General features: G+C 38.8%; 1 protein-coding gene across 4 annotated transcripts; it reads right to left on the bottom strand.

Annotated features, from left to right (window-relative positions):
- Positions 1 to 24,691: 24,691 nt before the first annotated feature.
- Cep85l (centrosomal protein 85 like) lies at positions 24,692 to 124,565 on the bottom strand. Of its 4 annotated transcripts, none has more exons than XM_051175514.1 (13): positions 124,266 to 124,564; positions 107,785 to 107,943; positions 98,176 to 98,963; positions 64,243 to 64,364; positions 57,881 to 57,998; positions 51,249 to 51,428; positions 49,111 to 49,263; positions 43,075 to 43,229; positions 38,695 to 38,812; positions 38,256 to 38,306; positions 30,430 to 30,537; positions 28,029 to 28,260; positions 24,692 to 24,892 (listed from the first exon to the last, which is right to left on the bottom strand). In XM_051175514.1, the coding sequence occupies exons 1-13, from the start codon at positions 124,336 to 124,338 to the stop codon at positions 24,729 to 24,731; spliced, it is 2,421 nt and encodes an 806-aa protein (XP_051031471.1). In that variant the 5' UTR covers positions 124,339 to 124,564; the 3' UTR covers positions 24,692 to 24,728. The 4 variants fall into 4 exon arrangements, with proteins under 4 accessions (XP_051031471.1, XP_051031472.1, XP_051031475.1 ...); XM_051175515.1 differs by lacking the exon at positions 124,266 to 124,564 and adding an exon at positions 121,170 to 121,222; XM_051175518.1 differs by lacking the exon at positions 124,266 to 124,564 and adding an exon at positions 120,998 to 121,162.
- Positions 124,566 to 144,179: the final 19,614 nt, after the last annotated feature.

Genomic DNA, 144,179 nt, shown 5'->3' with positions numbered 1-144,179 from the left:
TTTATACTACTAGAGGGGGAGATTCCTCAGCAGTAGGTCTGCTGATGCAATAGAGGTACACATGTTATAGTATTAACCAACCACTTTCTAATTGGGTTTAAAGGCCATTCTATGAACAGAACTATGTGTGGTACTGATAACTGAGCCCAAAACAAACAAACAAACAAAAAACCCTGCAGTTGGCTAGGTCTTGAACTCCAGGGGAGAACCTATTACTATTGTTCTGTTTAATGGACAACTAATAAACTGCACCCTAAGTTCTCATTTTTATACTCATAAGTTAGTGTAACTTAGTGTATCTTTCAACCTCATCAGAGGAGCTTACTTTTGCAGTAGATAGCAACTGGTCAATGTAGAGAGAAGAGACTGGAGTGCTCAGCTCTAAATAGAATATATATGTCACCACCCCCCAAGGCTCAGGGCTCAAAAACAAAACAAACAAACGACATGACACAACACAACACAACAGAATTCATATTGCAGAGCTGCAACACACAGAAACTCACAGTGACTGCATGCATAAGACTCCGCCAGACAAAATACCAGCCTGGATGGGGGAGGGTCTTAAAAAGTCCTGCCCTTAGCTGAGTTATGGCAGCTGATGGATGCTGGGGGGGTTGGGGGGGAGGAAAGTCAGTTTTCTTCAGGGACGCAGCCCTTGAGAGGCTATCAATGCTCCTGTAGATGACCCCACACTCAGCACTAAGTGGACTCAGCGGGTTTCATACAAGAGTTCATGAAGTCTTGAAGTTTTGAAAGCTGAGGAGGATTTGGTGAGAAGGGAAAGGAAGTGCATTTGATGAAAACAAATGATGATGCCTGTGAAATTCTCAAACAGTAAATAATCATAAAAATATTAAAATCCCTTTGCTAGGTGAAAAACAATTATAGTTAGCTATGGGTATTTTATGAATATCTTTAATTGGGATAAGAAATAACCTTTGTCTTTCAAATATTTTCATTTTGTTGCCATGGATTTTTCTGGTCCCACAGCAGTGAAATGCAGCCTGTCTTTCTCTTTAAAGACAGGAATAAGGCAAGAGTGTCTATTTCCACAATCTATATTCTCACTATACTTGAGGTTCTAGCCAATATGATGGAGGAAGTTTGTTTGTTTGTTTGTTTAAATAAAGGGCGATAATGGAATCCAGATTGGAGAGAAACAAATCAAATGATCTTTATGCATAGGAAAATAATTTCATATTGATTAGAAATGTATAATGGATGGAGAAGCTAGAGCTGTAAAGTAAATATCTGTTTGACTGTGCTAAGTTTAAACAACCCTTAGTTATATTTAGATCACTGACATTATTATTTTGTCAGTGACAAATGCTATGCTTGATTCAAAGGAAAAAAAAAAAAAAAACCCAAAGGTTAAGACATGCTAATTTGAGTAGCTTTTTTAAAAATACTAGTTTTACTTCAAATAGTCACAATCTTTTTATTGGAGTACATACCCTTCAACAATAAAATAATAACAAATAAATTGATACTTTTCAGGAAGAACATAAAAGGAAACACTTGGAGGAAGTGGGTGATTAGGGATGTCGTTCTGAAACCTGTCTTGTGACCAGACTCTTCCCTCTTCCTCGGACTCCTCTCTCTCTCTCTCCCTCTCTCTCTCTCTCTCTCTCCATCCCACCAGGTATATACCAATGTAACAACCCAACTGAGCTTGAAACCACAGGACAAAAATCAGTCTTCCGCCGCTAAGCTGTTCTGCACATGTGGTTCATCTTAGGCTAGAGAATTAAAGGCTGTCCTCTTATGGTACCAATGAGACCTTTAAAACAGGTACATTCTGAAGCTGGCACTGTACAAATAGTTAAGAGGAGACAAGGAGAACTAACTGCTTCCGCATGGCCTATTTGGATAGTATTGAAACTCCAATGAAACCACGATCCTCATATTTTTAAAATACTTTTACAGTTTTATACTTCCTTTTTATGGTTTCCAGAAAATAGAAACAGAATGGCAACATGGTTTATGGTTCCAGAAAAAAAAGGAACAAAACAACAAAATATGTTTCCTGGTATCAATTTATAAATTCCAGCTTAGTTCAAGAATCTAAAAGGCTTAGGAAGGTTCCTTCTGCAGGTGCAGAAGCCAGTGGGGGTCGACCAAGAATAAAGCAGGTGCAGGAATGAAAGTACTAAGCAGGGATGAAATCAGTCAGATCCTGCTCAGTAATTCCACTGACTGCTAAATCCTGGGGTGACAAGCTCAATTCCATCTCTCCATTCACAAGCAGGGCTTTCTGCCATTTTCTGAGTACCGGAAGCATTGCTGATTACAAGGTGACTGAGTTTTTCTGACAGGAGCCAGAATTTAAAGTTGGCATCAAAGCTAGCCAGCTTGAAGCCAGGAGGAAGAACACAGCCTTGCCTGGTTTATACAGAGATGAGCCATTCAATATTTCGGTATAATGATGCTATGTTTATCTGAGAACAGATTTAGGAAGTCAGGTTGCAAGGGACCACCTATGTGTGACTTCATCTGTCTCTGACTAGATGGAGAGATGATTAATGAAACAGTCACTAGGGCCTGCCGCCACCAATGCAGTTCACGAAGTCCAACAGCACTTCCCTAGCATGCTTTCTCATAACGATTTATCATGGCTAGCTTCCCCAGGTCAATATGAACCTTTGGAAGGTGTTCTTATGTGGAAATCTACATGACTCAGGAGGTCATGGGAAAGATTCTTATTTAAGGAGAGAAAGCTGGCGGTGGTGCAGGGGAGGGATTGTGGGGGATGTGTGCTACGTTTTAAAGACATCTAAAAATCAAAGGACAGAAGTGGATTCACAAACTCATTCAGGATTATCTAAAATAGCAGCACCTACTCTCCCTCAATGCACCAAATGCTTTAAAATGATGAATAAGATAAAAACGTTCTTCCCTTTGACACATTTTCATAGCTTTCAGTAATAATAATAAAAAAAAAAAAGTGGCTCCTTTGGTAATTTCCAAGGCTTAAAGGAAAGCTTATAATGCCATTAGCATGGAAATAGTAAAACCTAAGCCATCAAGTATTCATTTAAAAAGACTAAAATGACATTTAATTTTCAGATTTAACCTTGAATGGAGGTTCAATCCTCTTCAAACATATTCTAAAGATTGGACACCCTGATGGGCTCATCATATATCTGTGAAAGAGGTTACAGGCTTAAAGGAAGACAGGCTGGTTTTTAACCTAGCCATAAGAAAATCAGTTAGTTACCAAGGAGAAAATACTTGTGCTTTGGGAGTCTGCAGGCAGATATGGTGCTGGAGAAGGAGCTGAAAGTTTTACATCTTGATTCCCTGGCAACAGGAAGTGGTCTGAGACACTGGGTGTGGCTCGATCATATATGATACCTCAAAGCCCACCTTCCCAGTGACACACTTCCTTCAATGAAGCCACACCTTCTAAAAGTGCCACCTCCCTCCGGGGGCCATTTTCTTTCAAACTACCACAGTAGTTATAAACATTTCCTTGAGTTCAGATCCCAGCAACCATGAAACAAGCTGGGAATCCCATGAACTCCCGTAACTCTATCTCAAAGGAAGCAGATCTAGGATCTCTGGGGTTTGCTGGCTTACAGCCTAGCCAGAAAAACAAGAGCTCCAGGTCTAAGAAGAGACCCTGCCTCCATGGAATAGGCAAAGTATGACACCAGAGGACACCTGACACCCTCTTCTGCCTGCAAGTGTACACACTCACAGATACATACACAGAGACACATACACCTGGCTAAAAATAAATATTTTAAAATATAATGCTTGCACAGAGACAGGGGATAACTACATTCATGGATGAGGTCATAAAAGAGCCTTTGCACAATACATGTTGGCACTTTGGGTTTTCTGTATTTCAAGCAATACCTGCTAAAATATTGTTTGACTTAACCCGAAGTCCCTAGGAAGAAAAGTCCTCAGAGACAAAATCTTTATGTTTTATTATTTTGTTAGTAAAAGAACTACCAGGGGAACCAAACTGAGGATAAGGGCTTGTGTGGGAGCAAATAAAGAGACCCATCTTTATTCTGCACACCTCTAAGCACAAATATGTGCTCCTCTCATGAGACCATCCTCTGCCATGCATAGAAGTTATCGTTTAAGACAGTGGCCCTTGCATTTCCGAGTTTGCAGGCTTGGGAGCTGCACAGGTACCCCCCTGGCTCACTCCTGAAGCCATCAGAAACACAGCAAGCAGCTGAGAAGCAGCTCCCCATGCCAGTATATGATGGTAAGAGCTTCCTAGAGATGGGTAAGGAACACCGAGCCTGGTGATCTACATAGCGGAACAGGATTCAGCATACAATGTGTTTTCTTGTAAGCATATAGCTCCATTTTAATAATCTTAGTTATTAGTGAACAGGTTTGGAAGGTTGACAGCCATTCCATAACCATCAATGGCTTAGTGAGGAAAACACACAGGTTCTGCTCTGAGAGTTAGTTTCATGGATGAATTTTTAATGATTACTTGATTCTTCATAAGTTCCTCCCCAATTGTCAGCTTGACAAAGCCATCACTGACGGACCTACTCTTGCTCCAAACTAAAGCATGGAGCAATTCAGGCATCAAGGGTAAAAAATATCTCAGGGTTCATGTTTCTTGAAGTCAGCCACTCTCGTATGCACTGGCCCTTCCTGCCACCCTCCAGGGACGAACTGGAAAATCACTGCTACCAGGACACCCTCACCTTACTTGTAACCCTTCACCTCTTTCTGCTTCTTTCTCCTTTTCTTCCTTCAGCCTAATCTCTTTCAAGAGCTTCTAAGTGACCCAGCCACCAGATAGTGTAGTACATATTCTATTTACTTTGGACTATGTCTTCTCTCTCGATGGTCAGCTCTTTCAGTACCCGGACTGAGACATTTCTCAGCCCACAATACAACACACAGGAGACAGCCAGTGCATTTAAGCCTAATGAAAGACTTACCTGAACAAGGAGGAGCTAACGGCCACCAGACTGATAGCTGGGAAGCCAGCATTGGACTGACTCAGGCTCCCCTGAATATGGATCTCAGCCAGAAGGACTGAGCAGTCTAAGGGACCTCAGACAGTGGAGCCAGGATGTATCCCTGGTGCACAAAAGGACCTTGCGAACACATCCCCCATGGAGGGATACTGCCTTATTCTAGAGATAGGAGAGAAGCCCTAGTCCCTACTTCACATGACCTGTCAGATCTACATGACCCCAACTGGATGGCATTCCCCTACATATGGAATTGGGGTGGGGGATGGGAGGGGAGGGTGTTTAGGGTGCATTGAGAGGGCAGAGAGGGTAAAAGGGAGGGAAGGAGGGAAAGAAGGAGAATGGGAGGGAGGGAGGAAGAGGGAACTGGGATCATCATGTAAAATAATAAATAAAATTTTAAAAAAATGCTTTGACTCCAAAATTTAAGTTCAAGGACAAGTTACTGGGGAAAAGGATTTCTATTTTTGTTTCCACAGAAAATGAAAAGCTGTGGATTTCTTCCAGACGAATGTGGTTTGATCAAGCCAGACTGCCTGAAACAGAGTACCAGGTGATCCTACATTCAAAACAGCTGGACAAAGCAGCCTTACAGACTACAGCCAGGATTTCTGCATCTTCTTCGAATCCCCCATGACAGCGCCCCTTACCAGCAGGAAGTAGTTTGGAAAGAACGATGCCCAAATTCCCAAAGATTGTCTATAAATGTTTGTTTTCATTTAAAAGTAGTTTGGAAAGAACGACGCCCAAATTCCCAAAGATTGTCTATAAATGTTTGTTTTCATTTAAATGGACTTGGTTATATAAAATAAAGAAAAAAAAAGTGTCATATACACACCAAAAAAAAAGAAAGAAAGAAGAAAAAAAAGAAAGACCAAGTAGGTCGCTTAATGTGAAGAAAACGTGGGTAGTTAAAGCTGGCTAGTCGGAGAAACACTGCAGGAGCTGGATGAGGCTGAACACGGAAGAAAATTCATGGCTGTGACGAAAAGAGATTACATTCCAAGCAGGACACTGACTATGAGGCAGAAATGCACCCAACCGACTCTAAAGCAATAACGATTACAGTTAAACTAGTAGAGAAGGTTCCAGAAAAAAATCACTAAGAATGAAATGTCAGACTGGAAGCCTTCCCTGCTTTCTCTATTGTAGACTTTTGACCAAATGGAGATAGGCAGACGGTAGGTAGAAGGCCGGGTGATGCATGCCCATTGTGCTAGGTATTCGTGAGGCTGAGGTGAGATGACTACTTGAGCTCACAAGTTCAAGACCTGCCTGAAATTGAACCATTAGCTGTCTTCACACATGACCTGTTCTGCCACAATTCTGATAAAACCTTGGGCCTGGTATGTTTTGCCTGCAATCCATTTCTTCCTGTCAGAATTTGACCTGTATTTCAACCCTCTCTTCCAAGGCTACCTCATAATAGAGAGCCCATGTGAGAAAGTCACTCTCGGGTGAGACAAGCCCCTTGTATTTGGGCCTTCTAGTGACAAGATTTTCTATTTCACATGTATGTATCACACACACACACACACACACACACACACACACACACACACACACGGGACTAAACTAACGATATCTCTCTCAAGGATTTTATTTGGAGAAGAAGTTAAGTGTGATTGTATTCTCTAGAAAATCTAGTATTCACTAGAAAAAAAAACACACACACACATACATACACAAGGTTGCAATCTGTACTTTTAGAAACATTTACTTCTAATTAGATATCATCAGTATTCTCTCAAGCTGATTGTTGTCAATACATTTTGTATCAATTTAGTTCCTAGACTGAGACAGAAAATGGCGAGATAAAATCCTATTTCCCATCCTGTTGTTTTCCAGGCTGGTGGTGAAATGTTAAAAGGGTAATGGAACATTTCCATTTGAACCATTCTCTTCCTTTGGATGCATCTGGAAACTAGGGGTTAACAGTGTACAGAATGGTAGATATCTACATGTTCCACTTAAATTTTATTTATGTTAACCCTGACTTAGCTTCAATTATCATGCTGTTGGAGCCAATGGTGGGTAGTTACATGTGCCAGTTACATGTTACAGTTACATGTTACAGTGACCTGTGTGCCTCTCAGTGCATGTGTTTGAGGCTCAAATGAGCTATCCATACTTCAAAGACTAAACAGGTATTTTGTTGATGTTGTTGTCTTGCCAAGTTATGCTGGAAAGTGCTACTTCCTCGCAGGGCCTACTTCTACCAAAAGAAAAAAAATGGCAGGGTGGGAGGGGCAGGTCATAGTATTTTCTAGATATTATCAAGGAGAATCACTTAGCATTTTGAATTTATGAGGATGCCAGTCTTAATCAAAGGTCTCTGCCACCTGGAGTTTTGTAATCACTATTATATGCAAAATACCCTAGAGTTTCTCTAGGAGAGATGATTTCAGTGGTCCCTAATGAGTTTCTTCCTTCCTACTTTTTCTCCATACCAGAATGTTCTTGCTTACATAGTTTTTGTCTTGAAGACTAGGACAAGATTTTTTTCTTTCCAAATTTGAATATTTAAATTTTTGGATGTTTCCACTATTTTGTGTTTGGTCCAAGTACACTTTGTGCGAGTAATAAAATAGAAGTCAGATTGATAAACGTTCACTGTATACTTCCACCTTGAAAATACACAGCCTTTTCAAATACTCCATGATAAGTATGTTCTATTGTATGAACTAAAATGTATTTTTAAATTGGATAAATTACTGTTGTTAAAGATAATAAACATAGTCACCTGGGGAAAATTAATTTATTTATTAATTAAAAAATAAATTTAAAAGATTTAACAAAAAAGCCAAATGAAGCAAAGCTGTATTTCCTAAAGGAGAATACTTTTACATAGCATATTTATAACTGACTAGCTTCTGCTCATCTACCCCTATCTCTGATCTTTCTTCTCCTTTATTTCTAGTTGTTAAATGAGGAAACATCACATCCTCTAGATTGGGTTTTAGGAGAATTTATAAGTCTCCCGTGCCCACAAGCCTCCATACTGTCTGTTCCTCAAGCCAACAGAGAGACAAAAGCTCAAAGAAATATACAAGCAAGTGTGTAAGACTGAGGCAGTCACTGAGTATTTGCAATTGGAAACAGTGCATCACTAGATGCACACCATGGTGTTATTTAAGCTTTTCTTCAGCCTTCAGCTATTTTTCAATTCTTATAATGGAAAGAGAAATAATAATTATGAACAATTCTTGCTTAGCAATGCAATGTAAATTGCATCCAGTGGAGATTAAATTGATGTCCCTTTCTACCCATGGAAAGAAAGGCACTTTTGCAGTCTCTTGCATATTCATGTCAACACTTCTGAGTTATAAATGTATCTGTCCTTTGTGTTTCCCTTACATCTGTTATAACAACACTGAATTCCCTCCTTCAATTAATGAATTAAATAAAATGCTTAACATGTGTTCATTTTATATTCATATGAGTCAGAAAGTTACTTTTGGGGGGAAATTACCTTCTCACAGATTTAGAATACAAAATATTTCATCACTTTCAATTTGAAAGGAACTCTTCAAATTTACTGAAAAATGAACCCAACCAGTAGATTAAATTTAACTGAACTTACATTTTCCTATTATATATTCCTAACATAGAACTCTTATATGAAAGCAATGATTCCTGCAGAGACGATTGGCAGCTCAAGGCCATTAAACACAATGTTTCTATAGTATCCCCATTTTGATGACTTTTGGTGAGACAATTTCCATATCAGTCCTGTTTTACTCAAAAAGAAGGTGGTGATAAAGCCACAGAAAAATGCAAATTAGTTTGGCTTGCCTTGCAAGCTGGCACATCAAAGTCAAGGTAGACAACAGCGTGGTTCTAAAAATAATTAATTGCTTGATGATAATGCAATCATTATGTTTGGACAATAATTGCACAATTTATACATCACAGAATGAGAGAAGAAATAGAGAAAGGAATCTATCCTTTAGCTCATTCTTCCTCTGAGGGATAGAGAACCCATTTTGGACGAGTCTGGACAGAGTTGACTTTCACATTCAGATCTCAGAAAAATGTCTTTGGTGTAATTTAGTTGTCAGTTTCTACCATGCCAAACCATTCCTGCTACCACAACAGCAGCTTGTTTGGGTTTGATGTAAAATGTCTCTCCATAGGCTCATGAGTCTGCACACTTTTTCTCCAGCCAGTTGTACTGTTTGGGAAGGCTGTGGAAACTTTAGGAGATGAAGTAAGTCACTGAGGGTGAGCCATGATGAGTGAAGTTATGAGAGAGGCTGTTTGCTACAGGTAGCAGAACTGTGTGAATGGGCTGCCCTCGGCCTTTTCATAATTCCATGAGAAATTCTGACAAGAAGTTCTGGGGTTTTGTATCTTCCTTACTGTGTTTCTGTCTTGCTTTAGTTAACTAGGCTTTCCTTGCTATGTTCCCAATCCTCAGTTTTGGAGTTGACATGCATACTCTGTGACATTGCATGTTAGAAATTGGTGTAACTAAGTGTTGATTTTCAGAGGAGCTCACAGATATGTTCAGACATTATCCTGAGTCTCAGATGAGATGGGAACTTTGAACTTTTGAGCAATATTGAGACTATTAAAGACCCTGGCCACTTTTAAAGTTGGATTGAATACATTTAGCATTATCGGATGGCAGAATGTGCGGTTTGAATGCGAAATGTATCCCCATCGGGCTCAGATCTCTGAACACTTTCTTCTCAGTTGGTGATTTGATGCTGATTTAATTGGGAACAGTATGGGCTTTAGAAGCCTCAAAGCCCAATCATAGTGACACACCTTCTCCAACAAGGCCACACATCCTAACACTTCCCAATTTCACCAACTGGGGACCAAGCTTTCAAACATATGAACCTATGGGGAGAGGGGAAGTTACACTAAAATTATGACAGAATATCAGTGGAAGAATTAAGTACAAGGGGATAGGCCTTGGAGCTTTGTAGCCTGCCTCCCCTTCCCCTTTACTCTCCTTCCTGAGTACAGATACAACGTGACCAGTCAGCCTCCTGTTACTACCATTGTGCCTTCCCTGCCGACTACCATGTCTTTTCCATCAACGATGTAACTGTAACTTAACTGTAACCTCAAACAAATCTTCTCCCTTGTTACTTTTGTCAGGGTATCCCATTATAGTAACAAAACACATCTTGGGTACAATCTTTGCTGCATTTTCAAATGGTATCTACTTTCAACATGTTAAATTTCTAGACAAATACTATTTTTTAAAAAAATTTGAGGTTGGTGAAATGACTCAGTGGGTACAAATGTGTGGTGGTTTGAAAGAAAATGGCCTCCGAAGGAAATGGCACCGTATGAGGTGTGGCCTTGTTGGAGGAAGCGTGTCACTGTGGAGGCATTTTTTGAGGTCTCTTATGTGATCAAGCTACACCCAGTGTCTCAGACCACTTCCTGTTGCCTGCTAATCAAAAAAATGTAGGACTGTCAGCTCCTTCTCCAGCACCATACCTGCTTACATGCTGCCATGTTTCCTGCCATGATAGACAAGCTGTATGCCATACAAGCTTGAAGAATCAAGCACAATCTCCAGAACTCATGTCGAGGTGAAAGGAGAGAACAAGACTTCACAGAATTGTTTCTCTGATTTCCAGACATGTATTGGACACACACACACACACACACACACACACACACACACAATGCCACACACCATAATAATTAAGAAAGAACTGCATTTAAAAAAGGAAATTAAAACCCATGCAAATAGTTACTCATGTTTTGGCTGAGAAAAATCAAATTAGTGGAGAAAAGACAGCCTCTCTCCCTTTCTAAGGCATGTTCAAGGTAGATCATAAACCTACATGTATAGCTCGTAACTATAATTTTTCTCCAAGTAAATAGCTGAGAAATTTACATGGATTTGAATTTAGTGATGACTTTTTAGGTTAACAACTAAATGCATAATCATTAAACCAAAAAATAAGAGAACTACAGACCAATATTCCTCATGAACACTGATGCAAAAATACTCAATAAAATACTGGCAGATTGAATCCAGTAACACATCAGAGAACTCAGCCACCATGGCCAAGTAGGCTTCATCCCTAGGATGCAGGGATGGTTTAACATATGAAAATACATCAATGTAATCTACCATATAAACAAATTGAAAAAGGAAAACCACATGATCATTTCACTAGATGCTGAAAAAGCCTTTGACAAAATCCAACACCCCTTCATGATAAAGGTCCCGGAGAGATTAGGGATAACAGGAATATACCTAAACATAATAAAAGCAATATGCAGCAAACCATCAGCCAACATCAAACTAATGGAGAGAAACTTAAGGAGATTCCCCTAAAATCAGGAACTAGACAAGGCTGCCCACTCTCTCTGTATCTCTTCAATATTGTACTTGAAGTTCTAGCTAGAGCAATAAGACAACAAAAGGAGGTCAAGGGGATACAAATTGGAAAGGAAGAAGTCAGACTTTCACTATTTGCAGATGATATGATAGTTTACATAAGTGACCTGAAAAACTCTACCAGGGAACTCCTACAGCTGATAAACACCTTCAGCAAAGAGGCAGAATACAAGATTAACTAAAAAAAAAAAATCAGTAGCTTTACTGTATACAGACAATAAGGGGCTGGGAAAGAAATCAGAGAAATATCACCCTTTACAATAGCCACAAACAACATAAAGTATCTTGGGGTAACACTAACCAAACAAGTGAAAGAACTATGTAATAAGAACTTTGTGTCTTTAAAGAAAGAAATTAAAGAAGATACCAGAAAATGGAAAGCTCTCCCATGCTCTTGGATAGGTAGGACCAACATAGTAAAAAACGGCAATCTTGCCAAAAGCAAGAGTCAATGCAATCCCCACTAAAATCCCAGCACAATTCTTCACAGACCTTGAAAGAATAATCCTCAACTTTATATGGAAAAACAAAAGACCCAAGATAGCCAAAACAACCCTGTATAATAAAGGAACTTCAGGAGGCATCACCATCCCTGATTTCAAACTCTATTATAGAGCTATAGTCCTGAAAAATAGACAAAAAAGGAAGGAAAAAGAAAAGAAAAGAGAAAGAAATCTCTATTCTGGGGAGCTGGGGAAGATAAATATAAGCCAGAGACTGAGAAAATATTTGCAAAACATATACAGAACATATATTTAATAAAATACTTTAACAAAACATAAAAATAACTAAGAGCTCAACAAAAAAGAAACACACAACCCAAGTGAAAAGTAGGAAAAATTTCTGAAAAAATACACATCTTATTGCACCCTTCTGAAGAATTAAACACAGCAAATAAGCATGAAGAAATATGCACGTCCTTAGAAAATTGAAATTTCAAATAATGAGAAAAAAAATCCACACCTATTAGAATGCTTCAAATCTCAAACATTGATGATAGCCAATGACAATGAGACTGTGGCGTAATTCATTCCTTACTGGGGGGAGGGGGGAAGCAAAAATAATACCCAGTTTTTCACCTTTTTTATCAGTGAAAGATAATTTTTATCACATTATCCAGCAATAACATTCCTACATTTACCTAAATGAGCTGAAAACTCATATTCATATACTCTTACATTCCAACTATATATTTGAGAAGACAATGAAAAGATCACATGTTCTAAGTTGTCCATACTTACTTTGTCCTGTCTCAAAAATTAGCGGTTATTGGGGGCTTAGAGAAGAGGGGGGAGGAAGAAAACCCTGAAGGCATACACTAGGTGACCTGAAGTAGTGCACTTGACACCGTGTTGATTCATCTATGGAAAATAATAACCTGCACCTGCCATGGAAAATAATAACCTACATCTGCCATGGAGGAGCCACGCCCACCACTGAAACCCAAGCCAGAGTCAGAGTGTTTTTCTGCTGTAAGAAACTCTGAGTGTGAGATGATAGGTGGGTCCTCAGTACCCTGTTTGGGCCAACAGGCCCTGCCCACAGCATGGAGCTGCCAATGCAGAGGAACTGTCTGCGACCTGGATCGGCCTTCACCAAGGGCAGAGAGATAGGTCAGGAGCTCTAAGGGATTCTGCCCCCGGGATGCCCTGCCCTGCCAAAAGATCACCCTGGTTCTGTGTAAGGAGTAAGGTTTTTCCTCCCGCTGCTGGTCTTGTCCGCAGCTGCCATGCCAGTTCCAGTTAACACACAGAGACTCGGTATTTGATATAATGCTGTTGGCCAGGTACTAGTTTCTTATCCTCTAGCTCTGTCTTAATTATTAACCAATTTCTATGTATTTCCACGTGGTCTTATCTTACCAGAGAGAGAGGCCACCAGCGTTCTGCTCTCTCCATCTTCCATCTTGACTCCTCCTTCCTACTTCCTCGAATCTTCCTTGTCTCTTAGTCCCACCTATCTTGCTTTCCTATTGGCCAACAGTGCTTTATTCATTAGCCAGTATGGGAAACATATTTACAGAGTGACATCTACCATCAGCTCTGGGTGCCAACAGGATATTACCGAGAGGGGTCCCGGTGATATCCACTATTTATAATGCTTCAGAATCCAGAGCCCTTGAACGAGGCCAGTGACTCTGCAGTAAGTGTTTGCACATAGGGCTGTTCAGACAAAAACATACCGTGCGATGCAATGCAGTTAGCAATGCCACTTTGACGAATAAAAATGTCACGGAGAGGTGGGAAAGACCGTGGAACGGAGTGACGTGCCTGTGGCAGTGAGGGGCAGAACTACGGGGGCAGGTGCTCTGACAGGAGAGGGGCACAGCTGTGGGAGGGGCGTGTCACTGTCAAGTAGGGCTGGCAGGGTGGTGAGCAGCAGCCCGGAGCTTGCACAGCCACTGCCCTCAAATTCACTGCCCAGCCCCACACTCGCCCTGGCTCTGAGCCAGGATGTCTCCTTCTCAGGATGTCTGAGAAGGAGAATGGTTCAGTTTCTGAACTGTGCCTTCTCAGAAAACCTCCATGGTCTGCGCTGCCGCCAGAGCATGTTGCTGTATGTGGCCTATAGTACAGCAGGGGTCATGTTGATATCCAGCATCCTGGCTGCCACTGCAGGCTGTGCTGACACCATGCTGCTATCAGAGGCAATGTGGTCCGTGCTCCGTGCTTCCAGCAGGGGCCACGCTAATGTTAGTAGTCTGTGTTCCCTCTGGAGTCAAAGTTGATGCTTATGATCTATGCTGGCCCTTGAGTTACTTTTTGTAATCTGAAAAGCCAACTTGGCCATGTTGATGTCCGTGGTTCCTGTTACTACCTGGAGACATGTTGACATCAATGGCGTATGCTACCACCAGAGGTCTTGTTGATGTCCATGGTCTGTTTGGTCACCAGAGGCCATATTCATGTCCATGGTCTTTGCTGCCATGTAAGGCTATGTTGATGTTCATGATTGAACAACTGTCAGAGGACATGTGGATGCTCATGGATTGGGCTGCTACCTGAGGCCATGTTGATCTCTACTGTGTGTTGCTGCAAAGGACTAGATTGGTGTCTCTGGTCCCTGCTGCTGATGGAGGCCATGTTTATGTCCTTGGTCCACCCACCACAGGGATTTATGTTGATGTCTGTGGTTTGTGCTGCCAGGGGTGGATATGTTGATACCTGTGATACACACTGCAATTGGGGGTTGTTTTGGTTTCTGAGATCCATGAAGCCCTCAGAAGCTATGATGAGGTCCATGGTCCATACTGCCAACAGGGACCATGTTGAGTCCATCTTTCATGGTGCAACCAGAGGCAGAGTGGATTTACATGGTCCATGTTGCCACCAGAAACCACATTGATGTCCATAATCCAAGCTGCCACTGGAAGTCATGATGAGGTTCATGGTATGAGATGCCACCAGAGACCATGTGGTTGTCCATGGTCCGTGCATTAATGGGAAGCCATGTGATCTGTGCTACCACTGGTTGTTATGGGCAAGGAAGCATCTGTTGCTGTGGTATCAATGATTCTACACTCATAATTGAGAAGGAAAGACTTTGAAGAATTCTACAATGCACATCACCCTCTCCCCCTGCCACACATACACACACACACACACACACACACACACACACACACAGAGAGAGAGAGAGAGAGAGAGAGAGAGAGAGAGAGAGAGAGAGAGAGAGAGAGAGACAATCTAGACAGGAAACCATTGAGGGAAGTCCTTCAAAAGGATAAAGATGCTGAAGTAGCTCTTCAAAGTTGCAAACTTTGATGGGAGAGTGGGAAAGGTCTCATTATCACCAAGGGGCTGGCCACTGGGAGTTTGATCGTGCGCCTTTGAGTATATGGGCAACACAAGTTGTACTTGGTGGCAGAATGGACCTGGGTGGAATGAGAAGCAAGTGTGATTAGTGCATTGTATGAACTTCCCTAATAATCAATAAAAATTTTATGTTAAGAAAAAAAGAAGAAAATAGTAAGCATTTTAATTGCAAATGTCCTTGTAATTTTTCTGTGCTTCTATTTTTCTTTATTATAGGACTTCAAATATTTTCAAACATTATGGAGAATTATTTATATAGAACATTTCTTCTTCCCAAACCTAATCTGGTAAGACATATACCTACGGATTTCTTTTCTCAAGCATTCTTCGAAAACAAAAATGCTATCCCAGGAATGCATACTAGAGATATGTAAATGTTTTTACATTTCATATAATGAATTCAATTTTAAGTAAAAATTTAAAGCATCTTTCCCACTGGAAAGTGACAAAATATTTCATAAAACTTGTCATGAATCTGTGAAGTAATTTTCAGAACAGTAACTTTTTGGGTCATATGAATATAAATGTATATGTATATGTAAATGTATATGTAAAATGTATTTTCAAAACTCATAGAATTATTCAAAACCCTATGATAACATATATTTTCCCCAATTCATAGACTCATTCAGGGATAAACTAGGGATTTCAGTTAAAAATAGCAGCCAACATTAGTTTACCAGTCATATGAAATGTGCCTTAGCAATGTGATATGTCACTAATTAGGAAGACAGTGTGCCGTTGTAGAACTGAGCACATCTTCTATGCAATATTTATGTAAACTTAAAATGTTTTATAAGCCAGGCATATAAGAGAATCACAGACAAAGCAAGACGCTTACACAAATAAATCACTCTTGTAGAATATTGAAGATGGTTTGGAGCTCAGATTTCCCCCAAACATCTCTAGTTCATATCACATAGTACTGAGCACTGTGGCATCCCTGAACCCCAGTCTTTGGTCCTTCTCCTCCAGACCCTCTCCTTGTGTCTGTGTCTGGCCCAGCGTTTCTGTTGAGCAAATATCAGCACCAGTGCTTTAACCATCCCCTTGCATTCTTGCACACAGGTGCTGACACGTCCGTGTCAGACTCAAAACCAGATGCTGACACTTCCTATTCTACTATTGTCTCTGGCTTCTGGAGTTCCTGAGATAGGAACATATTCTGCTAACTACTGGCCACAGCCAACCTCAACATTCATTCCGGCTGTTTTCTCCAGCTCTACCCCAGGAGCACCTGTTTTGACTGTGCCTTGAGTACTGTTTGTCGATACTCACCGCCTCCTTTGTGCTTTCATGTGACGTCACGCAAATCCTATTGCCACACACTAACCCGTTTCATAATCAATTCCTACATTCACTGAGACTTATACATACAGTAGACATTATACGGTAGGATCTGCACATTTAGAGCATATGCAATTTTTGTCTTTCTTGGTCTGAATTACCTTGCTTAATGTAATATTTCAGATCCATTTTTCTTCGAGATTTATTATTTAATTTTCTTCTTTAAAACCACATACTATTCCGTCATGTATATATACATTTTCCTTATCCATTACTCTGCTGATGGTCATTCAGTCTGTTTGACATCCTTATCCACCTGAGAATGCAATAGTCCCTTGCTATTGCAAATGCTATGGCAATAAGTTTGGATATGCAAGTATTTCAGTGGAAGAATGCTGAGTCCTTTGAGTGTACGTCGATGGATAGTATAGCTAGATCATACTGAAATATTACTTTTACTTTTTAAAGATTTTATTTTTACTCGTGTATATGCACATATGTATACACACACACACACACACACACACACACACAACCAGACACAAAAGTGTATGCACTTTATGAATGTATACTACTTCTATGCAGGTACTGTAGAGGCCAGGAGAAGGTGTCAGATACTCTATCTAGCCTTAGTGTTCACTTTCTTGACCAAAGCTGGAAGATGGAATTTCAAAGTCATTTTAATTTGCACTCTCAGGTGGATAAGGATGTCAAACACTTTATTTTTTTATTCATCTCTCATATAATACATCCCAACCACATCCTCTCCTCCCTCTACTCCTCCAAGTACTCCCTATCCTCCTCTCTCCCAGATCCACTACTCTGTTCCCCTGCAGAAAAGAGCAGGCTTCCCAGGGACATCAACAGGACATCGAACAAACCCTCATATCAAGGCTAGACAAAAGCAACCTAGGAGGAGGAGAGGGACCCAAGCAGGTAAAAGAGTCAGAGACACTCCCTACTCCCACTTTATGAGTCCCACAAAAAAACCTTCAGTCTCTGTGAGTGCCTATGAGTCCAGCTTAGTTGATTGCAGGGGTCTAGATTTCCTGGTATCCTCAAAGCCTCCTACAATCCTTCCTCCTGCCTTTCTTCAGGATTCCCAGAGCTCCGAGGTTCCCAGAGCTCCCTTTGGTGGTGGGTCTCTGCACCTGCTCCCATCAGCTGCCAGAGAAAGCCTCTGTGATGCTCACTGGACTAGGTCTCTGGGTCATCCAGCTTCCAGTTCCTGGCCATCCAGGCAGTATCAGGCACAGATTTCCTCTTGTGGCTTGGGCCTCAAGTTAGACCACTCATTGGTTGGCCACTCCCACAAGTTCCGAGTCACCATTATCCCAGTACATCTAGTGGGCAGAACATAATGCAGGTCAAAGGCTTTGTGTTTGGGTAGATGTGTTAATCCCACTGCTAGAATCCTTGCCTACTTACAGAAGATGGCTGGTTCAGCCTCCATATCCACTATTACTAGGAATCCTCCCTAGGGTCATCCTCATAGGTTCCAGGAAGTTTCCACTGCACTAGGTTTCCACAAGGCCTGTCCCCATGCCCTCCAATTCAAGTCGTCTCTCCCCATACTTTTTTCATAACATCTTCCTGACCTGATTACTCCTGTTCCCATCCCCATCCTCCCTCAGTCCTCCTTCAAAATCTCTTCTATTTCTCCTTCCCAGAGAGATCCATGCATTCCACTCTAGAGCCTTCCTTGTTACTTAGCCTTTCTGAGTCTGTGGATTATAGCATTATTTTCATTAACTTAACAGATAATGTGCACTTATGAGTGCATAGCATATTTATGTTTCTGAGTCTGGGTTTCCTCATTTGAGGTTTTTTGTTTGTTTTGCTTTTTGTTTGTCTCTTTTTCCCAATCCGTTTGCCTACAAATTTCCTGATGTCATTGTTTTTAACAGCTGAGTTATTATGCAAATGTACCAAATTTCCTTTATCCATTCTTCAGTTGAGGAATATCTAGGTTATTTCCAATTTCAGGCTATGATGAATAAAACCACACTGAACATCTCTGAACGTAACTGAGCATCCTTTGGGTCTGGAAGTAGATGATTCTCAATTATCTAAGGAACAGCCATATTGATTTTCATACAGGCTGTACAAGTTTGCACACCCATCAGCAATGAAGGAATGTTTCCCTTTGTCTTACTCTTAGTTAGGGTTTTCCATGACTAGACTCTTAAAAAGAAAACATTTAATTGTGGTGTCTCACTGAGTTTCAGAGTTTCAGCCTATTACCATCATGATGGGGAGCGTGGTGGCATGCAGGTACACAGGGTGCTAGAGAAATACCTGAGATTCCTACATCTTATAGGCAACAGGAAGTCACTGGGCAGTATCCTGAGAATAGGAAACCTCAAAGCCCACCCCTACAGTGACACACTTCCTCCAGCAAAGTCACACCTCCTAATAGTGCCTGAGATTATGGGTCCAATTACAAACTACACCATACTCTTGATCCACATCCTCACCAGCATGAGCTGTCACCTGTGTGTTACTGACCTTAGCCATTCTGATATGTAGAAGATGGGATATCAAAGTAGTTTTGATTTGCATTTCCCTGATGGCTAAGTATGTTTCTTTAACATTTCTTTAAAACTTACTTGGCCATTTGAGATTATTCTATGGAGAATTTTTTGGAACTGTACCTCATTTTAAATTAGATTATTTGGTGATTGATACCTAGTTTCTTGTGTGACATAGGGTTGATGAAAATCTTTTCCCATTCTGTAGGCTGCTGCTTTGTCCTGTTGTGGCTGTCCTTTGCTATGGAAGCTTCTCGGTTTCACATGGTCCCATTTATTACTTGTTAATCTTAGTGCCTACACTATCAGTGTCCTGTTCAGGAAGTTGTCTCCTGTGCCAATGCATTCAAGCTATTCCCTAATTTCTCTTCTATCAGGTTCAGTATGTCTGGTTTTATGTTGAGGTCTTTGTTCTGTTTAAGCTTGAGTTTTGTTCAGGGTGATATAGATTCTTTTATATTCTTCTACATGTAAACATCAAGTTAGACCAACAATATTTGTTGAAAATTTCTTAGATGGCCTGTCAATCACCATTCAATAGTTTGTAGTAAGCTGTGCTGGAAAAGATACCATGGACCCAAAGGTTAGCCGGCTTCCTCGAGATAGTGAGCCTACAGCATGTGATTCAGAACAAGACTGACATTCTCAGGACATACCTGGGTATACACTGGCAAACTAAGATGAAATGCAAAGCCCTATACTAGGTTTCATTTGTAACTCACTCTCTATCCAAAGATTGGACTCATTTGCCCAACTTGGAAAACTGAAGCCAAATCTGTTGGATAACTAGGGTGACTTCTGATTTCAATAGAGATTATAAAAGTGCCCGAGGGAGCACAGCACTGCCAGCTGTGGTGTGCACAGTCCCCGAGGGAGCACAGCACTGCCAGCTGTGGTGTACACAGTATTGGCACTGTTTATGACACCTGTTGGCGGGAAATCTCTCCACCTTTCCAGGTGGATGTTGAGGAAATGCTTTTTAGCTAATGAAATAAGAGACCTAAAACTCAGAAGTCTTGTGTTCTGGACAACAATTCTTCTGTGTATTTGTGGAAAGCTTTTACTTAAAAGTCAACATATTTTTTGTCAATGAGAACTTGGGATAAACAGCCAGGAACTTCAAATACCTTTATACCAACATTAGGTACCATAAAGACAAATATTTTTGTAAAAAATTTATTTCTCTGTAAATACAAATTCCAACATCAACAAACAAGAGTCCAGTGGAAAAATACTAGCCATTAACATTGAAAACTTTTTTTCTTAGTTTAATAAATAGAACTTTGGCATTCAAATTTCTAGCTGTAAACTCTATTTAAAAAACAAAACCAGAAACAACTCCTTTCCAAAAAGGAGGAAAAACAAAAAGTCAGAAGGCATAAGCCAGCCAGTGGCTTTACATTTTTTTTTTTTTTTTTTTTTTTTTTTTACAATAACTGCATTTCAGTTAAATCATGAACACTGTATTTACACATGAGGTATTCTGGCAGTTCAAAAACTGAACCTAGTTTACAAATCCACCAGTCAGTGACTGATTGCACACTCTGCTGTGCTCTTAACGTGACCATCTAGCACCTGACGACTTCTGGTCACCACGGCAACATGATGTCAATTTCACGCTTAAGTATTTAAATAACTACATATATATATATATGTATATATATGTACACATACATGTACATATATATATATATATTACACACACACATATGTATATACACACATACATACATACAAATGAATACATTTTAGAGGAATTTCCTGCTCTCTACAAAGAAAAGGCTGGGCTTCAAAAACATCCAAATATGATACATCTTCTCACGTTTACTAAGGTAACTATCATCTACAAAGAAATGGCTCTTCTTAGAAAAATTCTTGTCTATTTACCAAAGAACAAGGTGCAATAATCAACATTCTTATAGCTCATGTAAGAGAAATAAACACTGCAGGCAAAAAGGCACAGAAGGTTCTCTCTGTATGCAGCTGCAACAGGGTTGCCGATGACTACTGATTTCAAAGTACATTCTATTATATTCAATATTTCATTTAAATAAGAAACCTCAAATCATTCCCTTTCATGATTAAACGCATGACACATTCATACAGCAATTACCACCAATGTGTTTGGGGGGTGAAGTTGAAAGCTTTACTTTTTATACCAAATAGGAGATGGTGTCTCTTGGTTTGTGAACCTGAAAAGAACTGTCAAAAATGGGAACAAGAGGGAAGCAAGAGCTATGGTGTCCAAATGTCATCTGCTATGTGTGCTCATTCAGAGAGCAGCCTATCACTATAACTACATATCCAGTGACAGGAATCTAGACAACAACCCCAGAAATCCAAACCAGAGGCATGCTAGAGTTGACAGTACTGTGCAAAATAGGCCAGGTGCTCAGCTCCTGCTGCTCAGTGAACTATTACTGGTATTTAAAGAGCATTCTCCAATGAAATAGTCCCTTTGAAAACATCCCATTGAGTCTGAAACAAGAACACTATTTCCTCACAAGCCTCTAAGTCCAACTGCCCAATATTGATTTTAGCAACATCTCTAGCTCTTGAATTTTCCAACAAGCTAATGAAAGTTAAAATTCAGTTTCATGGAATTACAACCCCACAACCATTACTAAGATATAACAATGTTAACATTAAACAGTGAGTCTTATTCCAAATATTAAAAGGGACCATGCTCTTAAAAATAAAAATTCTTGGATAGTCACCTAGTCAAGACTTACAATCTTAAAGTCAGAGGTCTCTGAAAATGTACTAAGTGTAATTCTATTTTTCTGACATCAAAATGATTTAGCTACTTTTATCTGCATAGGTAACCGGTGTCTTTCCTGTGGCAACTGTTAGTCTACCTCTGTTCTATGTGGCTGTGTCTGAATGGCTTCAGCTTCAACAGACCTAAAATAAAATACTGTGTAACACTTCCTAGGAGAATAAAGACTTTATACACAAAAGCACAAATGAAAAGAAAGTTCATTACATATGGAAATTTACAGATAGATTTACTTTAGAATTCTAAGTTCCCTTTTATTTTAGGCTTATGTCATTATAGCAACTTCTATGTACAACCTACTTCAAAATGTGGATAAAACACTACAGAATTACTATCTGCCATCTTACCTGACCTAATGGTAAATGTTTGTTTTCAATGTGATGTGATATTTTTACTCTTCTCACAAGGGTGTGTCTTAAGGAAGCAGATGTTTCTCAAAAATGAAATGCTGACTAACTAGAGCACAACTAGTTCATCCTCCTTAAAATTCCCTCCAAAGCTGACTACTTATTATCAAAGTCCTTCACTAACCCTAGACTCTAATTGAGATTAGTATTTTGTATCCCATATATCAAAATATGAATCAAAATCTATCATGTTTAAATGCCTTACAAATGGCAGTATATAATTTAGAAACTGAAATGTATCAGTAAAAGTTTGGTAGTTTCTTAATTAAAAATGTGTTATTCTAATAAGACATGTGAATTAAATTCTTAAAGTTTTAGAAAACTAGCCAATCACAAGTAGCCAGAAAAAAGTATGTGTGCTTGTCTCTGTCTATATATATATATGTATATATCTATATGCATATATATACACACATCAAAATATATGAGCATAGATTTGTTTTAAAAAACAATAACTATAAAACCTCAAAACATAAAACTAAAAGCCTAGGACTCAGGAGCTGTAAGAAGATGCTAACATGAATAAGCTAACATGGTTGCTCTATTGTGCTGTGGTTTTAGGTGCCTTTATTTCTGAAATCATGACAGGATAGTGAGGACTCTATCCAAAGAGAATCTGTTACTTGCTGTTCTGTGGTTAACCCATGTAGATGCTATCATCTGACTTTACAGCTCAGGACCACCTGCAGATTTTACTTTTTGCAAGCCATATATTTTTGCAACCAACAATTTCTTGATAGTCATCAAAGCATTAGCTTTAAAACCCAATGAACACATTTTTAAAGAATCAAATTCTTAGAGTGGCCAAGATCCTCTCTGGATTAGGGAGTTGGGATGCATATTCACCTCAACACACTGATTTGTTGGTAGCCAGATCCCAAGAGGAATAGAGTGGATTTAGCACTAAATAGAAGGGAAATCTGTTATTATGACGTAGTATAACAAACTCCTGAAATACAACTATCAAAGGCCCATTCTGAACCAACTGTGTTCCTGGGCAGTCTCCTCAAAGGCCAGTCCCACTAAGTTTTCATTGCTGAGATTAAGAAAAATCTTTTCTGGAACAAGCTTTATACCAGAATAAGCTTAGTAAAGAAACAGGTATGTGTCTGATCTCAGGCAACAGTACTATCCTGCTGGTTCCAAACCCTTTACTCTCCCACCTACGCAGTCCTGCCTGAAGAAAACGGGGTTGTATTAAGAAGGAAGGGAAAAAAGAAAAAAGGAAAAGGAAGGAAGGAAGGAGAGAGGGAGGGTGTGCGGGAGGGAGGGCGTGTGGGAGGGAGGGAGGAAAGGAGGGAGGGAGGGAGGGAAGAAAAGAAAACCAATCTATAAAGGGCAATGCTTTGCCTGTATTGGAAAGATTATAATGGATTCTCAGCCAGCAATAAAATATATAACCTTTCTAAAACATAAAATGATACAGACAATATTATTTGACATTTAAGTGGCCGTGTGTCTGGTCAAATGAGCTGCATTCCTAGTACCCTGTGTCCAAAATGAACTAACCTAAGCAATATCATAGTCCATGACAAACTGTTTGTAATGTGACAAATCCAAGAAAAGATTTCACAATATCATTGAGTCTTAGGTTTTATGTTACTGTTAATTCACATATGAATAATGAGTTAGCTTTCTCTTTAAGTAATTAAAGCAGGCATAAAACTGTTTAATGAAAATGCTGAAATGTAGATAAAAAGCAACTCTGCCAGAGTTACATTATCATCTTTCTTTTTATAATAGTCACTGAAGGCCTCACAGGACTCCTATTATTTTTATACAGCTCTGTTTACATATCATAAAGACTGAAAATAGTAAGGGGTATGCTTAAATAATTGCAGTTACTTTTCTTATTTATAAATTACAAAGCCAATGAAACACTCACCACAGCAGAGTCTCACATTGCTGAGACAGTCTACACATACTCTGGAAGAAACAGCTGTCTTCAGTGTCAAAATGAGCCCAAGTTCACAATCACACTATCTTGATAGTCACTTTTTAAAGCACTAATGACTTTGCTTGCTATCCTTCTGCACGAGAACGCTGCCTTGCTATTGGATCTAGGCAGCCTGCCTATAAAATTCCAAAATGAAGAATTGACAGTGTGTGCCTTTCAAAGCTTTGCTTTGACCCTTGAAATCCTATAACTGTGTGGATAGAGTCCACACAGAGAGACACACAGACAGAGAGACAGACAGAGACAGAGTGATCAGGCAAGAGAATGAATGAGCATTCACATGTACACACACAAAGAGATAGGATTAAGGAAACACTATGCCTTTATCTGAAGAGCACTGTTCACAGCTTGGTCCTACAATCAGTAGTTTGAAAATGCAGGTTGTTTTGTTCTTTTTCTTGCAGACATTATCTCATTTTTAAAACAGTAACATGATTGTTTGCCTGATTTGATTAGCCCCTTCGAACTTCCTCAGTAAAGCAAACAGAACAACAACAAAGCTGAAGTAGGCCACAAGGAGCTTCACTTTTCCCTTGTAAGTCCTAGAAAGAAACAAAAGAGTCTAACATAGCAGCATTTCACAATGGATCATTGTTGCTGTGGACCAACACTTGATCATTGGGTAACGCAGTTGTCGCCCATGTCCTGAGCATAGCGGTCTGATATTGTAGTCCTTAATTCATCAATGTCCCTCCGTAACTGGCACACATCTGAGAGCTTTTTAGTGAGCGTTTCTGGGCTGTGGTCATTTTCAGTCTCTTCAGCTGAACAGTTCATTGCTGTGTGAAAAAAGCATGGAGAGAAAGTCTCACATCTCTACATAGACATTTCAAGATTATCTTCTTCGTCATGGCAACATGATGTTGTACAATGAGTACCAGCAAGGCTTGGGTACAAATCATACATTATTTGATATTAAATTGACCCTACCTATGTTGTTTTAAAAGAAAAAACCACCACTAGTTATAATGCTTTGAATTCATATAACATTCAGCGTGCTTGGTGGACGGCAGTATTAGCAAAGTGAAAAAGAATGTGACCTCACACCTCTTTCTAAGCTCCACTACAATACGGAATTCTTTCCCACTGACAAAATCTGAAAATTATCTGCATAGAGAAAATGTCTTAAAAGCGGGTTTTACTGGCATGCAGACATTAGTTTCAAAAGATAGAGCCAGAGTATTAGGACCCTATAATCTCAAAGAACGGAATCAAGTACATAGTAAGTGTCCAATGTCTGAATAATGAAGGAGAGGCTCTACTCAGCTAGCTTTTAATTATCTACTCTAGTTTCTCTTTTTAAGCTTGTTCCAATAAAAAAGCAAGAAAACTGAAATAACCTCCTTCTACCCCTGACACAGTAGCCCAATAATTGTTTTTTAAATACTGAACATTTACCATGATCAAGGTGTGATGCTGGATGGAGAAGTCAGTGACTTATTCTCAATGCTTCCTATATAATTCCATAAACAACTGAGTGTACAGTATATTGTAGATGACTCACCACCACCAAAAAATACAGCGGGAACTGGCAAAAAACACAGGTGTCTAACTGGACAAATGGATGGGCTTATTTACTGGTGGGCCATTGAAACACAAAACAAAGCAATCTGATAGAATCTGAGAAGCAAGACTATTATCTAGCCATAAAAGAGTAGGACATGAATTACATGAGACAAGAAGCATAAGAAACAAGGTACAGAGATAGGCAGAACCCCTCCTATCACAGGGAGTATATTAGGAGAATCAATTTAGTTTAGAAAAACCACTGGCAACAGTAAGAAAAATGGGTAGGGAAAGGAGGACAAATAAATGCGTAACAGTCCAGTTCAGAGTTATGTGTGCCTGAATTAAGCCTGCTATAATGGTAGGAATGAATTAGCTCTACTAGAGCTCAGCTCTCATAACTTGAGTGAGGGTCAGGACTGGGAACAGCTCATGGAGGAAATGGATGATAGTGTGTGGTGCTGCTCACTCCTGTGAGGAGCACAGTTAGTTGGGGCAAGTGGAGTTCTACTTCAGTCATGCTGAGTCTCTGATGCTGCCTAGGAAACAGCCACACTGAATACATATAAAGAGTTAACTACAATCAGGACACCAAAGATGCCTTCTAGACAGGATGAGAGATCAGTATCTGTATGGGGGGGGCAGTATTGTAATAACAGAAAACATAAAAAAACAAAAACAGTATTCAGAGAGAATGCGAACTAAAAGTAGAAACAAATGAAAACACTCACTGACTAGCAGTTCTTATGGACCACAATATGATTTTTTTTTTTTTCCTGGACAGGGTTCCTCTATGTAGCTCTGCCTGTCCTATAATTCATTCTATAGATCAGGCTGCCCTTGCACTAACAGAAATCTACCTGCCTCTTCATCCCAAATGCTGGGATTAAAGGTATGTCCAGCTTAAACCCAGGAAGAAAGTTGCAGAGAAGTCTATAGAATGCTGAGCCTAAGTAGTCATAAATGTGGGAGTAGAACTTAGAGAATGATGTCATGAAAACCAAAGAGGCTGAGAACTTTAAGAAAAGGGACCTGGTCTGCCAAGACATAACTGATGGAATCATGAGAGCAATTCAAGCGCATTCATTGGTCCTTCACAAAGTAGCTGGCTGGACAGAGTTTCACAATGTCAAATGTAAGGTAAGGACTGGGAGGTTGAAGCCGAAAGCCTAAAAAGAGCATACCCTGAGGATCAGTGATGTGGAAGGTGGTGAGCGTCTTGAATCTCTACTACATTCATAGTAGCACAACTCTGTTAATTTAAAGGTTAATAGATGCTATACTAAAATGTCAATTATAAAATAATCAAAGGAAAACCAATTTTAAAGCACTGAAGTCTTTTATATGTGAAATTCAGTTTCTTCCTCCAAGAGATCCACTCTAACCAATGTCTTTTCGTCTGGCATCTTCTCCTCTAAGATCCATATCAAACACCAGTTACCCCACTTAGCCTTTGCAGCCCTTAGTCCTTTTAATTCCTTGTGTTACTACTGTTCTTTGACCACATCTCAATTTCAGCACTGACTGCATGGATCTAATAACAGTTAGTGTGTGAGAGGCGGTGGTCTCCATATCTGCACTGACAGGGCCTCACTTAGCACCCACACCACTGAGGGTCTGATGTGTGCACTAATACTGACTAGTGCTTTTCACACGCCTACACTTCAGCATGTGAACAAACATACCTCTATTAAGTGAAGGTGAAATTCTGCTAACCTTGCTTAATACAATATATGTTTCACTTAAGAAGTGACATTCTTTAAAAGCATTTATTGGAAGTCAAAATACCTATTATGAGGTAATATGGTAGAATAAATAAAATAAAATTGATAAAATACAAATATCCTCTTGTCACATATAAGCCATACATACTGAGCCAAGCATTTAATAGAACGTGTTCAACCATAAACTTCTTTGTGGATGTAACCTTACCCCGTTTTTAAGATTTTTACTATCCATTTCTTCTCTATTAAAAGGATAACGACAAAATAATATTCTTCTCCTGGGAACTACACAAAGAGACGGGCATTCCTACAAAGGACCCCAAGGAAGGCTCGTTACTTTATTACTGTGGCAGCTCTCACACAATTTGAGGCAGAAGGGGAAAGAACGTAGACAGTCACTGGGATGTCACGAGAAAGGAGAAGCCATGTGTGGTAAAGACAGCACATCTGGAGAGAGACTCTGGCCCACATGAAATGACGGGCAGTTAGTTGACACAGCTGGCCCACTCATCTGGGTAACTGCAACTATGCCTTTGCTGGCTTCCATAAGTCTATGGCAGTTTTAGTAATGGGCCAGGAGGTAAACTGAAACCACCAGCCGCTTGGGAGACTTCTAAAGCCAAAGAAAAGGAGAGCACAAAGCAAACATGGAAAAGAGAACAAAGGCAAGACATCAGCCACTTACATCTGATTCCCAGTAATAACGAAAGGTTAGGCTCCTTGCCCTGAGCTCGTTGATTAAGAATACTGCACAACGCTTTCAAGTCAAACAAACAATAGGACATTTCCTTGAACAGCTGGTCAATCACAGTCAGATCAAAGAGAGGCCACTTAGAACGGACGGTCTGCAACCCAGAGTGCTCTCCTTCCTGGCACTGATCCAGTAGAGAGTACGCCTCTCCTGTCTGTCTTTGGCTCTGTGGTGGATAAAAGAAAGGAAAAAGAAAGGAAGAAAAAGCCAGTTATTAGAACAGAGAAAACAGATTCAAAGAGTCAAAAAGCTTAACATTTTCCATGAAGTCTATTATTAAACATCATAGTGAATTTACCCTAACTAAATTCAATTGCACACATTCAGTAGAAAAGAAAAAAAAAAATCTGTATTTATAGGTCTCACTGCTCTCTGTCATTTGACACCATCATAAACAAAGGGAAAGATCACACCCAAGCAGACTGGCTATGCATGCATTCTCCACAATGTAACCATTTGAATGACAAGAACAGGGACACCCTAAACCTCATTCCATGGTGTTGTTAAGTAGCAGAAGTGACTTAACTATACTAGAAGTATTTCTTTTTCTCCTTCTTTTTCTTCTTTTTTTTTAATGTAAAAGAAACCCCCTTTTTCCCCATATGATATATCCCAATCACTTTTCCTCTCCCTGACTCCTCCTAGACCCTCCCCATGTCCCCTCCTCGCCTATCCAACTCAATACCCTTTCTTTTCTTTTCTTTTCTTTTTAAAAAAAAGACAAGACAAACATAAAACAAGAAACTCATTCTCTCCTCTCTCTTTCTCTCTCTCTCATAAACATGCACACACCAAATTCCCATCCCAAAACAAAACAAAGCCCCACCCCATAAAACAGGAACAAAAATATACAAGCAAAAGACAAATGAGACAAAGTGTTCAAACAATACAAATGAACAAAAAGTCTACAATAATACCACTGAGTTTTTTGTTTCATGTTGGTCAACTATTCCTAGGTGTAGGATCTATCGTGAAGTGGGTTAATGTGCCCAATGAGACTCCACTGAAGAAAACTAGAACTATTTGATTTTAAGAAAAAGTACTTATGTTTTGATATTTATAGGAAAGACACAAAGAAAAACATGAAAGGGAAAGAAATGCCAGCATCCCAGAACTGTTTGACTGGAACTGGAGTATCAGCATGGAGCCATGACTTACTATACTCAGAAAAGGCTATTCTTATCTCCAAAATTATTCTCCCCTTCTCAGCCTGGAAACTGCTAACAAAAAGTAAGCTTAACAGGATCTGCAACTGGAAATGCACTTAAGAATAAGCAAATAAACCGAGTGATAAGAAAAAGACTGCTTTTATATATGATCATTAGGGAATGAAGTGCATGTGAAAAACTAACATTTTTAAATCTACCTATTTAGGCAATCAATTTTGTAGAAGCTAACCCCACCAAGAAAACAGATGCTGTATTTACCCAGTCCCACAGGTCAAGTGCTGTTTGTAGTGACTGCACCTTTATAATAAAAAAGCCAGGCTGTCATCACTTTAACCTAGAGAGATTAGTATGTGTATACCACTTAGGAAGAATAATCAAATATTGTACGCAACACAAAGTACCCACAGCAAATACAACTGACAGGAATTTCATGCAGCCTTTAGCTCTAATAGCTAGCTTACTAGAAACAAAAGGTAAAGAACAAATGGCACCATTAAGGAAGCAACTGGACAAATCTAAAAGGTATGACAATCTATGAGATGAATTAGCTTCTAGTGTCTTAAAAAAGACAGTAACATGGGAAGAATGGCACCTCAGATTTTTAGACACCATAAAGAAATGCAAGAGTGGCCCTTGAAGGAACAATGTCTTCCACAGCCACTGGGGGGAAAAATACTTGGTGGGGGGGGGGGGAGAATGTGGATATAGATGATTATCAACATCAAGAAATCATGATTTTTATTGGGCACGACAATCATATTGTGGTTATGTAAGAAAGCATCCTCCACTTTAGGGAATTCATTTGAGTAGTTCGGCTAACACATGACCGCATGTAATGGTGTCTTAAACCCGGTCAGAGTGCGTCAGTTCCCACTTAGGAGAGTGTGGTCTGAAGCTGCAGCAGCAGTACTGCAGTCCCCTGGAGGACTTTGTTCATGGTCCATCTGTGCTTTCTTGGTGCCATGAAAACTGTATTCTAAGATGAGTGGGGAAAGACATAAGAAACCCAAAGGCTTATCTTTTTGCTATAATATTCTTGTGAAGCCTAATGAATTTAATTAATCAACACATCAAAGTCAAACCTGTATCCACTTGTACAAAGCAGGCATTGACTCTAAAGAGGTGGAGAGTCGATGGCCCTTGCAGGCAGTCTGAGTTGTACTCACTTCCAGCAGCGCGTCTGTTAATCTCTGCAGGCTTCCTCCTTTCCTTCCTAGCTCTTCCACCACATTCTGTGCAGTCAATTTCTCTTTAGAAAGTTTCCCTTGCATAGACTAAAATGACAACAATGACAAAACTGTACATCAAATACATTAGCGCATAAAAAAACATATGTCACTCTAACATACTCCACATACTACAATCATTTTGCCTCCCTAGTCCCTTCTAAGTTGAAGAAGTGACCTTTAAAACAATTCACATTAGACCCAAAGACTAGAAACTTTAACCTGTGTAAAACATGTCAAATCGAGGTTTCTATTTGTGCCATACTACAAATAATTCTTATTTTACTAATTACTGTTAGGAGTGTGTTGGCAGCAAAGCAAGACTTTGTTAATTTTTTTCTTATGTGTAAAATAGTAGAATAATACAGTTCTTTTTTTTTTTTTTTTTTTATCATTTGTAGCTAAGCTCCCCTTTTTGTTTATACTGTCCTTGACATTGAACACGAGCCCAAACTCAGGCCAGTAGGAAATTTGAAAATTAATCTGCTTATATCATTTAGATAAGACCGTATTGTGAGAAAACAACATGATGTGACAGAGAAGCATAGAAGCTGCTTTAGGAATTCCTGACTTTTATTCACACTACAGGAAGAACTTGTCATAACTCAGTAGTTTACTAGGGTTCCTAGGTGTTTCTATCAACTCTCCACACTGTGGTTAGAGCATGAAATCAATAAACTCATGACCAGGGAAGAGAAATCATTTTTTTTCTACAAGTCTATCTTTATTTTTAACTAAAAATGCTTAAGTACACTGACTTCCCAAATAGCACATGTCCATTATGCGTGTGTCTTCTATGCATGTGATAGAACTGGGAGAGGGTCACAGGGGCAGGCATAAGACTGAATGGGAAGCGGTATCAGAAGGGGCAGATATTTAACTTATTGTTTTTAAATGTCATTTGATAAAACTCTGAAAGACTAATGACTTAAAAGTTAGATAAAAGTGAACCAAACCTTTGGATAAGTACATTTCCTTACATAAACTTGTTTTACAGTCTCTCAAAATGCATTTCACAATATAGCACAGAAGGAAAGCTCTCTTGTCTTCTAATTTCATTTAATTGAATGATGTATGAAGATCTATTACCTACTTGGAGATTTATGCTTCCTGTCCTGACAAGATTATCTATACTCCATAATTCAACTGAAATTATATAGAGAGAATGTATATATTATATATTCATATATATATAATAAATAATATACATATACTTATTTTACATATCAATCTCAGTTCCCTCTCCCTCCCTCCCATGTCCCCTGACCCCCTCCCATCCCATTCCCCCCCAACTCCATAGGGAGGGTGATGCCTTCCAGGAGGGATCATCAAAATCTGCCAAGTTGTTTGGACTAACATACATGGCTTTATTAGAATTATAGACTTAAAACTAGCACAGATAAACACTTTAAAGCTAACACCGTAACAATCAAAACTGAGCCCAAAGAGGTTACTTTCATAATGAAATCCCTTAAATGCTTAGTGTTCTGCACTTTGGTCAACTCAGAGCCATGTTGACTATGAATGACAATTAGCTAGTCACTAATGAGTTTCCATATAAGAATAAAATGAAGACAGTTGCAGTACAGGCAACCTTTTCTAGCAGAAGAACTTAGAAGCATCTGGCAATAGTGCCACAAGAAGGAAAACTGAAATAACATCAGGCTCACGAGTCATACTGGCTGGGGTTCAGATACAGTCCTGTCTGCTTCCAAGGATAACTCTAGCTATAGTGCTAGCAATGCCTGACAGCAGCACCTCACCTACACAGCAGTTAATCTAGTCTAAACAGTATGAGAAGGAGCACACACAATGGTTAGAGGAAGGAAGCAATGTTATCGTATCAATAACTGAAGGGACAAAAACATGACTGTCACGCTAAGTCTCTGAAGTCACCCTGAACAGAAAGGGGTGTTTAAGTATTCTGATATTTTACCTCATGTTCACAAGAGCTCTTGTAATATTTACTAGTGTTTATAAATACAAATGCAAAATATGTTTATTTTTGTGTAAGAATTCATAACAAGTTAATAGTTACTTGCTACTATTAACTAGTTATTATGCAGAAACCTAGAAATTTTGATAGATATTTTAGCTAATTTATTCTATTAAGAATGAATAATAAATGTTATTTCACAAGGAATTTTCTTTTTTTATATACATTTTTATTTGAATTAGAAACAATCTTACTTTACATATGTCTTCCATATTGCTAGAATCCTACAGCTCCCAGGTGGAGAGCTATCCTCACACAGGAAACAGGAAACATCAACATGTGATACTCTACCCTAGCTACCTGTAGCTGTGGGTAAGTTTCACGACAGGGTAGGCAAGAAGAGGGGCCTCCTTCTCCCACTGTGTTCCCACACAGGAGGGGGCTTCACCTTCCACTGTCTTCCCACACAGGAGGGGGCTTCACCTTCCACTGTCTTCCCACACAGGAGGGGGCTTCCTTCTTCCTCTGTCTTCCCACACAGGAGGGGGCTTCACCTTCCACTGTCTTCCCACACAGGAGGGGCCTTCACCTTGTGTGTGCTGCTACTAGGAACATGGTAGTCCTAGTAATTATTGCCTCAGTTTGTGGAGTAGAGGGTACAAGTTACATACTAGAAAAGACAAGTCAAGGATGCTGAGAGATGCTGCCACTAATCTTTTTACTAAAGGGTAATTCCGAGAGTGAAGGTTTCATTCAGAAGTTGTGAGGGCCTTGGAGATGACTAGGCGGAAAAAGCACTTGCTGGGCAAGTCTGAGTGAGGACCAGAGTCCAATACTGACAATCCATGTACAAGGCTCACAATCCATGTACAAGGAGATGCACATAGCACTCCTATGGCGAATGGGAGGAAGAGACAGGCTAGTAACTAAGAAGTTTACACGTCAGTGACCTTGGAGTAGACAATGCAGAAGCAGAATGGACAAACAAATAATAGAGGCCTTGCCTCAAGCAAGGAGGAAGGCAACAAGTTCCCCAAATTGTTTTCTGACCTCCACATGCATGAATGCTGTACACACACACACACACACACACACACACACACACACACACACCCTCTAACTTAGAAAAAACAAAGTTTGTGATTAACCCCAACTTTAGAGATTTTTGTCTTAGGGGAAAAGAGCATAATATGGAATTACAAATGTATCCACAAAGAAATGGACTTCATTTGTAAGACTATGCAGAGAAGTTCAAGCCTAAAGGCCCTTTCAAAACACTGAAGTTGCTGGAGAGATGGCTTGGTGGTTAAGAATGCTTTCTGTTCCACCAGAGGACCTCAGCTTTGTTCCCAGCACCCACATGAGGACTATCACCACCACCTGGAACTCCAGCCTTCAGGGACGCCTTCACACACGCAATACACACACAGACATACATATTTTTCAATAGTGGCAGTATGGCAAAAGACCACTGTTAGGTTACTGTCAGATTACCCGGTGCTACAGGCTAAAATGCAGGCTTGAAGCAGGCATGTGTGAAGCACAGTCCCCCATCAGAACCTGCTTCCCTTGCCTGTGCAGCTCTCCTGTGAAGGAACCGGAATGGATGCATCTGTAAAGCAGCTTATGCCACAGTGAACAGCTGGAAGCAAAGCATCCACAGCAACTAGAGAAGCTAAACAACTGGCTGATGCCAGGGAAAGTCACAGACACCTGAAGTTGTGAAACAGGCAAATCTACAGAAGCCAGAAGTGTCCCAGGGATTGCTCAGAGCTAGAGAGCAGAGAGCGCTTAAGAGAACAAATGAAAGATAACAAGCCTTCTTCTGAGTACTTCTTGAGAGTACTCTCAAGTTGTGACTTGAGTCTCAACATCTACTGGATATACTAAAAAAAAAAAAAACAAAAACAAAAACAAAACAAAAATCGTAAAATAAAATTGCATGAAGAGTATGTTGTGATAATTATGACTCAAAATTATCAAAACTTCACACACTATAAAGAAAAGTCTGCCTGAACTCCTTTCTTCTGCATTGCAATCTTTATCTTAGGACATAAACAAGAAAGTTATCTACATAAACTTTTTACTTCACCTCCCACCTAGTCTCCCCCCCCCCCCCCGCTCCCACTCAGAGGCAGGGAATGCTGACACACAAGCCTGCATCTACAGTCTGTTCAGTCCATGTTCAGATTCATAAAGCTCACAGTGAGATTCCAAAAGTACCCAACATAATCTACCCAGACAAACTTGGGGGCTGATCAAGGTTCTTGTGCACAAACAGCCTCAAGAAAATTTTGCACAATTTACATGGACAGCCGCCTCTCCAACCAAATCATAAAAGATGTGTATTCACTTTTTACAGTTTTTGACATATCTTAATTATGTAAAAGTTATAAAGTACTTACAACAAATGTATCATATGTATACTAAAAGTCTCCTGAATTAAAATCTGGGAAAAGAGCATTTGAAAGGATGTTGATCTCTCTCTGATAGAAGGCACTATATTTGGCTGGTAGGTTTTTCAACTATTAAGTTTGATAAGGTAGTTTTAGTTTGTTATATGACATGAAGCAATTTTACATGCATATTTTAAAAATTAAGCATTAGAAAGAATTTCATATTATGAAATTAATATAACAAAAGGTAGGAGATAAAAACTATATAACAATGGAAGAATTAATAAAATTCAACTAATTAGGTTAAAGAAGTCATATCCCACCTATAAGGAAACCCACTGGCTTATGATCCATTTCTTGAGTATTTCTACTAAGTAAATCTACTAATTGAACCTTATAAGATACTGGTAAACATTAGTATAGAATGTTGCAAGACTGCATAAATATCTTCTCTTGACACATTATAAATAGGACGAACTGTCAAGAGTTTGGAGAATGGAAGTCCCACTCACTCCTATAAGAGTAAGGATTCCTCTCTCCTCTCTCTCTCCCCCCTCTCTCTGTCTCTCTCTCTCTGCCTCTCTCTCCTTCCTCTCTTTAGTTTTCCAAGACAGGGTTTCTCTGTAACAATCCTAGATGTCCTGGAACTCACTCTGTAGACCAGGCTGACCTCAGACTCACAGAGATCCACCTGCCTCTGCCTCCCGAGTGCTGGGATTAAAGGCATGCACCACCACTGCCCAGCTAAGAGTAAGCATTCTTAATGACATCTAAAAGTAATTTTATCTTTCATGGTTATAATAATCATTCATTGACAGATGCCAATTCAGAAACATAATTTAACGGCATACTTGCTTCTATTATGGAAACATTTTAAAATTGGTTAAAAAACTAGTAAAGTCTACACTTCTTTTATCAAGACTACAAATACAAAATGTAATGGTAACAGCTAATTAGAAATAAGCTGATGAGGGTGAAATGCTCTTAAAAATGAAGTCAATCACAGTCAGACTGTAACCATAATATTTATAGAAATGAGGGGAGAATGTTCTTAAGTGGACAGAAGAAAAGCCTGTAGAGCAGCCAATTTATCTATCCTGGTCTCTGGATACAAAGAAAAGAAACATTTCTATCCAATCAAGTAATCAACAAGGTGTTCATCCCAGTCAACAGTATCATCCTGAGAGTTGACCAAAATGCACAGAGACCTGAACCTTACAGGGTTCAGTTTCATATAGGACTGTTTCAAATTTAACATCTGTTTTTATATGAAGCCTTGCTTTTTCTGTATTTAACAACTGTAGTACTATTCTGTACCCTTCTAAAAACTAAGCCACACTTGCCAGTGACCTATACCAGGTAAGGGTTTCTTGTTGTTTGTTTGTTTTTTCTTTTGTAAACTTCAGGTGTGAAATCGCAGGTGCCAGCTGTATTTAAATAGTATCTTCACACCAGGCCTGGTGACATCTACCTTTAATCCTAGCACTTGGGAGGCATAGACAAGCAGATCTCTGTAACTTTGAGGCCAGCCGGATCTATATGGATCTATATAATGAGTTCCAGGTCAACAAGGACTACATTATGAGAGCCTAACTCAATAACATTTTCATTATGAAATAATGTCATATTTTTATCTTATATCAATAAGGGAGAAAACATATACAGAAAAAGATTTTCCCGCTTATCTCTGACCACTTAAATGTTTTACAGGAAAAAAGCAGTGATTAAAAATGACAGGAGTCTAGGAGTGGGCCCTCTCCCTTCCTTACTGATCCATGTGGGTCACTCCCAAAGTTACATATCCTATCAAAAAGGATGACCTTTCTCATAGAGGACCTTTGTTTCCCTAGAGTATATGAGTAACTGTGTTCCCAGCTAGAACCTCCAAAGAAGCTCCCAAAGTAGTTAGAATGAGGATGTATGATTCTAAAAAATTCTTTATTAAAATCTGTTGAATGACTTTATGTCATATATAGAGTAAAATATAAACACTGGATCATCTTGTCCAGGCTACTTCACCTCATCTTACTACTGCAATCTCCCTCTCTAGGAGGACAGCCTCCCTGCTGGTACTAGAACACATTAGACAACTTAGGGCATCTGTTGCTTCCTCTTCCCAGTATGAGCTATGCTTCACCCTGGCTATCTTCATTGAAGTCTCTGCTCAAAAACTACCTCCTTTACAAAACTGCATGGTCACCCTTTCATGTGAAGTCCTTTCTGTCACTGCCCTGTACCCTACTTATGTTTTTAATTAACACTCTTATAACAGAAAAAGATAATAGAACTTGATATGTATTTCCATTTCCAACCCAACCCATTAGACTGACTGGAGACTTGTTTTGCTCACTAATGAAATTCTGTGTCCACTGTAGAGACAAAGGCTCCAAAAGTATCTGGCAAATAAATAAAGGAATTAAAGACCCGTTTGTTTCCAAACTTTTCAAGTATGCATTATGTGTCCAGAGTTTTGTTAAGTTAGTTCTATCTCCTCAGCTGAGCTACCAGAGCATCATTCTCAAGAAACTCAGCAAAATGTAAAGACATAAACATGTAGCATGCTATCATTTGCTAGGAGCACTGTCAATTCACCTAAAGGCTGGGAACACGTTTCCATGCTTTATGAGACAATGCTCTGTAGAGTCTTCACAGCTGAGGAGGGTTTGACAGACAGGCACTTAGGAGACTTTGATTTTTACTGAAATTTCCTGAGGCATCATGCGTACATACACAAGTATGCTCAAGATACATAGGTAAGGAGGAACTATAAAAACAGATACTGATACACAGCAGAAGTACTCCACAAGTAACAGACGCTGCATTATTCCTGTAACTGGTGAGCATCGCCTATAGCATTATAGGCATTATAGTACAATGGCAGTAGGGGAGATAAAATCATGAAACAGAATAGGAGAGACAGTAATCTTAGACATCTTAATATTGGGCAGCACCATGGGATGCTGGGGAGAACATTACAGACTTCTGAAGAAAATTTGATGGAGGAAAGGAACTTAACATGGCTAGAGTTGGGTTGGGAATATGTTTCCAGATGAAACCAGCATATGAAAATTAAATGATACGTAGACTAACAACATTCCACTCTCTCTCAAGATTAGGTCTATGACAACTTGAATCAAATGCATTCCCAGCACCTGGGAGAGACTACAGTCAATGACAGAAGAGAGTGGCAAAGAAGAGAAAACAGCTTTACAATCCATCCCTTTGGAGAACTGGTTTACCAGGAAAAATTTCATTTTATTAGTAAATTTTTGTCTTTCACAACTGTATACATATACACTATTAATTCTGCTTAGACTAACATTAATTTATAACTATGCCAGGTACTATTAGTATTATATTTTCATATAGCTACACATATACTTTAATACTTTTAGGTGACATAGACACTAAAATACATACAAAACATTCCTTACCTGAATCTCTAAAATCATTCTGTTAATTTCATCCTGCTGGCTCTCTATTATCTAAAACACAGCAAATAAATTAGTCTGAATCTTTTCCATTGCTTTAAGAAAGCATCAATACTTCAAGAAAATTCAAGAGAAAAGTTTATATTTAAATGTCTTTATTTTACGAAAACACTCATAGTTAAATGGCCTTTAAATTGCAAGATGATGTGGACTACCCATAAGCAATACTACAAACATTTTCCTGTAATTCTTAATATCTGTAAGGCTTTTATTTACGTTTAAATAATTTATATGTTAAACTGCTATCTTTTTTAAAATCAAAGTAAACTAAATATTTTATAAGCTATTAAATACCACTAAAATTATAAATCACACAGAAAGCTCTAAGATACACATATTCCACAGGACAGATGTGACCTCTGCTCTCAGAGTGTATACTAACCTTACTAGCAGTCGCATTCTGCTCTCTGAGATTATCATTTTCACTTTGAAGTTGTTTTGCATCTAACATGGGAAGGCGGATTCCATCTTCAAGGCATTTTTCTACTTTTTGTTGTAAGCTGTTGTTTAGAAAACCATTTCATGAAGAAATATTTTTAATCAAACAATTAAGATTCATAGAAAATATATAAATAGCTATATATTTTACATAAGTAAGAAAGCCCATAACTAGATAGAGGCTGGTCATCATTTTAGAAATGGCGAATCTGAAGTCGGGGCTGCTAATAGTGTGGCATCCCTATGTCCCATTGAAGTCCATCTCATGAATTGAACTCTGTAATCTAACCCTATTCCTTCCTTCTTTCCTAGATGAGCATTACCTTAAATACTGGTTCACTTACTTAGGATTGTCATGCTGTCTATGACAAAGGAAGCTCTTCTGGCACATTAAAAAATAAGCCAAATTCTTCCAATGCAGTCTCCACCCCACTTAAGGGCAGACCCCAGGCCTAGGGATAGCTAGCAGCACAAAACAAACTCAGTGGTTTTCCTTTAGACTTCCCATCTTATCCCATCTTACTTTGCTTAGCTTGGGCATTTTTTTTTTTTTTTTTTTTAAATCGTATGTGTATGTGTGTGTGTCTGAGTAGGGAAGAAGGAGGAAAGTGTGGGGGGGGGGAATAACCAAAATATACTGTATGCAAAAAAAATTTTAATAAAAAAATAAAGGATAGAGGGAAAGGAGGTGTTAGCCAACAGAATGGAAGATTAGGAATTGGTAAAAAGCAAACCATGTCATTAACAATAACAACCAAAACCAAACAATAATATCTAGAAGTAAAAGAGAATTAGTCTAAAGAGTCGCAACATCTTCCAGGCATGGTAGTTCATAATCAGAATCCTAGTACTTAAGCGGCTGAGACAGAAGGATTGCTGAGAGTTCTAGGCTATACTGGGCTGAATAGTAACTACCAGGCCAGCCGGGGCTACATATGACAAAACCTTGTCTCAAAACAAACAAGCTGCTGATGACTGAAAAAAAAAAAAAAAAAGTTCTCTTATAACCCTGATCTTTAGTTTCTTTTTTTCAAATATTTTAGCAATCTAAAGCCATCTTCAATAAGAAGAAAAGATACTACTTAGGTTTTGGAAAAAGAACTGACAACAGTAGGTGGCTGAATAAGGGCTGTGGATATCTTTATTATTAATGGCATTCATGATCATTTATGTAGTATTGATATAGTATACTTCTTTGTAATACATTGTCAATTGTTGTAAAAAGTATTTACTTTTTCAAACTATAAGTACAACTATATTTTGCCAACTTGATGTATGACACTATGTCCCACATACTGAACAGCATTAGAAGAAGATAAAATGTACTTTAAAAATCAAAATCTTTCTGTCTGGGGAGTTAAGTCAGTCTGTACAAGCCCAAGGACCTGACTTCTAGCCACCAAGTCCATGTTAATAAAGCAAACATGCTTGTCAATCAGCACTGGGGAGGTGGGAACAGGAAGATCCCTGGAGCTCACTGGATAGCTAGCTAGACTACTTAGTTGGCAAGTTTCTGACCACTGAGAGATTCTGAGCTCCAGAGGGATGATACCAGAAGTTGAGCCCCAGCTGTCAGACACATGTACACCCACATGAACATACAGAACCATTAACTTTTAAAGAGGAGCCAACAATAAGGAAGGAATTACCATGTTGCTGCACACCACCCAGCTTTCTTTCATGCATACATTTGGATTATGTGTCAAGGCCCAAAAGTAAGAAAGCTTTTGAAAAGTGAAACTAACTTATACATTATTATATTTTTACATTTTCATTTCTAATGAAAGGTTTTAATTTATGAATTTCTTAAAAATTAAAAAACAAAAGATTAGAAACATATTAAATGTAATAATTCACAGTCACATATACATCTGAAGTTCTTTCAAAATATAAGGAATGTCCTAGAGCCAAGGGAACTTAAATAATACCATTCCTATCCCTCAACATTATGTGATGCCATCAATATAAGTACTGGAGAGTTAAAAATAAACTTTTACCTAAAAGCAAGAGGAATCATCTAAGATATCATCTATATCATTCTCAAGATAAAATTTAAAGTGGAAAATATTTTCTGGAATACATTATACAAACCCTTGCAAATAAAGCATTTGAGACTTAGTGTTCTACAAACCCTAGCAAAAGAGAACATAGAAAATAATATAAACCTGCAAAAGAGAACACAGAAAATAATATAAACCTGCAAAAGCTACAGTGGGCAATACGGCATCCGTAATCTCCTACAAGAGCAACGACGGCTCCGAGGGCCACAGACGACAGCTTCTGCAGTGACAGTGGCCCACAAAACACAACAAAGATAAAGTGTCTAAATTAGTGAAGAACAGAAAGATTTTTAAAGGCTAAAACAGTTGGTATAAATTATGGATTCATTAAAAAAATTAAAGTACAAGAAAGAAAAAAATATTGGTATAAAAATGTAAACTCAAAACTGACAGTTTTGGGAATGAACATCAAGAACAGAAATCAGAGAGTTCACTGTACTTAAATCTAAGATAAAATAGTAAACCAAGTATATTTTAGATTTTAAAAAATAACAATAATAACATGAATATACTAAGCTTCTAGCAAATACACTTATGAAGACTGGACTTCTTGTACTCAATTTTTGCTGTTATATTATGTGACTCTTTTGGATAGTTTGATCTATTCATGGATCTATTCATGGATATTTGATCTATTCATGATTGATAACAATAAGGTTAAAGTTTATAAAAAAGAATATAAACTTATTCATGGAACTGTTTTGTAGGTTTATAATAAAAATTTCCAAGTTTGAGCACAAGCAGAGGAGACCAACAAATGTTAGTCACTGTGTTACCAGGGATTTGGATTTTTAATGAGGGCCTTGGGGTCCAATGAGGGCCTTCAGGGTTCAGACTGGATGCTACAAGATGCAAAAGGCACTCTCTTCTTAGGGTATCTGAGAGCAAGTGAATTCTCTCACACTGCACTGTTCCAAAACAAGTCTCTTTATTCTTCTGCTTCTATTCTAGTTCTCCTGTCCTTATTCTAATTCCCCCTAGCTTCTTTTCTTGTAGCCTAAAACCTCTCTTTCTTACAGAAGTCTTGAAGCTATAAAAAAATATTACAAGAGTTATCTCTCATTGGTCAAAAGCACATTCCTAGGGTAATTGATAAGAAGCTGGCAACGGTTACAGGAGTAAGACTGAAATCAGACCAGGGCAGGGGACAACAGTGCCCAGTGACATACTTTGAGACATAGGTCTACTGTCAGCATACTTGGCAAGCAAAGAGTTAGCATGCTTTTCTTAGGGTGCTTTGTGTTAGCAACCTTGGTTGGACATTTGTGACTCTGACCCTGTGCATAGCTGTAAAGTCAAACTTATGATCTATTTACAAAAAGCCTTTAGTCTAGTTTGAACTTGTTCTGAGGTAAAATCAAGTGAACTGTGTCCAGTTAGTCTGAGAACAAGGAAGAGACCAGGCTTTTAAACATCTACAGTCCTTGTGGGACAAATAGATTTAATTATGAAGCATGTCCTAGCATATTTTCTATGTGTCAAAATTACAAGTAAATCAAAAGTCACCTTCCTGACCACCCTCAGAAATATGTGCCCAGAAGACTGAGCTGTAATGATGAGATTACTTATACACATCACATAAAATCGCACACTACAATGCAGGTACTGGGGAGACACCAAGCTGTTTTAGCAAGTGTGATCAAAAGTTTCCAGAGTGGATGGTCCTGGGTCCTGAAGATCTAGCCTGGACAGGATTAACTGCCATCAGAGAATCACTGCTCTCATGGGTTGACATCTGAATACTAATTGTCTGCTGCAACTTTCATGGCCTCCAACAGATTTTAAAGTGTAAACAGAGGCGAGGAGTACAGGAGGGTCTGGAAAGCTGTCATTCATAGTGAGATGAAAACATAGAGCCCATCAATCCCATCTGGTGTATGCTCTATGAAGGAGCACAGTATATTTTATGTTACTTTTTGCTGTTTAGAATTTTTATCTGTTTTGATTAAAAACAAAAAACCAAACCAAACAAAACAAAAACCTTCAACTGAAGAGTTTCAATGGTATTTTCAGGCTTTAGCTGTTGAGTTGACATTTTTTTTTTTTTGTTCATTCTTTTGCTATTTTCACCTAAAAGTTTTGGCAAGATGCTGGTATAGTGCTTGAAATCATCAAATTACAACCGAATCAACCAGCTTCAGTACAATGATACAGCACATTTCTAAGGTGGACACTACGGTAATAATGAAGTACTGCTTAGTAGAACATTCTTTATGATGATCTGGGCAGGTTAAAGAGCACAAAGGCATGGAAGGTCCCCTCACCTCTGAACGGAAGCCACCAGCTCCTTTTCCTTCTTCTTCTGGCACAGTAGCTGCATTTCTTTGTCTTGACACTGCTTCTTGATCTCCTCAAGCATCTTCTCTGTGTCTATCAAAGTCTCTTGCAAATTCTTGTTTTTTTCTTCAAGAACTTGAAGCTAAAGAAAAATGTTTACAGTTTGAATTGCATGCAATCCTAAATATACTGCCACTAAAATTACTACTCTCTAAGGGTTAAGTAGACTTATCACTTACAGTCACTCTATATTTCATCTAAAGAACTTCCTTCACACCGCCTCTTCCTTTATTTGAAAGAGTTGGGAGAACTGATTATGAAGCAGAAAACTAATATTTAATGGAACACAGAAAGTTCATAATGTAAAAATTTTTTGGAACACAAAATAGTTCATAATGTAAAAAAAAAATTTAAAAAATATATAATTAAGAGTCTCGATGTGAGCCTGCACAGAAAGAATGTGAGTTAGGTGTTCTCCAGTAGGATTAGACCATGTAGCCTGCCTGGCCCTCTACTCACGGATAGAGGGAGGGAGCTGGAGGCAGAACAAAGCACTGTCTATCAGCCGCCATTCCTGTCTTGCCCCTTCACCCTCCAGTAGAGAGAAGAGAGGATAAAGGCTTGAACCCACACCCACCAGAAGAGAGAGAGACCCCACTTGTACCCACTGGAACAAGAGATGGGAAGAAGACAGTGTAAGAACACATATAACAACAGAAAGACTTAATATGACACCACCAGAGTCTAGGAATTCTATGCTAGCATGACATGAATATCCCGATGCAGATGAAACAGAAGAGAATGACCTTAAAAACAACTTCATGAAAATGATAAAGGCCCTCAAAGAAGACATGAGAAAATCCCTTAAAGAAATGATAGAAAAAACAAAACAAAACAAAAAAAAAATGCAAGAAATCACCAAGTCTCTTAAAGAAAGCAAGGAAAGCCAAGAAAAAAACAATCAAACAGAGGAAGGAAACTATTCAAACAGTTCAAGACCTGAAAACTGAAATAGAGACAACAAAGAAAATACCAACTGAGGGAATGCTAGAAATAGAAAAGCTGGGTAAGCGATCAGGAACTACAGACACATGCATAACCAACAGAATACACAAGATCAAAGAGAGAATCTCAGGTGCTGAATATAAGCCAGAGGAAATAGATTTATCCACCAAATAAAATCTTAAATTCAAAAAATGCTTTGACTCCAAAATTTAAGTTGAAGGACAAGTTACTGGGGAAAAGGATTTCTATTTTTGTTTCCACAGAAAATGAAAAGATGTGGATTCCTTCCAGACTATTGTGGTTTGATCACGCCAGACCGCCTGAAACACAGTACAAGCTGATCCTACATTTAAAACAGCTGGACAAAACAGCCCTACAGACTACAGCCAGGATATCTGAATCTTCTTCGAATCCCCCAAGACAGCGCCCCTTACCAGCAGGAAGTAGTTTGGAAAGAACGACGCCCAAATTCCCAAATATTGTGTATAAATGTCTGTTTTCATTTAATTGGACTTTGTTATATAAAATTAAATAAAAAAATCCAAAAGAAAAAAAAAAGAAAAAAAAATCTTAAATTCAACAAATCCTTAAATTAAAATATCCAGGAAATGTGGGATACTGTGAAAAGACCAAACCTAAGACTAATAGGTATAAAAGAAGGCAAAGAAGCCCAGCTCAAAGGTGCAGAAAACATATCCAACAAAATCATAGAAGAAACTTTCCTAATATGAAGGACGTGCCTATGAAAGTACAAGAAGCTTACCAAACACCAAATATACTGGAACAAACAAAAACAAAAACAAAAAAAGAGAAAAGAAAAGAAAAAGAAACCCTTAACACATAATATTCAAAACACCAAACATACAGAATAAAGAAAGAATATTAAGAGCAGCAAAGAAAAAAGGCCAAGAACCATAAAAAAGGGAGAACTATCAAAATTACACCTGACTTCTCCATGGAAACTCTGAAAGCCAGAATGTCCTGGAAAGATGTTCTACAAACACTGAGACACGGATGCCACCCCAGACTACACACTCAGCAAAATTGTGAATCACTATAGATGGAGAAAACAAGATATTCCCTGACAAAACCAGATTTACACAACACATATCCACAAATCCAGCCCTACTGAAAGTTCTGTAAGGAAAACTCCAACAAAAAGAAGTTAGCTATACTCACAAAAGCATAGACAATAGATAATAAAGGGACTAATAGAAGTTATGACCCAATTGGGTTTAACAGACATTTTTAGAATATTCTATCCAAAAACAAAAGAATATACCTTCTTCTCAGCTCCTCATGGAATCTTGTCTAAAATCGACCACACACTGGGCAATAAAGCAATGTTAACAAATACAAAAAAAAAAAAAAAAAATTGGAATACCCCCCTGTATCTTGTCAGACCACCATGCTTTAATGTTAGAATTCAACAACAACACAAATTGGAGAAACCCTACAAACTCATGGGAATTGACGATGCGCAACTGCACCATTCCTGAGTCAAGGAAGAAATAGAAAGAAATTAAAGACTTCCTAGAATTCAATGAGAATGAAGACAGAACATACCCAAACTTGGGATACTTTGAAAGCAGTGCTATGAGGAAAGTTTATAGTAGTAAGTACCCACATGAAGAAACTGAAGAATAGTCACATTAGAGAATTAACAGCACAACTGAAAGGAAATAATTAATGCCAGGAAATAATAAAATGGAGGTGTTAAATCAATTAAGTATAAACAAAGAAAACAATACAAAGAATCAACATAATAAAGAATTGGTTCTTCAAGAAAATCAACAAGATAGACAAACCTTTATCCAAACTAACCAAAAGACAAAGAGAGAACACACAAATTAGCAAAATCAGAAATGAAAAGGGGGACATAACAATGAACACTGAGGAGTTCCAGACAATCTCAAGGTCATACTTTGAAAACCTGTACTCCACAAAATTAAAAAATTTAAAGGAAATGGAGAATTTTATGAATAGATATCACTTACCAAAATTAAATTAAGAACAGATAAGCAATTTAAATAAACCCCCAATGAAATAGAAGCAGTCATCAAAAGTCCCCCAGCCAAAAAGAAGAGAAACATCACCCTTTACAAACAACATAAACCAAACATAATGCTAACCAAACAAATGAAAGACATGTACATCAAGAACTTTGTGTATTTAAAGAAAGAAATTAAAGAAGATACCAGAAAATTGTATGCTCTTCGATAGGTAGGATCAACACAGGAAAAATGGCAATCTTGCCAAAAACAATCTACAGATTCAATGCAATCCCCATCAAAATCCCAGCACAATTCTTCACAGACCTTGAAAGAATAATCCTCAACTTTATATGAAAAAAAAAAAACAAAAAACAAAAGAACCAAGATAGCCAAAACAACTCTGTACAATAAAGGAACTTCCAGAGGCATCACCATCCCTGACTTAAAGCTCTATTACAGAGCTACAGTCATGAAAACAGCTTGGTATTGGCACAAAAATAGACAGGTAAACCAAGGGAATTGAATTGAAATCCTGATATTAACCCACACATCCAAACACCTGATTTTTGACAAAGTAGCTAAAATTATAGTGGAAAAAAAAGAAAGCATCTTCAACAAATGGTGCTTGCATAACTGGATGCTGGCATGTAGAAGATTGCAGAGAGATCCATATCTATTGCCATGCACAAAACTTAAATCTAAATGGATCAAAGACCTGAACATAAATCTAGCAATACTGAACCTCTTACAAGAGAAAGTGGGAGGTACCCTTGAATGAACATAATATGAATGAACATAATACCTGTAGCACAGACACTGAGATAGACAATTAATGGGGCCTCCTGAAACTGAGAAGCTTCTGTAAGGTAGAGGACACAGTCAACAAGACAAAACTACAACCCACAGAGTGAGAAAAGATCTTCACCAACCCCACATCTGACAGAGGACTGATCCCCAAAATACACAAAGCTAGTCACCAAAACACCAAATAATCCAATTAAAAAGTGGGGTACAGAACTAAATAGAGGGGTACAGAACTAAATAGAGAATTCTCAATAGAGGAATCTAAAATGGCTGAAATACACTTAAGAAAGTGTTCCACATCCTTAGCCATCAGGAAAATGCAAATCAAAACAACTCTGAGATACTATCTTACTTCTGTCAGATTGGCTAAAATCAGAAACACCAATGACAGCTTATGGTGGAGAGGATGTGGAGAAAGGGGAACACTCCTCCACTGTTGGTGGGAGTACAAACTTGTAAGGCCACTTTGAAAATCATGGTCCCCTGAAGAGGAAAGGGACAAGATCTCCCAAGCAAATTGGGAGCATGGGGGGATGTATCCCTAGTGCACAAAAGGACTTTGGGAACCCATTCCCCATGGAGGGATACTCCCTTAGCCTAGAGGGCCTAGAGGGCACAGAGGAGGGCCACAAATGACTTGACATTTTGATGATCCCTCATGGAAGGCCTCACCCTCCCTGGGGAGTGGATGGAGGATTGAATGGGGAGGGGTTGTAGGGGGATATAAGAATGGGAGGGAGAGGAAACTGGGATCAATATGTAAAATAAAAATATTAAATAAAAAATATATGCAATTAACATCATAACATAACCATGTCTGGATGCATGACTCTTTACTATTAGGGACATCCAGACTGTTCTTACCTCACTTCATGATTTGATTGCTTTTGAATCTTACACAGTATAACCATACAATATTGCCTATTTATGACTGGCTTCCTTACTATTCTTACTTTATTATAAAATGTTCTCCACGACTATCCATGCTGAAGAATGTGCCAGAATTTCCTTCCTTTATAAGATCCAACATCATTCAATTCTATGTATGCACATACTGTCTATGTGTATCTATTCATCCTTTTGTGAAAACTTTATTGGTACTGTTTTTTATCCTTGTAAATAACGCTGCCATATACAGGGTCTATGAGGCCCATGATTCTTGGTAGTGGCTATACTAACAGGTGTTGGGTATTATTATCCCATGTGTTTTAATCCTTTACTGCTGCCTCTACCTGCTTGTGTAATTTCCTACGATCCTTTAGTGCCTTCCTATATTTAATCTTTTAGTTTTAATTTTAAATATTAACTTTGTCTAAATACATCCTAAAATTATATAAATAATTCTCAACTGAAGATGATTTTTACAAGATGGTTTTCCACAAGAAATTGACAAATATCCATCATTTGCTTTTGCAGTATGATCATCTAGGAGGCAGAGGTTAGAAGGACTAATTACAACAACTACGTATCCTGAAGTGCACAAGGTAGACCACTCAGAGCGGCTGCTCCCCAAATGTTGTTTGAGCCTAGGTTCAGAACCCATGGCTTGGAAGGACTGAGATGACTGGAGTGCATTCATGTTTCAAGAGGCCTTCACCAGGACTGGTAAAGAGATGGAATGAGGTATTAAGAAGGAAACTAGAAGTCAAAAGAGTGAAGAGAGGTTATGGATCACAGTGTATTAAAAAATTAAAACAAGATTAAGAAAGTGAAGAAGATAAACATTTATAAAGACACTTGACAAGTCTCAAACACCCTTGAATCCCAGAGAACATTGAACAAAACTAAAACTAGAGTGAATATGGATATATGATATAGAGTTAACAGCTAGGTTTAGAAACTGCTACCTTCTGAAAACAACATGTTAGGGGCCAAAGAGATGGCTCAGCAAATAAAGGTGTTTTTCAGTACAAGACTGATGGCTGAGTTTGATACCTGAAACCCATGTAATAGTAGAAGAACAGAATCAATTTCACAACATTGTCCTCTGACCTCCATATACACATCACACATATACACAATAAATAAGAAACAGAGTTCAAAATTAGAACTAAGTAAGACAGTAGATTTAATACCATGTAGATCTATTTATTTATTTATTTTGAACAGTTTAGAATCAAATTATACCTTAGGAGCAGTAAATGAGTATGTAATTTTCTAAGTAGCTAAATCTCTAAAACACTCTGCATATTTTCAAAGGTGCATGTTTGAGCACATTACCTGTAGACTCTGACTTTGTACATCATCTAGAGTTGGAAGATCTGCCAGGTACTTTTCCAAGGTCTCAATTCTTCTCTGCTTCTCTTTATTCTGCTCAGATTCCTTCTGGCATTTCTTTTTCAGGCTGTTGATGTATCTATCTCTGGTTTTCAACTAAAGAAAAACATTAATTAATCCCCAATTGTTTTGAGTTACTGAAAATTACAAAATCAGTGTTTCATTCTTTGGGTATCATTGAATTTATCAATGAGTCTCAGATTACAGTAAATATCATCAACTGAGTTAAGATCTGCCTTATTTTATTCTAAGATTCTTTTTCTTTTCCTGAAACCACCATAGATCTGAAATAAAGAATCTAGAGGATATTTGTATTAATCCAGGGGCAGAAATGATCAAATTTTTATTGCCTATACATATACAAATTTGGAAAGGCTAGTCATATCTCTATCATGTAAATAATGTTATGTTAAAATGATTTAATTAGAACCTCATCTCTTCAGAAGGATATTAGGTACCAAGAAAGACATAGAAGCAAAGCTACAAGTAGTTTTTTTTTAATCATCAAACCAAACACTCAGCTCTAGAGGACAGATTCTAATCTCTAATTTTTCCAAAGCTATATCAAAATATTTTACATAAACTGAAAAAAAAGAAGATCAGTTATTTTGTTATTAAAAACTTGCAAACCCAGTAGAACTCACCAAATATTTAGAAACAGATAAGGAGCTATGTCAGCCAATTTACATACTTCAAGCAAGGATATTATTGCATAGTAACGTAAGTGAATTTGTAACACACTTTCTTTCCTAAAACTGCAATATTACGATACCTCACTACTGACGGCTGAGGTATGATGTGAAGTTAATATCTACTGTTGAACAAGATTAGGTAACCTCAGTAAGGCCCCAGTCTGTACAGGTTTAACGTCAGATTTTATGTCCTCATTTGTCTAACTTTAACTCACACATCTCAAATTCAGAAAACACTTTCACAACTAAGATAAATTAAAACAGCAAACAACCCAGTCAATAAACAGGCTAATGAAATGAGTGAACTGGCTATTTTCACAAAATGAAGTATAAATGGATAATCTATGCACATAAGGGAAATGCAAATTTAAGTTACCCTGAGATTAGATCTCACCCTGCTCACAATGGCTCCCATAAAGAAAACAAATTACAGAGCCCCTGGTGAGGATGTGGGGGAAGTGGACAATATGTAAATTATCCCAGCCACTATGGAAATCAGTACAGCAACTACTCATAAAACTAAAAATGGAATTACAATACGACCCAGCCTACACTGCTCCTGAGCATATGCCTCAACGACAGTAAGTCAACACCCAACATGGATACCTGCACATCCATGGTTATTAGGGCATTATTCATAACAGAAAACCTATAGAATCAATCTAGGTGCCAATCAGCATAAGAATGAATGAAGACAATAAGACAATGAGATGTTTGAATAAGAAAACACACGTATCACACACACTTCTTTACCTGTTTTGTGTGTGTGTGTGTGTACGAGAGAGAGAGAGAGAGAGAGAGAGAGAAGGAGAAGGAGGAGAAGAAGAAGAAGAAGAAAAGAAGAAGAAGAAGAAGAAGAAGAAGAAGAAGAAGAAGAAGAAGAAGTTTTTAATTCAGCCATAAAGAATGGAGTTATGTCATTTGAAATAAAATGGATGCAAATGGAGATCATCCCAGTAAGTAAACTAAGCCAGACTCAGAAAGATGATTACTATTTTCTCCCATTTGTGGACCACGGGTCTTTATAGATATATAAAACCACATATGCATGACATGAACTCTACTTATTCAGAGTGGAGGCTCCCTCCAGCTTCACTTTGTTCCCTGTATTGTCAATGAGACCAAGAAAGAAATAATTAGAATAAGGAAAATGAAGGAAATCATTAGAGTAGGCATCTGGCTTTAGAAAGTTTCACTACTAGTTAGTAAAGTAAAGAGGTCTTTAAACCTCTTCTGATAGCATAAGCTTCTTGAAAGTTGGTTTCCATAGCATTGTTTATAGTATGGATGTATACCCTGAAAGGGAACCTGGAACAGGGTTAATGACAAACAAGCATTCTTTGTTGAAGAAAGCTGTTGCTCCACCACAATCTCACACAGCATACCCACCTTTTCCTCCAATTTCTTCTTCTCTTCACTAAATTGGTTTATTCTTTGTTTGAGAAACTCATTGAGCTGTAAAACTTCTTTCTCAGTAGATGCGAGTTTTTGCTCAAGTTCTTCTTGCTGGGGATGGGACAATGACTGCTCCGAAAATGGAGTCTGGACTGAACTGCTCTCATATGGTGGCTATTGAAAAAAATAATAGTAACTAAGTCTTCAGAAGTTTACTTGTCTTGAACATATAAAAACAAAATGGAAAGGGTTACAGTGCAATAAATACCTATAAGCTTTACAGACAGACTGTCCTCAAACTAAATCCTAGTTCTTCTGCTTCCTAGATATAGACCATGATTAAATGAGCATCACTAAGACTTGGTTTACTCATCTAAAAAACAAATAATAAAGCCATATCACAATGTTTAAGTATGCAAGCTCCTAGAACATAACAAAAATTCAATGAAAGGTTGCTAGTATTTGCTTTAAAAGTACACTGAAAAATATGAATAATGTATTAAGCACCTTCATCCTACAGATGTGAAGCTTTTAAGAAAGTAATTAAACACAAACAAAAGACTGGGTGAGGTGATGAATTCCTATAATCCCAACACTCTGAAAACAAAAGAAAGAGGTTTAGAAGACCAGCATGAGTCACAGAGTAAAGGCACTATCTCAAAAAAAAAAAAAAAAAAAAAAAAAGAAAGAAAATTTTCTCCACAGGTGTTAATTTCAACTACTTAAATTCAATCAGCATTAATATACTGGTTCTATAACTAAAAGTAAGATTCAAAAAGTCATGTTTTATGTCCATGGTAGGGTGTGATCATTTACTTATCTAGAATCATGCCAGGTACCATACAAGTGCTCAAAAGTAATCATAGAATGAAATAAACTGTTTTTTCTTTTTCCATTTAGACTATTTGATGGAAATTCTTCTATAGGAAAAAAATGGGCCTCATTGGTGGAAGGGATGAACAGAAAAATAAATATGTTCCTTTAGATGAATCAAGATGAATAAGTGAACCAACAGAGAATCTGCTATTTATTCAACAGATATTTATAAGATACATAACCCCATTGGTCAAGAATGTAAGGCTAATAAACAAGGATACCCCTTGGAAAAGGGTCCAAGAAAAACAAACAAAACTAAACTGGCTAAGATGGCAACAGATGCAATAGTTAGGGGAATGTGGAAGGAAGTGACTTTGAACAAGGTCTTAAAACACTAGTGCTTTGCCAAAAGCTAGGTATTCATTCCATTTGTAAATAATATATGTCATGTGCAGGAATATTTCAGTGTTGCAGACTCTGGCACTAGCTTTTAAAAATTCAAATGTTAAAGGAGAAGTCCTAGATAATTATAGCAGCACAGGAAACAATAAAATGAGGTGACCAAATAAAGGTCACATAAAAGTACTGGACAAGAGGGAAATGAAGATAACATTGGGAAAATGAATAAATGGGCTTTAGTGGGATAGTAACTTTTGAAACAAATTTCCTTAAAAATAGGTGGATTCTGCTATGGTGGTTGATTTTTGTCAACTTGACACAAACCTAGATATATGGATACTGGACTTAAGATTAATTGCAAATATGAATGTTCTAGGGCAAACACTAAAGTTATTTAAAAAAGGAAAATATTGATATGTTTAACAAAAACATGCAGATACAAAACAATAATAGATAATATTTACCCATGTAGCTATTAAATCAACTGCACCCAAGATGACTATGAACATCCCTGGTTTAAGTGCACCAACTAAAACACAGAGACTGTCAGAGTAGAACAAAGAACAAGATCCCTATGTATCTTCCATGAGAAACTTTTATTAATGATACAAATCAGTCTTAAACAGTATAAAAGAATAACAAAATACTACAGGCTAGGTAACAGAATTGCAAGAAAATACATCAACTATAGTCACTGGAGACTTTCAACAGCTTTGGGAATGACCAGCCACAGGAGGCAAATTATCAATGAAGAAACACTTGCTCTCACAGCCCATTGGACAGCCAGATGAAGTGACATCTGCAGAATACTAATTCCTCAACTGCACCACATACTTCTGAAGTTCCTTTGAAACAGTCACCAGGAATATAGCATTCTAGTTCATAAGTGACATTTTAGAAGTTGAAAACTCATTAAATGCCTGTCTTCAGGCCACAGGTAAATTAAACCAGAATTCAAACATACACAAAAACCTGGGACATTCTAAAACAAAGCATTGCTAAATATTATATGGCTTAAAGAAGAACTCTCTAAGGAAACTTTAAAAGTCTTAGCTAAAAGATAATTGAAAATTTGTGAGATCTAAATAAAGCAGTGCTTAGAAGAAATTTATACACTGAATATATTTTATATAAGAAAGATCTAAAGTTCATGTAAGTCTTCAATGCTAGTAAACTAGAAAAAGCAGAGAAAATTAAATCCAAAGTAAATAAAGAGCAAAAAAATCAATGAAATTAAAAATAAGATACAGAAAACCCAACAAACCAAAAGTTGAGAATTTATTAAAACCAATAAAAATCAGTAATTCTTCAGGTAGGCTAAGAGAAGAAAATGAAAGAAAAGCAAAATCACTAACATTAGAAATAAAAGAAGGACTGTACCAGAACTCGTCCAGTCCCACAAAACTTTATAAACTCAATGAAATGGAACACCACCTGCCAAAAGTCACACACAAAACAAATTTGGAGACCTTTACTATATTATTAAAGAAGTTGAGTTCGTAATTAAACCATCTTAAAACAGAAACCATCATTCCGTAAACTAACCACCAAATGGACCACACACACACACACACACACACACACTATAAAATTTCCAAAACACAACAACAAAAGGAAAAGAAAAGTGGAGGACAATCTCAACCACTTGACCTGGAGTGACAAGGACTCTGAATCTCACAGAACAGGCAAGAACTGCAAAAGAAACCATTGATAAACTGACTTAGAGAGCCATCTACTGGCCCCAAACACTGTGTGCAAATGTCTTTTTTTTTTTTTTTTAATTGCTTTTTGGTAATACAATAATTGCATAATCCAAGGACAACATTTATTAAGGATGAAACTGTAGGGAAATATTGCATAGTTATTTAGGAGAAGAATATTACTGTCACATACGTGCACTATCAGTCTCAGCACTAGCCCACAGGGACTAGTTTGTAACTGAAGTCAAAGCAGAGTAGGCAGTAATGAAGTATTAAGACAAAGTGCAATCAAAAAAAAAAAACAAAAAACTAGTTACATCACTATGTAACAGTCTAACACAGTTTAATTTTCACAACACATTTGAGGGTACAATGAAAAAAACTCAATTCAAATGCGTTTTTGCAAAAACAAAAACAAAAACAAAGTAACAAAAATTATTCCACAAACAGAAGCACATACTTCCAAGAAATGTTCATTTCTTACTTTTTAATCCCAATGTAAAAAAAAAAATCTCTCTTTGGGAAGTAAATAGGCCGATTAGAAAATGAATACCGAAAAATATGCAAGTGAGTTTTAAGAAAAAAGTCACAAAGTGGAGGGAAATCATTGGAAAAGTGGCTCCGTGAGTGTTAAAGACATCAGAGACACTTTGTCTGCATTCCAACTGGATTGTATAGGCAAACTAGGCTTACTCACAACTTTATTCCCAGGTTACAGTCCTTTACCAAGATCCTGTGGAGCCCATTCCCAATGGTATATGTGCACCATAGTCAAAAACACAAACAAGCAAATAAACACTGCTTAACACATAAGAAAGAAATTGAAGGCATTAGCTATGGTAGTTTGAATGTGATTGGTCCCAACAATCTCACAGGAAATGGTATTATTAGGATGTATGGCTTTCTTGGAATGGGTATGGCCTGTTGGAGGAAGTGTGTCACTGTGGGGGCAGGATTTAGGGTTTCCTATGCTGAGGATCCCACCCAGTATCTCAGTCTACTTCCTGTTGCCTGCAAGATATAGGACTCCCAGCTACTACTCTGGCATGTCTGCCATGCTCCCCATCATGATGATAATGGACTGACCCTGTGAAACTCTAAGTGAGCCACCCTAATTAAATGTTTTCTTTATAGTAGTTGCCTTGGTCATGGTATCTTTTCACAGCAATAGAAACCCTAAGACATACATTGACAAACACACACACACACACACACACACACACACACACACACACACACACACACGGTAACACATTGGTACAATTTAAATGATGGAAATGGTTAAATTACTGAAAGTGATCTACAGACTCAAAGCAACCCTTACTTTTTCTTTTTAACTTTCATTGGTTCTTTGTGGATTTCATATCATGCATTCCTATCCCACTTAATTCTCAGTCCTTTGCATCCACCCTCTACCCTTGAGACCTCCCTCAGTCCCATATCATAACCAAATTTAAAAGAAAAATAAAAAAAAAAACAAGCAAAACAAAGGGGAACAAACAGAAAAAGAAAGAAAAGAAGAATGTATTCCAGGTAGTTGAAGTTTAGCCTATAAAGTTACATGGTTTAGCTTCAAATGGTAGCGAACTCGCTCAGCAATTTTTATTTAAAAAAAAAATCCTTCCTTGCTGCACAGTGGTATAGCATGCTTTTATCCCCCACACTCAGGTGGCAGAAGCAGGTGAATCTCTGTGAGTTTGATGCCAGCCTAGTCTACAGAGCGAGTTCCAGGACAGCTAGGGCTACACAGAGAAACCCTGTCTCCAAAAAAAAAAAACCAAAAAGTAAAATCCTATCATCATTCACATAACTAGGAAAAACTGAAACAGGGTATGAAAGCACCAAATACCCTAAATGGCAAAAGCAATCCTAAGGAGAAAGAGCAATGTTAAAGGACCCATGACAGTTAGCCTCAAATTATAGTACAGATCCATAGTAACAAAATTACCATGATACTGGCACACAGACAGACATACAAGATAAAGTGATGGAACCAGGAATAAACCCACACAGCTACAGCCACCAAATTTTTGACAAGGTTATCAAAAACATACATTGTAGAAAAGAGACTCTCCAAAAAAAAAAAATGGTGCTAAAAGAACTGGATATTTACTTACAGAAAACTGACATTGGGCATACGCCTCTCAATTTAAACATAAATAAACTATAGATTCAAGACCTTCATGTCTGACCTGAAACCCTGAAACATTTAGAGAAGGGAATGGTGAGAGACTCCGCAGGAAAGGGAGCTAACTGCCATGCCTTCAGACATGACTCTGATCACTTGTACCACTTGTCCTATGACCACGTACACGCCATGGCACATACTCACATGTACACACACACTGATTATATTTAAAAAAAAAAAAAGCTCCTAAAGATATAGGCACAGGCAAGGGTGTTGGGAAAGGATGCCAACATCTCAGAAAACAACTGCAGAAACTGATAAAATATGAAATAAATTTTTCAGCAGCAAAGAGACAGTCTATAGAATGGGAGAATGTCATTGGCAACTATACATCCCACAGTGCATTAACGCATAGTTTCTAAAAGAAACTAAAAATAAATAAATATAAAAAATCCACCGAATTAGCCAATCAATAAATGAGCAAATGAATAGTTTTCAAAAGAAAAGATACAATAGCTAATAAATATTTGAAGAAATGATCAAAACCTTCATCGTGGGGAAACGAATACAATGAAATTCTTTATCACTCCACACCAGAATGTCTATCACTTTTTAAAAGCCAGCAAGGCTGGGAAAGAAGACCTGCTAAGCACAGTGGTGGGAGTGGGAACAGGTGCAGCTACTAGGAAAGCAGCTGCAAGTCCTTCAAAAAGTAAACCAGTACTGACATACGATCGATCGAGCAGGAAGGAAGCTAAGCATACCAGAGACACTTTGATGCCCATGTTTATTGTTACACTATTTGCAATAGTCAAAATATGGAACTAAGTAGATACCAATCAACAGATGAATAAAGGAAATGTATGTGTACAAGAATGAGTTTGTTCAGCTCTAAAGAAAAATGAAACTTATTTGCATGTTAACAGAAATAAGCCACATGTAGAGTTCCCATTTAAACATACACATATGCATCTATATAACAGAAATTTCATCTCTCAGAACTTTAATTTACAAAAATAAATGTATATGCGGAGCAAAACAATACAAAAGGTTACTCTTAGCAACATCATTTATAATACATGCAAATGGCAAACAACCTTAATTTTAATGAGTAAGATATGGTTGCATAAATTATGATTTCTATAAAATAGAAAATCATATAGCTACAAGAGGATGAAAATAGAGCGGTTTATGTAAAATGATATAAAAATGATTATGTTTTGTATAATTCTATATTAATAAGAATGATACCAGGTAAAAACAATGCACATATTCTTAGGGATTTTTGTAAATGTACAGAACTAAAATGCATTTTCATCTGTTTACAGTATGCATCAACTCTGGAAATGTACCCTAGAAACTGTTGATAGTTTATTCTGTATGTGTGTGAGAAAGGGATGTGAAAAGGACAAAGGGAAGAAAGTAGTTGACCACCTTTTACAAACATGAGCTATGAAAATTCACTGCTATTTCAAAACACTGATTTAACGTGCCCTCATGTTATAAAGAAAGTATACTGTAAGTATACATAAAGAAAGTATACTGAAGCATACTTCAAGATAAAAAGAGTTCTCTAGGCTTACCTGCAAACTGTTCATATAAGATTCTTCACAATTTACATAATGTCCTAGCATGGCATGCTGTGCCCGTAGTTCATTATCCCTTATCCTTTCGTGTAGGTGGTTAATTTGTTGCTTCTGCCTGTAAAACATAAATTGAAGTCACATTATAAAGAATACACTTTCCTAAGAAATAGTGAAGAGTAATTTTAGTATTCTACTTTTTAAAAAGTGTGTAAAAATTTTGTCTTGTTTCAGCCACTTGGGGAAATTAGTTAACTAAACACTTCTTTTCTATGCAAAAGAAAAGAAAACCATGGGATTAAGGGGATAGCTCAATATATGCTTTCCACCCAAACATGAAGAACAGAGTTCAAATCCCCAGAACCCATGTATATGTCAGACAAACATGAAAGCTACCTGTAGCATTCAGGATGCAGAGATATGATCTCCAGGGGAAGCTGGGTAGCTAGACTACCTGGAATTGGGTAGCCATTGGGTCAGTTAGCCATCCTGTCTCAATAAATAAAGTGGAGAAGGGTCTAGGAAGACACCTAAGATCAATTTCAGGCCTACATACACATACAAATACTTTAAGCATACTTCAGACATATATAAGTAAATATGCACACACACACACACACACACACACACACACGAGGAAAAAGCAAGACTGGAAGAAGTTACCCACAACACAATAATAATATGTATAATATATGTATGTAAACAGACAGAAGTCTACATTATCAATTCATGAACTACAGATTCAAAACTCCTGGAAACTATTCTTCTGAGAAAATTTAATAAAGATACCCTTTCAAAAAATTAACAGATATACAGTTTGTTTTTTAAAATTTTCTCAGCAACTAATTTCTTAGATATTCTAATTCTTTTCCTGCACTGAATTCCAAGCTACTGTAAATTATTTTTCTGCTAACATGATTGTGATAATTGCCTGATGTCTCACCTGTGGCTGGTGTCTGAAGCAAAGAAAGGGTTGCTGGGAACCATGGCTTTGATCCTGTGGAATCTAATACTAGCTCACCAATGTTAGAATTGACCTGTGGAACTGACCAGTAGAGATTGGGGCAATATACTTAAAAATAATCTATTATGGATTCAATAATGCTATGTACATAAATATAAACAACTAAAATAAAAAGTAAACTACCAAAACTGTATGTAGGTGTTCAAAATTAACCAATAACTGTGATGAAAAAATAACCACCACTTCTTCACTACAGTGTCCGCCTCAAAGGCAAAGATGCGCATCCTAAATCACCATTCATGCCAGGTTTCCTATTCATTTCTTCCTCTTTGGTTAGCATAAAAGTTGTAAAGTTTCATTACAGCATCATCATACATGTGTCACATGTTGCTCGAATTTGATTTCTTCCCCAGCCCTCCCCCAGGCCTTCTGACCTGGGTCATTACCTTCCGTCCTTAAGTTTTCTTATCATATGTATTCCATTATTTTATTCCTCCCTCCTACCAGGTGTGTAAGGACTCATCTGTCCCCGTGTCCCCTGTGTCAGTGAGAAGTGATCTCACCACATCTGTTGCCACATAATTTCTTGAAAACAGGCATTCTAACTGTAGTGAGACTAGACTTGCATTTTCTAAACTTTTCAAGCATTTATTGGCTATTTGTGTTTTTCCTTTGGTTAATTAGGCCATTTTCTAATGAGATAACTTAGTTTTGTGATTTCAATTTTTATAGTACTTTATAAATTCAAGATACTAATCCCCTGTATAAAATAAAGTTGGTAATGTTTTCTTCATTCTGTGGGTGGTCTATTCATTTTTCAGAGTATTCTATGTCTTCCTCTGGCAGCTGCAAGGTTTCAGGTTTGCACTGAGGTAGTGAATCTTCCTTGAATTGTTAGTTTTATAGGGTAAAAGATCTAATTTTATTCTTCTACATGTAAGAATCCAGTTTTCTCAGTGCTGTTTCTTTTGGGGGGAGTAGGGAGTTTAAAATTTATATAGATTTATTTTCTATAATTTTTTAGAATGAGATAAAATGTACATCTCAAAAAACTTACCATTTTAACTTTTTCAAGTGTACAATCCAGTGGCCTTAAGAATATCCACACTACTGTGCAGCCACCGTTACCATCTGTCTCCAGACCTTTTTTTCCTTGTAAGGCTGACATGTGAGGCTTTGCTATTTTCTTGAAATTGGGAATTTGACATCATGCAATACCACTCATCTCCCAGCCCCTCTGTATCCACCCCTCGCTCTTGTAGTGCCCCCACAAAGAAATAAAAAAAAAAAAAAAAAAACACTAGAAATGAGATAAAGTTCACAATGATTTATTTCAAAAAGGAAAAACACTTCACTCCTTCATCTTTCCTGCCTCTCCATTGCCTCTTCGTTCATCCTAATGGCACTGGGAACTGCAGTATTTCATGGAGCATATACCCCTTTGTCCAAAGAGCATTATTTGCATATGTTCACTGTGCAATGAGTTGTTGGACAGATTCAAGGCCTCTGGCTTTGGTACACCACCAAAATTAGACCCCACCAATATTTCCACCAATATTCGAGTCCTGCCCCTAATAGAAGAGATGGCTCCCCATTCTTAGGAAAGCTCACCCCACCCCTCACCATGGGCCTTGGGGAGCTGGCTCAACCCCTCATCTGAGAGGAGCCAGTCCCAGGGGCCTAGACTGACCCTCTCAGCTGCCACCCAGGCACACATCTAAGGCTTCCCTTCCCAACGTCTAGCTCATCTGTGATCTGCTGGAGTGTGTTAAGGAACTGATCCAGCAACCATATGACTATGACTCGGGGCAACAGCTGTATACCAGTACCATTTCTTAATGAGACTGTCTTTTCTCCAGTGTGTGTTTTGACGCCACTGTGGTTGTAGCTGTGGAAGTTATTTCTGGGTCTATATGTCTATTTTTGTGGCAATACCATGTTGCTTTGTAACTGTGTTTCTGTAATAATTTAAAATCAGGTACACTGATAGCTCCACCATTGTTCTAAGGATTACTTTGACTACTAAGGAATTTTGTTCCTCTAAATGTATTCTGTAAGGGTTTTGTCTTGTCATCTTGATAAGAGACAGTTTTAGGTATCCCAGGTTGGCTTTGAGCTCACTACATAGTCCAAGGGAAATCTTGAACTTCTGTGTATACTTGTTATTTATTTTTTTTCAGAATTTCATACATGTATACAGTGTATTTTAATTATATCCCCCCTCCCCATGCTCTTCCCACTAATTCTCCCGCTAATTCGCCAAAATGTCCCCATCTCTACTCCATGTAGTCTTTTTAAAAATAACTGAGTCCAATTAGTGCTTCCTTTATATGCATGAATACAGATCCCTCTACCAGGAACAACATCCCTGAATAAATCTGACATCAACTGTCAACAGTTCTCTGCTAGAGGTAGGGCTTTAGGACTCCCCACCCATGCTGGTCTTGTACAGGCAACTACAGGTACTGTGAATGCATGTGTGCAACAGTCCTATCGTGTTAAACTGTTTTTACAGAAACATCTAGATCTTACAGCTTTCCACCCCACCTTCCATAATGATCTGAGCCTTAAGGAGGCATGGAGGAGGATAGACCTGTAAATTGGGTTAAGAACCTATTTTATTATTTTGCTAAATGGACATAATATCTGATACTTACCTTTATATCAATAGAATAGAACACTTCTGTAACCTCAACAAAAACGATTCCCACTATATGGGGCCTTGAACCTGTTACCCTCCTGTCGCCATGGTCCAGAGCACTAGGATTACAGGTACATACACCACATCTGGTTTAAATAGTGATGGGAACTGAATTTGGGGCCTTGTGTATGTCAGGCAAGCACTCTACAAAGTAAATCATATTCCCAGCCGCACAATCAAATTTTAATTTTAGAATTTTTTTTCCTAATTCCTTGTAAGAATATCATTGGAATTTCAATGGTAATTTCCTTGGCTTTGTAGATTTCTTTTGATAGTTTAGTCATTTCTATAAAATTAATTCAGCTATTCCATGAGCATGGTAGTTTTTGTTTTTTGTTGTTTTGTATTTGTACTGTTTTTTTTTTTTTAATCTTCTAAGTATCTTCTCCAATTTTCTAAGAGCCTTAAAGTTTTCATAGTAGAAATTTTCATTTCTTTGGTTAGGTTTACTCCTAGGTATTTTATTTTCATTGATGCTACTGTGAATGGGATTTTCACTTCTTAGCATATTTATTTATTGATGTATAAAAACACTACTAATTTTTAAAATTTTGATTTTGTTTCTGCTACTTTGATAAGTGTCAGACTCTTTGTGGTCTTTAAAGTACAGGATCCTACCCCACACTAAATAAAACCATGTCACCTATAAATAGAGGTGATCTCTTCCTTTCCTATTTGTATCACATATATATGGATATAATGCCTTAGCTAAAGTAATAATAATAATATCAACTGCTTTTACATGAAACATTACTACTTCCATCTCTTCGATGGTTGCAGGTCAATTTAAGTTGTTGTAAATGGCTAGTATTTGAACATCTATTGCGTTTTTTAAGGACTGGGAAATTTTCTGCTATAATCTCATTGACTAGGTGCAGTGTGTTTTTAGCGTTTGTCTCACACCTCCTTGTTCTATCCCATGGGTCCTCAGGTTTGGTCTGATCATCATATCTCAGAGGTCTGAGAACAGTGGTTCATGTTTTTCTTTACTGGTGCTTGCATGTGGCATTTTATCAACCCCATCCTCCATTTTTGAAGATCTTTCTTCTGCCTGGTCAAGTCTATTCCTGCTGTTTTCAGTTTGATTGAGTTTTTCATGTCTAACAATTTTTTTTTTTTTTGCAAAACTTCAAATTCCAAGTTCAACTTTTCTCCATCCTACTGAATTTTTCATACACATTGTTGATTTCCTTCCATTTTGATGACTTCTTGCTCTGTGTTGCTTACATTCTGAGGATTTCAGGTTTTTATATTCTCTTTCATATCCTTGATCATTATCAACAAGAAACTTTAGAAATCTTCATTGGGAATTTCACTCATTTCAATATACTTACTTGAGTTGAATAGTTGAATAATTATGATCTTTTGAAGGAGTCATGTTGCTTTGCCACCCAACCCCACCCATGTTTCTGGTAAATTCTGTGCTGTAATCTGTGTGTACTGCTATTTTCAGTTCTGTTCTCTCTCCTCTCCTCCCTTTCTCTCCTCTCCCTTCCCTCATGTAGCCAAAGCTAGCCTTCAACTCACTATGTGGCCACAGATAGCCTTGAATTCATGTTGTTCCTATCCCTTTGCCTCTACCTTCTAAATCCAAAAATACAGGCATTCTAACTACTCCCAGTTTTAGATGGTCCTAGGGTACTATGTATTCTAGGCAAGGGCTGAGCTATGGTCCCAGTCCCCTTAAACTTTGACCATTTAGGAAATATTAGCATTCTTTTTCCCCTTTATGGCATTGGACACTGAATCCAGGGACTTGTGCTCATGAGACATTTTACTACTGAACTGAGTTCCATGAGACATTTTACTACTGGACTGAGTCCCATGAGACATTTTACTGCTGGACTGAGTTCCAGCCCTGTGTAGCCTACCCTTGAAGGCTCAATCCCTGGCTCAATTCACAAAGTGAAAACACACTAGTTTTAGAAGTAGCTACTGCTTCTCCTTCATACTTGCTAAGAAACTAGGCAGCTGATGATGTTAAAGTTCCTTTTATACTTCACTCCATTTTTTCCAGCTCTTTTTAGCTATCTTTTTACTTCTTTATCATGCACACAAAAACAAGCAACAATTAACACGGGCTTCAGAAAAAAAAAATCCTCTTCAAACAAACTCTAAAGTATCTTAATTTGAACACCTTTGACAATACCAGTATATACAACCATATATTTTAAAGATAACATAACACAGTAATAACCTCATGATTATTGCCCAAAACATTTCTAGTAAGTCTAAATGAATTCTTGATAACTCTGGTACTAAAATATTAAAAGATTTAGATGTTGTAAAGGAACCCCTTCCATAATTCTTACTCTAGACTATATAAATTTAAAAATATATCCTTTTCATATTTATGTAGTCTCCAATCTAATATTTACTAGTTAAAATAACTCATAACTTTAGTGTGGCTGACCAAATCTATAATGATATCACCTTGCAGCTCTGACAAACGCAGCATGTGGAGAAAGGTAGAGACTATCTTCAAAGGATGAATCTCACTAAAGCAAATGTAGAGCATGTCAGAAACCAGACAGACACACCTACCCTCAGTTCTGACAGCTCTTGCATGCCGTAGGACTAGAGAGGGCAGACATGAGACATTAATTTGTAATTTCAAATTCCTAGTGGGTGGGATTGCAATTATTTCATCAATCTACAATTTTACAATCTGAAATAGTAATTAAAAGGCAGACTTACCTATCGATTACAATTTCCTTCTGCCTGAGAAGTCCTTCTTTTATTTTCAACACTGATTCCCACTTACTGAGATCCTGAAACCCAGAAGGCGAGTAACTCTGACGAGATGATCCAGGCAAAACCTGCACAAAAATTTTATATATTTAGAATGCTATCTAAGGGAAACACTTACAGAACATCCAGTATTTCCCCCAATGGTTTCCATTAAAAAAAGAAAGGAAGAAAGAAAAACAGATCTCTCTCCTCCTCCCCCTCTCCCACAAAAGACTGTCTAAGAGCACATATACAGAACAAGCCATCAAGCAGTTTTTCCATGGTTTTGCCCCCAGTTTCCAGCCTTGAGTTCCTGCCCTGACCCCTCAGCGATAGACTGGGTTAAGAAGGCTTCCTAGACCAGGTATTATTAAGTACAATATACAAGACCTTTAGTAGCTAAAAGCAGTAAACCATATAGAGCTTTTCCGCCACCCTCTCAATCTCCAGAAGAGGGCTACTTAAAGGAGGGTGAAGACAGACTAAGAAGTACTCATGAATTATGGGAGAGGGTAACTAATTATTCATAAAAGAAATGATGATAACCATGAGCAATGTCAATATTTTCAGCTACATCTTGGCAGTGTCAGGAATACTCAGGGACAAGCTTTGCTAGCTCTTATTACCAAGTATTTCACAAAGTGCAGGACAGAGACACACCTTCAAACTGTATTGTGCTATGGACACAACACAGAAGATATCAAAAAATGCTGATTCCCCACTGTGTACTCCTGTGGGGCATTCTAATGTGAATCAATTCTCTTGCACTGTAATCATGCTTTATGAATCCATTGAAACATATTGCTACATGTCCCTAGAGGATGCACGGGGGCTCACACTAGAATTTCTGAGGGAGCCAAACTGACAGATGACTTCCTTGTTCAGGATCACCTGAACAGTTACTCTGTATGGTCTGGCATTTCACATCTTCTTTTCCTGTGGAAGGAGGGAAAACACTTTTCAGGGATGAGCTAGGCTTGCTCATGGACTACATAATGACCAGGAAGGAGCAATTGCAAAGACTGGTCAACCCAAAGGTCTGCTTCCAACTCTTTCCCCTTCTGCAGACAAGACTCCTCTAAGGTTTGCTCCTTTGGGAAGTCCCTTGCCATGATTTCAAAGGACTGCTATTTCAAAGAAACCAAGCCTTTTAACACCATGGCAGATCTATTGTAGTCACTACCACACAAGTGGGCAGTTCAACCCATATTCTTGCAGAACCAAAGGGTGAATTATGGAGCCTGAAGAACAAGATTGTTGTAGCCCAAATGGCAACTTAAGCTCCTCCACAGATAGGCCCTACCTCACTGTAGCACTGATGTCTAGGATCTTCTGAACACTGTTGTAGCTTTCCCTGACACAGTGTCATGAGCCTCTCTCCTGTGGAGTGTGTTAATGCAAAACTAAAGAGTTGTAGGTGTCATCACTACAGACACTGAACCTTAATGATATTCAGTTATGTATTAAAATGCAATAAAAATGGCTTTTACATAAAACACACATTTATAAATACTGTACATTAAAGAATTCAAGCACTTTTCAAACTAAATATTTAAGTCTAATGAAGAACAGACAATAAAAATTTCAAAAGGTCTGGCTATTTGTAGCACTATACATAAGAACTTATATTCAGTATCTTGTCTAAGGAGAAGTTTACTAAAAACGGGTCAGTTATTACCACAGGAAGTAGTACACTAAAGGAATTGTTTTATGGCTCAGACAAACACTACCAGAAGATAAACACATGGATTGATGATAATGTCATCAATTAATTTCATCAAAATTTCAAAATCTATTTTCCCAAGGTATAAAACATTTCTCATAAATAACTATGCAGATAATTTAAATGGCTATTTGTCTCCTTTGTAATTACAAAATATATTTAGAGTTTAAGAAAAATTTCAGTTACTTTACATCAACAATAATAAAAATCAATATGGCAATGCCAGAAAACTAGAAAGCAGTCTGTGAGAGGGAAATAAAAAGATGCTTTATCTGTGCATGGTGCACCGCTCACAGGAGACAGAGGCAGGCAGATCCCTGTAAGCTCATGGCCTACAAAGTGAGTTCCAGGACACCCAGGGTAGTGTTAGAGAAACCCTGGTTAGAAAACAAACAAAAAAGAGGATGTAAAGGTGACAGGAAGTAGTAGAACATGCGATATGAAAGTGGAAAAGGAATACTGGGAAAGGAAAGGGTTAAGAGAGGAGGAATGGGCAAGGAGATGGAAACGGTGTGGAGGGAGAGTAATTCAAAACTACACAAATATATGAAAAAAACATAATGAAGCTTGATACTCAGTAAATTAATTAAAAAGCAAGAGAATCTGAATGAGATATTCTGTGTGGATGTATATAGCTGCTACCAAAACATGCAGGTTATTAAATAAAATCTCAGTGCACAGTGGGTTCTCCCTCTACCAGCTGTTTGTTCAGGAGATTCATGTTCTCTGAAATAATGCAGGCAATCACCACTACTGCTGCCTGCCCACCAGATGGTAAAACCCTATTGCTAAAGACCCCTTGTGCTCTGTTTGCAGGATATAGAGAAGCAACCTGGAACTAAGTTGTTAGCTTCCTCCTGCTGATTAGCTTCCATATAGTGCTAGAAGGTGTGGATTGGCTGCTCAAGTGAAACTGTCATCTATAGTATTCAGTTACAGACCCTACGTGCTATACTAAGCAGCTGGGCAGAATGTACCCACTGGTACAATAATGACAAGTCTGTTGGGGGGATCCAAACACTTTCTCATTGAAGGTCTAATGGAGGGAATTGATGTCCAGTACTATAGACCTGCTCTCAAGCTTATGTACAACTGTTATTGACGCACTAAAGTATTTTCCTTATAGTTGGTGACTTAGCTCCTTTCATTGCCCTCTCCATTTTCTTCTATCCCACTGCTGAAAACACCCCCACAATGCAACAAATCAGGAGCTATGTCCCAGCATACACAGATCCTTGAGGACTCTCTCTATTCCATGAATGGCATCCTTCTTTTGACTACTTCCTGCATTCACCAGCCCTCCACACAATACCTAGCAGACTACAGTCAGTAGCCAGAACCACAGCTGAAATTCAGGCAGCCCAACAAAGAGCACCTGCTCTTCACACACAGCCTCAGCTTATGTACTAACTAATAGCTTATAGCATACAATCTGAGAACCATATTTCAGTTTTAATATCCTCTGCTCTTTTATAAGAAGCTACATAACAGATGACTGTCTCCTCACAAAGCCTAACACTACTCTTTACATATCATTGACTGAATTTTCTACCCATAGTTAAAACTATTATTCAGGGAAAGCCTTTGTTTACACTGCCATGTGTTGTTTTGTTTAAACACTTGCTGGCAACAAGAAAATAGGAACTAAAAACTGAAAGATTAAGGGGTCTGTAAGAAAATGACAACTGACAGCACTACCTCACTTTACATACTTTGAACCACTGGCAGGATGGACCACTAAAGCACCTGACAAGTACTTTCATGAACGTACGCAAATAAAAATAAACATAGTTTTATTCTGAGTTGTAATCCTTGATATAGTATAGTTGGGTCTTCAGGTAGATTGATTTCCAATTTTCTGAGAAACCTCAATATTGATTTCTAAAATGGCTGTACAAGTTTGTACTCCCAATGGCATTGGAGGAGTGTTCCCCTTACTCCACATCCTCTCCAGCTTAGACTGTCATTAGTGTTTTTGATCTTAGCCATTCTGACAGGTGTAAAATGGTGTCTTGGAGTTGTTTTGGTTTGCATTTCTCTGATGATTAAGTATGCCAAACAATTCTTTAAGTGCCTTTCAGCCAGTAAAGATCCTTCTGTTGAGAATTTTCCATTTTCATCTGTACCCCGTTTCTTAATTGGATTTTTTTTTGTTTTGTTTTGTTTTTTATGTCTAGTTTCTTGAGTTCTTTATATATTTTGGAGATCAGCCCTCTGTCAGATGTGGGGTTGGTGAGGATCTCGTCCCATTCTGTAGGCAAGTGTCCTTTGCCTTACAGATGCTTTTCAGTTTCAGGACTTCCCATTTTATTAATTGTCCATCTCAGTGTCTGTGCTATTGGTGTTCTATTCAGGAAGTTGTCTTCTGTGCCATGAGTTTGAAGCTACTTCCCTACTTTATCTTCTATTAGGTTCAGTGTAAATGGATTTCTATTGAGTCTCTGATCCACTTGGACTTGAGTTTTATGCAGAGGGATTAATACTGGTCGGTTTGCATTCTTCTACATGCTGACATCCAATTATGCTAGCAGCATTTGTTGAAGGTGCTTTCTTTTCTCCATTATATAATTTTGGCTTCTTTGTCAAAAAAAATCAAGTTTCCATAGGTGAGTACATTTATGTCAAGGTCATTCTATTCCATTGATCAATGTGCCTGTTTTTATGCCAATGCCATGTTGTTTTTATTAATTTAACCCGATAGTAGAGCTTGAGATCAGGATGGTTATTCCTCTGGTAGTTCTTTATCATACTGGATTGTTTTGGCTCTGCTGGGTTCTTTTTTCCCAGCAGAAGTTGATTATTGTTCTTTCAAGGTCTGTAAAGAATCATGTGGAATTTTGACAGCGATTACATTAAATCTTTAGATTGCTTTTGGTAAGATTGTCACTTTTCCTGTTAGGCCTACCAATACACGAGCATGGGAGATCCTTCTATCTACTGATATCTTTCAGTTGCTTAATTAGAGTTACCTCAAGGGATTTTTAAATGATTTGTGGTTATTAGGAAGGGTGTTATTTCCCTGATTTCTTACTCAGTCCTTTTATACTTTTTATGTAAGAGGGCCATTGGGTTTTTTTTAGTTAATGTTTTATCCTTCCACATTACTGAAGGTGTCTATCAGATGTAGGAGTTCTTTGGTAGAGCTTTTTGGGGTCCTTACGTATATAGTTATATCATTTGCAAATAGTGATACTTTGACTTCCTTGTTCTTTTCTAATTTGTATCCCCTTGATCTCCTTTTGTTGTCTTACTGCTCTAGCTAGAACTTCAAATACTATATTGAACAGATGTGGGGAGAGTGGACAGCTTTATCTTGTTCCTGATTTTAGTGGAATTGCTTTGAGTTTCCCTCCATTTAATTTGATGTTAGCTGTCAGCTTGCTGTATACTGATTTTATTATGTTTGCCATGTTCCTTAACATCCCTGATCTTTCCAAGAGTTTTAGTATGAAGGAATGCTGGATTTTTTTCAAATGCTTTTTCAGCATCTAATTTTTTTTTCTTTTAGTTTGTTTATATGGTGGATTACCCTGACAGATTTTTGTATATTTAACTATCCCTGCATCTCTGGGATGAAGCCCACTAGATCATGGTGGATGATATTTTTAATATGTTCTTAGATTCTGTTTGCCTATATTTTTACAACAATGTTCATGGTCTGTAATTCTTTCTTTCTTGAGTCTTTGGATATCAGGTTAACTATGGCCTCATAAAAAGAATTTGGCTTCATAACTATGAAATGGGATCATACTCCTGCCACCATGCCTCCCCTACCATAATGGACTAGACTACATGCTCTCAAACTGTAAGACAACTCAATCACTCCTCCTTTACATTTCTGCTCTTCATACAGTTAGTCACAAAACTTACGAAAATTTTATCAGTGTCAATTATCAGGCCCAAGCATTATGCCAAAAGCATCAAAAGTAAAAAACAAAACAAACCTATGTCTTTAACAATGAAGCTACAGACTGCATAAGTACACATAACTGCACATTGACAATAAAGCTACAGAGAGCACGAGTATACATAACTACACATTGGAAGGCTCTAGCTGTTTAGCACCAACAACCTAGTAAATGTAAAAGGAAAGGTGTGTACAGCTGCCATTAAATCTTCAATTTAAGATTCTAAAAAGGCAGCTCAACATAAAAATTAATGTTTTCTTTTGTTTTATTGTGGATCATAACTATTGAGACTTGTAGTCTACCTTCTTACATAGTACTGTTTATAACAATAAAAAAATGCGTAGGGGTGGTTTCTCCCTCTTACATGTAATGAAATCCAGCCCCACCCCAAACTCACACACATCTTAAAAAATTATTTTTTAAGTTTGGACTGGTAAAGTTACTCAGTCAGTAAAATGCTTTTCTTAAAAGCATAAAAGCATGAAACTAAAAAGAGAAATGGGGCTAGAAAGATGGCTCAATAGTTACACTCTTCAGAAACCCCTCAATTTCCCCTGCACACACACACACAAAGGCATGCACAGACCAAGCATGGTGGATGTTGGCACAGACCAGGGGCAGCACTTGGAAACAGAGGCAAGCCACCTTTGTGAATATGTCTGGTATTCATAGCTGGGGATAAATAAGATACCCGTGGGGGAAGGGGAGACAGACACACTGGAGCATGCTTATAATTCAGCAATAACAGATAGACACAGGCAGATCTCTATTACTGAAACAGTCATGTTCATTCTTTTATATACTATTAGACTACTGTTACGAGCCGTTTTCCTGCCAGCCTGGTCCCATAGCCACATCTGCCCCAAATAACACACAGAGATGCTATATTAGATATAAAGCTGTTGACCTGTTATTTGCGTTTCTTATTGGCTAGCTTGGTCTTAAATATTAACCCATTTCTATCTAAGTACTTCCAGGTGGTCTTGGCTTACTGGAGAAAGAGTCCAGACCTCTTACTCCTCTTGGTCCTACATTTTGATTCTTCTACTACATCTCCCAGAATCCTCCTTGTCTCCTAGTTCTGCCTATCTTGCTTTCCTACTTGCCAACAGTACTAACCAATAAGAGAAACATATTTACAGAATGGCATCTCTTATCTGACTACTTATTAAACAGCAAATGTGACAGCTGTAAAACATCTAGATATATGGAGATATGAATATATGTATCTATTTAAAAGTCTATAAGTGTATTTAAATAAGTTCACAACATGCCTCAAACTGTATAATGATGTCCAGCATATCCTACCTAGTGATTCATTTTTCTGAGACTATCTCAACTCCAAAAAGAATGAAATCTTCCCAAACCTCATAGCCAAATTAATTATATTCCTTGAGATCATTAAAGATGATGTATTTAACCTACTGCCCTACTGTGTGCTCAGTCTGGTTAAGTTTATCCTGCCTTTAAGAAATCAATGAACCCTTGACTTTCCCATGCTAAGCTTGACTTTACAAGCTAAGCTAAATTCATAGCTTAATCCTAGTTATATACTTTTCCATGCCCTAACTCAGAATAGATGCATGCATGCATGTATATGTTGTAGTATGTAGACAGTTCAGATGCACACAAAAAATAGACTATCCCTATATCAGTAAACATAGCTATGGACAGATGGAAGATACAAGGCGAGAAGTGAAGAATTCAAACATGAACTCACTTAGTCAAATTAATAAAAAAGAAAGTGTGTAGTTCGGGTCCTTGTTGTGTAATAGACACATTTTTGTGCCTACTCTAAAGTTTCTCTAGTGCATTTACTGAAAGTATATATCAACAAGTTTAAAATTTTATATAAAATGAATGATTTTCTAAGAAATTATCAATTTCCAAATAATTTCTTGAGTAAGTTTGATGTTACTGGAATTGAGAGGATTAAGGAAAAAAAGAAACCATTCATCAAACAAAGCCATGATTTTGCAGGTACTTTCTATTTGAATCTAAGGAAAGATAAACAAATACAACTTTTGAGTAAGGTGATGTGGTCTGAATGAGAATGGTCCCTTCATAGGCTCACATTTGAATTCTAGGTCCCAGTTAGTGGAACTGTTTGCTAAGATAGGAAGTATGGTTTTGCTGGAGGAAATGTCACCTTGCTGGAGGAGGTAAGTTGTTTTGAGGTTCCCAAAGCCATACCAGGCCCAGACTCCCCCAACCTCCAACCTGCAGACAAGGTGAATGCTCTTTGCTCCTGCCCCAGCACCACACCTTGCCTACTGCCATACTATCTGCTATGCTGATCATGGAATTGCCCTCTGAAACTGTAAGCAAGCCTCCAATTAAATGCTTTCTTCTAAAAGTTGCCTTGGTCATGGCCTCTTCATAGGAATAAAAAGGAATTAAGACAAGCAACTAGGCAGAGTGTGAGCAGCAATGGATGTATAAAATTACAGTTTAAAATATAAGACATTTAGAAACATGGAAACTCAAAACACCATCATTTTTGGCATCACTGAAATTAAACTTCTAAACAAAATGTGAATTTAACTGAATAAAAATATCAAAGGTGTAAGAAACAACTAAAGAAAAACATAAATGTATGGCAATAAGAGGGTATTAGAAACAAGAATATATACCTGCATTAGTTACATTTTTCTGTTCCCATGATAAAATACTCTGAAAAAGCAATTTAAGGAAGGTTTTACTTTGGTTCACAGTTCAAAAGCATAGTCCATCATGGCAGAAAAACCATGGCAACAGGAATTTGGAGCAGCTGGTCCCATTGTGTCCAAAGTCAGAAAGCAGAGAGCAATGATGAATGCTGGTACTCAGCTCACTGTCTCCTTGTACTTCGGTCCAGAATCCCATCCCATCCAATAGTTCCAGTCATAGTCAAGAAGAGTCTTCCCATGTCAACCTCACCTAGATAATACCTCACAGGTATGGGCAGAAATGTTTCTTCTAAATAACGCTTCATCTTGCCAAGGTGGCAATTATAATGAACTTATACAACACTTGAAGCAAGCATGTAGAAGAAAATATGTCCCAAACCAGAAATCAAGGAACTTTAAGACAGAAAAACAATAGACAAAAATCAGTAAGGTAAGAAGCTTGTTTATGGGGTGAGCCTCAAAGACATGAGCCCAAGAAAGCAAGAGCAGCCTCTGTTAGAGCAACGCTCAGGGCTGCCAGAGTGCAATGCAGACCCTGGAGTGGATGGTCCCAGTCAGTGTCCTTTCTGGCTATTGTTTCATGTCTATCCTTCACCTTCAAATAACATGAGATAAAAGTCCAGGGGAAGGAAACAGCCACCCAATACCATGCAAGATCAGACCTACTAACAACCAAAAGCCAGTATGGTCTTTCAGAGCTACTAGTATTCTAGAACAAAGATGTTTTCTATTTAAAAAGAAGACAGTATACTCTCATGTAGAAAATAATTCCCCCCAATATCCTATCAATATATTTTCCTCAAGAAGCTGGAAAAGAATAAGAACTTAAATTAAATAAAACCATAACTAGCCATGATACCCCAGTGTGTACATATTCATAATGATAAAAAAATTCAATTTTACCAAATTTAGAAAACTAAGCTACTGTTTGATAGAAAAAAAAATGTCAAAATTTACACATTAAAAAAATAGAAAAAATAGTGCTATTATGCTGCTTTTCTGGGAATTTCAACAGTGTAGCTTATTTCTATTAACCATAAACAATTTAAGTAATTAAGCACATAAGAAACTTATGAATATGTAACTTGGGTACCTCATAAATAATAAAACTTTGCTTAACAGAAACATAAAATATAAAGGTAATCATAAGGGCTTGTAACTGTGTCAGTCAGCCTGAGAAAGGAACATCTGTCACCAAAGCGAGGCCTCTGAATTTAAAAAAGAGAAACACAGGGTTTTTAGTTTAGTTTTGTTTGTTTTTCAAGCAACTATTGTTATAAACATATTTTATAGTTTGTCAAATTTAGGGACGGAAAATAATTCGTCCCTCTTTTCCTCCTTCCTCTCTCTCCTCCCCCCGCCCCTTCCTCCCTCTTCTCCTCACTGGAAAAGGCAAATTCCACTCTCCTAACTGAATGAGGGCAGCTCCCATCTACAACAGCAAACATGTTACTGAGATGAAACCCAGATGCTATGAAAAGTTGCCAAAATATGTCCCTTAGTGGCCAAACATGATTCTAATAAAGGTTTGCTCTAGTGCATCTGAAAATAGCTTGCACTCTCTGGCAGAACGGTGTCGACCCTCGCTCGATATTGCACTGGCTACGTACACCTCCTCCTCTGCAGTTCTTCAGGGTTTATCTCTCTCCTTCATGTGCCTTTGTCCCTGAGCTCATGCATCACTCACAGCACGTCAGATAACACAGCAGATCTCCATTTCCTAGAATAGTCTATCTGAAGTAGTTCTTTATAAATGCATTTTGGTAAAAGAATGATACCTCAGCCAAGAAACCCATAAAGCTAAATAAATAAAATGAAAATAAGGTACAAACAGCACAGAATTTAATAGCTTTTTATATACTGAGAGAAAAATATTAATAAAAGAACTACGAATCTCTTAGAAAATGAATTATGTCTATGTTATCTATGCAGTACACTGCCACACCTTTCTACAAAACCGAGGCAAAAACACATTTTTAATAGTGTCATTGGTTATCTTTTCCAATCAGAGTGACCTTGAAGACCTCAAATCTCTGAATTACATAAGGAACTTTGTATTGTGGAGCTATTCCTCTTTTAAGAATTCCTTTTTTAAAAGGTGGAAAGATAAATCATCTGGTTGGTTTTCTGCAACAGGGTCTCACATAGTTCAGGCTGGCCTAGAACTTACTATATATAGCCAAAGTTAACCCCGAATTCCTGATCATCCTGCCTTCACTGCCCAAATGTGAGAATTACTAGTGGACATGACCATAGGTGACTCAGAAACTGTTATTTCTTCGATTTATTTTTACTAACTCTATAATGCTCCCCTGTCATCACGTTACTAAAATAAACATTCAAATGAATACATTCAATAGAATTATACAAAGGGTAAAAGAAAACAATACAGAGGATTTGTACATATATACACTTATATCTTAAACGTACATGAAACGTGTGCATGAAAATAAAACCTTAGGAGTTTTTATTCCTATCACGCTACACTCCACAACTAAATTGCCATTAACTTTCATTTGGAGAAAAAAAAAAAAAAAAAAAAAAACATTGCTTCGTCTCACAACTCAATTTAGGTTACATCTGTGTTAGCTTATCATGTACTTTATTTTTAAAATACCAACAAAGAAAAGATTGATATATGAAACATGGTATCACTATAGTAAGGACTGAGGAGATGGCTTAGTGAATAAAGTACCTGCCATATATAATAGGGTTCTAATTTCCTATCCTTAGCAGCTACATAAAAGCCAGGCGCAGGTGATGGAGAGATGACTTAGGAGCACTCGCTGCCCCTGAGGTCACAAGCTCAGATCCCAACACCCATGCCTGGCTCACAGATATCTGTAACTCCAACTCCATGGAAATCCAACACCTTCTTGTGGTCTCCTCAGGCACCTGTACTCTTGTACTTAATTGTACATATCCACACACAGAGACATTTCACATAATTTTAAAACTACATTTTTAAATGACAGACATGGTGGCACATGTGTATAATCCCAGAACTAGAGAGATGCACTCCCTAGAGCTTGCTGGTCTGGCAGTTTAGGTGATTCTGTGAGCTCCAGAGTGAATGAAAGACACTATCTAAAAAGGGAAGAAGGAAAGGATTGAGAAAGGCACTCCCTGTTAAGCTCTAGTATTCATATACACAGCCACACATATGCACCCGGCACACACATATGCATGCACACATACTCAAACTGAAAAACACACCCTAACTCCCTTGCTCAAAAGATAGAGAGTACAGAAGTTACCAAAATAGAGTATTTAATATAATATGGGTCTATCTTTCATGCTGTTTAACATTATGAGTAACAATTTACCAAACAATACAGATTGCTTCTATTAAATCTCAGCTGTAACAGAAATAGAAACATATTTTCTATTAAAACCCAGATTACCAAAGTGTTTTCATAATATTTTACCTTTAAGAGGTAAATTAACAAAAGTGTTATGGGACAAAAACAATGCCTTAATTAAACCACATCGGAAAATACGTTAAATAGAACTATTAAAGATGGCTACCTTACAAGGAGAGAGAGCTTTTATGTTTCATCAATTATCTAGCTTCCCTTACCTTACTGTTCACATAGTAGTTGTTTTCTATTATTGCACTTAGAGATATTCAATGCTTTCTTCTATATACTGAAAGTGCCATTTAAACATTTTCCTAGCCAAGCTTGGTGGCCTCTACCTGTAATCCCAGCAACAGAGGCTGAAGCAGGGAAGGATGAGTCTGAGGTCAGCCCAGTCTACATCCTGAGACCACATCTAGTCTACACTCTCAGTTTACTGCAATCTTACATTTACCGTCCTGAAAAAATTATCTTCTTACCCCTTTCTCAAACAGAGAAGCTACTTCAAACTTATTACACTAACTTCTAAATATTAATCCAGTTTTCAAGTATAAGTCAAATTCATATAAAACCCTGATTATCAAAACATAAACTAACATTTAGGTATGAAAAGTTTACAAAGCCAAGAGATATACTGATCTGTTTATTTCTATTCTGTTTACTGTTTTCTGAGGGAAAAACTATAGAGTCAATATCTACTGATTGACTAATTCGATATATTACAATACATTTAATGTTCCCAAATGTTTCCATAGGGAAACACACATTCCACAGCAATTGGAAAAACAGCCCCAGCAGCTCTCAGAGGCCAGGCTGGTCCTAGGCACCCCAGAAAACAATGCTGGCTTTACTAGAGGCCAGGTTGGTTTAATGTAGCTATATTTATGTTGAGGTCCTTGATCCACTTGGATTTGAGTTTTGTGCATGGCGGTAGATATGGATCTATTTGTAATCTACTGCATGTTAACATTCATTTATGCCAACACCATTTGTTAAAGAGGTTTCCCTTTGCCCATTTTATCATTTTTGCTTCTTTGTCAAAAATCAGGTGTTCATAGGTGTTTGGATTAATCAGGGTCTTCAATTCAATTCCACTGATCCATCTGTCTGATTTTATGCCAATGCCAAGCTCTTTTTATTACTATAACTCTATAGCAGAGTTTAAAGTCCAGGACAGTGAAGCCTCCAGAAGTTCCTTTACTGTACAGGTTTGTTTTAGCTATTCTGGGTTTTATTATATGAACTTGAGAATTGTTCTTTCAGGGTCTGTGAAGAACTGTGGTGGGATTTTAATGGGGATCATACTGAATCTATAAATTGTTTTGGTAGAATTGCCATTTTTATTATGTTGATCCTACCTATCAAAGAGCATAGGAGATCTGTTCATTTTTATGATATCTTCTTTAATTTCTTTCTTTAAAGACTCAAAGTTCTTACTATATTTGTGGCTATTGTAAAGGGTGATTGATGGGAGATGTCATTCTGTAAATATGTTTCTCATACTGGTTATTGAATAAAGCACTGTTGGCCAATAGGAAAGCTAGATAGGTGGGACTAGGAAACGAGGAGGAAAGAGGAAGTAGTAGGGAGGAGTCAAGATGGAGAGTCTGAGAGAGCAGTATACCTGCCGCTCTCTCTGGTAAGATAAGACCATGTGGAAATACATAGGTTAACAGAAATGGGTTAATAATTAAGCAGAGCTAGCCGATAAGAAACAACTGGCCAACCACATTATATCAAATACAGCCTTAATTGGGGCTGGCGCGGCGGTGGGACAAGACTAGCGGCGGGAGGAAAACCATACTCCTTACAGGTGATGTTTTTCAGATTTCTTTCTCAGCCCCTTAATCATTTATATATAGGAGGGCTACTCATTTTTTCTTCTTTTTTGTTAATCTTGTATCCCAATACATTACTGAAGGCGTTTATCAGCTGTTGAAGTTCTTGGGTAGAGTTTTTGGGTCACTATGTAAATTATCATATCATCTGCGAATAGTGATAGTTTGACTTCTTCCTTTCTAATTTTTATCCCCTTGATCTCCTTTTGTTTTCTCATCACTCAAGCAATAAGGCAATTCTAGTACTATATTGAATAGATGAGGAGAGAGTAAACAGCTTTTTCTTGTTTCTGACTTTAGTGGAACTGCTTTGAATTTCATTTAGTTTGATGTTGGCTGTTGGTTTATACTATAGTGTGTGTGTGTGTGTGTGTGTGTGTGTGTGTGTGTGTGTGTGTGTGTGTGTGTTTTCCCTGTCTCACTGCTCTCCAGGACTTATATTATGAAGGGGTGTTCAATTTTGTTGAAGGCTTTGTCAGCATCTAATGAGTTGATCATGAGGGTTGTTTTTTTTTTTTGTTTTGTTTTGTTTTGTTTTTTCTTTCTTTCAGTTTGTTTATATGGTGAATTACATTGATTTCCGTATATTGAACCAACCCTACATCTCAGGGATGAAGCCTATCTATTTGGTCATGGAGGATGACTTTTTTGATGTGTTCTTGGATTCGGTTTGGCAGTATTTTTTATTAATTATTATTGTTTTTGCTTATTTTACATATTGATCCCAGTTCCCTTTCCCTCCCGTAACTCCCCCTATCCACTCCACAGGGAGGGTGAGGCCTTCCAGGGAGGATCATCAAAATCTGTCAAGTCATTTGGGGTAGGGCCTAAGCCCTCCCTCCTGCCTCTAGATCAAGGGAGTATCCCTCCGTGGGGAATGTGCTCCCAAAGTCCTTTCATGCACCAGGCATCCATTGTCAGAGGTCCCATAGCCTGCCCAGGCCTTCTACCTGAGATCTAGATTCAGGGGGTCTGAGTCAGTCCTATGCTGGTTTCCAGCTATCGGTCTGGGGTTCATGAACTTCCCCTTATTCAGGTCAGCTCTCTCTGTGGGTTTCTGTAGCCTGGTCTTGACCCCTTTGTTCATCACTTCTCCATCTCTGCAACTGGATTCTAGGAGTTCAGCTCAGTGTTTTGCTGTGGCTGTCTGCTTCTGTTTCCATCAGCTACTAGATGAAGGCTCTAGGATGGCACATAAGGTAGTTATCAATCTCATTATCAGGAAAGGGCATTTAAGGTAGCCTTTCCACTGTTGCTCAAATTGTTACTTGGGGTCATCCTTGTAGATCTCTGGACATTTCTCTAATGTCAGTTTTCTATTCAAACCTATAATGGCTCCCTCTTTTATGGTATCTCTTTTCTTGCTCTTGTCTATTCCTCCTTCAACTCAATCTTCCTGGTCCCTCATGTTCTCCTCTCCTCTCCTCCCCCCCCTGCCCTTCTCTTTCTAACTCCCTCTCCACTCACTGTCCTGACCCATGGTCCCAATATGCTCAGGAGATCTTGTCCCTTTCCCTTTCTGTGGGGGACCTTGTATGACTCTCTTAGGGTCATGCTTGTATTCTAGCTTCTCTAATGGTATGAATTTTAAGCTGGTGATCCTTTGCTCTATGTCTAAAATCCAAATATGAGTGAATAGATACCATGTTCCTCTTTTTGTGACTGGGTTACCTCACTCAGGATGGCTTCTTCTATTTCCATCCATTTTCCTACGCATTTCAAGATTTCATTTTTTTTCAGTATTTTGTTTTTTGTTTGTTTGGTTTGTTTTTTGTTTTTGTTTTGTTTTGTTTTGTTTTTTGGTGTTTTGTTTTGTTTCCCCCACTGAGTAGTACTCCATTGTATAAATGTACCACATCTTCTTTATCCATTCTTCAATTGAGGGGCATCTAGGTTGATTCCAGATTCTTACTGTTACAAATAATGCTGCTATGAACATAGTTGAACAGATGTCTTTGTTGCATGGATGTGGATCATTTGGGTATATGCCTAAGAGTAGAATTGCCAGATCCTGTGGTAGACTGATACCCATTTTCCTGTGGATCCACCATATTGATCTCCAAAATGCCTGTACAAGTTTACATTCCCACCAGCAGTGGAGAAGAGTTCCCCTCTCTCCACATCCTCTCCAGTATAAACTGTCATTGGTGTTTCTTATTTTAGCCATTCTTCCAGGAGCAAGATGGTATCTCAGAGTTGCCTTGACTTGCATTTCCCTGATTGTTTTGCCAGTATTTTGTTAAGTACTTTTGCACCATGTTCATGAGAGATATTAGTCTGTAGTTCTCTTTCTTTGTTGCATCTTTGTGTGGTTTGGGTCTCACGGTTACTGTAATGTTCCTCGTGTTTCTATTGTGTGGAATAGTATTAAGAGTATAGATGTTAGCTCTTCTTTGAAGTTCTGGTAGAATTTTGCACTGAAACCATCCGGCCCTGGGCTTCTTTTTAGTTGGGAGACTTTTGATGAGTTCTTCTATTTCCTTAGGGGCTACTGGTCTATTTAATTTGTTTATCTGTTCTTGGTTTAATTTTGGTATGTGGTACCTGTCCAGAAAATTCTTCATTTCTTTTATATTTTCCAATTTTGTGGAATATAGGTTTTCAAAGTTTGACCTGATGATTCTCTGGATTTCCTCGGTGTCTGCTGTTATATCTCCCTTTTCACTTCTGATTTTGTTAATTTAGATATTCTCTCTCTGCCTTTTGATTAGTTTGGATAAGGGTTTTTCTATCTTGTTGATTTTCTCAAAGAACCAACTCTTCATTTCATTGATTTTTTTTCTATTGTTTTCTTTGTTTCTACTTTATTGATTTCAGTCCTTGATTTCATTATTTCCTGTCATCTATTCCTCCTGGGTGAGTTTGCTTCTTTTTGTTCTAGAGCTTTCAGGTGTTTTGTTAATCGCAAATATGGGATTTCTCTAACTTCATTTTATAGGCATTTAATGCCATCAACTTTCCTCTTAGCACTGCTTTCATAGTGTCCCATAAGTTTGGATATGTTGTAAATTAATTTTTCAATGAATTCTAGGAAGTCTTTTATTTCTTTATTTCTTCCTTTACCCAGAGGTAGTTAAATTGGGCATTATTCAGTTTCCATGGGTTTGTAGGCTTTGTAGAATTTGTGTTGTTGCTGAATTAAGCCATGGTGACCCAGTAAGATACAGGGAGTTATTCCAATGTTTCAATTTTAGAGAAGGTCTCCATGAGATGCTGAGAAGAAGGTAAATTCTTTTGTGTTTGGGTGAAATGTTCTATAGATGTCTGTTAAGACATTTGGGTCATAACATGTATTAGATACCTTATTTCTTTGTTAATTTTCTGTCTGGTAGACCTGTCTATTGGTGAGAGTGGGGTGTTGAAGTCTCCCACTATTAGTGTGTGGGGTTTGATATGCAATCTAAGCTTTAGTAATGTTTCTTTTACAAATGTGGATTCCCTTGAATTTGGGGCATAGATGTTCAGGATTGAGATTTCTTCTTGCTGGATTTTTCCTGTGACAAATATGAAATGTTCTCCATCATCTCTTTTGATTACCTATAGTTCGAAGTCTATTTTGTTAGATACTAGGATGGCTACTATACCAGCTTGCTTCTTAGGTCCATTTGATTAGAAAGTGTCTTCCCATCCCTTTACTCTGAGGAAATGTCTGTCTTTGATGTTGAGGTAGGCTTCTTGTATACAGTAGGGTAGATCCTATTTTCATATTCATTCTGTTAGCCTGTGTCTTTTTATAGGTGAGTTGAGTCCATTGATATTAGGGGATATCAATGACCAGTGACTGTTGTTTCCTATTATTATTATTATTATTATTATTATTATTATTATTATTATTATTATTATTATTTTGGTGGTGGTGGTGTGTGTGTGTTTCCTTTCATTAAGATTTGCTGGTGTGGGATTACTTATTGCTTATGCTTTCCTGGGTACATCTAACCTCCTTGGGTTGGAATTTTCCTTCTAATTCTTTCTGTAGGGATAAGACTCCTAGCAATAGTAGAGAGGATGTATGAACTGTCCTACCCCTGTAATCAGATTGATGAATACCCCAACTATCATCATAGAGCCTTCATCCAGTAATTGATGGAACTGGAAACAGAGATCCACAACCAACGAGCTCTGGGAATCCAGGTGAAGAGAGGAAGGAGGGAACATACGAGCAAGGGAGGTCAAGATCATGATGGAGAAATCTATAGAAACAGCTGAACCAAGCTAAATTTAAAAACTGTATAAATAAGAGTGTGAGAGAATGTTAAGAGTTTATACAAAGTACCAAGAAATATTGCAAATCCACTGAAGAAACAAAAGTCTTAATTTACAAAATAAAACACAAATCAGAAAGCATAGACTTATTTAATAAGGTCTTTCTCCACACCCTCCAAGAACACTTGCCTTTTTAAATAATAACAAAGTATACTCTACTATCCTATGTGTCTTAATCATTTATATTCTTTCCCCCTAAGTAAGCTTTAGAGTGTTTAAGAATTACCTCTGACAGTTCTACTGATAACTCAAAATCACCTGACAATCTTTCCCAGGGCCCACTCTATTACTGTGTTCATTCATTCAGTAAGTATTTGCAAATCATCACAGGCCAGTTCTCCTCCAGAAAAGTGGACTATAAAGGACAGGTGGTAGTTGGGCACAGCTACAGACGCCTGTAATCCTAGAACTTGGAGGACTGAGACAAGAAAATTGTGAGTTTGAGGCTAGCCTGCAATACACAAAAAGACCTTGAACGAATAAAGAAAAATGAATAAACAGCCAAATAAAAGGAGTTACTGAATTGGCTCTCAAAGGGCTTATAGTCTGGCAGATAAACCGGGCAGACAGAAATGAACAGGAATGTAAAATGGTTTAGTAAAGGGCAGGGAAAGCTTCACAGAGAGATAAGTTGAGGAAACACTCTGATGGGGCATTCCTGTCAAAAATACCCTGGCTTAAAATAGAAAGTAACCTGTCACAGGGTCAAAGGAAGCTGCACAGAGTCAGAGCACAAGACACAGAGGAATGTGATAACAGACAAAACAAAACAGACAGGGCCTGAAAGATCAAGCTACAGTGTCTCATTTCAGCCTGCTGAAAACCTCCAAAAGGGCTATCCCAACCACAGAAGCTTCCCATCACAGGCATTCTATAGTTTTGTGTCCCACAGATCCTGATTGTAAAGCTGAATCCTAATGCTCTGCTCTCAGAATGCCTATGTAGAATTTTAAATAATTCCACAAATAGTCCATGCTTGAGCAGTACAACATAATGCAGCAGCTTGGCACCCGAGGAAAAGGCACCAGCAGGAAGAGTGGTCTGTCACCTCCCCAACCATGAAGCAAATCATGCAACCTAGTGAAGTCACCCTGGTTCTTCCCACCCTTTCCCCACTAAAACAGATGATAGGATCCTCACTGGAGAGGTGGTCCCCTACGCCCAGAGAAAAGGGACCACTGTTATACTCTCTCAGATGCCATGAAATATTGTATTTATCACTACTTCCATATTACCATAAATAGGTCTGCCTAGAGAAATTACGAAATGTGCCGGGCATGGCAGTACATACCTGTAGGATCAAGAGACCAGAGAAGAATGTGAACAGATGTGCCTTCCTAAATTCCCCTTACTTTATTACTAGATCACACCCCGCTATCCAATCATACTCTCTGTTACTACCTACTTTTCTATTGAACCTAAATTAAAAACAAACAAACAAACAACTGCAAGTTTATCTGTTTCTTAGGGCTATTTTCTTATAAAGACTCCATGACAAGCAATACTTAAATGTGTGTTCTTTGTCTTGTTAAAAGCCACTAATCTTCAGAACTGCCAGGATCATTAAAAAAGCAAGATTGGGAAAATTATTAAAATCAAGTGAGCAGAAAAGAGACATGAATACTAAATGTAGTTTTAAAGAAAGGTTAAGAAAACTTAAGTAACAACATTACTAAAAATGCATGGTAGCATCTGCACAATTGTTGAAATAACATAAATACTAATGGGAAATGCTAATATGAGAAACTGGATATAAAGCATATATACTATCTCTCCCATACCTCTATAAACTAAAAACTTTTCATTTAAAAAGTAGAATGCATGGGACAAGAAAAGAAACAAGTTATAATCAAATTCTGTGATATAGTAATATAGGTTATTTGTCAGTGCACTATATTTTTAAAATTATTTTTTGGATTTTTAGGCCAGGTTTTCATGTGGCCTAGGCTGGGCTTGAGCTTACTAGCTGATGATGACCTTGGAACTCCTCACCCTCCCAAGTTCTAGGATGCGGGCAGACATGTACCACCAAGCCTGGTACATTAAGTAATATCTATAGGCAGGTCTAATTATGGCCATTTCAAAACAGTGATAAATGCAATATTTAAAAAAGTCTTAAATTGCCATAAAGGTTTCCCTTCATACCTTTAGGGGGTTATTTCAAGATCTTAATGGGGTTAGTTCCAGATCCTAATTTGAATACCAAAATCTGTAAATGCTCAAGTCCTTGATAAAAATGGCACACTATTTGCACACAACATACACACATTCTCTTGTATACAGTAAATCATCTCTAAATAACTTATGTGAAATGTAACAGAAAGTGTATATTATTATTTATGGAATAATAAAAGAGTGAGTCTGTGCACATTCCAAATGCAAGTTGCTTGAATTACTTCCTATCCACTACTGGCTGGATCCATGGATATAGAGTCCACAGACTGTGAAACTCAACCATAGGAAATTATCTGAAGTTTCCACAGCAAGAGTCAAATGCACAGCTAGCATTTCAGTAGCTTATGGTCTACAGTCCAAAATGAACAAATAGGGCTTTCCTCCTAAGCTCCTCCCACTCTCAAGAGGTTTGTGTTTCCTTCATATTTTCTTAATAAATCTGCTCTTCAGAAAAAGAAAATGAACAAAAATTTTGTTTAGAACTCAATAAAAATAATAAATAATTGTCTTTCTATAACATGTTCAAGGACCTGTGCTACATCTATTCATGGCCATACATTATCACTCCATTCTTGAGTACTAACATGAAATGGATACCTTGTCACAGAATCTCTGATAATCACTATGTACACTTCTTGTTGCTAAACCCACAGCCACAATATCATTCCAAACATTTCTTAAAGTCATGTGCCCAAAACTGGATTCCAATGATAATGTGATTCCAAAAGAAGACTGACAAATAATTCTAAAAGTTTCTCCAGACTCAAGGGCAACAATTTTTGAGGAACACTCAAAACTGACCAATGTTTCTACTAAACAATCTATTTACAGAATCTTGTTGAAATGGAAATAATTCCTAAAGTTTCATAGGAATTCTCACAAGTGGCACAGCTAACTTCCCAAAAGGGCAAACCTGAAAGGTCCTCACCTCATACACGACTACAGAGTGGAGCTGGATTCCATTTTTCAGTTGTCAGAGCACCATAGCACCTTCCCAAGGTTTGTGCTTGTGTCGTGTGTTTTTAAATACACTTGCAAACATGTAAAATAACTAGGACATATTTAGTCTAGCAATCTCTTACTTTCACCACCAAGTATGATCAACTCTGGTTTCCTAAGCATCCGACAAAGACTTTGCAAAGCTAGTCACAGTCCTGAATAATTCACTTATAACTATCCTAAGAGCTTATTTGTTGATCTATGCCATTGTATGAAAGCTAAGTCCAAATTATGCCAATTTCATAAGGAACTGTAATAAAACACAGCTTATCTCAGGCCTCATCTGCTCTTTACCAGCTGCCACCTTTGATAAGTTACTAGAAGCTACTGAATCGCCTAAGGTTTCACATTACTAGCAACATTTACAACTGATAACACGGTATTTTACTGTATAAAGACAGAAAGAAAATAGTTGCAAAGCACTGAGGAAAGTGTTCAACTCTGACACTTTGGGCACCACACACACTGGCAGGGAATTCTTGCAATAACACAGTCTGCACTTTACTCCTAAGTGGTAAATACTTAGCTAATAATATTTATAGAAAAACTTGGATAAAATATTTTTCAGTTGGTTTTCGCTAACCTTTTAAGTAACAAGAGATCTGTTCAAGAGAAGGATTTCATCTTGCTTTGCAAGAAGTCAAGATCATATCCATTTAAGGACACACGAGCAGCTGCAGTCACACGCTTGTTACCCACAGGACAGGGGAGGCTGAGTTTATTCTGCTATCAGCACTCTAAAAGTTACAAAGAGGTTCTCCAAAACTAAACAGTAAAATCTGAAAATCAGGATTTGCACGTGTGCTGATTTACATGCATGAAATGTAAAAGCAATAAAGTATCTGAAGAGAACGCAAGACAGCAATGTTTCGCTCTGCAGAAGGAGTCAGTTCTATCCAAAGACAGCACAGAACTACAAGTGTCATTCTACTTTCCAAAGTTTGACTTACATTTCAGACAAAAAAATGCCATGTTAGTACAAAAACTTTCAGAAACGTTCCAACACTTAAGTTTCAACACTTGAAAACCTGGCCAACAATGCCCCATTGCCATACAACTGACAGGTTCCTACAGCCATTTCTTTCCAAAAAGTTACCATTGGTACTATACCAGCTTATTAAAAGACTATTTGGGTTTTGGGGTTTGTTGTTGTTGTTTTGTTTTGTTTTGGATGGTAATATAATGTAGCTATACAAACAATCTTAAGGACCTAAATTTATATCTTACTATCTTTCTGGGAACAATGCATACCTATTGAAATGTGAAATCATTCATAAAAACATTGTTAAGCTCCTAAGTGAAGAAAATACAAAAAATACATTTGCTCCTCAACTATAATAAAAATCTTTTCTTTTTCAAAACTCAAAGCAATTATTAACCTAGTTTCCTCATACACATTCTCTCCCCTGTACCTAGACAGATATGGAGCACAAATATAAAATAGGATAGGAAAGGCATCAAACACTGCCTAGGGATGCTTGCTGCACCCAAAGTGTAGCCCTAAAGACCTCAGGCAGCTCAAAGGACACTGTTCCTGTTAAGCTCACACCATCCCTCTCACACTAGCTACCTGCATTCCATCACAACGATTATTTTACTACTTCTACACCACCAGTAGTATACAATTATCTCCAAGCCTGAAGATGTATAACTCTTTACTATAAAACTGTATCTTCAAGCTTACTTACTTTCTTCTCAGTTATCTGCTTTACTCATTTTAACATTAAAGACTAAATGTGAAGCATAAAGTGTTAATGACTTTCCAAAGCTAATTTCCAAAACTAAAGTAAGATAAGTTCTAAGGCTAGGCTGTGATAAGAACATAGCTAACCAATCGCATTAGGATTCTGATGTGACATCACAAGACCTCCCTAGAACACTTTTTCTCCTCCACCTACTAAAACTGTTCCCATAATCCTGGGAACAGAGAACTTCCCGGCTAAGCTCCCCTAAGACTTCAAACAACTTCATGCTCTGAGCTGTAATGATCACAGAAGCCAAGGTAAGACACAATATAATTGATTTGGGAAACTCTTACTTTCTGTTACTCAAAACTAAAATTTTAAAAGAACTCAATCTTCTAAATTCCAATTCAAAGGCAGAAAATAAAAGAATCTGTTATGAATGACAAAATGCTGAATTTCTATGTAAATGCTTGCTCATTTACTCAGAGTAAAAGTTAGGCAACTTTAAAAGAGGTTCTATTCATCTTTAAATTTTGGTTACTGTTTTGGTCTTTCAAACATGACCTTCTTCTGATTTAAAACCCTCTCAATCATAATAGCATATATGGTGGTAGAGATAAATTCATATTCATGTGAAAGAAATGGTTCCATTTGCTGTGTTATTCTGCTGAGACCATGCAGGATAGGGCCACTGACAACTGTGGGACGCAGTTTATTTATAACTGTGGGACATGCACACTGCTAGCATACTTACTCTGATGCTATCATTATGGTTCTTAATGTGATATAAAAGATTTTAAGAATAGATAATAGAGCTCGTTTTTAAATACTTAGATTTTACTCTCTAGAGTCCAGTCAATTCTAAATTCTAGAACTTCCATTTTTCATAAACAGAATAGCTTGTTTGAAGTTTGATACTATAAAGAACATGTCAAAGATTTTAAAAACACTTATCACAAACAAGGTTTGCTTTTTTTTTTTTTTAGTGACAAAAATAATCCAACACTTTAAAGGGAGGGGGGCTTCCTAACTAGGAAAATTTTGATAAATGTATATTCATCTAACAACAGAATATACTTTTGTCAAGTATTTTATTTTCCAATATTCTTAAATTTCCTGTTATAATTTTATAAGAACACAAGAAAACAAAAATGCCCAGGAATGGAGATTCCACAAAAACCTTCACTATTGCCATTTGTTATAAACCTCAAATTACTAAATAAAATTATTTCTCTCTCACCCTTAAATTTAGTAGCCCAATTAGAAAATTATATCACTTTTTATTTCACTATTTATATTCATGACATACGTATATGCTAAAATAAAACTTTCTCAATTCCTGTAATAGTAACTGTTGCTTATGACAGTCACAACTTTGGAATCTCCTAGGCAGCATTCTCAATATGCAAAAAACATTTTCAGTATGTGTGTCTCTAATGCCGAGGAGCCTTCAACTGCCTCCTAACACTTTAGTATTCCCAAAAATACTTGTCCTTTGATGCCAGGTTTTGATATGCATATTTCTAGATTTTTTTTTTACATTTTTATTTATGTAGTGTGTATCCATTTGTGTGTGTGTGTGTGTGTGTGTGTGTGTGTGTAAGAGAAGATGGGGAAAGAGTATCATGGCATGTGTGTGAAGGTCATAGGATAATTTGTAGGAGTCAGTTTTCCCCTTCCACCATGCAGACTGCAGAAATTGAACTTGTGTCTTGAGGCTTGGCAGCAAATGCCTTCCTAGCCTTTACCTACTGAGTCATCTCCCTGCCCATGCATTTTTACTTTAAATCCTATCAAATGATATTCTCAAACTTCAATGATGTGTACAAAAATTCTTTTCAGGGTAGGTACTGAGTTTCCACCAGAATTTCCCTACATCACATTTTGTTCCAAAAAGTAGACAACTTGTAGAAAAAATACAAATTCTGTTATTAAAGTATCTTTAGCAGAATAAGGAGGAGGCATAATTAGGGATAATTAGGGGCTGTGATTAATATTATGTGTGTGTGTGATTAATATTATATATATATATAAAATACCAGATATATTAGAACTGTGCATTTCTACTTTACAGTGACATTGAAGTATTTTGTTGATAAAGATATATTCTTTAAAACCAAGCACTAAAAAGGCATATAAAATCAAATAGAGGAAATATTAAAGACAAATTATGAAATAGAAACTTTTTACCATGGAGAAAAGAATGAGGATATTTGCTTTTCCAAGAGGAGTTGCATCAATGTCATTTTCTAAGGCAAATCAAAATAATTTTAAATGTATTTTGGTAGACATAATGGAAAAATCATTACGTTTGGGTCATATATTAACAAATGCTGTTACTTAAACTTACCAATTTATTAAGACTTATTATTGTCATTAAAATGTTCAAGTAATTAAAAATTTAATGTATAAAATGTATCAAACAAATTATAAATTACAGTGATTATAATTTAAATTGTATGTAAGTATAGATCATACCATAAGTATAAACGTCCTTATTCTAATTTCCTAAGTGCACTTATACACAAATACTCTCTCTGATCTATTTGGCCCTGCATCTCTACATCACAATTTAGAAAACAGATTCAAAAAGGGTGAGCTGATCAGGTTCACAGAGCTACATGCAAATAGAAAAACTTCAGCTGGTAAGGCCATGTGCACATTTCATCCTAGTCACTGACTGATTAGCATAGTTAAATGGTACGTTTTCATAAAGGCAATTTAGAGGATGCAAACTTTTATTAACTTAAAAAGTGCTCCATTTCATTTAAGATCCATCAAGTGTTGTATCTTTACTACTCTGTGTACTATTCTAGTTATCATTTTCAAAGCCAGGCATAAAAAATTACTGATACCAAGTAATAAGTTCTAGTCAGAAATGTTCAAAATAATCAGCCATTAACATACCACAATCAATCAAATTAAAATCTTAATTATTTAGCTTGCTTCGTTGATAAAAATATGCCTCCAGCCCATTTAATTTTTCCCCATAACTGCACAAAAACTTCGATACTTTGTTTCGATACTTCATTCCACTCCCATATTCAATTTCCTTTCTTACCCACTCACTCTGCCATTTTAACTACTCAAGGTCATTGTTTTCAAGGTTCCCTCACAAAAGAATCTGACTTTGTTATTCACATTAAGAAAATAATTTCCATCTAATGTGTGAATCCACACACTGACTAAAAAAAAGCGAAAATTTAGAATTGGGAATCAAGGACACAATCCTATTAAGTTACAGCAGCATGAACAGATTAAGATGCAGTATCTTCACACATTTCCAAAAACGGTGTATAAGTATCCTTACCTGACACAATCCTGAAACACACATTACTAAAAAAACACAGGAAAATAAAGCCTGATTGCATGCTCCTCCCTCCCCTCTGGAGTCGCAGTCAACTGAGGACCTCTAGTGCTGTCTAGTGTGTACTTCTCCAGGGCTTTCAAAGAGAGATGGGGGGGGGGGGCTATATTTGGTAAGTACTATTCAGTTTTTCTTAGTACTTCGCTAACACTCTCTCCCTGCATTCTCTTTCTGACGCCTCAAAATAAGATTAAAAACACTTTTGTGGTGGCACACTTGTAAGTCCCAGATGAAGCAGGACTGTAAATTCAGAACTAACCAGTGTGACACAGTAAGCTTAAGACCAGCATGGACTAAACAGTCCAAAACCAGGACTATGTTAATACAAACAAATACATGACAATTTCAGAGGGAAGAGCTCCATCCTGTTATTCAATGATTCCTCATCAAGACAGAATTTAGGGCATTTATTGGGCCAATTTAGGGAAGAAAAAAAAAAATAAGGAACAAACCAACTTCTGGCTTATCTGAAGAAATGGTAAATACAAAAGATAAGAATTTCCAATTGTTGTTTTGTTGTTGAAGGATGCATTTTATCTGGGGAATTCAAACAAAAGTAATTAAACACTACACCAGGTTTGAATTCTCATCTTTTAAATGGGCAATACTATAGATAAATTCTGCCACCTGTGCTAGACAACAGAGAACACAAGCTAGACACCATAAGCTGTTAGTAACTCTTGAGCACTACTGCATCTGACTGGCATGCAGCACACAATCCTGACCGGCTCTGCCTGACGCAAATCTTCCCCTCTCCCTCTCCTCTCCTCTCCTCTCCTCTCCTCTCCTCTCCTCTCCTCTCCTCTCCTCTCCCTCTCCTCTCCTCTCCCCTCCCCTCCCCTCCCTCTCCTCTCCCCTCCCTCTCCTCTCCTCTCTTCTCCCTCTCCCTCTCCTCTCCCTCTCCTCTCCCTCTCCTCTCCCTCTCCTCTCCTCTCCCTCTCCTCTCCCTCTCCTCTCCCTCTCCTCTCCTCTCTTCTCCCTCTCCCTCTCCTCTCCCTCTCCTCTCCCTCTCCTCTCCTCTCTTCTCCTCTCCCTCCTCTCCTCTCCCTCTCCTCTCCCTCTCCTCTCCCTCTCCCTCTCCTCTCTCTCTCTCCTCTCCCTCCCTCCCCTCCTCTCCCTCTCCTCTCCCTCTCCCTCTCCTTCTCCCTCTCCTCTCCCTCTCCTCTCCCTCTCCTCTCCCTCTCCCTCTCCCTCTCCTCTCCCTCTCCCTCTCCTCTCCCTCTCCCTCTCCCTCTCCCTCTCCTCTCCCTCCTCTCCCTCTCCCTCTCCTCTCCCTCTCCCTCTCCTCTCCCTCTCCTCTCCTCTCCCTCTCCTCTCCCTCTCCCTCTCCTTCTCCCTCTCCTCTCCCTCTCCTCTCCCTCTCCCTCTCCCTCCCTCTCCCTCTCCCCTCTCCCTCTCCCTCTCCCTCTCCCTCTCCCTCTCCTCTCCCTCTCCTCTCCCTCTCCCTCTCCCTCTCCTCTCCCTCTCCTCTCCCTCTCCTCTCCCTCTCCTCTCCCTCTCCTCTCCTCTCCTCTCCCCTCCCTCTCCTCTCCTCTCCTCTCCTCCTCTCCTCTCCCTCTCCCTCTCCCTCTCCCTCTCCCTCTCCTCTCCTCTCCTCTCCTCTCCCTCTCCTCTCCTCTCCCTCTCCTCTCCCTCTCCCTCTCCTCTCCTCTCCCCCTCTCCCCTCCTCTCCTCTCCTCTCCCTCTCCTTCTCCTCTCCTCTCCTCTCCTCTCCCTCTCCTCTCCCTCTCCTCTCCTCTCCCTCTCCCTCTCCTCTCCTCTCCTCTCCCTCTCCTCTCCTCTCCTCTCCTCTCCTCTCCTCTCCCTCTCCTCTCCCCAGCACTTGTCTCAGGTATGGGGCCAACAGGCTGAGGTGGGTTCCCAAGAATGCACTGAGCCAAGAGGGGAAATCCAACTGCCAGCTAGAGTCTATGATAATACCCTGCTTACATCAACAAATTACAGTCGTCTCTAGACAGTAAATTACTGCATTTGTTTCTTTTTATTCTTGTTTTAAGACATTGTTCTTGTTTTAAGACATAAAAATGTTCTGACAAAAACAAAACATTAGAAGCTTAGTGGTACAGGCAAAGGCAGAAAGGAAGTCTTCAGTTTGAGGCCAGACTGATCACACAATAAATGTGCCTTCAGACAGTTCACTTAGTTTACTTTAAACCAGCACCTAATTTCCTAATAATAATCTTTATTTTGTTGTGTTTATTAATTATCAAAGCTTTAGACCCTACATATTCAACAATGGTTTAGAAAGTTTGAAAGAAGGCCAGATACAAACCCACTCCAGGTAAGCAAGATAAGCTGAAAATTGGAACTGTCCATGGTAGTTTCATACAATAATTATTACTGTGCCTTCCAAGCTTAGCAGTCTTTAGCCCTCAATAACATCATGTTAAAGTGTTTAAAATAGCGTTCGACAAGGGCCTAGACCTGGGAGAAGTCGGAGGCAGACATCAAAGGTGTAACTCATAAAGGAGAATGGCAAACAGCTGGAATCTGTTTTTTATTTCATATTTAACTTCTTAGTGAATTATTTTATTTTGGACTAAAATTAAAATTCAAAATAAAATTCAAGATGTAACTTATGAGATTAGTCCTGAAACACTTATAATAAATGTTCATATCAATTACACTTATAATAAATGTTCACATCAATGAGAGATTTAAAGAAATCACAGCATTCCGCAAACCAAGTAGTATCTGCCAAAAACTACAGTTCCTACAGCTCAAGAAGCAGAGAGGTCAGAGACACCAGAGAATAGGGAATATAAATTATACATATCTATCCAGAGAATGGGTACAGGTATATGAACCTAATCCATTTACTACTTTTACATTCTAGGCCTCCTAAGAAGACAGCTCACATTAGCCTGCCTACAATCAGCTGTTTTTCTTTCTCTTGACCACTTAAAACTTCAGGCTTCCTGCTATTGCCTTCCTGCTATTGCATCATGGAAAAAGTGCAATACCTCACTCGCTCTGCTATCAGGAGAGCCTCAACTATTGAAATGCCTCAGCAAGCACGTCAGAACCTCCAGAATCTGTTTATCAATTTCTGTCTCATCTTGATATGTCTCCTGCTAATCTGCATCATCGTAATGCTTCTATGAAGTGATGCCACCACCTCCAGATCTGTAACATGCCAGCTCAGCTTCAAACCAGCACTCATCAAGAAGGGAAACAATACAGCCTACTCCCTGCCTAGAATGTCAAGTTTAAGAGGGAAGCAAATTGTTAGCCAATGTATTCATCGACTGGATCTTGTAAACAAACTTTACAATGACTATGTGTGCATAATGTAGCTGCCAATTTCCTCAAAATGGCCCATAAATATCTTTCCTAGTTATCCCTGACAATGAAGTATGAGTTTTAATTTTGAAAAAGCACTGCAAAAAAAAAAAAAAAAAAAAAAAAAAAAGCTCACTTTCTACACCCAACACTAGCTAACTGCTAAGAAGCTCAATTTATAGCTCCATTTTTTTTTTTTTTTTACAGGAACTAAGCAAAATAGAAAAGTGATCACTTAATGAAGTGTTCTTATTCAAAATAGCTCACTGGGTCCTCACATGTATGACTGTTATTATTGTTATTACCATATTATTACACAGAACTTGGTAGTTACACTGTCCGAATAAATACCTTGAAATAAAGATCATGTCATTTATCTATACACTATTATTTTTAAGCTTATGAGAGTCAAATAGGAAAAAGATGAGATTATCATTTTTTTCTCAAGGATAAAGGAATTCAAGTACAGTTAAATTAACCACAAATCTGTTCTCTCTAGGGCTTGGTGATCAACAAGCAAAAATATCTTACTGTGTTGCTGTGACAATTACTAATAGAAGGACATTGATTGACATGGATATCCTTGGTTTTATAGAGTTTCTCCTATTCCAATCAGATTTCCTAAAACAGGAAATGGTATTATTTCAAACATTATTCAATTCTCTCTCCAAATACTAATTCTTCTATTTTACTTAAGTATGAAGTTTTATTCTGCATAGTATCTGTAATAAGATTGAGCTGTCTTCCTCTATTGCCCAGAGAATAAACATTTACTTTACTAAATTTAATAGAGCTAGCAATATTATTTTATAATTCTTACTTAATATGTTTTAAATCTCCCCTCCTAGATTTTTAAGTATCTTTCATTAACTAATAAAGAGTAGGAACAGGAAATTACATTGGAAAATATATTCACCAAAATGTAGTAACTTAAGTTGGAATAAAATATAAAACAGTTTATACTCCTACTTTGTAATCCCCTAATTTTAAGTCCAGCGAAGACATGGTACTAATACAGCAATTACTAAGGAAGAGAAAGTGTAATTAGACACGCTTTCCACAAAGGTACGAGGATATAAAGCATCAATATTCACTTTAGTTTCTAACATGAATGCCCTTAACTGAGATAATCAAACTATCTGAATCCCTGGTAGAAAAGGAGATATTTGGGCTCAGGAGTTACAAAGAGCAGAAAGAATTCTATGTTAACAGGGTTCTCTTCAGTGAGGGTTTGAGATTCCCACAGCCAGACAATATCTGTAAAGCATGAATGACATTGTAAGGAGTATGGTTTTTCCTCCTGCTGCTGGCCTTATCCCGCCGCTGCGTCAGCCCCAAATAACACATTGAGACTCTGTATTTGATATAATGCTGTTGGCCAGGTACTAGTTTCTTATCGGCTAGCTCTGACTTAATTATTACCCTTTTGTGTTAATCTATGTATTTCCATGTGGTCTTACCGGAGAGCCGGCTGTGGTCCTGCTCTCCCCAGACTCTCCATCTTGACTCTCTTTCTCCTACTTCCTCTTTCCTCCTTGTCTCCTAGTCCCTCCTATCTTCCTTTCCTATTGGCCAACAGTGTTTTATTCATTAACCAGTATGAGAATTCCATGTTAACAGGGTTCTCTTCAGTGAGGGTTTGAGATTCCCACAGCCAGACAATATCTGTAAAGCATGGATGACATGATCATCTAAAGCAGTGGTTCTCAACCCTCCTAATGCTGCAACCCTTTAATATACTTACTCTCGTGGTGACTCCCAAACCCAAAGTTATTTTCATTGCTACTTCATAACTAATTTTGCTGCTGCTGTAAATCATAATGTAAATATTTTGGAGGTACAGTATTTGTTGGGGATTGCAGCTCATAGGTTAAGAACTGCTAATAAAGGGTCCAAGTAATTGTCTACAGAAAAATACAAAGTTCTGCAGTTGGCTTTACCTATATGAAGAGTGAAACTACCACCAAAAAGTCCTATGTCTTTCATGGCACCGTTCACTACCACGTCAACATCAGGGTATCAGCCATCAACTTACAGTTCCATAAAACAAGTTCCTGTCCTTTTTCATTGTCTTTAATAGAATTACAATCTGATGCTATGAGGATTTCCTCATTAAAGTGAGGAAGAAAAATCCCACTCTATAAATGGGAACTTATTCTTTGAAGAACAATGAAGTAAATTATCTTAATTTACATGAAACTAAAAACAAACTAATTTTTAAACATCTAATATAGCCTTTTACATTTTCAGTGATTAAAAAGTTTATCTGTAAAATGTAATCAGAATCACCTATATTCAAATGAATATTTGGCTTTAGTGCATTTGCTATACAATTATATGCTAGTGGCTATAAAATGTTCTAATTATAAAGAGTTTTGTGTTGTAAAGGTCTTGGAGGGGTACTTTTCCCAAATAAAGTAAAAAATCAAGATTTTATAAAAACAAATACAAGAGGGGGGGGGTGCCTCAATAATATAATGATTTTTCTACCAGTTATTGTTTAGCCTTGTTTTTGAGACTTTTGACAAGATGGGAATATGGTCAATCACATAAAAAGGTTTGGTTATATGCTAATAGCCATTGTAATGTCTTGAAACTATATGTTAAATTATACAGACATGAAACTATGTAGTGTCATCATCATGTCTCTCAGTATGCTATTTAATCAAAATCTTCATTTCAGTACCAGAGAAACCTCCATTTACATGTTAAAAGATTAGTTGTCGATACCTTGACTGATCAAATCACTTTATGATTCATATAGGCACAAAATTTCATGTTCCTTTTTAAACAGCTATAGCCCAGGGACATGAAAATATGCAACATTAGCAATAGAATCTGCTACTTAACCACCATGGGGCAGATCCACTGTGAGCTTAAGAGAATCTACTGGTTGCTTGGTATAGAGGCCCACATTCTCCCCCAATCAAAGTTCAGACTTTGTCACAAGCAGAGTCTATGTGGAGAATTATGGGTAGGGTACCAAAACACAGAAGAAATAGCCAAGACAGTGGTTTAACAGTGTGCACAGAGTCCTTTATCCTAATCCAAATAAAGGCAGATGGGTTGTTTTTGTTTTTTCCTCAATCACACAGGAAAAGTCCTCAGAATTATACTAGCTACCCTCTCTGGATGGTTTAACATAATGGTTCACATCCTCCCTTTAATACAGTTCCTCATGCTGTGGTGACCCCAACCAAAAAATTATTTTGTTGCTACTTCATAACTATATTTTTTCTACTGTTATATATCAATACAAATACCTGCATTTTCTGATGATCTTATGCTACCCCTGTGAAAAGGTTGTTAGAACCCCCAAAGGAGTCACAATCCACAGGTTGAGAAGCAATGCTTTAAAGAATATAGAGATATGTCCCATTATTTGTGTTCTCTCTCCCTTTACTGTGTTCTAGGAAGATTCAAAACTGAGGTTTTTTTACCACGTCATCATATCAACCCCTTTTTTCCAAATCAAGAAATTTACCCATTAGTATGTTATTCCACAGACTTAACAGGATTGTAACACTGTTTCTCTATATCCCAGATTATCATACACAGGTTCCTTTCAACTGATTCAGCACATCTTGATGGTCAATTCATTAACAATCGCAGTTGACTTATAGGCTTAAATACAAAAAAAAAAAAAAAAAAAATTACCAAAATGGTACCAATAACTGGGTTCCACCCTCTCATTTTATAGAAGAAACTAAGACCCAAAGAAATAAGTGACAAATCACAGACACTAGGTTCTCAGTACCTTAGACTAAGTCCCAAAAGACCCTGCTAACAGTCCTACCACAGAAATGAGTGCACACCCATGGTCACTGACACTTATAGCAGCTAGAAGGGACCCAGCCTAGAAGTCTGGGTTCCCATTAATATGTGAATGGGAAAGAAAATGCGGTACATACGGGCATTTATGAAAAATGAAATCATGAGATCTGCATAAAAATGAATGGTACTTGAAATCACTATAGTAAGCAAAGTACCCCAGACCCAGAGCAACAAATACCACATGCTTTCTCTCATATTGTAACCTAGATTTTAATTTTGTATATGTAAGAATCAACAGTTATGAAACTACAAAGGGATAATATGGAGAAAATAAAAAAGTATCAAATTATATGTGACATGAGAGCAGAATGGGTCTTGTGGGAAGAGGGACGGAACCAAAGGGAGGAAACTGGACTTGGGGGTGGAGGAGCAGAGGACCAAGAAAAACAATGTATGAAAATACCATAATAAAATCAAAATTTTGTATGAAAGTTTAAAAAACGTATAAAGGAAAAGAAAAAACTCAGGCCCTAATGTGATAGGATCAGAAAAAAATCCAACAGCTATTTTTCTAAATTAATTTTCTTTTACACCATGTCAGCTTGTTTCACATTTCTTTAGACCAAATGTGGTTTATTTTTATGCGCACTCAGTAAATAATAAAAGCAAATGTCAAATTAAGCACAATGTCTAATGTTCTCATGTTAATTTATCTCAAATGTATTTGTTTTTCTAACCAACACAGCATGTCAAATTTATAGATGGAGAAAAGAACCTGTGGGTGTAGGCAATCCAATACTTACTGCAATAAGCAAAATGTCCACTGGAGGGAAGCAAACACTAGGTTTTAAGCCTTACCTGCATTGGCGTTTCACTCCCTTGTTGAAACTCTTCAATTTGTGGCTGTTGCCAAGGAGCTAAACTGTAAGAATCCTCTGTAGTTCTGCCTTCCAATGGGTTTGTCCGTAACTGCTCCGTAAGCCACATCTGAGTCCTCACAGAAGGTTGAATGGGAACTCCACCGACTGCCTGCTGGCCAAGCATCAAATACTTGGGAGACTCAAAAGCCTCTGAGCCTGTCACAATGGGCTTGCTCTCAGGTAAGGCACTGTAAGTCATGTCTAAGGTCTGTCTCCTGAGAGCTGAGGAGGCGGCTCTGATGTCCTCTTTATTGTAGCTCTCAAATTTATACTTGCAGTCCAGAGTTGATGACCGCTTTTTATTAATTTCCTTGTCTTCCAGCTTAAGCATCTCCATACTGTCATGTAAGCAACTGGGCCCAAAGGTCCTTAAGTGGGGTGGGAAATTCTTGCCCTTCCCTGTCTTTTCCAAATCATTCCTCAACTCTTCTGTGTATGCAATGCCACTCTGGTTGCAGTTATCCGGGGCAGTAAGTTTAGACAAAGATGACCATTTCCGCAGGGGCCTGCAGTCCTTCATGTCTAGTGAGGAGTCCTGTTCCCCTCTAGTGTGGTCTCCCAGTGTCTGCATGAGGCCTGTAGTCCATTTAGAGCCATCTGATGCTACAGATTGCCTGTGTTTGGAAACTGAAGCACTGGAGTTAGATGGCATCACATGAGCAGTGGGAAGAGTAACCAACGATCGACTAGGTTTAAAAGACAGTGTGCCACTTGAAGTTGAGTGATCTGAAACCAGAAAAGATTGCTATGTCAGTTTCAATTAACAAAATATAATGCAAAATGCAAAATGCAAAATGCCACAGCAAAAGTCTGAATGTGGCTTCCCAGTATGCATTTCTGGGTTTCTTCTTTAAAATGACACAGTTGCTAGTACTATTATCACTCTAAGGTTATCAAAAATAATTCAACATGCTTTCCTTTCTCTCCTCTGTTCCCCATTTGCTCCCAGTGATCCCCTCCATAGTCATTTGCTGCTGTGCTTATATTTGTATATTCTTGATAAGCAGTGAGTTTCCTTGGGGTTGATATAGGGTCCAGGGAGAGGGATAATTTACAGAGCATACACACTGAAGAAAATGCTCCTCTCTCCTAATGGACCACTAAGTGGCCACAGATCCTCAGGGAGCTCCTAAAACCTAGCCCCTTAACTACCGTTATCTACCCATAGACATGGGACATGGGATGTTCATGGGTCCTTCTTCCTCTTCCTGCCCACACAGACACAATGTTGTACAGGTCCTGTACTAGGAATCCTAACTGCCATGGGATCAAGAGTGCAATGGTAATGTCATTCTAAGAAGTGTTTTTTCCCACTCCTCTGGCTCTAGTGTTCTTTCCACCCATCTTCCGCAACGTTCCCTGAGCCCTGACTGGGTGATGCAGGGCTCCATTAATGGCTTGGTACTCAGCAGCCCCTAACTCTCTGACCAGTTCTAGTCTCTGCAGTCATTGTCAAATCTAAAATATTCAAAGGCTGTTCATATAACACACATGTACATCCATAACATGCACATACAGCACATGAATAAATAAGCAAGGCCTCAAATATCTGACAGTAAGAGCATCTTGGGGGCACTGACTACTATCTTGGGGAGACTTACTATTACTTCTGAATCAAGAAAAGCATCTAGAAAATGTTTCCTGTGTAAATCCTTTAAAAATATTATTTTGCCCAGGAAAACTAATAAGATAAATGCAATGTAATTCCTAATGTGCTTTAAGTTACCTAATTGTAGTCACAAATTTCAATAGAAGTTACTGCCAAATCATCTAGTCCACACACCTAAACTACATCAGTGCAACCTGAAACTGGCTGAGAAGCAGTCATTTAACAAACAAGAGCAGGATTTGTAGCACTAAGGAAACAGTAGAGCTAGTGACATGTTGAGACTGTTTAAGGACATCACTATAACCTAGCAACGTAAGTGGATTACATTTAAGATAACACTTCTGAATCTTTAACAAAATCTCAACTGTGAATTTTATCTGTGAACACACTGATTCTATCTTCTCTTACATAGAGCCTCCCCTCCCCCTCCTCATCTCTGATCTACTCTCCTAGAACAAGAAGGAATTAAATGCATAAGACTTTCTATCCTAGATCCAAATGATAATAATAAATCATAAGTATTAGTTAAAAATAAAACCTCAAGTCAAAACATTCTGTTTTAAAATGTAGGGTCTTAATTATTAATCAATATAAATTTGTAATAGTATTTTACTTTAGCCACAAGGCAATCATTTTTACATATCATGATAGGTTTTTTTCTTTCACTTTCTTGCTAATAACATAATCACAATATACTATAATGTATGGGGAAAACATCTTTATACCACAAGTAATCTCTTCTTTTTTAGAATTAACATTTAAAAGTAATCTGTATATTTTCGGTAAATATTTTTAAATTATTTAAATTAAATTTAAATTATACAACCATACATTTAACAACTGGCCTATAGAGGTTATCTAACTTAACCAAGCCTAGAACCAGCTGGGCGTTGGTGGCACACGCCTTTAATCCCAGCACTCAGGAGCACTCGGGAGGCAGAGGCAGGTGGATCTCTGTAAGTTCGAGGCCAAACTGGTCTACAGCAAGTTCCAGGACAGGCTCCAAAGCTACAGAGAACCCCTGTCTCAAAAATCCAAAAAGCACACACCAAGCCCAGAACCCAAATTAGAAGTGTGGGCTTTTTCTCCATCTAATGTTAGCTAGACAGCACCACACTCAACTACTCCGGCCTTTTGCCCCTGTGTTCTTCCTAAGCATAGTCAGGGTTAAGAAAGGCTTTGGAGTGAGAGGTGGACAATGTCAGATCCAGCACCTGGAAAACCTGCAACCTCTGGAAAACACTCTAAATTAAGAGGGCTGAATTTTACCTTAGGATTTCAGTTCACATGATTATATTATATTGCAAAAAAAATGTGTGGGTTTTCTGTTTGACTTGTTCTAAGACATGGTCTAGCTATTACACAGATGAAGCTTATTTTAAATTTTCTATGTAGCCCATTCTGTCACAATCTTCATGTCTCAGATGTATGCCCCCCACACCAGGCTTACAGAAGACCTTTTAATTCAAGTTTAAGACCAATAATGCTGTCATATCTCAAAGCCTAAGCACTGATGATGACACCTGCCTGTATTTTGTGTTCAAGACAAGCCTGGGATTATGAGACCTTGTCCAAAACACAGGAGGATAAAGGAGAAGGTATGGTTTTTATCTCCTGAATGATCTCATTTTCTTCTGTCTCTCTCTTCTTGTGAATGTTACCATCAACTCCTACCCAGCTACAGAAAGCAGTCCCTTGACATCCAACTTAGCTTTTCTGTGATCTGCCCTTCCCATTAGCACACACACTACACTACTGACTGACTTACTCTCAAGACTGTCCACACTCGTCTCTCCACCTAGACTGCTCTTCTCTAACCCTGTCTGGCCAGCACCTTCCACCTTCTTGGGCTCTGTTTAAAAGTCACCCTAGGAGTCCTGTGATCCACAAGACATGAATATACACTTCCCACTCCCACTGCCCAATGTCCTTACCTCCCAGCATGCTTCACTTGCCAGACTGCTCTCTTATTTTACAACATGAGCTGTCTTCTCTACTGGAAGGCACATATACAGCTAAGAGAAGTAGCTACTTTGTTTCTAACATTAGCTGTGTCTAACACACAAGAAGAACTAAGTAACAGCTAAGCAAATAAATGACGAACAAACCCTTACCTTTGAGAGCCCTAGTTTTTTCCTAAGATGAAGACAATTTAGCAAGAGACTCCTCTCAGACAAATATACAGAATGAGCTCAAAATACAAAGTAAATGGTATGTTATTAGTAAACCAACTAATGAAGATATGATTAAACAGTTCATTTTATTGGACCTGTTTATTTAAGATAAATGAAATTAATTGGATAAAATTATCATCCCCAAAGAAAATTAGCAGCAGGAAATTGTCAAAAGCAAAAATTTAACTCTATCTGTATGCTTAAAAAATAAACCAACACTAAACTTAGTTAAGTACAGTAAGCCAAAGAGGTTTTTTATTGTCTTATTTTTTTTCACAGATAAATGAACTGCCTGAAACCTGCCTATCAGAATCCATGTAATTTGTCTGACACAACTTATTCTTTGTTGATTGACTTTACATATATAGATTTAAGGCAAAATATCAATAGAATCAAAATTAAAAACCATTTCATATACTTTTATCTATACTCAAAAATGAAACTGGCATTTAGTGTATAGATAATCTTAAACCTTATTTGTCTTACAAAGAAAAATAATGACTAGAATAAATCAACCCCATAATAAGTTAAATATATGGATTATAAAATATGGTATAATATTATTTGGATATATCACCAACAAAAAGCCTGAAGACAGCTTATTAAAATATTTTGTACAATGTTTTATTTGAATTTCTTAAATAAGTTCAGATTACATATGCTAACACTTAAACAAAATGTACATTGTTTATAATAGGCCACAGTAGTGAATTCTCACATAGGAGCTATAGCAAAAAGTAGCTGAATATTCTGGAGGTTACTCTATACTGTTCAGAAGTCTATGTTTAACAAGGGTAGATTAGCCATGGATATAGCTTAATGGTGAAACACTGTCTATCCTGTGCAAGATCCTGGGTTCAACCCCCAGTACCAAAAAAAGAAAAAAAATGAGGTAAATAATCATAGATTAATTTTATAAATGATAAAAAATACAGACTTCTGGTTAATAGATGACAATTTACAGAACCATGGATTGCGTGTGTAACGCACACTCATCACATTTGTGACACTTTTATAAAGCAGTTCCACAGACAGCACACTTTATAGCTGACATTTACTGTAAGCATCAATCTATTAAACTGTATTCTACTGCAAAACTATTTGCAACTTAAGCAATTCTCCATGGTAGTTATTTTTTAGGCCCTTTACACTAAAAAGATAGAAGCAAATCTCACAACAAAAAACAAAGTATATAAATCAATCTTTGGACTTGGAGGGGACATTTGCCAAAGAACAGAGGATAAAAGCATAAACTAATGAAAGTTTACCGACCCTGCACCCCCAAAAAAAGCTGTCTTCAGTCAGCCTGTTTGAGTAAATAAGGCAACTCATGCTGTCTATCCCTGAAAGATCACAGAGCTTATGCTTCATGCAATTATTTGGTGATAAAAAAAAAAATATGATTTGCTACTAACACAAAGCTTCAAATTTATTCACAGAATAAAAATTAAAAAAAAAAACTTTAAAGAACAGCAGGAAATCCTTATTATATAAGAGCTTCAGGAAATTAGAAAACTAGAGTCTTCTCAATGGAGATATTTAGACAGAAGACAGCACCCCAGTCTCCACAGGTCCTGGGATACACAGGAGATACTTTTAATCTCTTGGGTAAAAAGGAAAGACTTCCAATGGGAAGCTCTAGAGTTTCCTGATTAATAAGCCTTTGAGCATAAGTAATTCACTATAGAATTATTGAGCTTTCAAGTCAAAACTTCAAAACCTACAAAACTTTTCATGGATCTCAAGTAATTATCTGAGAAGGCATTACACAGGAAGAGAACGAGTTGCTTAAGGCAAAAGTGTAAAACAACCCTAAGAAAACAGAGCATACAGTCTGCAACTTTTAAATCCCCCATCTACTATCATCACCACATCATCACAATAAACAAGAACAAATAACAAAAGCACAGTTCCTCTGCTTCATTTTTAAATTCAGTTTAGTTCCACCTACTCTGCAGCATTTTATGCCTGTTCATTTAACTCACAACTGCATAGAATGTTACAGTGAACTGTGTCCATTAACGTGTTACACTTAAGATACATTAGAATTGCTCTCTCTCTCTCTCCCTCTCTCTCCCTCTCTCTCTCTCTCTCTCCCCACACACACCCATAAATATGATATGAGTTCATTTCATAATCAGTCCTAGCTGGGTGGTGGTGCCCACCATTAATCCCAGCACTGGGGAGGCAGCAGGCAAATCTCAGTGAGTTTGAGGCCAGCCTGGTCTACAGAGCTACACAGAAAAACTTCAAAAAAAAAAAAAAAAAAAAAAAAAAAAAAAAAAAGAAAGAAAGAAAGAAAGAAAAAAGAAAAGAAAGAAAGAAAGAAAGAAAGAAAGAAAGAAGAAAAGAAAACCAGTCCTTTGCAGCTTTGCAGATGTAATCAAAATTAGGATAACAGTTATATAGAATTAGGTAGAAACAAATGCCATTGACTGCTATTTACAAACATTTTCCTTATAAGGAAAAGAAAAAGAAACATCTGAAGACAAAGGGGATGAAGGAGACAAATATCAGAAAAGGATGCAAAGGGTTGCCAGAAAAAGCCATGCCTTTTGCCTAAGGCCTTCAGAGGAAAGGGTTTTCCAAATCTTCAAGGAGATAAAGGTTAACCTTCCCTTCTGATTTGCATCCCAGGAATAGACTCTAGATGGGGAGTTCACCTGAACTGCAGCATGCAAGACTTTCTGAAGATCCTTAGGGTCATCTAGATTTTTTGATGTTAATTTAGGCTCTAGTTACTTAGGACCTGCTAACAATTTTAACAGGGGGGGGGGGGCAAGGTTCACAATGTAGTCCTGGCTGGCCTGGAACTCACAGATGTCTGCCTGCCTCTGTCTCCCAAGTATTGGGATTATAAATTTGGTCCACCACACCAGATAAAATTGCCAAAGTTACTAATCTGATAATAATAATTCCCTTAGATTAATAACATTTTCTTTTTATTATCTTCATATTATCTTCACCAGAGTTTCAGGGAAATAAATAATCTGTCACCTTAACCTGAACACTTGCTTGAATTTCTTCTTGTAAGATAGAGAAATATATAGGAATATGTGTGTATGCATACACACATAATTAAATAGATACTTAGTGAAATATTTAACCATTTTCCATTTTTGTATAGACTCTTAAAAGTTGTTTCACACTTTTCAGTGCTACAGTAAATATTCTTGTATATATTATATAGTTTCACCTATATAAGCTTATGCTGAATGAGAATATGTATATGTTACCTATGATTTTTTTTCTGGTGGGTTCTTTTGTTTTTTATTTCAGTTTGGTTGTGGTACTAAAGATTGAATTGTACATGATTCCTAAGCACTTTGCTACTACACCCCTAGCCTCGCTTACTTACTGGTAAGTTACATAACCCCTTGTCGCTCTCTGTCTGTCTGTCTGTCTGTCTGAAAGATGGGAAGAACAGTAACTACTGTGCTTAGACTATAGCAACAGCAATACAGATACTATCACTGCCAAGCTGCCCCTCTTAAGAAGTAACATTTTCAACTTTGCTCAGATCTGGCTATCACTGTGTATTTTGGAGAAAGTAGGGTCAGTTTCATTGGTGAGAATTGACAACTCATCTGACATTCATTATACTATGACTAAATCTGATCACCTTTTCAATACTATGGTCATCTGCAATTCATTGAATAGATTTCTTATATTTTTTTTACCTGTGTTAAATAAAGTACTAAATACATAAATAATTGTATATATTAATACAAACTTGTAGGCATTAGCTATATTTGTAGGAGCTCTCTAAGTGTTAACATTATCAGTTTTGTTTAAAAATTTTACTTTGTATCTCTTTTATTTTCTAACTTTAATAAGTATACCAAAGTTTAAAAGTTAGAAGTATTCTTATGCAAACTGACAATGAAATCAAAGACTGATATCCAAGTTACAAAAGCTGGAAATATTTAAACATGATTTATCAAAAAAGCAGTGGAAACAGAGAAAAGTCATTTTCCCAATACTGCTATCTAAATACAACAAAAAGTATTGAACTTTACATATAAAACAAATACGAGACCGAAAAGCTTAGAGGAAGAAGGCAGACCATCCAAGGACTTTTGAAAGAGGGAACAAGGAAATAGGGCATTCTTTAAGTTTTCTTTTTGCCTCACAAAACTGACAGCAAAGCCAGAAATTTAAAATGACCAATAGGAACTGTCCAAAAGAATGCCCACAAAACTCATTCTTGCTAGCCCCAGAGCAAAAAATACACCAAGAAGACAGAAAAGGTCTGCATGGTAACTCCTTTTCACTAACCAGCCAGCACAGAAACATGTGGATATATGCCCCCTAAACACACACACACACACACACACACACACACACACACACACACACACACAGTAGGAAGTAATCCACACTGGGATGAGTGATGTTACCAAGGGAAACCTAAATTTAATTCCACACCTACCCAACCAGCAATAAAGTGCTCTCCTCTATCCCTTGGGTATCAAAAGAGGCCATCCAGTCATCCAATTGAGAATAAGAAACCAATATTCCATTTCTTTCAATAGCAAGAACAATATCTAATTAAGTCAGGTAGCAAAAAGGAAATAGTTAAATAAATACACTATACGTAACCCTAAGGTGCAAGGATGAAGTAACAAAGTATATAACATACTGCATTTCCCGCTCTTCCAGATGACCCAGGGTTCAGTTCCCGCCCTCTACACAGCAGCTCATAATCATTCTAACTCTAGTTCCAAAGGATCTGGCATACCAGGGAATGGTATCACGCACAGTGGGCTAGGTTTTCCTACAGCAATTAACAAATTAATCCCTCAAAAACAACCCACATGATAAAGACAATTAGCTCAACTGAAACTCTCTTTGCAGGAGGTACTAGTTGTGACAAGCTGACTTTCAAATTAACCAGAACAGCAGAGAAGCATGATAGCGTAAGTGGCTCACAGCTGTGGTTGTGGGGTACCCAGGGCAGATGAGAAAGCAGAAAAAGAGAAATGCCACGCCCTCGTCTGTCATTCATTTTCCAGGACCTACCTCTTCCTTCCTCAGTTAAACTCTACTGAAAAAGCCCTGGAAGATCTCCCCTCAGAGGTGTGATCCTATGTAACTCAAAAATCCTCTCAAACTGACAGTGAAGATTAATTACCAGCATGTGGTTGTGATGCATTCCAATGAGAATGGCCCCATAGGTCTGTATGTTTGAGCACTTGGTCCATAGAAATGTTTGGAAAGGACTATAGAGGAGGAGAGTCACTGGGAGTAGGCTGGAGGTTTCAAAAGATTCTCATCCTTTCCAGTGTACTCTCTGCCTATTTAAGGCTCAAGATGTGAGCTATCAACCACTGTTCTAGCAGACGCTATCCCTCTGGAACTCTTAGAAGTTGCCTTGGTCATGGTATCTTACAACAGCAGCATAAAGTAACTAATACAGCAATAAGTGGCAATATGGATTCATCAATAATAACGAACGCACTACCCTGGTCGACCAGCAGTAATAGGGAAGGGTGCATGTACATGGGTGGGGACAGGGAGTATATGGGAAATCATTTTCCTCTTCAATCAGCTTTACTGCTGCTCTGAAAATACACAGACAAAAATGAAAATCTTATCTGCATGCAGGGGAAAATGTAATATAAACAGAGCATTTGATATTTTATATGTAGCAGAACTGAATGCTAACGACACAAACACAACCTTATGATCTTTAGAATCATCTCTTGAATAACCTCAGTTCATACCATGCTCCATTACCTTACCTTACTCTACATCAGCTTACCTTCCACACTGTCAGAACAGGAAGTGCCAATGCCTGTGTCTCCACTGTCAGAAGTTATACTGTGTCTTCTGATATGGTTATTTCGATGGCTAGATGGAACAGTTGTGGCCTGCCACAATGATTCATTACCAGGTAACCATGATGATGAATAATCCGAGCCTAGAGAGGAAAAAAATACAAAATGAACACATGTGAAATATCTGTGGGAAGGCAAAGGATTTTTTTTAACCTGGTAAATAATATATATATTATTTAAGAAGTTATTTTTTGCCCAAAATAAAAATAAATAAAAAGATCAAAACTCATCAGATAAACTACATATCACAAGGATGGCTACTGTGCCTTCTGATCACAGAGCTGTTTATTGCTTCTAGTTACTGAACGTTTAAAGGTGGACTGCTACATGATTTAAAATCATAATCCAAGGCTTGGCATGATAGCACATGCCTTTAATCCAAGTACTCAAAAGAGGCAGAGGCAGGCAGATTTTACAGATCTCTGAGTTCGAAGCCAGCTTAATCTACATAGCGAGTTCTAGGACAACCAGGAATACATCTCAAAAAAGTAGAATATAAAAATAAACGAATCCTATCTAGCCGAATATGGTAACACACAATTATAATCCCAGCATTCAGGATGTACAGGTGTGGAGGGAGGCTGAAAGCTAAACCACACAGTGAGGAGGCCCACCTAGATCACTGAAACATGCTCTTACACACAAACCACCCAGAAAGCTAATCGGTGATGGGAGATGGGCGGAAAAACCTTACTCCTTACAAATCGGTCTTCAAATGTTAACAGTGTTTCCCAGAGTATTGCAGTCAGACACCTCTGACTCCACACACAGGCCTTAGCTGTGAGTTCACTTCAGGGAGGGTCAGATGAATCCTGTTATGTGCCCACCAAGAACGATTAAAAGAAAAAAAATTTCTACTATACCCCAGCCACATGAAATATAATTTATCTCTTAAGAGAATTTTTGTTTTTTTAATTATCTTTTGCTAAATTTTTTATTAAAACTTCATTTAAAAGTTTCAAATAGAACCAAGCTGTGGTGGGGCACGCCTTTAATCCCAGAACTCAGGAGGCAGAGGCAGGAGGATCTCTGTGAGTTCAATGCTAGCCTGATCTACAGCATGAGTTCTAGGACAACCAGAGCTGCTACACAGAGAAACCCTGTCTGAAAAGAAAAAAATAAATAAATAAAAGTTTCAAATAAAAACTAACCCAACCAAAGTCCATACATCTCAATGAGCATCTATACAGTTAGAACAGCCACACTGAGGTGTGGAACTTCACACTGGATTTTACACTCTCGCTGCTGAACACATTTTCATGTACTTATCCACTCCCAGCCCCCACTAAAAACAAAACAAAACAAAACAAAACAAAACCTCATGGCACAGAATATGGAAACAATTAGCTTTTACTAAAATTTTAACAGCACAGTATAATAGTCTCAAAAATCCACTTGATTCATAATAAATGATTCAGCCTATTCATCCATTCCTCTACTTGGAAGAAAAAGCTTGCTCACCCTAGAGTGCATAACAACAAGCCAAGATATTTACAATATCTTTTTTCCTAACAGCCATACTAAGGGGATTTTTTTTTTTTTTTTTTGAGGATTAAAAAGACACAAAAGTCTTTCAGATTTCTTTTTCTACAGTAAAACAATCTGTTTAACTATATGGTAAATAAACCTAGAACAATGTCAAGTATGAGTCATGGTTAATTGTGTGTGTGAAGATGACTGTGCCATTGGCCATAGGGTGCTTATATATCTGGACAAGCATTTCTTAAAAGAAATTTTATTATTTATTTAAAGAGAGAAACACACTCTCTGTCCCCTTCCTATGTATGTGTGTGTCTGTGTGTGAGAGAGTGTATGTGTGTGAGTGTGTGTGTGTAAGAATGTGTGTTGTGAGAGTGTGTGTGTCTGTGTGTGTTTGTGTATGTATGAGAGTGTGTGTGTATGTGTGTGTGTGTGTGTGTGAGAGAGAGAGAGAGAGAGAGAGAGAGTGTGTGTGTGTGTGTGGTGTGTGGTATGTAGGTCAAAGGACAATTTGCAGGAGTCATTTTCTCCTTCTACGACATGGGTCCTGGGGAAATCACACTAAAGTCTCCAGGCTTAGCTGCAAGTGCCCTGGACAGACCTTTCTGTTAAGGGTATTTTTGGCTTGAGGTAACATTTACATCGGCAGACATGGTGGATGACTCAGCTGTCCTCAACATGGACAGACTTTATCCAATCAGCTGAATAGACACACACACACACACACACACACACACACACACACACACAAGTATGACCTCTGAACTAAAATACTGGTTTTTCCTGTGGAATTGAAATGGACATAGGTTTCCTAGGTGCTGAGCTTGTTGGCCAAAATGAGAAAAATATCCTCAGCAACTTGCCAATTCACCAGATCTGGAGTTTTTGTCAGTGTGCACCTAAGATAGTCCCTAGAGTCATAATCTATTCTGTTTCTTTAGAAAACACTAATACAGTATTGGGAGAACTAGAAAAAGTCTGAGAATAACGAGCAGAATCTCCAGTTTCCCACACTGTACTTCACTATACCCTGATTAATAACACACTTCCAAAGCAAATGAGTGCAGCCTCAATGCCTAGAACCTAGCACATACCAAAACTACATTTAAATCTATAAAAACAGAATGCCTAAAACATAATGCCCTCACCTCTAGAAACTCTTAACTTCTGCCTTTAACTCACAAAAGAATGCAGATGTTCAATGTCACAAGTTATGAATGAATTTCAATATTCATGCCAATCATCCATGCTCAGGAACACCATATACTTACTGTACTGTGTACTTGTGAAGAGAAAGCTAAGCTTCAGCCACAAGTAGCCTGTCACTAGTACAGGGAAATATCAACTTTGAAGGCTGTCTTTACTATATATGCACCATTCTTGCTTTAGGTCCAGCTGTTACACATTAGGGACTTTCTGTGTAAAATAGCCTCACCTGAATTAGCTGCTCAGAGAAATGGCTTCAGAATTTCTTTCAGCAATCTACAACCATGTAAGCTGTACTTCTTTCTGACTTTTATTCAAACACAAAAAGAGACCATTATGAAATGGATGAAGTCATCAACTGTTATCTAAAATCATTATAAAGAGTGTAAATAAACTTCAACTCTTCAAAAAATAAAAAAAGAGAAAAGAGAAATATAAATCTAAGAAATACACAGATGGATGAAAAACTATTGTAAAAAATCCAAGCTCATTGATAATATGAAATCCAAAAGGCAACCTAGCAAAGATACTGGGGCAAAAAAATACTTCCATATACTCCTAAAAATAGTGTTAACATCTGCATTACAAAAAGAAAAACAGGAAAAAGGGTGGAAAAGTAAAGGAAAGCCAGGTAGGTGCATCTCTGTGAGTTCAAGGCCAGCCAGATCTACAGAGTAAGTTCCAGGACAGTAAAGGCAAGAAAGACAGACCCTATCTAAGAAAGAAAGAGAGAGAGAGAGAGAGAGAGAGAGAGAGAGAGAGAGAGAGAGAGAGAGAGAGAAAGAAAGAGGATAAAGAAAATAAACTTGAAATGGGCATAAAACAGTCCTGAGGCAGGAGGATTGGAAGGCAAGTTAGTAAGTTCCAGACCAGCCTGGGGTATACAAGGGGGAGAAAAAAAAAAAAAAAAAAAAAACACTTTGAAAGAGCAAATAGGAGTGTGGGAATGTCAAGTCTGGAAAAGTGTACCTGTAGACAGAATAGAAGACAGTTCCTTAAAAACTATTTGCAATGAAAGAAAAGGTGAAAGGAACAGAACTCTGACTTCTAAAATAAAGTTCATGCAGGGGACCAGATCACGGAAAGGTGCTTGCCAGCATACTGACCCCTGAGTTTGGTCCCCCAGACCTCAGCCCACATGGTGGGAGACCCAGCTCTCCTAAGTTGTTATCTGACTTCCACACTTGCACTGGTGTGTGTACTCACACACAAACACAAGCACACACAATAAATAGGGAAATAAATGTAAAACACAATGTTACTTCGGTTCTAAATACTTACATTGTCAATTTAAACAGGACAAATCTGACACAAAGGAAGCTCACAGCCTCAGGTTTCAGCCTGTCCAGGGATTCTCTGAACTCAGAACCCACAAATCACAGTCACCAATCTCTGTGCCTGCTCCCCTAGGCAGGGAAACAGGCTGTGCAAAGCCACTGTCCCAGTCTTCACTTCAATCTGACTATAGAACTGAATGAAGACCACAGCGGACTGGAAGGACTCATCCATCCAACACTTCTGGGAGTCTTCTCCAGATGTCAAGACTGCTCACTGCTCTGACTCCAGGCTTTTATTTTATTGTAAATTATGATAGTTTAACTTAGATTATTCGAAAAAAGTCTTATTTCTTTAACATACTTAATACTAGTAAGACTAATAACTTAGTCATTTAAATGACACTTAGGATACTCTCTCCTAGAATGGGAATTAAATATTGGTCTCTTCTGAAATAAGTAGATTATATCCTAACACAAATCAAACTACTGAAATTCAAGTGTTTAGAAAACAAAATGCTGGTTTCTAGACACAGATCATCACTGAATCATAAACTCACAGATGCTATGCTTAGCTGCATAAGACCAATCAATAATTCTAGCATTGGGGGCCGGGTCAAGAGGCTCCACCACTAGCTGAGAGCTGAAGCTCTAATGGCAGTTGGTGGCTGCTGGGAGGTGAGAAGACATTTTTCTTTGGGATGTGATGATTGGTAGGTTGCCCATGTGCAGGCAGGGCACGAATTGGATTCACTGGGTTATAAAACAAAAAGGAAGATGACGAAGATGGGAGGATGGGAGGGGCACATGTTCGTTCAGGAGTATTGGGGACAAGTGGGACAGAGAACTGGAAGCAGATATGATCAATACATTTTATATATTATTAACTTGTTTCGACCACAAAACTGTACAAAAAATGAATACACACAAAATAGGCTGGAAACAAAAATGGAAAATACGGGGCTGAGAAGATGCCTTGCTCAGGAAAGTACTTGCTGCATCGCATGTGGGCCTGAATTCAATCCCAGTCCCCAACAACAGTAAGATACAACCCCCACTTGTGAGCCCAGCGGTGGGGAGACCGAGACTAGAGGGGCACTGGGCCTTTCTGACTCCTCTTTCACAAGGACAGAAACACTGCTTTACGGATATAAAAATCTAATGACCCCACACACTGAACATAAGACCTTATATTTTATTTTTCAATACTAAGTTCACCTCCTGGAAAAAATAATATTTCTTATACTGGAAGTACAGGAAACTGGGCATCAGAATAGTATTTTATTTTCCTCAGTGTGTCGGAAGCACAAATGTGTTAGCATCAAGTCTTCCATAAAGAATAACCACACCTATAACTACATTTAGGATAACAGTGAGTTTTCTCCTCAAGTAATGACAACACTAAACCATAGAAAACAAACACAGCTCATGATAAAGCAAATATACAAGTTTTCATTAAAAGCTGGATGTGCAGCATAAATCATAAATACAAATTATAGTCTTATGGGGCAGAGGGATGCCTGGGACTCCCTGCAGCTGAGAATGGACTTGAGATCATTGGATTCTTAATCCTCCTGCTTCCACCTCCACCTAAGTATTTTTCAAAATGTAAGTTGCTAGCCACTAATGGATCTTAACGTCAATTTAGACGCCAATATTTCTAAACAGATTAGAATAAAATGGGAAATATCAAAGTGCACTAATCCTTATACCACAAAAGCATAAATATCTTACAGTTTTAACAGTTCTGAATTGTTTTTTAAAAAAATAGTACTTTGTCACAGAATTCAGGCTAGCCTTCAGCTCCCTTAACTCTCCTGTTAAGGTGATAGAAATCACCTTAGGTCCAAGAATAAGCCCCAGGAATAGCCCACACAGCCAACCAACCTGAAAAGTTTCATGGTATTCCTGAATAATAACTGCAGTACACCTAACACGGCCACTGCTGTCACTGATCACACTTTGCAGCTGGAAAGCTGTAATCAGCCCCAGGAAGCTCTGCTCCTGATAGAGTAACTGCCAAACCAGCCACTACCCACCTATCAAAATTAGCTTCGAATCAGGTGTGTCTGTGTCATGCTCCTGACGACACAATCTATGGGTTCCTGACGGCACAGCAAGAAAACTCAAACTCACATTCCGGAATTCTTCACCAACTGGAAATCTCACTCTAACTCTGCAGCTCCTCACCATCTAGCTCTCCAACAAACCAGAACAGCTAGGCACACTCACCTCTTCTCCTCCAGAACAGTCTATTCTCTAACTCCAGCTGCTCCCTTCTCTAACTTTTTAAAGGACTACCTTGCTCTTTCTTCCTGGTTCTTCCTTAGCATTAAATGACTACTGCCTTGTTCATTTCCAAACTGTGGTTTAAATTCTCTCACACCATTTACTGAATTGTATTAACTCATACTTGACTTTCTTCTACTTCACCAAACTGGGAAGTAAATAACAAACCCTTTATCTAAGTGTCCCTGACTAGCCCCAGAGCTGTGCACTCAGGAGTGTCAACAAATGAAGTCATTGTGAGCACTGGATATCCAGTAAATGTTCACTAAATAAAATTAGAATTTTGGAAGCCTTACAATTAGACCTACAAAAATATCCTTCCCTTTAGAAGAAGGATTAAAACACAAACTTTGTTGGGAAGTTCTGTTTATTTTAAAATCCATGATATTTTCAACTATTCCTTGGCCCAGTACACATTTACATATCTATTTTAAAACCAGTAAATATTGTCAAAGTAACTTTAAAAAGTACTTTAAAATAGTTAAAGAGCTGGTGGTCAAATTCTTGAGAATGATGAGAAAGTAGTCTCAAATAGGTCAAAAGACTCAAAAAGTCTCTTTCACACACAAAAACATTGAACCATATCGAAAAACATTCTTAATATAGGGGAAGGAAAAGTCAACCTTTCCCTTTCCCCAGTGGAGAGCCGCACACCCAAACAGGCAGCACAAATGGATTCAGTAAACTACTTTTAAAAAGAAAAAAGAAAAAAAAAAAAAAGACGACCAAAGTTAGGAGGGGAGAGTGTGTGAGTGTGAGCGTGTTTGTGTGCGTGTAGGGGAGTTAGGCACTGGATCTGGGAGGAGAGTTAAGGAAACGAATGATGAATATGATCAAAATATATTGTAAGCACATATGAATGTTCAAAAATTAATGCAAAATATATTTATTTTTTGATATTTATGAGGGCTTAAGAGTTAAAAGAACTTGCTTTCTTGCAGAAGACCCAAGTTCATTTCCCAGCACCCATATCAGGCAGCTCATAGTCTCGTCTCTCTCCAGAGAGCCCCATGCCTCTGGCCTCCTCAGAAACCTGCACTCATGTGCATGAACCTGCGTAGAAGATTATCTTTAAAAGGTCTAGAGAACTACAAGACTGCTGCCTACTAACAATCTCAGCTTCCGTGGAAAGGCTACCATAAATGCCCTTCCCAGAGAGTGAGATCAACAACTAACTTACCCATGGAGCCCTCATCTAATACCCATTGGAAACAGGAGCAAACACCCATACATAAACACTGAGTCGAACTAGAACCCAGATGCAGATGGAGAGGACAAGACCAGGCGGCAGAAACACATAGAGACAGCTCACCTGAACAAGGAGGAGCTAATGGGCCACCAGACTGATAGCTGGGAAGCCAGCATGGGACTGACTCAGGGCCCCCTGAATATGGGTCTCAGCCAGAAGGACTGAGCAGTCTAAGGGACCTCAGACAGTGGATCCAGGATGTATCCCTGGTGCACAAAAGGACTTTGCAAACATATCCCCCATGGAGGGATAACTGCCTTAATCTAGAGACAAGAGAGAAGCCCTAGTCCCTACTTCACATGACCTGTCAGATGTACATGACCCCAACTGGATGGCATTCCCCTACATATGGAATTGGGGTGGGGGGGATGGGAGGGGAGGGTGGTTGGAGTGCATGTGAGAGGGCAGAGAGGGTAAAAGGGAGGGAAGGAGGGAGGGAGGGAGGGAACTGGGATTGACATGTAAAATAATAAAATAAATTTTAAAAAAATGCTTTGACTCCAAAATTTAACTTCAAGGACAAGGATTTCTTTGTCCGTGGGGAAAAGGATTTCTATTTTTGTTTCCACAGAAAATGAAAAGATGTGGATTCCTTCCAGACTAATGTGGTTTGATCAAGCCAGACCACCTGAAACAGAGTACCAGGTGATCCTACATTCAAAACAGCTGGACAAAGCAGCCTTACAGACTACAGCCAGGATTTCTGAATCTTCTTCGAATCCCCCATGACAGCATCCCTTACCAGCAGGAAGTAGTTTGGAAAGAACGACGCCCAAATTCCCAAATATTGACTACAAATATTTGTTTTCATTTAAATGGACTTGGTTATATAAAATAAATAAAAAAAAAGAAAATTATCTTTAAAACTGTCAAAAAAAAAAAAAAAACAAAAAACAGGACAGGCAAAGACGGGGAGGGCCATTAAGAGGCTGTGTTCCTCTGATTATAAAGAGATCAAATGATCAGTGCAGAAATGAACTGTGACTGGGGGTCAAATTCTAGGTCAGAGAAAAGAACTAAGGGAAAGCAAGTTCAATTCCAGAATGGGAATTAAAGCAGTCCTTGAAGATGGCTCTTTACTCAGTTAAGATAAAGCGAGCAGCATCCAATTAGTAAGTGGTCTGTCCACATTAAACACATTAGCCAGTCAGAAAGTGACTACATTAAAGTCTAGTTATCTGGAAGCTACTGGATTTCTTACATGTAAAGATTTGGCCAATGTTTAAGTAATCAGTAACTAGATGTGGCTTTCTAAATATGAAAGGGAAGAGGACAAACAGAGGTTAATGCTGATCGAAGGTACAAAGTTCCAACTAACCTGGAAGAGTTAGACTTGGTGAATTTTTGTTCCTCATGGTGACGAGTTAGTAATGTATTGTATATACACCAAAATATGCTAAAGGACTGATTTTTGACAGCATCACCACAAAAAAGTGAAGAATGTTAATTAGCACGATTAAATCTTTCTATAGAATCTATTAGGTCAAAATGTGTTGATAAATTTACGCATTTTCCTAATTAAAAATAAAACTTAAAAGTCACGAATGGTGGATAACACACTCCTGTAATTTCTACTTAGAAGATGAAGAGGGGATGATTAGGGCTTTAAAGCCAGCCTCAGCTACATCATGAGTTTGGGACCAGAGTGAGTGCCCTGAAAACTTGTCTCATAAAACAAAACTAAATAATGTACTGTTTAACTATTAAAATAAAGTTTACATTAATATCTTATTTAGGGTTTTTATTGCCATGACCATGGAAACACTTATAAAGGAAATCGTTTAATTGGACCTGGCTTACAGTTTCAGAGGTTCAGTCATTTTCATGGTGGGAAGTATGGAGGCACCAGGCAGACATGGAGCTGGAGAAGGAGAATCATGAGTTCTATATCTGCATCCACAGGCAGCAGGAAGAGAGACCCTGGCCCTGGCTTGAGCATTGGAAACCTCAAAGCCCACCCTCAGTGACACACTTCCTCCAGCAAGGCCACAACTACTCCAAGGCCACACCTCCAATAATGCCACTCCCTATGGGCCTGTGGGGAGTATATTCATTCAAACCAGTGCAATTAATAAAATGTAAATATGAAAAAGCTCAAAGTTCCTTTTCACTAAGTATTACATATAATTTTTAAAACATGACCACAAAAGGTACTACAAGCAGAAGCTTTGAATACAATTATGAATTTCCTTATTTTCAATTCCATTATTAGATCCTTAAAGTTGGTCTAGGCTGTTGTTAAAATAGCTCTATTTAAAAATAATCAGATAATAAATAAATAGTTCACCTTTTATAAAAAATTATGAACTCAAATATGTCCTGATTAAACTTTCTTACAAGAAGCAACTAAAAAGTTAGGGTAGCACTTAACACAGATATGACTAACTCTTCTATGAAAACATTACCCACTGTTGATACCAGGGATGGACAGGAAGACCACTACTTTCTGGTTATGGAAAACACATATTCTAACAGGTGTTTGGGCAGCTATGCATATCAGAACTGTGTAGTTTTCTTATTAGTCTCTGTCAGGAACTGGAAACCTGAGGTATTCTGGAAATCCATGAGAGACTGTTAACTAATCAAACCACCTCACGTGCACAAGAACACAACACCAGTGCTCTGAGGGCTTGCCCTTCTCTTGGGCTGTAACTCATCACCGCACACAGAAAGCATTCTTTATGACAGCAAATTATGTCTGCCCACAGAAGCAGATAAACACCAAAATCAGTTTTCCTAAACAGCAAAACTGCAGCTATGAAGGCTACCTTTATTATGTAGACTACACTGAACATGGAAGCAAGTTATTCCTCAATAACTCTTAATTTTCTTAGTAGCATAAATACCATAAATAATAAATCTAAATGCAAAAGTAAAACTTAAATTCTGAGAAAACATAAATATCTATAATTTTCAGTTCCTCAAATTTAAGCATTTTCGTCCCAGTGAAGTTTTCTTTAAAGTTATTCTGCAACTAAGAAGAGAGGTTCTGCAACAACAATAAAATTTCAGGAAAGCATCAGAGCCAGTGCGACACTGCCCCAGTGTGATTCTACAGAGCCATGCGACACTACCCCAGTGTGATTCTACAGAGCCATGCGACACTCCCCCAGTATGATTCTACAGAGCCATGCGACACTACCCCGGTGTGATTCTACAGAGCCATGCGACACTACCCCGGTGTGATTCTACAGAGCCATGCGACACTACCCCGGTGTGATTCTTAAAGCAACAGGCATTTGATCTTTACTTCCACAAAACAATGCAACCAACTGGTAAAAGTTTTAAAAAGGACACAATCCACTCCTAAGGATGCCATATTCTCCTGGTTTTACTCCTATATCCCTGGCTGCTCCTGCTTATTCTCCTGGTTTTACTCCTATATCCCTGGCTGCTCCTGCTTCACCTCTTCGGATGCTCATCTTTCCCTACTCAATAAGAAAAACTGGTGTCCTCTGCTGTCTCCTCCACACTCCCCACTATCTTTTCTATACTCTCTCCATGGGACTCAATCAGCTCCCATAGCCAATACCACTATTCTCAGGAAGAGTTTAGGTGTATGCCAACTTCCCACTGAACATCTCACTCGTCAGACTTCACACGTGACCTTCCTCATACTCCTCCCCACCTCCAACAGTTAGTTCCCATTGCAGAAGGGGGGAACCGCGGGCCATTATAATTACTACGGGCCAACTGAGAAGTCACATTTGATTCCTGCCCCTCCTTTGCCACCTCCAAACCATCATCAAATCCTATCAGCTTTATTTCTCACGAATATTCTAAGCCTTTCTCTTCCCATCTAACTGCCCTAATCCAACAGAAATGGTATAAACACTGGCTTCCTTTTGCTATTCTTGCCTCTACCTCTTCATGATCTCTTCCCATACACAATGTGTGATTTCTACACAATAGAGGGTGTCCATTATGTGTCCTCAGTTCACAAAGCATTATCTGCTTCATACACTGAGTAAAAGAATGAACAGTCCTTCACTCTTTCTCATGTAACTTCTGTTCACATATAAAATAAAATCCTGACCAGTGTGCTGGTGCATGCCTTTGGTCCCTGGAGAAGCAGGAAGGCAGGGGTGAGGAGGGTGGGGTGGGGAGATGGGTGGGGCCATCCTGGTCTACAGAACAAGGAGGCCAGCCAAGGATACATAGTGATGCCTTGTCTCAAAAAGAAAAACAAAAATTGAAACAGCCTTGTGTGGTGCGGCTGGGGAGGTGGCGCAGAGGTTAAGAACACTGCTTGTTCTTCCAGAGGTCCTGAATTCAAGTCCCAGCAACCATATGGTGGCTCACAACCATCCATAGTGAGACCTGGTGCCTTCTTCTTGCATGCATTATGTATGTATATACATATATACATACATACATACATACATACATACACACACACACACACATAATAAAATAAATAAATCTTTGCAAGGCAGTTTTGGTGCATGCCTTTAATTCCAGCACTCGGGAGGCAGAGGCAGGCATATCTCTGTGAGTTCAAGGACAGCCTGGTCTACAAAGTGAGTTCTAGGACAGCTAGGACTGTTATACAGAGAAACACTGTCTCAAAAAAAAAAAAAAAAAAAAAAAAAAAAAAAAAGTCTTGCATTACTGAGGCCCACCCCCTGCACATCCCTGTTTGGGTTCAAACAGTCCTGATACAATCCAAGCCTGGCCCTGGAGCACACACACCACACACACCTTCGGGTCTCAGCCTCCCTGGAGAGGCCTTCCCTGACCAGGCTGCCCAAAGTCATTCTGCCCACACTTCTGCTGGTTTCCTTCCTAGTCAGCAAGCCTAGCTGAACTAGCTTCTTATGTATTGCTTACTGCCCATCTCCTCCCCAGGAGAACATAAGTTCCCTTATAGCAAGGACCTTCACCTTCTGGTCCAATGGTATAGATAGCATCATGTTAGTACAGAGCCTGGCATATGGTTAATACTTAATAACAAAAACATATAGTTAGGTAGAAAACACCATACTAGATAGCAAAATAAAATATCAGTGCAAAAAGAAGTCGTTCCTATTCTTTGTTTTATAGGGGTTAGTTGAGTCTGAATTTTTTGCTTGCTTGTTTTGGTTTAGTTTTGGGTTTCTTGAGACAGGGTCACACTATATAGTCCTAGCTGGCCTGGAACTCACTGTGTAAACCTGGCTGGACTTCAACTGGCTACAATCCTATGGTGGGAGTTTCTCTGTATTCCTTTGGAACTCGCTCGGTAGACCAGGCTGGCCTCGAGAGATCCTCCTGCCTCTGCCTCCCGAGTGCTGGGATTAAAGGCGTGCACCACCAACGCCCGCCCAGCCGTGCTTCTATTCTTAATTAGTGACCTTCCACAATAAACTGATCTCATCTGAATATTTTTAAAGATTAAAACATACAATATCAAAATCTTTAAAGAAGTAATAGCAGTATGTTGGGGCTTACACGTTACCAGGGTGACCACATTCTTCTTATTTAATGCATAATTTGTGGGAACTAATTAAGCTATAATTCAATAAAACGGTATCAAAGAGACTGCAAGTCTTAATTATCTTCTCAGGGCACATATTTCTTATAGACAGAAAAACTTTAATATCTTTCTGTTCATAATGTACATAAAAATTTACAACAATAGGTGTCATCAGCTCAACTCACCATGTATTTCCTGGCCTCAGATTAATATACCAGTTTCATTCAGGCCAAGTAGTGCTCAAATTCCAATTACTAATCAAGTTCATTCACAAAGGCCATCACTCAGGCCGTGATTCACCCACACCCCAATGACCTCTATGAAAGACCATGTCCAGCTGAGTTGACAGAGTGTTACCTTGCATTGTTACCAGAGTGCTCTTAGGTCTAACTCAGAACCACGCAGAAAACATCATTTGTTAGAATCTTAGTAGCTATGACCCTATCATTATGACATCACTAAGCAGCTGGTAACTGATGTCTCGATTATAAAGATGCAAATTTAAAGCCAAGGCAATGAACAAGTGGCATCCTGCAAGTGTTAACAGTAACATTTTTAGCATGTTTTAAAAGTATAATATCCTACCCCAAAATATTTCAAGGATTGGCTATATTAAGTTTTAAAATATGACTTAGAAAACTGGGAATGGTGACTCATAACCGTAATCTCAGAACTTGGAAGGCAGAAACAAAAGGGCTGCTGTACGTTTGAGACCAACCTGGGCTACGTATTTAGACCCTGCCTCAAACAAACAAAACTATGTGTGACCTATTTTTAAAAAAACATGTCCATTGCAACTGGAAGTCTTCAAAATATCACTGCATAATTCTAGATTTCAAAAGCATAGAGGAGACATATCCATCTTTCAACCAACTCTGATGGCACTATACTTTCTGAAAAAGAATGATTCAAATACATCCAAGTGCACAAAGAACACACCAATTCTATTTTAATGTAGCCTTCTAGCTATATTTAAGTGTAGGACGAGGACTTTATGTGATCTTGCATGGAAATGCAAGGTAGTTTTCATTTTAGTTTTTTGAGAACAGTGTTAACCATAAACCTGGAAACTAAATAAAGGCAAAACACAATGAAACCCTAAAGGATAAACAAATGCTTCTATTTTCTAAAGGATGCATACTGTTTGCATACTGTTCCCATTTGTTACTGCACTAAATGCAGCAGCAGCAGCAGCTTCCAAATCTCCACTGTAGAAAGCTTTCCCATTAGTGAATTACCTATTGTAGAATCCAGTTTCAGAACATCCAGAATTTACTTCTGGCATACAGTGATAGACCCTTTTTAATATCAGAAAATTATTTACTGTCTCACAACCAAGCAGATTGCTAATCAACTCCATCAGAAGACTGGCCTGGCAGATGTCACAAGCCTGTGATCTCCCAGCACTTTGGACTTCTTGACAGGATCAGTAGCTCAAGGCCAGCCTTGGCTTCATTGCAACTCTGTGCTAAAGGCCAGCCTGGACTACATGAGATCCTCTCTCAGAAAAGAAAAAACTGACTTTTGTTTGTTATCTTCATATAGGCCCTAAAACTGCTCAAATTGGCCCAAAGTTGTATTCCAAGACACAACACTTTCTCCACATTCTTAGGACAAAAGAAGCTTTCCACAAGAACTAGGCCTTAAGATATCTTGACTCTCACTGGGATCACTTGCTAGGAATACCACACTTGTTTATCTAAAGAATAACTTTTAAAAATTCATTTTAAATAAGTATTTACATTGGCTCAAGGGGAAAATAATTACATCACCACTGCTCTAAAAAAATAATCCATTCTCAGTATATATCTGAAATTTTTCGCTATTTCAATGGAAAGAAATGTTGTGATTTATGGCTTATTGCTGTCAACACTAAGAAAGCACTGTTTTAGAAGGCTATATACTGTCCAAATCCCTTAAATCTGAGTACTATTTTAAAGTATTTTCTTTCTCTGTATTCTACAAATAGCAAATGTCTAAACCCTGCAGTGGAACAGCAGTCTCTCAGTTATTTAACTTCTAAGTCTAGGGTGCTTTCTTGGTAGAAAACAAGGGAAATGGATACAATGCTTCTGAGATACACATCCAACACAGGCCATTACCACAAAGAAGATTTTCGAGGTTAGGTTACAAAGACATCACAGATGGCTTTTGACACATATGAATAAATGGAAACCACTCTATCTGGCCCCCAGGGATGATGAGTATCTTCTCCATGCTAAAGCCACTTAGAGCCAGGACCTTCAACAACTGGGTAAGCATCAGAAACCTCTGAACTGCTCTCTCCTCTTGAAGACAAACAGTAAATATTTAGAAAGTAATTCCATGCCTATATTTTTACTACATTCACAGCTAATCTCCATTACTTCTAAAACTATTATGGGTTAAAATGTAAGATAATTTCAAACCTGATATATATGTATATATGTATGTATACCACACATATCACAAACTTGTAAACCAGTGGTTCTCAACCTGTGGATCGCGACCCCTTTAGGGGTCATGTGTCAGATATCCTGTGTATCAAATCTCTACATTACGATTCATGACAGTAGCAAAATTACACTTACGAAGCAGCAACGAAAATAATTTTATGTTTGGGGTGACCATAACACGAGGAACTATATCAAAGGGTCACAGCATTAGCAAGACTGAGAACCACCTACGGTTTAGAACTAAACTATCACAGAATTGCACTGTTCGAAATTTCAATAGCAATAGGACTGTCTGGGATCTTCTAAAAAGCTGAGACTATCACTAGAGGACCCCCATCAAATGTGTCCAGAGCTTTGAAAAATGTACACAAATGTCTCTGAGTTACACAAATCGAGTTCAAACACTTCGTAGAACAGGCTTACTACGGAGGGGAAACCAAAACCATCTGAGTTTGCTGGAGAAATTCTGCATACAGGTATGTGGCCTTTGGGGGGTTGTGTATCCTTGAAAGCGGTTCCAAGTCAGTTAAGATGAGAGTGCCCTTAAGGACTGTCATCGTTAGATAACTTGTCATGGTCAAGCCAAGCCTTTTCTATTCCAAAAATCTGGTGGCTCCCACACAACTTGTGGGTGATACGGGCACTGCAGCGGTTGTCCGGCTCTAACAGCCCCCTCCACCCACGCAAAGCCGCAACCCCCAATTTCCCCTGAGCCCCGCAGCTCAGAGGTAGCTGCGCTCTGATGGGACCCAGGAGGTGGCAGGCAGCCGCCACCGGGGTTGCTGACCGCCACCACGTCCCCAGCAGCGTCCCTGGGCGACACCGCAGCGACCTTCCCGCCCGCGTCCCGCGTGGGCCAGCCACGCACCTCACGACAGACAACAAAGCCCGGCCCGGCCCGGCCCGGCCCGGCCCGGCCGGGCGGCCCAGGAGGGTCGAGCTGTCACCCTGCGGGGGTCGCAGGCCTGAGGGCCAGGGCCGCGGCGCCGCCACCCTACCCGCCCGCCGACCCCCTTACCCGCAGGGAAGCCGCGGGCCCCGCCGGGGCTGTCCCGGCCGCCAGCCTCCGGGGCCAGGAAACGGCCCCACATAGCGGGCGAGCGGGCGAGCCGGGGGCTCGGGGCCCGCGGTCGCCCGGGCTTCTGGGCGGAAACTTGAGCGGAGCCTGGGCCGCGGCGGCGCGGGCCGGAGCCGGGCGGGCGGCGTAACGGCTGCTCAGCGGCGGCCCGGGAGCTCGGCGCCTGCCATGGCCCAGCCGGCTTGCGCTGGGGGCCCGGGCCAGGGAAGGAGCGAGCGGCTCCCCGGGGACGGCTGCGCCCAGGCTCCGGCGCTCCGGGCGAATGTGCAGCTGCGGTTCCTCTCGGCACCCTCCGCCCCACAGGAACCCCAGCCGGGCGGGCCTGGCCGCGCGGGGGCGGGGCCTGGGGCCTGGGCGGGGCCTGGGGCCTGGGCGGGGCCTGGAGGGCCTGGGGCCTGGGCGGGGCCTGGAGGGCCTGGGCGGGGCCTGGGGGCCCGGGGGCGGGGCCGGGGACGGTCATCTCTGAGGCCGCTCCGCTACCTCCCTACTTCTGCATCCTGTTACCTGCAAGCCCAGAGAGGGGCCATAACTTGGCCCCAAACCCTGTCTTCTTATACACGCCTTCTGGGGCACGGTTATAAAAGGTACGAGTAGTCCCTGGAACCATCGCTGCTAGCTAAAAAAAAAAAAAAAAAAAAAAAAAAAAAAAAAGAGGTCAAATGCGGATGAGCGACTCAGAATGGAGATCTGATTTTAAATTGTCACCACGCACTCCAAGAGCACCGTCTATGGGTCATGGTTGGAATGGAAAAGAGGTCGTCCCTGCCTCCCACATCTTGGAGCCCTGCTCCACTTTAGTGCAACCCCTTCTGAGGAACAGACCTCCTGAGAAAAGACAAAGGGGCGAAGAAGCATCCACTTCAAATCCTTCTTGCAGTATTTAGATACAGAATAAACACTGATCAACCGCTATAGCAGGAGGCAGGCTCTGTGCTCAGCATATCAATAAAGAAAAGCAGAACCCAAGTACCTTAGGCTTCGAATCCAGTGCTGTTTTTCCTACTGAGGAAGTTAACAAAAAGCCTCATATTTACATACTTTCTCAAAAAAATATTATTTAAAACTCGTGAAGTTTAAATTTGGAAGCATATTCTATCACTCACATTTGTTGAAATGTATCAGACTGTGGTTGTACATCTAGTCCCCTTCCTGCAGACTCGTAGTTATTTCTCCAAATCCTGAAATGTTGGTCAAGTGTCCACTGATTGTGATGCTAGAATGTGACAGAAATATGCAAAGATAATGAGATGGTTCTTTTCTGAATTAAATATGTAACATTAATTATGACCCTTGAAAAGGATGGGGTTAAAAATATTTATTAGAAGTTCCACAGAGAAAATTATCAAAACCAGGCATGGTAGCACGCCTTTAATCCCAGTGCTCTGGGGTCAGAGGCAGGTGGATCTCTATGAGTGAGGCCAGCCTGGTCTACAAAGCAAGTTCCAGCTAGGGATGTTACACAGAGAAACCTTGCCTTGAACCCTTCCCCCCAAAAAGAAGAAAAAAAAATATCAAAAGTAAAATTAATATAAATACTCTATTCACTTATACATTTTTCATGATTCGTAGTTTAACAGAGAGCCAAAATTGGCTGGAAACTTGAAGTGTCCTCAAACTCCTGATTCTCCTGCTTCAGCCTCCCTTGTGCTTTCTAATAAGGAAAGGAGGGAGGGAGGGAGGGAGGGAGGGAAAGAAAGAGAAAAGAAAAGAGGAAGGGAGGGCAGGAATTAAAGGTGTGCACCAATATCGCCTGCCCAGTTCAGGGATTCTTAAAATTAAACTCTAAACCCCTTCTGTCCAAGAAATTTTTACACAACCCTGGATCATTCAAGAAATTTTACACAACCCCGAATGTATAGATATATAAAATATGTGTTCAAGTCAAATGTTTGCAATATCATAATTTTATTTTTTAAAAAATCCTTTGGTACTCATTCAATTTTACCATTTATTAAAGATGAAAATAATTTTGTGTGCTAATGAGATAGATGCAATTGTTTATTTTTATATAAATGATTAACTTTTGGCCAAACATAGTAGTGCATACATGTAAACCCAGTATTTGATGGAAACCAATGGATCAGGAGCCCCTGGATTACAACGTAAGAGTTTAAGACTAGCCTGAACTACACAAAGAAGCCATATGTAGGGAAGAAAAAAAAATAAAAGGAAAAGGAAGGAAGGAATGAGGAATGGAAAGAAAAGAAGATGTAGGTAGATACTAAAAATAAATTTAATACCAAAATAAGACTCTTGGCTTAAAACAAATTTTTAAAGACATTATTGACTGGATCTGTTAGGGGTTGGGGGAAGAGTGGGAGATGAATATAATCAAAATACATTGTATGAAATTCTCAAAGAATTAATAAAAATATTTTGTAGAGACATTATTTGGGATGTACAGATGGCTCAGCAGTTAAGAGCACTTGCTGTTCTTCCAGAGAACCTGGGTTCAGTTCCCAGCACCTACCTGGGGCAGCTCATAATCACTAATAACTCTAGCTCTGATGTCCTCTTCCTACCTCTGCACACATGGGGTACACATACATACACTCCAACATACACACATGGACATCAAATACTAAATAGGCTTTTAAATGAAAAGTAAATGCTACATTTTAAATTTGATAAGAATCCACTCAATTGTCCAACTTACCAACTTGGACAAGCAACAAGAAGGCTAAAGAAGGATATAATAATGAATAAAGGGGGTCTTTAATATTAGGATAAAATCTCATAATTTAGGAAACAGTGATAGTTTTTATTTACAGAGCTATATAGTCTGTTAAAACAAGATGGATAATATATAAGAAAAACTCCCAACAACAAAGTAATAATAATTGAAAGAGTTCCACAAAAGAAATTACCAATAGATAGAAACCGATGTATGGATCAAGTCTAAAATCACTATAACGAGAAAATTCTAGTGTGTCAAGGACAAATTAATAACTACAATGTGTAAACTTTCCCAAACAAGAAAAATGACAGATTATTCAATTTCGTATGGGTTGTTATGACTCAAATGATCCTTTATAACAATTAAAATTAAGAACACTTTTGCAAGCTGGATTTAAAACTCATTTTGGGTTCCTGGTACACGGAATGCATTAATCCAACAGCATAGAGAAGATGAGTGGGCTGCTTACCCAATTGAGCCTCAATCCCCTCACCTCTGATCTGGGATTGTAACAGTGACGACCTCGAAGATTCACTGTAGAGATCTAATTGCTTAATATTTTGAAAACTGCATGTGTGATCTACACTTGAAATAAAAGCATACACTATAGATATAAAACTGTTATGTCTCACTGAGGAAAAAAAGTAGCACTAATTGTTGTAGTCCGGAGAGGTTGTGAATCCTATTCTATGTACGCGTAGCCGAGTGGAGTAAGCAACTGTTTGCAGTCTTTTCCTGGCCATTTGTGGTTACTAATTAGCTCAGGAATTATGGTGAAGGATTATTGAGAAATACTTAGCAAACTCTCCAGGGCCAGGTTAATGGCAGCTTTCCTGGAGGCTGTGCTTCCCTGAGCTCCCTGTGTGGATATCTCCTACCTGCACTACCAAAATAGAGGATGGAACGTTGGGAAAGGTGGCTGCACAGTATGGCCACCCGAAAGAGCCAGCATTCCTCATTTCAGGAGTGAGGAAGTACAGAAATGAATTCTATCTCGACTTTTGCCTTGAAGTTGGACCGTGGTATCCACAGACAGAGCAGGTGAACTGCAGAGCATGAGCCAAGTGCTCGGGCTACTGAAGGGCACACAGGAAGGGCTCAGCCAGCAGATAGTCTTCAAGGGACATCAATGTTTACTGGAACTGTTTGTCCTGGTGCCTTGGTCCCAGGAACCTGTAGTCACCAACTCATGTTACTGAGCTTATGAAAAGCAGAAAGATCGCTTACAATAGAAAAAAGAAAGACAACAGCCTTGATGGTTCATGAAGAGCCAAACTCTCCCTTCCCTCCTTCCTTTTTAGATAATGGAGGATACACAGAATAGATAAAATTCCATACATAATATGTACACATATATGCATATATATATACACTCATACACACACTAGACATATACTACATACATATGCACATACTGCACACATACACACATTATACATATACAGACATTGCCCACACACTACACACACCACATACACTACACGCACACACACACACACCCTCTGAGCTGATCTGCACTAGTTCTCAAGGGAATTATTTAACAACTCAAAATGTCCAAAACCTTATAGAATTAGGTCAAAATGTTCCGAGTGGCAAATGGGTTTATCTCCTGATTATGGTTACTAGCATTTACTGAAAGAAAAAAAAACTTTAATTATAAATTTCAGTGCTTTGAGACATTTCAGTAATGCAGCTATAGACTTCATATGCTCTTTAAAATAATCCGTCGTGAGGAGCTAGTATAAGCTCCATTTAACAGATTAGGGGAAAGCCCCAGAGATGCTAGGAGTGGCCGAATAGAATCAAAGAGCTAGCTTTCACATCTGATCTACGTGACTCCAAGGACCATGCTTTTCCCACCATTCTCTTTAAGATGTAAACAGAAATTAGAAGATTATTCTTCAGATGTCATGAGAGAAGAAAGGACCTAATTATAGGAACCCTGTGTACTGTGTACAGTTATGCAAAGATCCCCAGCAGTGACATTAGTCTGTGGTACTGTGTAAGGATAGTGGAGACAGGGGTTAGACAGAAGCTGGGTTTTGCAGTGTGAGCACTTAGGAAACATATCCAAGAACACTGGCTGGAGAATGAAGTAGTGGGTTGCTGAGTTTGGGGCGGGAATAGGGAGCGGAAGTTTTTCAAAGAACAAATCCAGCGAGGGTGAGGGACTACAAACTCTGAAGACGTGAATGAGGGCAAAAGAGAGGAGAGTTGCAAGTTTTCAGAAGTAGAAGAATTAATCAGTGAGTGGAAGTTGTGTCTCTCTGATTTCCTTCAGCAAAGACCTTGATGTCCCAGGAGAGCAGTTGGCTAACAGCCTGCAGCTCCTGCCACCCGTGGGATGCACGCCAGCTTCTGAGTAGAGGCTGTGAAATTCTGGGGTATTTCCACTGACCACGGAACACAGTGAAGGACCCCACTCTTTCCGATGGACAGCCCCAGTGACCAGTTTGTTTCTGCCTCTATTGGGTGGACCGAACCCTTTTCAGCCCTGGTCTTCAGTCTGACCCTGTGTTTCTCAGCCCTGCTTCCTGTCACTGACACCTTCCGTGGGTCATAATTTACAACTCCCTTAGCCTGCACACTTCTTTTAGCATCTGCTTCCCGGAGTATACAGTGAATACAGTCTACGAAGAGGATAAAGACAGGAAGGAGCTGGGATTCTGTTCATTTGTTTGAGACAGGTAAATAGGACTTTTAGAGAAGGTTACAAAAATGGTCCCAAGGGAACGCAATAGACCACATACTGCAGTTTGAATGTAAACTTGCTCTTACAGGCTCATGTATTTGAACACATGGTCTTGAGTGACAGATGAGCAGGAGGTGGAACCTTGATGAAGGAAATAGGTCACTGAGGGTGGGCTTTAAGCTTCATGGCTCTGCCTCACTTCCTGCTCAACTTCTGCTTCCTGTGCATCTAACGTGACTGACTCCTTCTGCAGATTACAACCCCTCAAGAACTGTAAACAGATAAACCTTGCCTCCCTGTGATTGTTAGTGTTGCTACCTTGCAAGCTCTACTTATAAAGATGTGAGATAGGCCTGGAAAATTCCTATAGGGGGGGTATCTCCATTGCATTAATTGGTGTCGGAAGACCCATCCACTGTGGATGACACCCATTCCTTAGGTACGGAATCCTGGGCTGTATTTTGAGAGAGAGAGAGAAAAAAAAAAAAAGCAATTAGAGCACTGCCATGCAAGAACTCACAGCCTCTTCTCCTGACTGTAGGCATAGTGCAACCACTTGCTTCAAACCCTGATGCCTTCCTTTCCTTACCATGAGGGACTTGTAATCCAGAACTATGAGCCAGAAGAAATCCCTTACTCCTTACATGGCTCTGGGTGTGTTTCATCACACCAGAAGGAAAGACACTAAGATGCTCACTTAGGTGGCTTCTGTTTTGGGTATCACAGCCTGATACACCAAAGGAGAGTTACAAGAAATGCAGCAGTCAGCAAAGGCAACATGGACAGAGAAGGTGGAAGCAAAAAGAGTTCCAGAAATTTCCAACAGGATGAGGGGGATGGCAGGATTAAGAGGCTTCCCAACTCCACCTGGGTGCACATGAGCCCCTGGGAAGAAGGTTCTCCCTGCTCCCACTGAGAGGGGCCTGGCAGATGCTGCCCCAATTTTGAAAATTTCCTGCTATCCAAAGTACGTCCAGGATTGTATAAAGAGTTATAAATATATTGTGTTCACTGATACTAATAAAATTTTAATTAGTTAATTAAGAGTAATTAATTGGGTCTGATGTTACTACTCAAATAGCAAATCCTTAAAGATAGCTTTTGGGGTAGAATTTACATCTACATAGCAGGCGAGGATTTATTTTGAGTTGTTTTGTTAAGTTTGGAAGCCAGGCATGTTTGGCTCATAGGAGAAATCCCTGGATTCGGGATCCTGGAAGAACAGGATAGCCAGGAGTTTGAGGCAAACCTGGGCTTCATAGTGACTCCAGTCATGCTTGGGTTACAAAAGGAGATGTCTTAAAACAACATACACACTTACACACACAGACACACACAGTAACTTGGCAAGTTTTCTTTCCAGGAAAATTTCAGGGCATTCTCTGCACGATTCAAGAGTGTGGGATCTCTGGAATTGTAAGAAACCAGCCCTGGTGGTGGGGAGGGGGCTGGACTAAGTCAAAGACTGGATTCTTCTGCTCTATCACAGGAGCTGGGATTTTAACAAGCGTAATAACAGACACAGAAAAGCAAAGTACAGACACGATGTTCAGACTGTGTGTGTGTGTGTGTGTGTGTGTGTGTGTGTGTGTGTGTGTGTGTGTGTAGAGAGAGAGAGAGAGATTGGCCACATAGAAAATACTCATAATTATTTATCTGGTGTGGCGTTTTGAACCTATGCGTCCCCCATGAGCTCACTGGGAGTGGCACTGTTAGGAGGTGTGAGCTCGTTGGAGGAAGTGTGGTATTTTTTTAATTTTTATTTATTTTTATATTATGTGCATTGGTGTTTTTTGCCCAGATGACTGTCTGTAGGAGGGTGTCAGATCCCATGGAACTGGACAGTTGTGAGCTGTTATGTGGCTGCAGGCGATTGAACCTGAGTGCTCTGGAAGAGCAGACAGGGCTCTTAGTGGCTGAGCCATCTCCCTGGCCTGGACACAAGTTTTTAATCCAGACCTTGAGGCTGAAGGGCACACCTTTAATCTGGGCCACACCTGGGCAGGCTTTGAGGTCTTTTTCTCCAACTTCACTCGCTCGGTGTGACAGTCAGTCGATTTCCTGTTGCCTGCAAGATGTGGGGCACTGGGCTCTTTCTCCAGCACCTGGCCTGCCTGCCACTGCCATGCTCCCCACCATGATGGACTGAACCTCTGAGACAGTAAGCTGCCACCACAACTAAACGTCCCCTTTATAAGAGTTGCCGTGGTCATGGTGTCTCTTGGCAGCAATAGTAAAACCTAACTAAGACGTCTGGCAGAGATTATATCGTTGAGACTATAAATGGAGTAAAAACATGGAAACTAGAGACAAGTATGAAAGATGGCTACGTGCTATCACTGTCTTTAGCTGTGTAACTTGTTTAACTGAAGAGATTCCCCAGAAAACAGTCATCTTTGTGGTCTCCTAGATTATGGGCAATGTTCTTACTTACTCATCTTTGATCAACACGAGGCACTCATTGGAGAAGTCATTTAACCTGACATAAACTCAATCTCTATATAAAGTCTAGTGTTTAAGTTTAAAACTAAGCAAACTTGTAAAGATCATTTTAAAGACAATAATGGCCGAACATGCCTGTAACCCCAGCTCTTAGGAGGTTGAGGTAGGCAGTTTGCTTCATCCCAGAAATCCAAGACTAGCCTGGACCATGGAGTGGACTTCGTTTCAAACATCAAAAACAATTTAAAACATAATAATTATGTAACTGGTAGGTTACTGAGTAAAGGCACTTTCCACCAGGTCTGATGACCTAAATCCAATCCCAGAACCACATGGTGGAGAGAACTGACTCCCAGCAATTGTCTTCCAGAGCCTGTAATCACACATGTGCAATATGAATAAGTAGCTATTTTTCCCAAAATAATTGTCACATAATAGTGATCATAAACCTGTGGCATAGGTTTTCAGACTTTTGAGACAAGGTTCTGTTACATAGCACAAGCTGGCCTTAAATTCAAATTCTTTTACCTCATCTTCCACAGTGTTGGGATTAAAGGTGTGTACCTTGATGCCCAGCTTACTAGGTGTTTTTTGTTGTTGTTTTTTGGGTTTTTTTTTGTTTGTTTTGTTTTTAACCTAGTAGAACTGACCTATAGATGAGTATTATTAACTAAGAGACTAAGAGCAGGGTTTTGTTTTGTTTTTGTTTTTTTTTTTATGTTCAATGTACCTTGATTCACCAATTATAAAACTGCATAATGGAAATGAGAATAGCCCCTGAATATCAAATATAGTTCTCATCATAGCATACACAGAGACCAACCAAAGTGAATTAAGAAATACCAAACATCAAAAACTAATTCACACCTATATATGAGATATATATTAATTTATCAAATAGTTCCATAATTCAGAGATTCTTTAAACACTTTGCATAGATCTATCTCTATATGGATAATTCCACAAATTTTTCAAATAGTAAATGTTCCATAGCACACATCTACTTTTAAAAAGTTGGGAAAATTAGTTTTGTTGTAATGATACCTGAAGGACACTGTTTTCAAGTGAGGCCCACAGCCATGGTGATTATCACTGAATATCATTGAATTACAACGGTGCGCACTCTCATAAAATCCCATCAAGAAGCAGCTATGGCTTCACTGATGGTCAGGTTATAGGGGCCATAGAAGCTGCAGGGTTTGGTCAACAATGGGGAAGAAGGGATGAGAAGACAGACAGAGGATTTGCCTGGCAGATGTCTAGCCTTCTCTGCTGTCCTTTGAAGGTCAGTCTGAATCTGGCCCAGAACCACGATCTAAGTTTCCGATCATGGCAGGCTAATGAGGACAGTGTAGCCTGGAACATCTAATCCCACCCTGGCCTGCCTTTAAAAGGCCCTGAATTTGCTTGGCTCACAAGCCTGCTGCAAGCCTTGCTCCCCGAGGCTGTTCTCCAGAAATTAAAGCAGAGAAGTGCAATGCTACATTTGCCTCAGTTTTGATTCGGGGCTTTGTCACATTAATTTTATTTTTTTAAAGACTTTTCGTCTTCCCACATACCGACTCTTAGAACAGATGGCTTAAAATGCCTGCTAGGAAATGAGCTGTAGTGAGCAGATGAGAGGTATATGGCCATGCTTCCCTGGCAGAGGCTGTGGTCGCCCCAAATAGCTACCTCTAACCCAACACCAGCACCAGGCACTGTGGCCCTCGGCCACCAGTTTACCCAGGGCTACAGGCCTCCTTACAACGGGTGCAGTGTATACGGGCATCAGCTGCAAGAATACTCACTGTTAAGAGGAAAATATTATCAGGGGTAAGGTGGCTTTGCAGGGACAATTGCTAGAGCCCCCTCCCTCCCCGGAAAAATTGTCAGCTAAAGGACACTGTGGAGCTCAGATGCCCTTATTCCAGATCCAATGCAGCAAAAGTGCAGGCCTGCAGTACAGCTCCAGGGAATAACCGAAAAATGGCAGATTGCCAGCTAAGGGGCATCAGTATCATCTACAAGGCAAAGACTTCTATAGCACCCCAACCAACCCTGTGATAGGTAAACCCCAGGGGTGGGAGTCCATGAAGTCAGACTACTGTCTTGGTGGCAGTTGATGGGATTTATACTGGATGTCATTTTAATCTTTTTTAATCTTTTTTTTTTTGTGAAATATAGTTTGATCATGTTTCCCCTTCCCCAATTCGCCACAGATCTCCCTAGCCAGCCAAGTTCAAGCTCTCCTTCTCTCTCTCCCTCTCTCTCTTTCTTTGTGTGTGTGTATGTGTGTGTGTGTGTGAGAGAGAGAGAGAGCATGTAAGTTTTTTTTTGAAAACACTTTTCTATTTATTTCAGCACATCCTTTGCACAATGTGCATCTTTAGCTCAGCCTCCTCTTGGGATGCTTTCGGTTACCCATTCATTTCAGAGGGCCCTTTATCCTGAGTCATGTTGTATCTGCCAGTTACCTCACACCTTGGCTACTCTGCATCTGATTTTCTTAAATGTAGTAAGGAAATGTCAGTAAGTGTGAGAAGGGACAAAAAATTCAAGTAAAAAAAATGCATATTGATAAACTGAGTAAAAAGAAAAGAAACATTATAATGACATCTAAATTTACTTGCAGCTTAATACTATATAAACAAAACTGATAATGCTCTATCCATGGATGAAAGACTTCATTTTATTTCCAGAGTACTTTTTCCATCCCTTGAAAAACAATAACAAATGATGTCTTAGAGTATATTTTATAAAAAACATTCTGACAAGGCTTATTATAACTTTTCTTTAAATATTAAACTTTTTTGAAATCATAAAAATTTTAATCTTACTATGCAAACTACTAATAAATATTGAGAATTATCACAAAGTTGAAATGCTTAGGACTAATTCACTAATGAATTAAAATCAAGATTCAGAAATAGCTTAAGATCTTACTTTTTAAAAAAAATGTTCAGAAAAAAGTAATAATAGCACTATGAGATTCTAAATCTGACAATATAAGTATAATGTGTTTTTAATGGCAAGACTACTAGTGTTAAACAAGAAAAAATCTTTTAACAGAAAATTTAGAAAAAACAAAGAAGGGAAAGAATTACAGGTAAGAGAATGGATAGGCTAAGCAACTAAGAGCTCTGCATACATACACACACACACTCGCATGCACACACACACGCACGTGCACGCACACACACACTCACGCGCATGCACACTCGTACGTATGCACGCGTGCACATACACGCACACATGCGCGCGCGCGCACACACACTCGCACGCGCGCGCACACACGCACACACTCACGCGCATGCACACACACACGCATGCACACTCGCACGCGCGCACACACACGCACGCACACACACGTCCAGCACCCTCTTCTGACTTCTCTGAGCAACCTGCATTCATATATACACACACCCACACAGACACACACATATGTATATGTAACTCTTTATAGATTTTAATCAGAAAAAGGGAATCATAGATGAGGAAATATTAGGGTCTCTCTAGAATATTGTTAAAGAAAATTATAAAACTGCCTCATTTGATGGCCCATGATAGGACTGGTTAAGTTCCTAGTTCACAGAGCTTCAGCAAATAGACGCAAAGGCTGATGATGATGTGGAACTCCCCCTGCCCCGCAGTAGCAGAGCCCACAACAGTACTTGCTCAGACAGCCACCAGGAGGACCAAGTATGACCATGTCTGAAAACAATACTCCATAAGTTTAAGTAATCCCACCTTCCTAAGAAGCACAAGGGGTAACTAAAGCTTCGATAAAACCTGTCATGTGTTGACCTCATGCCAACACTGTTGTGTGCCCTCACCATTTAATCTCCATTACAATAGTAATGGCCAACTCTTCTCTCACCATTGAGGGTACAGAGGGATTCAGAGCTGGGTAGCAAGGGACAAATCAGCAGTTCAAAGGCAGGTGTGTCTGACTCAGGACACAGCACTTTCATAGTCTGCTGTGGAGTATGATGAAGCATCATTAATGATTTGACTAACACACATGGAAATAGGAAAACAAACAAATGCTATCAAATTACAGCCGTCTTTGTAAAAGGCAGGGGAAAGGCGCCTGAGAAGGGAGCCTGAAAAGACTTCAAAATAAGTAATATTTTTAAAAAGCCAATGACAACACGGGAGTTTGTTAGGGTTAGATAATATAATGTCTGGGGTTATCTGGTTTTCTCCATATATTTTTCTGCATAGTTAAATAATTCAGTGAAAAAAATAAAGAAGATAGTAGGGCGTTGGTGGCACACAACTTTAATCCCAGCACTCAGGAGGCAGGCAGATCTCTGTGAGTTCGAGGCCAGCCTGATCTACTGGGCAAGTTCCAGGACAGGCTCCAAAGCTACACAGAGAAACCCTGTCTCGAAAAACAAAAAAATACAAACAAATAAACAAAAAAAAGTAAAACAGGTAATGGCATCCTGTTACATGTATAAGAAAAATGAAAAGTTATGGAGGAATTGACATACCCGATACTTCAGGTGATGTAAGCTGCTCTACCTCTTATGGGAAACATTTTAACAATATGTACCGTTTCTTGCATAGTTATACACTGTGTTTCAGAAATTTTCCTCTGAGGACACTATTACAGAGGAAACAATACCACAATATATACAGTATAAACATACCATAACATACATAGGCCACATTGTTTAGGTATAAGGTGTCAACTGTAGTAACAACCTAAAACTTTAGCTATAGATGACTCATCAATGTTTTTTCAGCATTTAGGCTATACAGAAATTTGAGAAAAGATTAAGCTGTATCACTAGTTGGAAAACTCAATATATGAAATTACATGACTGCTAGGATTAACTCCGTGAAAAAGTAAACATAAAAAGGGGTCAAGAAGAAACACTACAGAATGATGGGTACACGCTTTATATTAAGGTGATGAGATCAATATTTTCCTTCTTCCACCCGGACCTTTGGCCATATCGATCTGGCATGTCATTTTTATGATATTAATGTATTGCACAGTACATCCCTAGGCTTTAGAAATAGAAAGACACTGCTCAGAATAGACTGGAATGTAAGGGACATAAGGGTGGAGCTTCCGAGAAAGTGTAGAGGCCAGTGGAAAGGGACACCCTGAACAGAAGCCATCAGCGGGCTGAGTCCAGAGAGGAGATGGCGCAGTAAGAACTAGTTCTAGAAGAGGGCCTGGGAAAGCAGTCACGCACACTGCAGAGTGGGAAAAGGCCAGGTATGCGCAGAGAACGGTACTCGGTGTCACAGAATGTCTAGCTTTCAGGTTTTAATCTCTGAGTTTTTCAGAAATTGTGATGACATTAACGTTTCCACAGTTAAATTAATTCCACAAAACAACTGCTTGGAGATTCATTGCGACATAATTATGAGTTGTGTTTCAGGCTCCAAATCCTTGGTCTAAAAATAATTCCAGTGGCTACATCTTGGGTAAACAAAGCCATTACCTATTCTGTGCCCTGGCTATATTGGTAGTCACTTACTGGAAAATGGTTCTAGCTAAGTAACTTCATGTTTTCAGAACACCTGCTTATCACTCTTAGCATAGTGATGAATGAAATAAATCAAACACTTTATAAGTCTACAGGGCAGGAACAGGACTTTTAAAAACTCTTTTACTATCACACACACCTACCCATTCCAAGTGGGCACTCCTAGAAGCCTACATGTCTATCAGGGGTGCGGTTTTGTATGTTTGCATAAAGGGCAGACAGGTGAGACGTGGGGAGGCAGAGTGGGTCATGGGATGCCCCACCATCCCCATGTGGACCAGCTGCTCCCAGCTTCCGTGGGTTAGATAAATATTTCCTGAATAATACATGACTCAACAGGGTGAATGATGGTAGCTGCCATTTATCTAATGGTTGCTTTGTGCCTGGGGTTTACATCCATTAACTTTAATTGTCGTGAGAATCCTGCCAAGTCTGTAACTCAAATGGCAGGGTGCTCAGGTTCCTCCGCTGACTCTCAGTTTTCAACCTTTGATATTGTGTAAGAGATGACTTCTTGATTGCCATCTTGAGCGCTGGCAAGAAATTGGTGGTTCACCGGCATCTCCACGGTTCTTATCTTTGTTTTACGTTCCATTTTTATGTGCAAGCCCAATTCCCTATGTGTTCCTCGTAGGGAGTGACTGTATTCTGTTGGTAAGTCATGTCAAGGCCCAGTCCCACAAGAATGGCAATACCTAAGTGAGGCCCAGGGGGACAACAAAGCCTTCCTTGGGTCTATGTGTGAATGTTGACTGTCTGTTCAGAAAACGTCCACCATAGCTTCCTCCTTATGGATCTTTCCTGCCTGAAGACTGCTCCGCTACAGAGATTGCTCCACTACAATTAGCTAAACCTGCCTCCACGTTCAGCTGTATATAATAATAATAAAAACACTGTCCTTGTTTATGCAATAACCTCACCTCCTTGTTCAGCTTCATGTCATAAGCATGCAGAACTTTTGGGGTGCTATGGCTTCATCGTAAAGAGAACACAACTCAGCTTGTCTCCACTCTTTCGTATGAATGTCCTTGTGTTTGTCATCTCTTCAGTCAGGGCTCTGGGACTCAACCCATGCAGGGACACAGTAATCCCTTTCCTGGCTCTGTGTTTACTTTCCCTTCCAATGCATCAGATACCTGACCCTCACACAGTCCTCAAAGTGCATCACATTAACAGTACCTATTTAATTTTGTGGAAGATAAGGAAGGCGCGTTCTGGTGCCACGTAGCAAGTTAAGGTTGGACATCTCCAGCTCTAGGGTGGTCAGCCGCCCCTTCCCCCATCCTGTCTCCCCTTTCCCTTTCCCTCCCTCCTCTCTCCCTTTCACACTGAGGGTCAAACCCAGGACTTCACACTCTACCCCACCACACCCTCGGGCCTGTAAACAGTTTTTGAAGCGAAGGTGGCGCCCCCTCTATTGCACAGGCTGTTCTGAAATCAGGGATGCTCCCTCCCACCCCAGTCTCCTAAGTAAAAGGGTAATGGGCTCACTCCAAGGCACAGCCTTTAAGATTCCCATGTATTATACAGAACACTGTATCCTCTACCTGGGGCTTCCCCTTCACACTCAGAGTGAACTCATGAAGGCATTTCCCTACATTTAAGATGTGAAGACATCAGAAGGCTATAGACTGCAATAGCTTAAATACCATTTTGCTCCTTTGCTGTGCCATTACCCTCACCTTACACAAGACCAAACAAGTTCTGTGAAATTAGAGATGAAGGGCAGAGCTTGAATTAAAAGCCTGTTTTGCCTAACTCAAAAACTTAGGTTCTTTCCGCTACACCCGGATGAGTACGTGGGAGAGATACTTATTGACAACAGCATGCCTGGCTCTGAGAGCTTCAGCATGAATTCACTAAGTCCTCACACGGGGAAGTATCCATTCCTACACACTGATATAGCAACTTGCTCAGAACTACATAGCGAACGAACAAGGGAAGGTCGAATGATCGCCCAAGTGGGCGTGTCTCAGGTTCTCATCAGGGTGGTCCTCTGGCAGCCTCTAGCCATAGCTCCTCAGTCCTCTAGAAGTGAGACAGCTATTTGGTGACAGCGTAGCCTGCGCCCCGAAAACAACCCCCATGTGATTGGAAACTTCTTTCTAAAAGCCCTCCGAATGCTGGATTCATCTGTTGACGAACTGAATTATAAACACGGTAATGGCTGCTTTCAAAAACAATCGTGAAATTCAGTCTTTCCCCATTTAACGAGCTGACAGAAAAATCACTGGATTCATTTGCTCTGTCAGTCACTTGTCTGCTTGTCTCCTGGATGTCGGGGACTGTTAGAAACCGAGCAAAGATGAATCAAGCATGATCCTCCAAAGCACTGAAGCTTGGAAGTACTTCAAAGTCGAGAGAATGTGAAATCGGACTCATCAGTCAGATACTCATTCACTTGACGATATCTGAAGCTACGGAGAATCATGTTTTACATCGCTGTGTGAGGAGAAGGAATGAGTTACCCTTTTTGAGAGAACAAACAGTTTTATCTCCAGAAGTAGCAGCATTGTGATCTGAGAAGTGGGTAAGCTAACCCTGGTTGAATGGCCGCCTGGCCTGGACTCTTAAAGCACATAAATACACATCTGATAGCCAGAAACAGCCCCTCAGAGAGTCTCTGTCCCCATCTGACTGATCAGAAAAGATGCGTAGTAGGACATATGTAGAGTTCCCTATGAAGCTACACACACACACACACACACACACACACACACGAGATCAAGTGAAGTTTGTGTTGAGTACCCCTTTCAGTTCTAGTTTGGAGAAGTTGGAACTGAGCTTCTAAATCACCTCGCCTTGTTTGTGTTTTAGCACTGTCGTTTGTGACGGGGCCTAAGGTCATCCTAGGCTGTGGTGGGATTTACTACATAAGATGGGCCATTCTGCAGCAGTGGAACCCTTCTGTCTTGGCCTCCCAAGTGCTGCTGTTAGCAAAGTTCAACCTCTGGCCTTCGATGGAGATCTGATATTTTAAGTTAAAATACACAAAATATTAAACACAAAGCACTATGCCTTACTGTCTCCTCCATTAACCCATCCTGTCAATCACCTAGTCAGAACTCCATCCCCAGGAAATCGGATTCACCTGAAGACATATCCAGGCAACTAGAGGACTAAGTGCCCCTCAATGAAAAAGAAATGCACGTCCTCCCAGAATCCGCTCCATCAGAACAGAGACCAACAGAACATCCATCTTGCCAGCACTGTTAACCTTACCTTACTGAGTTGGATGAGCTAGTGTCTGCTCATCTAACTCAGAAAAACTGTGGTCTTCTTCTTCTCCTCCTCCTCCTTCTTATTCTTTCTATCTTTTTCTATTGGATGCTGGCCAAAATCCTAAGCATTTTTGTTCAGACATTCTGGGCTTTCTCATGTATTCTCTGAAGCTCCCCCTCCCCCATCTCCTTCCACCACAGAGCTAACCTTCATTGCTGAATCTGCAGGATCTCTTAAAAGCCTGACTTTGTCTTCCTCTTCTCTCTCTCTCTCTCTCTCTCTCTCCAGCAGTTGCCAAAATGTCCAGCCAGCCAATCTTGTTGTTTTTCTCTAAAACACTAGTAAGACTGTCCCTCGGCATCTATTTTTAAAATGTTTTAGTAACAAGACTAAGAACCCAGGAAGGGAACTCCAAGTTTTCCCAGTAACACTGGTGCATGCCCCCAAGCCTGCCTCTGCTCCCGTTCTTTGAGAAAAATATGAACATGAAGTCGAGTGTTGAATCGAGTCACTGTTGTTTGATGGCATGATTCCTTAACAATATAAAACTGCTATGACCCCTTTCCATGGACAGTTCTGACCTCCAATTTGATTTTGTAAGTGGACATGACCATCAGGGCAAGATGTACTTGGTAAGTGGCAATTAACAGTATTTGGGAAGAAATATATCTCACTGAGCAATGCCAGTGCATTTCTGTGGAGAGTTAGGACTCCAGCATGAACTAAGTTGGTGGCTTGTGAGCTATCCTACGGCATTATTTGTGCCCACTGATATTTTTTGTTTGTTTGAATTATGTTTCTTTTATTTTTTACAATGAACATTTTACATATGGAAGCTGCATGTTGGTTATCTTATTTATATATTGGACTTCAGCTATCCACTTTCATTTAGGAAAAAGAGCTCAATACAAGATCATGAATGCCTCTGCAATTTGGGTCTGTTTCTCTATTGACAAAAGGTTGAGATCCAGTTAGTTTTGTTCAGAGAAATGGCAGAGGTAAATCCTCAACCTAGGTTATCTCTCCAGGCCTGTCCACCGCCCACCATGAGTCTGGAGAAATATAGCAGTTGCCTGGAAACTGGAAGACACGGAGAAACCAGTGGCTGTCCCATCACCATGTATTAAATGCTGCCTTTTCTAGTTTGACCTTCAAAATAAGCTGCTGGATTTGTCTGAATAAGCATCCTACAACCTCAGCTTAAGTAACTTTTCCAGGAGGAAAAACATTTTTTAATAATATTGAGTTCCTCAAGGAAAATTACATTGGTAGATAAGAAGTAAGAAAATAATCTAATCTTCTCCTCTTTAAGAAACTGAGCTCTTTTCATTATATCATTTCTTATCTAAGCCAGTCAGTAAGAAATACATAATGCCTGTGGAAAGAGGAAAATAACAATGCCCCTAAATAGAACAGTGCCTCAAATTGACAGGTGTAAAAGACAATTTAAATGCCAACCTGTAGGCCTGGGATCCCTGGGGAACTTTAAAAGTATGACAAGGGGACCCAGAGTGACCTCAAGCACTCTTATCTGTATCTGTGCCCTGAACTAGGTGTCTTGCTCTGATTTGTATACCCAGTCTTAAAATGATTGTGTTTTTTTGTTGTTGTTGTAGTTATTCAGTACAGCCTGGCTTTATAAGCATTCCTGAGTCATGAGTATGCGGTTTGCCATATGTATGTGGTAAACTCTTACCACTAGTTTTAGTATGTAGAGATCTGTGAATTTTTGTCACTAAAAACTAGATCACAGTTGGAAATTGGGGGCCATCTGTTTGAGGCTAAAATAAAGAGAACTCAGCAATGTAAGGATAGCAAATAATTACTTTAACAAACATTTTACATCCATCCCCGTTTTGCTGTTTTAAAGGTGCATATCAAATCAATGCCTTTTGTTTTTCATGTAGGATGGCCACTAATTATCTGGTTTATTATATGTAGGCAAATCATCAACTCTCAGAAAAACTACCCTGTGGCTGGCTATTGCACAGCCCTACATCCCTCCAAGATGATGTCATCCTCAGGAGTCAAGTTTCTGGCCAGGGGAATGGATTTTGCTGAAGAAGTAAATAAACTAGAAGCAAAACCATGCAATGCTAAAGAGACATTCAAATTTACATAGCACATGAGTAACAGATAACCTCAATTATGAAGTGTCTCTTTAAAATATAATATCTGGTCAAACTGACCTAGGGGATTGAAGCAGTAAACAACATCTAGAAAAGCTGTCATCAACCTCATCTAGGAACAGAGGTAAGGACAGCCTCCCCGTCTGCTCCAAAGAGACAGCTGTTGCCTTCTCTCAAAGCAAACCATGCCCAGTGAGTCTCGGCTTCCCGGCTACCAGCTCGCTTACCAGCTCAGATCTGCTTTTGGGAAGTAAGCCAGACACACAGCCGCTGGTGTTTACAGTGACTTCAAAACCAGAATGGATTCCAACAGGCCCTGCCTGAGATCTGCTTTCCGACTCTGGCAATTGTCCACTCTCCTTCCACCGAGCCACCCCTGGCCCTTCCTTACATTTGATTTTTTGTTAGATGAAACCTGGGGACAATGGAGAGCCTCTGGGAAAGAAACCAAATGTTTCCTTCTGGAAATATTACCTATTTTAAACTAATAGCCCAGAATCTGTAAATGTTATGTTAGAAATCCCTCTCCTGGCTCAGCATCAGCAATCACTATGAAAACAAAAAAAACAAACAAACAAAAAAATTCTGAATCAGATTTCAAGTCTCCTGATGGTGAATTACCAACGGACTTTAGGACTTTATATCTGCAGCCAACCCAGGATTTGACTTCTGGAGAGAAACCATACTCACCACCGAAACCAAACTCACAATTTCACATAGCGTTGACGTTTGGAGGTAAACTACAGGGAAGAGTTTTATAGTTACACTATTTGGTTCACTGCTGTAGATCTGTACACAGACATGTGGGCTCAGCCCACTCCCCTCATCTCTCTGGACCACGTCCACTTCTCAACCATAAAAATGAAAAGATTGTACAAACAACCATTAAGTTTCCTGACACATCCAGCTTCACTCACTTTAGAAATATAGGCGTGTGTGTATGTTCTAGCAGTGTTTCAGCCACAGCATCCTGTATGATGAGAATGGACAGAACAGTTCCTAGGGCCGATGACATTGTACTTGTCACAATATCATAGCCATCACACACTCATGTTCGCCGTGATATTGGTGCAAACAGAACCACCACACTGATAACTGTAGAACATACGCAGTTAAACATGGCACATAATACCTGATAATGAACAACCATTTCCTAGTTCATCTCATTATCATTATCTCAGAACATGTGCCCCCTAGTTACAT

Source organism: Phodopus roborovskii, unplaced genomic scaffold, assembly GCF_943737965.1.
Source record: "Phodopus roborovskii unplaced genomic scaffold, PHOROB, whole genome shotgun sequence".
Classification (NCBI taxonomy): domain Eukaryota; kingdom Metazoa; phylum Chordata; class Mammalia; order Rodentia; family Cricetidae; genus Phodopus; species Phodopus roborovskii.
Note: the sequence above shows the minus strand (reverse complement) of the source record. Positions and strands in the feature narration are given on the sequence as shown.

Excerpts from the sequence above, each read along its gene's own strand:
- Cep85l (XM_051175514.1), bottom strand. The coding sequence starts at position 124,338 with ATGTGGGGCCGTTTCCTGGCCCCGGAGGCTGGCGGCCGGGACAGCCCC. Across the intron at positions 57,999-64,242 it reads AAGGAAATTGTAATCGATAG|GCAGAAGCAACAAATTAACC; the intron begins GTAAGTCTGCCT and ends TATGTTTTACAG. Across the intron at positions 28,261-30,429 it reads TAACAGACGCGCTGCTGGAA|AGCCAAAGACAGACAGGAGA; the intron begins GTGAGTACAACT and ends TATCCACCACAG.